This window comes from Lemur catta, chromosome 14 (genome assembly GCF_020740605.2).
Source record: "Lemur catta isolate mLemCat1 chromosome 14, mLemCat1.pri, whole genome shotgun sequence".
Taxonomy (NCBI): Eukaryota; Metazoa; Chordata; class Mammalia; order Primates; family Lemuridae; genus Lemur; species Lemur catta.
In genome coordinates, this window is record NC_059141.1 from 64,176,394 (window position 1) to 64,279,150 (window position 102,757).

The 102,757-nt window shown below is 37.6% G+C and overlaps 1 protein-coding gene across 9 annotated transcripts; it reads right to left on the minus strand.

Annotated features, from left to right (window-relative positions):
- Positions 1-771: 771 nt before the first annotated feature.
- Positions 772-92,917, minus strand: MAPK8 (mitogen-activated protein kinase 8). 9 transcript variants are annotated; one of them, XM_045569393.1, is made up of 16 exons: positions 92,736-92,873; positions 57,991-58,042; positions 56,971-57,101; positions 54,450-54,949; positions 52,523-52,603; positions 39,714-39,884; positions 36,156-36,285; positions 30,620-30,678; positions 30,389-30,527; positions 15,637-15,802; positions 11,719-11,790; positions 10,060-10,242; positions 9,624-9,748; positions 8,938-9,001; positions 5,914-5,991; positions 772-2,316 (listed from the first exon to the last, which is right to left on the minus strand). In XM_045569393.1, the coding sequence occupies exons 6-16, from the start codon at positions 39,833-39,835 to the stop codon at positions 2,171-2,173; spliced, it is 1,284 nt and encodes a 427-aa protein (XP_045425349.1). In that variant the 5' UTR covers positions 39,836-39,884; positions 52,523-52,603; positions 54,450-54,949; positions 56,971-57,101; positions 57,991-58,042; positions 92,736-92,873; the 3' UTR covers positions 772-2,170. The 9 variants fall into 9 exon arrangements, with proteins under 9 accessions (XP_045425349.1, XP_045425346.1, XP_045425354.1 ...); XM_045569390.1 differs by lacking the exon at positions 92,736-92,873 and adding an exon at positions 59,446-59,500; XM_045569398.1 differs by lacking the exon at positions 92,736-92,873 and adding an exon at positions 59,446-59,500 and having other exon boundaries at positions 772-2,321.
- Positions 92,918-102,757: the final 9,840 nt, after the last annotated feature.

Consider the following 102,757-nt stretch of genomic DNA (forward strand, 5'->3'; position numbering starts at 1 on the left):
TTACATTAAGTAGTATGAGTTTGTTTTCTTTTAATTCAACTGCAACACGATGGTTGGCAAGTAGGAGCTGGCATTTACAACAAGTGACACAGTACTCAGAACACCTGGTTTTCCTTGCTTAACCAAAACATTATTGATAGAGATGGCTTATCAGCAATCCAACATGAAATATGGGAGTCTTGCGAAAGTGCAATAGTGACATAATCTACCCTATAGAATACAAAGCTAATTAACTGTCAAATTAACAAACTAAGAACACACTCATGCTCAAATTTCTGCTAAAATTGTGAATCCAATCCTCCGTGTCTACAATTCAAGAAGTGCTATAGTCTTAAAACTCAAATTTGCCTAATAAAATTACCGCACCATGTTGTATGAGTAGAAAAAGGACTGGTAACAAGGTGGGGGGTGCTGGAAATCATGACTTTAAACCACTGAAAACAAACTTGCTGTTTCAAAGTATATAAAAAGGCTAATGTATTTTAATCTTAAATATTGCACATTAACAATGACCTAAAATACCTTGCTGAAAAGGAATTTTGCACTAAGTATATGAATAAAATGCCAAACGAACTTTTAAACATTGCATGTTGAGCTGCGTATGTTTTTGCTCCTTTTGGCCATGAATTACAAAGAGCTTTCTGTCTAGAACCTTGCCACTTATTTAAGTATGTATTTCCCAGTTCATTACATTAAATCCCTCTTGTTCCAGAGATGACAAAAGGTGCTTGGGGCTTGGGTTATATTACAGATAATGTATTTCAGAAACAATGAGACTCCAATGACATTTTACTTAGGAAAAATTCAGTTATAGAGAAATAATTCTGCAGATATAAAATGTAAACAGTTAACATACACTTGTCAGGAGCAGCACCATTCTTAACACTACTCGACATCCACATTTCGTGTTATATTGAAAATCAGGTATAAAAAAATGAAAGACTCAGACCAAATAACCACCATTTGCCTGCTCTGCTCACTGTGAAGAAACAGTCCTTAGAAAATGATATCCTACATATGGCTGTGTGCTACTATTTCCAGATGAACGGTATATATTGCTCATTTGATACAACACCTACACAAATCTAAGTAGGCTTTGGAACCTCCCAACAGCAAGAATAGATATGATTATGCTACAGGTAGAATCAAATGGCCATAAACACCAGAACTGGTGCTCGACTGGCACGCCAAGCAGTAGGCAAGCGGAAAGGTGCAAGGGCCTGCGGCTGCAGGAAATGCAAAGACCAGACTCTGAACACTGCTGGGGCCTACAGCCTGAGTAGATTCACTCAGTGTATACAAAAACAGGCTCATAGCTAGTAGAAGTGAACCATCTGTTTATTTGCATTGAAATGTATTCATGAAGTATCCTCTTGACTTTATGTGATCATAAACTTTGAGCATGCCACAAATTTGCAGGATACACCATATTCTTTTTACTTGACTTTTGTTAGGTGGGGTGGGGAGATAAGAAGGTGGTGGTGGAAGCCCAGCATCCTCAAAGACATGCTCTGAGTTATTCTGCCATTTAGATGATGGGGCTTTTGCCAAAATTAAGTAGGATGCCTACCAATTGCTGTAACTAAATTAGGATTGGCAAGTAGCAAATATTGGAGGTCTCTTAACACGTTCATCATTTACAGTAGTTATTCCTGAATATAACTGGCTACGGGTTATTTTCCCTCACTCCTCTGGGGTTATTTCATTGATAAGCACGTAACCCTGAAGGATAGTATCATGAACAAAACATCTGAAATAAATTCTAATAAAAAAACTATAAAAATCTTAAATAATTCATGATATAGGCAAGTCACCACATAATAGTTGCTTTGATAAACAAAATCTTACAAATTCAGTAAAAAAAAAATCAGCAGCATAAGATAAAGCAAATATGCAAAAAATTTAAACCATGATAAAATAATTAGGTTTACATTATACAGTTAATTACAGCAAAAAATACAATACAGTTTTGTTGCTGTTTTAAAACACAACTTGGGTTTTAAATTACATCACTTGAAATTAAAAAAAATAAGCTACTTTACTACAAAATGAATCCTACTTTTTTAAAAAAAATCACTCAAAAATAAGACCACTGAATTGTTTTCAAAGTAGTTCTATCAACGACTAACCGACTCCCGTCCCTCCCCCCCCCACCCCAAGGCCCAAGTAGTCATCTACAGCAGCCCAGAGGCCCAGCTGATGCTTCTAGACTGCTGTCTGTATCTGAGGCCAAAGTCGGATCTGTTGACATTGAAGACACATCATTGACAGACGACGATGACGATGGATGCTGAGAGCCATTGATCACTGCTGCACCTGTGCTATGAGAAACAAATCAGCAAATCAGTTGCAGACAGAGTTGCAGACCGAGCTACTTGCACTGCGCTACCTCCCTCCAGTAGTCAATAATTTTTCTCTTGGGTTTAAGACTCACTGAGGATAATTACAAATGATATTCAAACAACACTGACAAACACTCCTCATTGCCAGCTATGAGGGAAGAATCTTGAAAATGTCTAGAAACCTGGAGTCCTGTCCTTTCCATGAATTTGTTTTTTAGTTCAAGGCAAGAATTGTAAATCTAAGCCACATTTAGAAATGGTCCTGTAGCAAGATCCATAAATGGGCTTCAGGGTGTGTGTGAATACTGCTGATAATACATGCAAATTATCTATATTGAATTTTACTGGAAAAAGAATCTCAAAAGACCATATGACTACAAAAGTTAGAAACTTCCCTACAAAAAATTATTTATGATAACTTCTCATAAAAAGGAAATGTCCAAATGATACTTCTGGTATATCTTGTATCAAAGCAAAAGCCAAGACAAAGAATAAAATCATTTTAATTGGAAGGAACCTTAGTTCAACTGCCCCAGTTTACATGAGGTTATGTAATTTGCCAAAGTCACTCAAATGGTCTAGTTAGGTAAACTCAGGTCTTCTTACTTCTATCCTAATACTTGATAAACAAAAATATGGATTTATTAGTAGATAAAGTAGGAACAACTATTTCCTTTACCAAAAGTATTACCTAACAAGCATTTCCTAGATTTTAAAAAGTAATGGGAATACTTGATTTAAGGGTTGGGAAGAGAGCAGGAATGATTTACACCGGAGAATATGTTAAAGGCAACTCATGTACTAGGTTATGTACTGTTGAACCACACGATCACTAAATAAGGGTCAGTCCACATTTGAATAATCAAAGTAATACAAAGTTCTCAAAAACACATTTATGGAATAAAATCAATGGTTTACAAACTGAACACTGAGCAGAATTTCTGAGGGTGAGGTTCAGGCACCCAACAATGCTGAAGTTAAACAGGCTGAAAACCACTGCTCCTGAACCCAGCATCTTAGTGTTTGACATTATCCCTCCATTCTGTGCAGATGAGCAATCACACACTTAAATATTAAAGGTCCTCTGAGAGCCTTACTTAAAATGCAACTAGGAAACAGGAAGGGTAGAGAGAATAGGCAAATCTTTAGGGCAGTGGGGAGGCAACTGGGAGAGGAATGGAATGGATCCACAAGGGACAGAGTAGGTGATGGGAATTGAAATGGGACAGAAAAGCAGGCTGATATCTCAGGCCTTAATAGAAGAGAAGAAAAAGAGAAAGTTGATAACCTCCTAGATCCAAGAAAGGTCCATTAGGTTCCTAGCCAGAGTGAAAATGAGACACGTTACAACACTACAGAATGTGCCTTTTGACTGAATGGCATGGCATATACACACCATACAGAGCACACCATGGCTAGCTTCTAAAATTTGTACTGAAACACGCAAACCATAAAAGGGCTCCACCATATATACCTTTTATATATGCCTCTAGTTCAGGATCTCTTTTATTTTATTCAAATTTCTTAATCTGATAAAAATGAACTTTTAAATGCATCATTAGTTAACTTTTTAATTGGAAAACCAAGTACCTAAGAAAAAGAAATACATTTGTTTTCTCTAAACTTTAAAACAATAAATTCTCAGGTATCTGAATGGCAATAATATAGAAAATCTTTAATCTCAAGAATCTAGGTCATTTCCCTCTCAGGTGAATCTCTACACACTCAAGGCAAGCAAACTCATTTTAATATTAGCCAAACAAAAATAAAGATAAGAAGGCAATCCATTGAGAGAAATAATGTAATTCATTTTTAAAATCAAGTGGAAATGGTACTGTAATTATCTGATACTTTGATTTATCAAAGACCATTACTTCTGTTCTTGTACACAACCAAGAACTGTGTGTACAAAATGAATATTTTTATCACAACTTAATTTACTAACACTCTTCTTTGCAAGCTCTGAGAATCCAGAAAAAGTCTAGAAACCTCAAGTCCTGTCCTTTCTACTGACTTACTCTGTGACCATAAGCACGTGTTGTCTAGGAATCAAATTATTCATTTTTAAATTAAGAACAAACAAAACAGCTCTATCTACCTCATGAGATTATTACGTTTACTCAAACATTTGACACCTGGGATGTGTCATTCACTCATAGTAGTATGCTAAAGTATAAAACTCCCAAATAATGGACTTTTCAAATCCCACCCGAGCCTCCATCATGAACAATTCAGTTATACTGCTACTACTAGCAATACAAAGCTAGTTAATTAGCTATATGATTAAAGCATTTGTAACGCAGCTTGTAATTTGCTGTAAGAAAATTACAAAGAATGGCCATTTCTGAAATAGATAAAAACTATCAAAACCACTTTATATATGCAAAAAGATCTATATTATAATCTGGAAGACTGCATTCCTGATCAAGGATTTAAAATGCACAACTCTAAAATATAGCCAACAATGTCAAAGGAAGCTGCAAAAATGACTTAATTATATGTTTACAGTATACAATGGGTATCTGAAACTATAGTTAAAAAACTACGAATAAACAAGATGCTAGATGTAATATCCATTTTCTCCCTTAGAATGTAGAAAAAATTTTGAGGGATTAAATGGCATAGTTTTACTCAAAGTTAAGACCTATCTTTTGAAATACTACTCAGCCTTTGAGGCTCAGCTCAAATTTTACCTCTTCCATAAAACTGTCCTAACCTCTACGGCCAAAGACAAAATGGGATGCTGGAAAAACCACACACTCTGAAGTTATTGTATTAGTTCTTCTACATAATAGATTTATAATCCTATGTTATTTAAATTTTCTGAACTTTAGTTTCCTTATCCGTAAAATGTGCATAAAAATCCCTACCTTGGGGTCATTAGGGCTGAAAGAAATAAAGTACATAAGTCACCAGTGTCTGTCACGTCGTATGTACTTAACATGTACATGTTACCTGACATGTAACTTTTCCTCTCACTTCTTTATAATTTTACATGTGCTAAAATTAAATATAAGATCAGCTTATGATAAAAGACAGTGTTTTAATCCTGCAAATCAGTTTTCTTTTTCAAGAACGAACACTTTCTAGTGACGGTTTTAATGTTACTGCCTCAGTTCAACAAATCAAAAATACCACAAAGAGAAAGACAGTAACTTGGTGTCCCATGTACCAAGTTTTGCAGTGAAGCCTTTGTTTATTTAACCAAAGTAAAGACTGTCAAAATCACAGAAAGGTAAGTATACTGAATTTTGAGAAATTTCTTCTTTAAAGACATAGCAACGATGCCAACAAAAAAAGGTTTTAAATTTCTGTTCTTCAATGGAATGTCAGTATTGAAGACATCAGAAAAAGATGTGATGTGCATTTTGTGAAGTCAGTTACCAATCTATTTGTATGATATACTGGTACAATGGTGTACCAATGCTTTCAAATTTAACCACCAAATTATACTCCTTATACTTATTAAACCTGGAATAATAATGGTTATGTAAATATGGGAACAACTGCAGGTTCCAGGCCACTAAAACATGAGAAGCGTAATCTTGACTAAGCTTATATTGTAACCAACCTAAAGGAGAAGGCTGCCCCCGTATGACTCCATTCTTGGTTCTCTCTTCCAAGTCCATAACTTCCTTATATATCAATTCTGAAAAACAAGTAAACAAAAATGAACTTTTTAAAGTCTCAGAGCCAATTTCACAAGATATGTATGGTTTAAAAAGTCCAAATTTTTACACACATTAAACACTTCAAATAGTGTCCTTACAACAGCAGCATCTGTTAAGTGTTGGCCTAAGATTCAAAGGTGTTAATAAGAATTCCTTAATAATCATGAATTATACTGAAAGCAACTAAAATTCTCTGCTGTAATTAATGTTTTTTAAGTTGGCTTGATAGCACTGGGGTTAGAAGCTGTATTTTTACTCTGCCAGCACCTTGTACTATGCTGTATCACACTACATAACATTTTCTACTACAAATGCCTGTTTAAATCTGTCTTGGTGACGGATTGAACCATGTTTGTTTTGTTAAATTCTATTTCCTAAGCCCTGGCATAGTGCTTGGTATATTGTAGGTACTCAACCAGATATGCGCTAAAAAGATTTAAATCAAAGAATGTGTAGAAGCTTCTTTATTTTTTAAATATTTTTCTTACCCATTTACTCCTTCACAAAAGGAAGCTTCTTTAATCAGAATGGAATATCAACACATTTTTATTAAAGTAAAGGAAGCAAGTAGCTATTAATACACTTCAACTCCTTATGAGTCGTCCAGCATAACATGCCATCACTGCCAAGAAAACTTATCTATGGGAATGCTGTTGTCTAGTGAGGCCTCTGGACAGCAGGTGGACTGCTGTGAGGACGACTCCAATGGAAGAGAGACACTGGGTGCTGCTCTGCTGGTACGTGTGCCTTCCTGCCCTCTACTCTGATGTCAACTGTGGTTTGCACTGTGAGTCTAACATCTACTTAACAAGAACCTTCTGGTGGATGCTACATCCCCATTATTCATCATCATCTTTGGGTCATGGAATCTTTTGAGAATTGCATAAAAGCAATGAACACTCTTCTGAGAAAAACGTACTAACAAAAAATGCTGCATAGAATTTCAAGGAGCCTGTGTAATTCCTGAAGATTAAACTTATGATAAAGAATCTGTGATTATAGGGTATGACAACAATTGTTAATAAGGTAAAATAAGTGACTATGTTGGAATGAACAAGAGCTAGACATAGCTAAGTTTGCTTGCTATGGTAACCTTAGGCTTGGAAAAAGAAAAACAGAAAGCCTTGATAGAGGAGAGCATTAGAGATGCTTTTCTTCAAAGAAACAAAAAGGAATGACAAACATTCCAGATAGGAGGATTTTTTTTAAAAAAGAAAAAACAGCACCCCTTTCTGAAAAGAGATTACAGCAGAAGAACCAAAACTAATTAGGAGTCTAATTAGGCAAAGGAATCTGTAGATAATGGCTTTGGCAATAGATTTTTCTTTCTGTTATACTAAAACTCTCAAGCAGATCTTAAAAAAGGCAGTTTGTGAGTAATTACTGAAATGTACTTGGGACTAGGAGAAAAAGATACAGAATGAAGGCAAATTATTTTTAAAATAAAAACCCCAAATACAAAGGAAAATAAACAAAAACGCTATTTCAACAAACAAAAAACATTATACAAATGAAAACTTTATTTCAATGATGATACAGTACAATTGGCAGTGTTTTCCTTAGCGGTGCATAATCGTGTGTCTTACAACTGGTGTCTCATTAAGATTCTAAGAAATGCCACAAATATCTATTAACTAATGGGATTCTATTAAATACTACAAATGTCTATTAAATGTCAATTTAAAAAATATCAGGTTAATATTTTAATGTATACTCTGGTCCAGAGTTACATCCTTATATATTATTTATTACATACTCAGATTCACTAGGCCCTATCCAATTTTATCATTCTGCTGGGCTCCACTAACCATGAATCTCCCAAAGTCAACTCAGAGAAAATTAATCTCTGGTTATTCCTAAGAAGAAAGAATTGACCTCATTCTTATCAAAATAAATTTACAGATGAATTACCTGTTTATGTTCACACCTCCCCAGCCCTTTCTGCCTTCTCAGTATTTCTATACTCAGCTCTTACTAACACGTCCTCTGCTTCCACTTTAGGATGAGGTAAAAATGGGGGTCAAGTGAGTTACTCAAAGTCCCATAGCTACAAAAGCGGTGAAAACATCCAGTGACACCCACACAAATGGAGGTAAACAGGATCTAAAAGTTACCTGGCCCAAACGTCCAGGGGATCTTTTAAAGAAATATTTTAACATTTCCACGGCTATCAAAGCATTATTAATGTTCAACCACATTCCTAAAATAGAATAAAACTATTATATTGGATTTGCAAAGATTATCAATTAACCTGTTCTGTTGGCAAGGGCAGGAGCAAAGAGAGACTCCTGCACAATACTGATGGAAGTGTATGTACACTACTGCAATTTCTTGAGAGAGTAATTTGGAAATAATTGAAAAATATCCTTTGGCCCAACATATCTCATTCTGGGATTTTTCTTACAGGCATATTTTCACATGAACAATGCAGAGTTGTTTGTAACAGTAACAGACTGGACACAACTTAAGTGATCTTTAAGAGGGAGTTGGATATAGAAATGGTGCCACATCTGTACAGTAGAACAGTAACCAGGTATTAAACCAAATGAGGCAGACATGTGGACCAACAGAAAACAATCTTCAAGATATATATCAACAAAGCAAGTGTGTGCAGAATACATAGTACACAACCATGCGTGATTTAAAAAGGATGGGAGAAGAGAGATGCGAGACACCAAACACACGTATATATCCACAGACCATGGAAAAACAAGAGCAAGTACTAACATGCCTGTGCATGGGGCAGGGAACTTGGGAAATTAGGTCAAGGAGGGAAGGAGACTGTCCACTTTTGTGAAAATATTGGTTAATGATATTATCAAATATTACTTATGAATAAAATATTAATTTCCCTAATATGATGAATAAATCACCATAAAAAGCCAGAAGCTCTTTCAGTTCTCTAAGAATCTAATGAACATTACCTTTCCACTCTTCTATTGTGTGTTCCCTTTCATCTAATTGCTTGTCAGGTATCTTTGGTGGTGGCTAAAAAACACAAGGCAACAGTGATTGAGTCAATATACTGGTATTATTATATTTATTTTATTTTTCTTTTTAATTTTTTACTCATGGCCCTTAATTGTGGTATACTAGTAGTATTTTAACTCTCTAAGATTATTTGAAATATTAGCCAGACAGAAGACTTGTAAAAATGCATCATTAGACCAAAACTGATCAATCATCAACAACCTTCTTATGTAGAGACTAGTTTTGGAAGACTCCTTCATTGCAGGAATAAGATGTTTAACCGTCTTTTCCTTCTCTTCCAGCTTTTGAAATTGTCACATTTTATTTATATCAGAATTATTCTGTCCTTTACATACAATAATTTGTTCTCTGAGTTATAATATGCCCCCAAAGTATTCAACATCCTAGCTCCTCTGACCAGGTATCCAGGCAAGAAGGCGAAAAACAGTGAGAACTAACTTTATTTTCTGTAGGATGTGCCTGGATGTGTTCGTTAGCTTAATTAAGGTACTTTTCATACAAAAATAGAAAAACACCATCACCATCTATCTATATTTTTATTTAAAATCAAAAGGTCTCCTCCAAACCTAATGTTCATTCTAAGAATGCACTATGTTCTTCAAACATTAGGAAAACTTACAGCTTCTGCTTCAGAAGGATCATACCAGACATTGATATATGGGTGCTGGAGAGCTTCATCTACAGAGATCCTTTTAGATGCATCTATTACCAGCATTTTGGATAACAAATCCCTTGCCTGGCTGGCTGCAAAAATAATGATGTTAATATACATGTATTTGTAAACGTTCTCAAATTATCAGTAAATTTCAGAACTTGAGTTTAAAACATTTGTTATTTTAAATGAAAGACAAGAAGAATAGCTTTTACTATAAAATTAGGTCACATACAGGATTAAAAAATATAAAATTAAAGATAAAAATAACTAAAACCTCATTTTGTTCTACTATCCAGAGATAGCCTTGTGTGACATTCCGTAAGAGTATGAATACTTACACACAAACACAACACACACACCCCCAAACAGGATTAAATGCATATATATCTGTAAAAAGTACCTTTAAGTTTGTTGTGTTCCGAGTCAGCTGGGAAAAGTACATCAGGGAAGAGTTTCTCAAAGCTATATCCAGCATATTTAGGTCTGTTTTCAACATAAGTCCTTACTGTTGGTTGCAGTTTCTTCATGAATTCAGGACATGGTGTTCCGAGCTGTTCAATAACTTTATTCCACTGATCAATATCTATTATCAAGTAGCTAAGAAAAATACTCCATATCTAATGTTCAACACATTAGCTATATCCACATTACAATAAAGTGAAAATTTTAAAAATCCTAAGAATGTGGCAGTTATAAATTTTATATCTCACAGCCACCTTGTAAAAGGCAATGATTGTAGGTGGACAGACATGATCAATAAATAAGCGTTAACCTTATTTATTGTGTGTGTGTATGCACTAATACTGATTTTACCATAAAATGAAGCATAAACTCACAAACTCTAAACACAAATTGTAAGTGACTCAAAGAATAATGATAATCAGTAACCAATAGGGAATCTAAATGCAAACTACACACAATTCTAATATAACATTTGTCTTTTCTTCCATCTTATCAGAAAACATGAATTTCCTAGAGAATAAGAAATATTTCTATAATCTGTCCTGCTTGTTTTAGTTTTCTACACTATAACCAGTAGCAATAAAAATGATGGCTTCAATAAAAGTGGCTTTTTCTTTTGCCATTTTTGGTTTAGCTTATGCTAATATTTGTTAAGCTCTGAAACTTATGAAAAATTTTCACTTTTCCTTTTTTTCTTTTATTTGTATAAATTTAAAGGGTACAAGTGCAATTTTGTTACATGGATATATTATGTAGTGATAAAGTCTGGGCTTTTAGTGCATCCATCATCCAAATAATGTACATTGTACCCATTAAGTAATTTCTCATCATCCAGCCCCCCATCCATCCCCAGTTTTTTGATAAATTGTAAGGGTTAGGATTCCCAGGTCTCCTTTCTCCTAGTCTTTATACTCCAAGCCCCCTGGAGGCCAAGCCCTAAAACTCTTGTAACCTAGTGAATATAGCTTTTCCCATTCCTCTTCCTAAAACAATTCTAAGTGTTAATAGTTGATAAACACGTAACAGATCACTATTAATATAAATACTAAAAGTAGTCAGATGAACAAAAAGCATAAATCCAAATCTAATCATCACCATATAAAACTATCACTGCCGAAATTCTCAGATGAAAGGATTAGTATGTGATGTTGAGTAATGAGACAACAATCAAAAGACACAAACCACACAGAACATTAACAAAAAGTTGGGAGACAAAACAAAAGGATGGCCAGAAGCAACAGACAATTCCAAAATTCATATTAAATCGTAAGTATTTCTAGACTTATTCAAGTGTGTAATTATTAGAAATTTTTATAATAATACAAGCCATGATGTTTGATTTAGGTTAAATAAATCAACTCAAAGCCAAACAAGGAACTGTGCATAATTACAACTGAGCAGTTTGCAGAATTAACATATGAAACAATAAATGAGGGAAAGGAAGGTCTATGTCAAAATAGCAGGTGGTATTTTGAAAGAGTAATTTAACAATACTTAATATTAGGGAGAGACAATATATATTATACCTCACCAAGCTGAAGTGCTGTCATACATTTTGACCTTTAGAAACTACATTTTAGGCCAAAGATAAGGATACGATCTGTACCTGGGAACAAAACACCACCTTTGATCATTTCTCCCATGATGCACCCAACTGACCAAATGTCAACTGAAAACAAAATGCAATGACATTAACATAAAGATTTTGGTTAAAATAAAAAAAAAAACTTAAAAAAAAAATCACACACACCATGTATACTTTAAAATTATAAAAAGCAGTATAAAATAAAAATGAGTGACAGTGAATGTGCTCTGACTACCAGCAGAGACTGTATGTCCTACTGCCAGATGCAGCCTACAAATATTCCACTTCCTATCTCAACAATTTTTGAGGTATAACAGCCACAAACTTTACACCTGTTTAAAAACCCGTATGTATGAATGTAGCATATTCATTTTCATTAAAGAACATAAAGAAGTTCATCACCTAACTAATTAAACTGCTGCAGCAGCACAAGGATACAGTCCCTTCCTGGAAAGAGGATTTTGTGGCAAACCATTTCTCCCATAATGCACCCCACAGACCATAAATCCACTATATGTTTGCAGCACAAAAGAAGGAAAAGCAAAGCAAAAGGTCATTAAAATCAAAGAAGCATAATATGACTGCATTATATAAAAACTGCAAAACATCACAAAAAGAAAAAAGTGATTGTAATTTTAGCTAATGGAATAATTTAAAACACAAAATATTTTTCAAAAAGCTTTGGTTCACAAAAGAAAATGTAAAGTGTGGCATTTTAATTACATATCTAATTTTAAAGTGAGAGCTATGCACAGAAATTGTGTAAATTAAAAAACCTGCACCATTTTGTACCTGAGAATTTGTTTATAAAATATGAAACAGAACCAAATACAAACTGTAAATAACGCTAAAAATGTACATGAGGTAGTAAAATTATAAAAATAAGATCTTTAAATTATTTTGAGGTTCAACTGTGCATTATACTCTCTCTTTAAGTTAAATAAAAGAAAAAAGCATGAGAAAATAATTTAGCATATTAAAATACTTAACAGAAATAATGTCTCTATGAATAATTACAAAAGTTAACCTAAAGTTCTTCAGAAATTTTCAAACTAGATATCACAAATTTATTTGAGAAGTACTATGTTTATTCTGAATTAAAAGTCAATTATTTTCTTGGCAACATCATGCTACATTAATCCTACTATCCCAAAATGAACAAGTGCATAGAGAATAACTAATAATCAATTAACTCATCACCTAACCAAGAAAACCTAGTAACAGAAGTGTATTTCATATGTTTCCTACCTAAAGTTTTTTAAGCCCATAAAACTAAACTGCTTTGGTTTAAGAAGTTAGTTTTGGCAGGATACAGCATGAAAGTTCCCACAGATTTATTATCTGCAAGGAGTTTCCTAGCAGACTTACTGATCCTTTCCAACATTAAATGGGACCCCCTTATCAATGCTAAAAAGAATCTACTAGACACAGGAGCAAGCAATTTGGGGATCTCCACCTGCTTAGTAAAATTAACAATACATCCTAACATTTTATATCTTCAGGTTTCACTATAAGACAAAAAGAGAGAGAGAGAGCGTGCCAGCAGTGCTTGCATTTTGATGGAAAAAGTGGGGAAGAATGAGCCATTTAAAATGAAAAGCTTTAGAAACTTGCATTTGATTTTGAAATAAGAAGGCCCAAATTCTTTAAAAAGAGGAAAGGGACGGGAACAGATGTTAGATACACCCTTTACCCTTTTCTATCTAGGACTTAGAAAATTAAAGTCTGTACTTTCTAATACAGGACATTCTTACAAGGAGACTCCCAGTTCACTGAAGAGTCTGAGAAGTTAAACTGGTAACTACTTTTAGAAATCTTGTAGAACTAAAGTTTCTCTAGAATTCATATTAAAATGAATATAAATCTTTTTATATTTATGGCATGATTCAACTTTCAAGGGTAAAATTTTAGGCAGAGCACAGTGGCTCGCACCTGTAATCCTAGCACTTTGAGAGGCAAAGGTGGGAGGACTGCTTGAGGCCAGGACTTCAAAACTAGCCTGAGCAACAGCAAGACCCCCGTTCTTTACAAAAAATAGAAAAATTATCTGTCCCCAGCTACTTGGGAGGCTGAGGCAGAAGGATCGCTTGAACCCAGGAGTTTGAGGCTGCAGTGAGCTATGATGATGACACTACACTCTAGCCTGGGTGACAGAGCAAGACCTTGTCTCAAAAAAAAAAAAAAAAGATAAAATTTTAGAGCAAAAGTTAATATTCATAATCAGTCCACCTGAGAAAAATTTTTTCCAAGGTTTTCATTTTTGACACAAATCTGTTAGAATAAATCTTCCATATATAGATTTCATAGAGAATGGCAAACTTTAAATACAACTTATGTTGGTAACCTTCAGATAAACATATTTTTAAACAAAAAGATTTTGAGAGTTGCAAGCATGAGAGAAGATACTAACTGGGTCAGTGAAGACCAAGACCATGTTAAACCTGGTTCATACACAAAATTAGCTTTAAAGAGTCTAACTGTTTAGTCTACTAGGTAGTTGAAAATATATATTGATTATACTGTATTTTCCAAAATGCTTTGAGGTAGCTTGCAATAAAAGATAGATAAAACAAAGTTGTTAAAATTGCAGAGGGTGTCACTAAAAGGAGGAAGTACTTATGCTTAACCATGTTGTCTAAAGTAATTATCACCATTAAGCATTACATCTCATGCAGTTTCCTGGAGTGGGACTGGGAAGGCAATACGGTGATCTACATAATTCTTATCTAAGAGAGAGATGCATGTCAATTCTATTCTTTATATGATAGTTTTTCTTAGTGCTACCTTCTGGTAGGGGCTATCTCAAGATTACTGACACATTACACAATATCCGTGACAACTAATGGTTTCACAGCAAATGTATGCTGGTGGTCACTTAAAGTATCAATTCTCAAAAAAAAACCCCAAAAAACAAAAAACCTTCAAATTTTAGGGAGAAAGAAAACAGAACAGCATATTTACTTAAGAATAAAAGATTGATAGTATATGTTTAAAGTATTTGTTTTTAATGAGCTCAGAAAAGTTAATTAAGCTAAATCTTCAGTTCCATGGTTTCTTTTATAAAACAAATCTTAAAGGTTGACTTAATACAATTTCCTGATTCAAAGTGAACTGCTGTTTCAGATTCCTTGCCAGAAAAATGTCTAGGTCTTATTCTAGGTAGTATTTTGGATGAAGTCACCACATTTAAAAAAATTACAGTTTAACATCATAAAATCCCAGCAGAATTATCTCCTAAATTTCTGAGACTCAACAAAATGTCTTGTAAATTAAAGTATATGTATGCATAAAAATTGTATAAATTCATGATCTAATTTTTTTCAACCCTGCTTATAAGGTTGATAAATACAACTGCATATAGCCACACATAATCCTATATGCCATTTCCTTAAGGCTAGACACAAGGCTTTGATGAAACATTATTGTTTTCTCCAAGAGGTTTCCTTAATTATCCATGAGCTTTGCAGAAGGCCCTATTGTAGCTCTTAAAGTTTACACTAAGTGCTACTGCTATTAACTTTAGTTTCCTGACATTGGAAATACGGGCAAGTATCAATAATGCACGCTAAGATTACTACTAAGAATAACCTGGCAGTACCCTATATACTTCCCTGCATCCATGTTAGAAATGCTCGTTTTCAAGTTAAAGGCAAGCGAAGGGCATATATTCTGATCAAGAGGTCATGGCAATGAATTCTTCATCCAATGGTAGTAGTGATGTTATGTATTTGTATTTAAATAAACAGGGCCTCCAAGTTTTTCCAAATATTTATGACAAAATTTATAGTTACTTTCAAACTCTTGATATACATTTCAAATAGTAAAACATATTTAACTCAATGCACTTCAGCTTAAGTATTTACATAAAGAATCTGATGAACAAAAGAAATCAACTCAGGAGAGAATTTCAAACAAATAGTGTATGCTGACCGTTTTCCTTGTAGCCCATGCCCAGGATGACCTCAGGCGCTCTGTAGTAGCGAGTCACTACGTAAGGCGTCATCATAAAGCTTGTTCCTGCAGTCCTGGCCAGACCAAAGTCAAGGATCTTCAAAGTGCAGTCTGATTTTACTACTATATTACTGGGCTTTAAGTCCTTCAGAAAATAAAAACAAAAAAATGACTGCTATGTTACGTACAAAGATTTTGGAGTTCACAATTAACTTATCCTATCACTTTCAAAAAAAAATTCATGTTAACGGTTTACTTTTCTCACTATAATATCACTGCACAGATGCATGATAAAAAGGCAAACCTGAGGAATAAGCTTTATGGCATTTTTTATTTATGAATACATACAGTTATTAGAAAAGTTAGTAATGTTTTATTTGCTAGAAATTATGATCAGCTAGAAATTTTTGATCAGAGAAAAGAGATCTCAAAGCTCACATAAGAACTATTACAGTAAAAGAGCCATAAATTAGCATTTACATTCATTTGCAGAATAAATTACCAGTATTTTAAAAATCTCATTTTAAAGTCACAATTATTAATAGCTTTATATAGATATTACAGATCAATAATAGGCCATTCTGTCGATCCTAGCAAACATTATTTGACCTTTCAGATTGGCAGACATTCAGTTCTAAAGGACCAGAACAGTCATTACCAGTTTTTCCATTCCTGATATCCCACCTGAAATCACACAAATTTGCTCATACATTTTTTTCTGCTTGTAGAGGTAGGACACCATTGTCCTGGTGCTACTAATCCACAAAATTACCAGCTGTTGATACTATGAAATAATTTCTTTGTGAAAGACTTTCCAACTGACCTCAAACCTTAAGGAATTCTATGCTATGCCCATTAAAAGGAAGGCAGCAGCAGGAACACTCATGGCTTCATATTCAACATACTTTGTCTGTTACCTCTGATGAATCCTGCTATAAATGAAAGGACCAAAGAAGAAAGCATTTTTTCACAACACAAATACAATGCATTATCTGTACTGATGTGCAGTACATATATTAAACACCAGTAGTTAATACAAAAGGGAAAAAAAGGGGGCTAGAAAGACAAAGATTACTTTTATAATGTCTACATCCAGATCAGCATGTATGTTATCTTTAACATATTTTGATAGGCAATCATGAATGGGTTTAGAAGATATGTAATCTAGGCTGGGTGCAGTGGCTCATGACTGTAATCCTAGCACTCTGGGAAGTTGAAATGGGAGGATCGCTTGAGGCTAGGAGTTCAAGACCAGCCTGAGCAAGAACAAGATCCCTGTCTCTACAAAAAGTAGAAAAGTTAACTGGGTGTAGTGGTATATGTCTGTAATTCCAGCTATTTGGGAGGCTAAGGCAGAAGAATCCCTTGAGCCTACGAGTTTGAGGTTACAGTGAGCTATGATGATGCCACTGCACTCTAGCCCGGATGACAGAGTGAGAGTCTGTCTCAAAAGAAAAAAAAAGGCCAGGCGCGGTGGCTCACGCCTGTAATCCTAGCACTCTGGGAGGCTGAGGAGGGCGGATCGTTTGAGCTCAGGAGTTCGAGACCAGTCTGAGCAAGAGCGAGACCCCGTCTCTACTAAAAATAGACAGAAATTATCTGGCCAACTAAAATATATATAGAAAAAATTAGCCGGGCATGGTGGCGCATGCCTGTAGTCCCAGCTACCCAGGAGGCTGGGGCAGTAGGATCGCTTAAGCCCAGGAGTTTGAGGTTGCTGTGAGCTAGGCTGACGCCACGGCACTCACTCTAGTCCGGGCAACAAAGCGAGACTCTGTCTCAAAAAAAAAAAAAAAAAAGAAAAGAAAAAAAAAGAGAAGATACATAATCTAATGGCTTTATGAAATTAAATACACCAATACATCAATGGACTTAGTGAAACATAAGATAAAAATTTTCATTATTACTATTCTGCTAATATTTCTAAAATACAATATCTCAGCAAAGTAATACTGCCTGTAAAAGAATATTACAACCTTTGAATAAATATTAAATATTAAAATAAATATTACTACTTCAATGTCTATTGTGATGGTCGAACACTACTGGCTCTTTATACCAGTGCATTCTAGTCTAGAAGTAAGATTCTAACCTTAAATACTTCATTTTGGAACTATTAAGAGCAAAGCACAATTATATTTTAGAAATAGATATGTTTTGTTAAGGAAAAACAAATTGTCAAAAAAATGCCTCAAAGCGTATTAAATGAAATTCATCCTTGTATATCAATATGTACCTTTCTACAAATGTTAGTTACACTGCTAACTATATATAAGAAGAGGAATTTGGAATTTATATGGATTTGTGGCAGAGGCAGTGGAACTAACCCAACATGCCATTTTCTCCCCCAGATTTCCCCAGCCTCCTCAGCCAGGCAAGGTCACGTGCGTAGTTCTAGTTAACGGGATGTGAGTGGGAACAAAGAAGAGAAGGGCCAGTGCACAACCTCCTGTGGTCTTCCTCCCCTGCTCTGGTGATTAGGGACGTCCCACACAGCAGGCCCTCAGGCAGCCTGGGTTGTTGTGCATCTTTATAAAGCAGAGTGCCAGACACCCAGTATGGGAAATAAACCTTAGTCATGTTAAGCCACTGAGAGTTCAAGGTTTATTTGTTAGCTCACCATAGATGAGACTATTCTGACTAACACTGAAACTGGTGCCAGGAATGGGATGTTACTACTATGAAAACACAAGATCATGGCTTAGCAGTTAAGCAGCAGGGAAAACTGACACCAAAGGTTGGAAAGGTGATCTAGGTTATACAGTAGCAAAACATTTCATGAATCTGTCACCTGCACAGCACTTGCACAGTGAACTTGACACTCTAGAACAGGGTTGGTAACTTAGGCTTGTCTGCTTCTGTAAAGAAAGTTTTATTGGAACACAGTCACACTCATCATTCAATTACATACTGTCCACAACTGCTTTTGTGTTATAATGGCAGAGTCTAGTAGCTGTGACAAAGACTACTGTCTGCAAAGCCTAAAATATTTACTATATGGCTTTTACAGAAAAAAGTTTGCTGACCCCTACTCCAGAAGAAGAGACTGGAAAGCAAGTTTTAAGAGGAGGTTATGTTGGTGGCTATTAGCTGCATTTGATAGAACTGGCAACCTTTAAAAGTAGAAATAAATGGAAACAGAGTCTAGAATTTCAGGGCCTTTCCATTTTGGAAAAGCTAAATGCTACTAGACCTCTCCAAAGAGGTATGGCACAGTGTTCAGCAAATGTCCTTGCCCACCCCAGAAGGTGTCCTCACCCTGTTGATTGGCTCAGTCATGTGACTTATTTCAGCGAATGAATGTGGGGGAATATGCTTGGTTTAGCATGGCTTTCATTCATCTACCTTTTACCATGAGAAAAGGATCTCTCTGGGAAGTGCTCTTTCAGCTTGGATGCTGAAACCTGGAACAAGCCTGAACCTGACCCATGATCTGGAGCACTGCCACACAGCCAACCCTGCAGAGCCATGAGCAAACAATAAATGCTGTTTTAAGCCACTGATATCTTGAGTTGGTTTTTATGCATCATTTTCACATAACAATTCTGAAAGTCTTTAAGGAAAAAACAGCTGTAGAATCAATTGATGAAATTACCTCAGTCTGCCAATAGAAGCCAGAAAGCTTAAAGATAGACTCAAGACAGCCTCAGTTAAGTCAAGAATATAGGACCTGTGAGCTAACAAAGATACTTTGAAAAGAACTATGATCAAAATGATAAAAAACCACTTAAGTTTCTGAGAGAGCTAGATAACTCTCAGACTTAACTCCATAGGTCTATGACCATTCTATACTTAAAAACAGTGGTTTTTAATTCACGGCACTTTTGCCCCCAGGGAATATTTGGCAATGTCAAGGAAATATTTTTGGTTATTGCAACTGAGAAGTGCTACTGGCATCTAGTGGGCAGAGACCAGGAATGCTGCCTAACACCCTACAATGAACAGGACAGCCCCTGAAAAGAATTGTTTGGTCAAAAATGTCAATAGTGGCCAGGTTGAGAACGACACTTTATTAAGACCCTTGGGCCCCAATCTTTTACAGGTGGTAAGCAGGCTGAGAAAGGTGAAGAGCCCTCAAGGAGAACACATTTCTTCAATACCCACTTCAGATATATTCAAGGAGGGTAACAGAAAACGAAGACTCTCCCACAGGGTGGAGCCAGCTATCACACAGAACAGAGGACAGGGATTACAAAGATCAGAGTCAGGGCCTAATCGAGGACTATTCCCCACCTCCAGAACAAGGGACACTCACAATATCTGCCCAGTAGAATGTCAATCACAGCTAACCAATGACTATTTATTTCAGTTTTCCAAACGTAAACTGTTTATTGTGGTAACATTGGCCCTGTTGACCACTCTATCTAAGGTATTTGAGGGGGAAGGAATGGGGGTGGCCAGATAATTTGGTCATTCCAGTTCCTTGTTCCTGGACCAAAAGGAGCAATGTCTGAATTTGACAGGGACATTACTGTCCCCATTATCTGGAGCTAAATGCCTTGATGGACTAGGACTTTGGGCTATCTCCTTTAAGGAGGTATGGAATAAACGGAACAAGGTAATGTTGACAGCCAGAGGGCAGACTGTGGCATAGATTGGTGCTCACCACCATTCTGAAGTCTGCTCTCCTGACATTTCCCAGTTCCTTTACAATTACACAAGTCCTCTGGCTGGCTAGCTCTGCCAATGGGCTCCAAGCAGAAGTGATGTGTGTCCCTTCCAGGCCTAACCACAGAAGAGCCAGTCATCAAGCTTTCTCTTCCCCTGACAAAGTAACCAGCAACTATCTAGATGATGAAACTTCATTTAGCTTTGGTCTCTGAGTGACTATGTGGAATCCCACCCCCAACCCTGACTTGCAATGAACCCCCCTAAGAAATGAAAGGTCAGGTTATTTTACCAAGTAAGGAATCTCAGACCAGCAGAGGTACTAGCCAAGGGTGAGGTAAATCTAGAATGAGTAGTAGAGCAGAGAGATGAGCATCAACTGTGGCCTCAAGACCAGCAGCAGAAATGGAGGGTGTAGTTTACCTCATTATACTTCTCAGAAGTTGCTCTAGGAAAAGAGAACAAAAATCTGGGAGAGGCAGTTTCTAGCACTTATTATACAAAGAAAGTACGAACAAGTGGCACGGCAGATCCCTGGTTCAGGCCTGAGGCAGTCACTCTTCCAGAGGCTGGGAGTGGTGGCTACTGACAGCCCTCAGCCACAGAGTGCTACCTTTTCCAAGGTCATGCTGCTCCTCAGCCTCTGGGGTGATTACATCCAATTCGATTTCTCCTCTGTCCATTTTTACTTCCTTTATTCCCTCATTGATGTTGATCCTGAAGGAACCCTCCAGGTTAACTTCGTACATGCATATCTCCACCCTAGAGTTTGTCTCTCACATAGCCCAACCCAAGGTAAAGAAAGGTATACTCTCCACAATAGGTATCAGAACCCACTATGTCTCTTATTAGCTCAACTTTATTAAGAAATTTTCTGTAGCTGTGCTTCACTTTTACCACTTTATGTGCTGACACTAAAGGAGTTATGTTAGACTCTCCCAATACTACTATGTTTCATGCTGTTCTTATTGTCTATAGTTTAAACTTTGTGTATAGCAACTCTGCTTCATGTGTGAAGTTTTCTGATAGTTATCTCTTCTAACTGGATTATACCCTTCATCTTTATAAAGTGATTCTCCATCCCCAGGAAGGAATGCTTCCTTTGTGGCCCCACCATATTCAATTTTACCTTACTGAGTGGAGTTACTCTTGTTTTTTTCATGTTTGCATTGCTCTTGTTCAGCTTCTTTGTGGGTGTCAAACTTTGACCTTTTTTTTTTTAACTAAGGGATTAATCCCATTAACATATTATGTTATACATTGGTCTTCCATGATTTCACGTTTCTTTTTTATGCTTCTTGATGTTTCCGTTGTTTTTTATCTTCTACCATTTGGTCTGTTTTTCTGGTCTACCTGCCTGCTATCCCCATTAATCTGGAAGCCTTCTATATGGAAGATTTTACTTTACTATAATCAAATGAACTTCTATGGTGGTGAATTAGTGGCCTGGTCTAAGGACTCAGGAAACAAACCAACCAACTAAACCCAAAAGTTTAATTCATTTGCTCTGCTTCACACAGTATATGAGTATGGGCTCAGGAAGACAAAACACAATCCCATTTAAAGAGATTTCTATTAGGTTGTTTAAAGACTGCAGGAGAGCAGGTGTATATGCAATATACAAAGGAATTCACTTAGAATAATTAAGGATAAGCCTAAATAGCTCAGATACATAATTATCTTATACTCTGAACATAAATCTATGTATTTGTTTTATTATGAATAAGGTTATTTCACACAAGGTGGCTCAGATGGGGGATAAAATTCCACTGAATTATATAATTTAAAAAAATTCCTCTCAAATTAGACACAGTGCTTTTCAAAAAAAAAAAGCTGTAATTAAAACTAAAATACAAAAACATACATCCACACAAAAAATTTTACAATGTTCATGTCAGCATTACTCATAACAGCCAAAATATGGTAACAACCTACATGTCCATCAAGTGATGAATGGATAAACAAAATGCAGTACAGCCATTATTATGAAGGTATCATCCTCATTCTTTCAAATGCAGTTTGGCTAGTGATTATCTTTCAAAATTTTTTAGAGCAATTTTTGTGAAACCATGGATAAGTCAAAAATTTGACTTTTTTCAAAAATTTTCAAATATGAGTTCCATCATGGAACCAATGCAGTGCAGACACCTCCAAATACCAACAAAGTGTTTGGGAAGGATGTGGCTAATGAACACACAGTACGTGGATGGTTTGAGAAGTTCTTTTCTGGTCATTTTAATCTTGAAAATGAGCCATGTGGCAAACCTTAGACCAACACAGATGATGATGATGAGCTGAAAGCTGTAGTGGAAGCAAATCCATCTTAACCTGCATGTTAATTAGCAGCAGGGTTTGACATTACTGTTTCAACAATATTGGACCATTGGAAGCAAATCAGCAAGGTCAAGAAGCTGGATAGATGGGTTCCACATGAATTAAATGAGCATCAGAAGAGAAATCATCTTGAAGTTTGCCTTTCTTTGCTGTCATGACATAAAGGCCAACCATTTCTACACCATATTGTTACATGTGATAAATAATTGATTATTTTGGACAATCACAAGCATTCAGCACAATGGTTGGCTAAAGATGAAGTGCCAAAACACAGTCCAAAACCAAATATTCATCAAAAAAAACTAATGGTGTCTGTTTGGTGGTCCAGCGCTGGTATTATCCACTACGGATTCATGAAACCTGGTCAATCAAATACAACAGATGTCTACTGCAACCAATGGGATGAAATGATGAGGATGCTTGCCAATTAAGCAGCCACGATTGGTCAACAGAGACAGGCCAATCCTCTTGCAAGACAATGTTTGACCGCATGTCGCACAAACGCTGCTCAAACTACAAAGGCTGAACTTGGAAACTCTGTCATCCACTATTTTCACCGGACCTTGCACCAACTGACTACCACTTCTTCCAGGCTTTGGACCACTTCTTGCAGGGAAAAATATTCAATTCTCAACAAGCTGTGGAAAATGCCTTCCACGATTTCATAGCCACGCGCTCTCCAGGCTTCTTCACTGCTGGCATAAACAAGCCTACCATTAAGATGGCAAAACTGCATCAACAGCTTAGGCGCATACTTTGATTAATTGTTCTTCTTCTTGTTTGGGATATAATAAACTAAACTTTTGATTTGAAATCGGACATTTCATATTTAATGACCTAATGGATTGTGGCCATGGGTATACAATCTTTGAATATAACAGACACTGAATTGTACACTTTAAGTGAGTAAATTGTATGGTATATGAATTATGTCTCAAAAAAGCTGTTTAAAAACCTAGAATGCAAAAACTATAAAACCTTTCTGTATATGTATATAGAAAACACAACTCTGGAGAATATTCAAGTTTATATGTTGGTAATGACAGCAGCTTATTTTTTATACTGCTTCATTTTAGAGCAAAAATAAACTTTACACTACTCCATGTAAATCAGTGAAATACAATTCTCCAAGAACATGATGAGAGGCAGTTACATCAGACAAAATGGCTCCACAGAAACACCAGAAAACAGAAAATGTCAGAATAAACTTTTTCAGAATTCTGAAAAACTCAAAGGTTTATAGCAATCAAGTAAATTCAGAGTCAAGAAAAAGGTAACTTAAAAAAAATAGGAAACCACCTCACACCAATTAGGACAGTTACTATTTATCAGGAAAACAGAAAAGTGTAGGTGGGAATAAAGAGTATAATCGGAATCCTTGTGCACTGCTGGTGGGAATATAAAATAGTAGAGCTGGTGTGGAAAACAGTGTGGCAGTTCCTCAAAAAGTTAAAAAAATTATCATATGATCCAGCAGTTCTACTTCTGGCTACACACTCCAATGAACTGAAAGCACGGTCTCAAAGAGATATCTGGTCTCAAAGAGATATTTGAACAATCATGTTCACAGCAACATTCTTCATAATAGCTAAAATGTGGAAGCAACCCAAGAGTCCACTGATGAATAGATAAGCAAAGTATGGTATAGAAATAAATGGAATATTATTCAGCCTAAAAAAGGAAGGAAATTCCGACATACGTTACAAATGCAGTCCCCAACCCCCAGGCTGTGGACCAGTACTGGTCTGTGGCCTGTTAGGAACTGGGCCACACAGCAGGATGTGCACGGCAAGTGAGCAAGCAAAGCTTTATCTGTATTTACAGCTGCTCCTCATTGCTTACATCACTGCCTGAGCTCCACCTCCTGTCAGATCAGTGGTGGCATTAGATTCTGCATTATGGTGAGTTGTATAACTATTTCATTATATATTACAATGTAATAATAATAAAGTGCACAATAAATGTAAATGCACTGAAATCATCCCAAAACCATCCCCTCACTCCCTAGCCCCCATTCCTGGTCTGTGGAAAAACTGTCTTCCATGAAACTGGTCCCCGGTGCCAAAAAGGTTGGGGATCGCTGTGTTATTAATACAACACGGATAAACCTTGGGCACATTATTCTAACTGAAATAAGCCAGTCACAAAAAGGCAAATATTGCATGATTCCACTTATATGAAATACTTAGAGTAGTCAAAATCATATAGACAGAAAATAGAATGATGGTTGCCAGGAGTTGCAGGAGCAGGGAGAATGGGGAGTTATTACTTAATGGATATAGAGTTTGTTTTACTAAATAAAAAGAATTCTGGAGATGGATGGTGGTGATGGTTGTACAACATTATAAATATATTTAATGCCATGGAATTGTATACTTAATGGTTAAGATGGTAGAATTTTATGTTGCATGTATTTTATTTTACTACAATAAAAAAATTGGAAAAAAATAGGAAATATTTTTGGTGTTTTAAGTAGTTCTTACTCCACCCACCTCTCCCTGGCTTGGAAAATTCACAAATTTGTGGAAGTTAATATGGAAGTTAACACACTTCTAAACAATCAATGAATCAAAGAACAAATCAAAGGGAAATTAGAAAATACTTTGAGACAAATGAAAATGAAAACACAACATACCAAAACTTAAGGGAATGCTGAGAAAGCAGAGCTCAGAGGCTAACTTCATAGCTGTAAATGCCTATATTAAAAAAAGATCGCAAATCAATAAATTAATAGTCCATCTTAAGAAAACAGAAAGAGATTTAAAAAAGAAAAAAAAACCAGCAAGAGTAAACTAGCCCCAAAGCAAGAAGACGGAGGAAAAAAATAAAGATCAAAGTGTAGATTAACAAAATAGAGAATAAAAAAATAATAGAGAAAAATCAACTAAACCAAAAGTCACTTCTTTGAAAACATCAACAAAAACTGACAAGCCTTTACCTAGACTTACTAGGACAATAAGAAAGAAGATAAAAATAACTAAAATCAGAAATGAAAGTAGGGCTATAACCACTGACTTTACAGAAGTAGAAAGGATTATAAGAGAATACTATGAACAAAATTATACACCAACAAATTAGATAAACTAGATGAAATGGACAAGTTCCTAGAAAGACACAATATTATCCAAATGGACTCAAGAAATAGAAAATCTGAACAGACCTATACTATAATAAGCAAAGAAAGTAAACCAATAATCAGAAATCTCCCCAAAAAGAAAAGCTCAGTATCAGATGGCTTCAGTGGCAAAATCTACCAATAATTTCTATACAAATTAACACCAATCCTTCCTTAACGTCTTCCAAGAAATAGAAAAGAAAATATTTCCAAACTTGTTCTGAGACCAGCATTACCTGATACCCAAGCCAGACTAAGACATCGTAAAAAAACTACAAATCAGTATTACTTATGAACACAGATGCCAAAATTCTCAACAAAATACTAGCAAATCAACCCAATAGCATATTCAAAGGTTATATACCATGACTAAATATGATTTATCCCAGAAATGGAAGGGTATGTCAACATATAAAAATCAATGATACCACATTAATTAAAGAAAGAACATACATACGGTAACTTCCATTGATGCAGAAATGCATTTGACAAAGTCTAACACACTTTCATGATGAAAACACTTAAACTAGGAATAGAAGGTATGTGCTGAAGAATTAATCTTATGTAAAGAGAAGTCTACTGGTAGGTAATCTCTAGGCCCCTGGGTACGTCCTGCCTGATAGGACTGTCTTTGTTTGGCTAGGGGCTGTGGCCACAGGACAGTCTAACATGATTTATGGTGGGGGCTTGGGGACACATCAGTTCCAACCTCTGGAGGAACTGGAGACTAAAGGTATTGGTATCAACCTCGGGAAGAGTGGGAGACTAAAGGCCAGCAGTACAGTAGTCCTTCCATTATCTATGTTTTCACTTTCTGTGGTTTCAGAAAATTATTGTCTGAAAATATTACAGGGAAAATTTCAGAAATAAACAATTCAAAAGTTTTAAATTGTGTGCCATTCTGAGTACTGTGATGAAATCTCACACCATCCTGCTCCATCCAACCAGGATGTTAATCATCCCTTCGTCCACTGTATCCAGGTATATGCTACCTGCCTGTTAGTCATTTAGTAGCTGTCTTGGTTATCAGATAGACTGTGGCAGTATCACAGTGCTTGTACTGAAGTAACCCTTACTTGATTTAATAATGCTATGTCACAATGCCTACATCATTCATTTTATCTATCATGCAGGCACTGTACTCTACCACATCACAAGAAGGGTGAGAACTGTATAATAAGATACTTTGAGAGACAGCCCACACTCAAAAAACTTTTTATAGCATATTGTTATAATTGCTATTTTACTACTATTGTTAATCTCCTACTGTGCTTAATTTACAAGTTAAACTCTATCACAGGTGTATTACAGGAAAAAACATAGTATATATAAGGTTCAGCACTATCTCAGTACTATCTGTGGTTTCAGGCGTCTGGTGCAAGTCTTGGAATGTATCTCCCATGGATAAGGGGGAACTAACTGTATGGAACTGAACTCCAGTAAAAACTCTGGACACCAAAGGCTTAGTTGAACTTCTCTGGGGCAATACTCTATGTGTACTGTCATACTTTGTGACCGAGAAGAGAGGACAACTAAGCTCCATGTCTGGGCTGCTCCCAGATTTTGCCCTATGAGTCTCTTCCTTTGGCTGGTTCTAATTTGTATCTTTTCATTGTAATAAAACTAATTGTTAAGTATAGTACTTTCCAGAGTTCTATGAGTCATTCTAGTGAATTATCAAACCTGAAGATGGTTGTGAGGACCCCTGCATTTGTAGCCAGCTGCTCTGAAATGAGGGTGATCTTGGGGAAAACCTCCAAGTTTGTGACTGGATTAAGGGCAGTCTTGTGGGGTCTGTTTCCTCTGACTATACAATGTGACTAACCCCCAGTGCAGAAGGAAACTTCTGCAATCAGAAAAAAAAAAAATTATGAAAACCCCACAGCTAATGTCATACTTAATGGTTAATGGTGAAATACTCAAAGCCTTTCCCCGAAGTTCAGGAATAAGACAAAGATACCCACTTTCACCACTTCTACTCAATATTTTATTGGAAGTTCTATCCAGAGCAGCTAGGCAAGAAAAGTAGAAAAACAGGCACCCAAATTAGAAAGGAAGAAGTAAAACCACGGAACACATGATTTAATCTTATGTATGGAAAATCATTTTTAAAAATCCATTAAAAAACTGTTAGACCTAACAAATTTAGCAAAGTTGCAGGATAACTCAACATACCAAGATAAGTTGTGTTTCTATATACTACCAATGAACACTCTGAAAAGGAAAGAATACAATTCCATTTATAATAACTTTCAAAAGAATAACACTTAGGAATAAACTAAGATGGCGAAAGACTTGTACACAGAAAACTACACAACATTGCTGAAATTAGTTAAATAAGACCTATGTAATGCACTAAATTGTGTCCCCCTCCAATTCACATGTTGAAGCCCCAAACCCCAATGTGACTATATTTGGAGATAGGGACTTTATAAAGGAAACTTAGGTTAAAATGAGGTCATAAGGATGGGGTCTTGTTCAAATAGAACTGGTGTCTTTATACGAAGAGAGAGACATCAGAGCATTCTCTCTCCACACAAGCAGAGGAAAGGCCATATGAGGACACAGCAAGAAGGTGGTCGTCCGCAAGCCAGGAAAAGAGGCCTCAGCAGAAATCAAATTTGCTGGCAACTTGATCATGGACCTCTAGATTACAGAACCATGAGAAAATAAATTTCTGTTGTTTAAGCCACCCCATCTGTGGTATTTTGTTATGGCAGTCTAAGCAGACTAATACAACCTAAGAAAATGGAAAGACATCCTATATTCATGAACTGGAATACTAAATATTGTTAAGATGGCAAAACTTCCAAAGTACTCTACAGATTTAATGAAATCCTTATTAGAATTCCAATGGCCTTTTCTGCAGAAATAGAAAAGCTGACCTTCCAATTCATATGGAATCCCAAGGGGCCCCGAGTAGCCAAAACAGTACTGAAAAAGAACAAGGTTGGAGAATTCATACTTTCCTACTTCAACTTATTACAAAGCTACAGTGATCAAAATAATGTAGTACTGGTATATGGACAGACACACCGACCAATGAAATAGAACTAAGAGTCCAGAAAGAAAACCACATGTCTACGGCCAACTGATTTTCCACAAGGGTGCCAAGGCCATTCACTGGTGAAAGTATAGTTTCTTTAACAAATGATGCCAGAACAACTGGATTTCCACACACAAAAGAATGAAGTTGGACCTTTACCTTATACCATATTAAAAAATTAACTCAAAATTAATCAGAGACTTATATGCAAAAGCTGAAACTATGAAATTCTTAGAAGAAAATATAAGGCTAAATCTTCATGACCTTAGATTTGACAATGGATTCTTACATATGATACCAAAAGCACAAGCAACAAAAGAAAAACGTTGATTGATAAACTAGATTTCATGAAAATTAAAAATTTCTGTGCATTAAAGGATATCACCAACAAAGTGAAAAGACAATCTACAGAAAAGGAGAACATATTTACAAATCATATATCTGATAAGGGTCTAATATATGGAATATATAAAGAAATCTTATACATTACAACAAAAAAAAAAGACAACACAACGAAAAAATGGACAAAGGGCTTACATACACATTTCTCCAAAAAAGATACACAAATGGCCAACAAACACATGAAAAGATTCTCAACATCATTAGTGATCAGGGAAGTGCAAATCAAAATCACAAGCAAATACCACTTCATAACCACTAGGATAGCTAGAACCAAAGTCCAATAATAGGTATCGACGAGGATGCAGAGAAACTGTAACTTCATATGCTGCACTAATGAGAATGTAAAATGCTGCAGCCACTATGTAATGGTGTAGTGCACCACTATGTAGTGGCTGTAGTGCAGCCACGATGTTTGATGGTCCCTTAAAAAGTTAACTATAGAGTTACCATATGACCCAGCAATTCCACTCCTAGGTGTGTACCCAGAAGAAGTGAAAACAGATATTTGAACACATACTTGTACACAAATTTTCATAGCAGCACTATCCATAATAGCTGAAAGGTAGAAATAATCCAAATGCCCCATCAATGGATAAATGGATAAACAAAATGTGTGTAGTATATAATATTATTCAGTCATAAAAAGGAGAACTATTGATACACACAACATGGATAAACCTTAAAAACATTATGCTAAGTAAAAGAAGCCAGACACAAAAGGTCACACATTGTACAATTCCCTTTTTTAAATTTTATTATTATTACTTTTTTAGAATATAGCTAAAGTGTCTGTCTTGAAAAGGTAGCAGGAAACATGCAAAGCTGTCCACCAAGTTCTGAGACAAAAGGACCATTTCACCCTCTTAGCCTCCCCTAGCAAACTGGCACCTGAGACAAAGAGCTGGGGCTCCCATGGCTCTTGCTCAACTACTCATGAAATTCCATTTATAATGAAATATCCAGAACAGGCAAATCAACAGCCAGAGAAAGTAGATTAGTATGATGCTAGGGGCTAGGGAGAGAAGGGAATGAGGAGTGACTGCTTAAGGGAATGTGGGGTTTTCTTTTGGCGTGACAAAAATATTTTAGACTTTAACAGAGGTGGTAGTTGCACAACCCTGTGAATGTACTAAACGCCACTGAACTGTACATTTTAAAATGGTTAATTTTGTTACACGAATTTCATCTCAATGATAAGAATACAATGACAGTTTTTTTCTACTAACCCGATGAATAATTCCAGCAGAGTGAAGGTGCTTGATTCCACATAGCATCTGATAGAGAAGGTAGGACATTCTTTCATGATCTAGCTCCATCTGAATCACTTGGCAAAGATTTGCATCCATGAGCTCCATGACTATGTAACTTCATGGGTAAAAAAAGATAACAGTTAAAGTGTACAGCAACAATCTAAGAAAAATGTACTAGTATAGCAAACTTTTAATTACCACACTTACACATCTTGAAATTCTTCTAGGGATTTCTGTGGTGTGAAAACATTCAAAAGGCCAATTATCTGTGGTAAAAGCAGACAGAAAAATTAGAAACTGCTTCCTAATCACTTGGGAACTACAGATACAAGGTTTAAAAACAAAATCCACCATCAGTTTAAAATCCTTCAAATTTTATGTTCTAAGCTCAAGTAAATAAATATATTTATATTTAATATATATTTAGGAGTTATCCACACAGAGATGTTTGGAGAAAAAGACATTAGGTAAGACATAAGACACATAAAAGATATATTAAATATCTTTTAGTTTATATATTAAAACTTTAATATATACGAGCTGGAGGGAAGAGGGAGGGGAGAATAAAAAGGTGGAGACACAGAGGACCTTTAACCCATTCCATCTGTGAACAGTCAACTATCAAGCACTTACACATTATAAAAACCTCTACATAATGTGTCAGTAAATCTTAAATACCTTCTACCAGCTCCTATCCAACTCAATAGCTCTATATAATCTTAGCCCTTTTCCTTCCCTTGTTTTTCGTAATACTACACTTGCCTGGATTTCTTCATTCCCAGTCTATCCCACTGTCTCATCCACAGGTTCACTCTCTTTCCCATCACTACCTTTCGTCCTTCTCTTTTCTCTATCTGGACTCTTTCCCTGGTGATATTAATTTTTTTTCTCCAAACATCCCTATGTGGATAACTCCTAAATATATTTTAATATTAAAAGTTCTTGCTTAGCTTATGAGTTTCAGATACACATTGCCATTTTACATGGACATCTCATAAATAATACAAAACTGAATTCATTTTCATTCCTACCCAACTCCCTTACTTTTCCAATGTGCCCTCTCTTTTTGCAAAAGAGGTTCAAGAGTGATTTTTCACTCCTTTTTTGGTATCTGCACCATAATAAATATTCAAAAGAATGCTGTCCATTCTACTGTCAGTCTGAACTTCAACCTCTTTTTTTCCATTCTCTCTACTGCTGCTATACAGGGTGAGGATTCTAACATCTCATACAGACTGTGCGATAATTACTTCTAACACTAGTGTTACAGACTGAATGTTTGTGTCTCCCCAAAATTCCTAGGTTGGAGCCCTAGCCCACAATGTTACAGTAATTGAAGATGGGGCCTTTGGGAGGTAATTAGGGTTAGATTAGGTCACGAGGGTAGGGCCCTCATAATGGGATTAGTGGCCTTATAGGAGGAGGAAGAGTGCTCGCGTGCTCTCTCTCCCACTCTCTCCCTGTCTCTGTCTGTCTCTATCTCTGTCTCTCTCTGTCTCTCTCCTCCCATGTGTACACACTGAAGTTGGCCACCAGCAAGTCAGGAGTGGGCCCTCACCAGAACCGAACTGGTCCGCACCTTGATCTTGGACTTCCCAGGCTCCAAAACTGTGAGAAATAAATCCCTGTTGTTTAAGTCACCCAGTCTATAGTATTTTGTTATGGTAGCCTGAGCTGACTAAGACAACTAGGGACCCTAACAATGGTTTTTCTGAAAATCCAGCTACCATTCTACTGCCTATAATACGGTAAAAAGAAAGACCTGATCATATTACTTACCTCTTCAAAAACTTAAAGCCAACAAATAAATTCCAAAATGCCCTAGCAGTATATTCAAAACCCTCCATGTAGGACATCAACTCATTTTATCTCCTGCTAAGTCCTCTATTAAACATCATGCTTTAGCCATACTAGTTTCAAGAATGTCATTTCTTAAAGCTCTCTATGCCTTTAAACATACTACTCCCTATGCTTGTCACTTACCTACTGAACTTAATTACCTTCAAGAGGGACCTCTTTTTGTATAGTCTTACAACACTTAGTCCTTGACAGAGTTGATTTCTCTCTACTTTGTGCCCAGTTATCTTCTAATGTTATTACAGCACTCAACACACTGTAGTTTTAGTCTCATTTTCACAACAACCTGATTCCTGCCACACAGAATCCTTATTAGAAAGAACTATGTCTTATTTGCTTTTATAGTCCAGCACACAGCAAGGTACCCAATACACATTTCAAAATGTTTGCTGGCTATTGTACTTAGGGATGGGAATGTTTTTCTGGATATAAACTTCATGAGGGCAGAATCTATGTTATTTCTGTAAAAATTAAGCCTTGCCTATAGAAGGCATTCAAATATTTAGTGAATAAATTCAGAAAAATAATATTCAGACCAGAAAGGGTAAAACAAATTTGTTTAAGATAGGGTAAGTGATAACAATAAAATGCTTTAAATAAATAAGTCTCCCAACCAGATGTAATGCCCATGTGGAAAGTTGGACAAGTAGTAAAACTATTCCCATTAGTATCTGGGAAATCCCAGAGTAGAAAAAGTGTTAAAGATTAAAGGCATCTAGAGACAGATTAGCAGTTGTTTAGAGCTGAGGGAGATAGGAGGTAGCGGAATGACAGCTAAAGGATATAGGATTTCTTTATGAGGTGATGAAAATGTTCTAAAACTGTGGTAATGGTCCCATATATCTGTGACTATACTAAAAATCACTAAATTATATACTCTAAATGGGTGAATTGTATGGTATGTAAGTTATACCTCAACAAAGCTGTTATGAAAAAAAGATTAAAGCAGATAGCTACCCTTTTTCCAAAAAGGGGAATAAAAGAAATAATATAAATTATAGACTGAACAGCCAAGAAAAAGTCAAGTATTGTGATTAAAGGGTAGTATATGACTACTTGGAAAGAAGTAACAATTACCAGGAGCAGGTAAAACTTCATTGAGAAACACCGTTTCCTTCTGTTAGAGAAATGCAACCAGATACAGTATATGAAGATTTCAAAAAGGCATTTTTGACAATGTCTCTAATGACAACATCCATGTGAATAACATGATGGACTGGGGAGAGCTGAATAATTGTGACAGTTAGACATGTCGTTTTTACAATATACACAAAGGTTGCTGATGAATGAATCCATCTATTATGAAGACATTCTAAGAAAAACTGGAAAGTGAAGCCAACAAATGAAAAATTAGAACAAAGAAGAAAAGAGCAATCTCTAACAGTTCAGGGAGAGTAACCAAATTTCACTTTTGAAATTTAATAGGAAGAAATAGAATGCACTACGTTTAATTCTCCAAAACCAAAAGAAAAAAAAAAAAAGCTGGGCAAGATGTGACCTTAACAGGCCTGTAACAAAGAATAACTTGCTTAGACAGTGAGAGTCACATGGTGACATGATTTCCAAACAGGGTCATAACATGAACAGTTAAGAGGAGATGACAGGCCTCAGCTCCTCTCAGAGGATTCAATCAGACATGCAGTACTGTGTGCTAGGTGACTTTCCAAAGTATGTTCAGAGATAATTGACCAAGTTGAAAAAGAAACTCAAAACCATCTATGAAAAGAGTGGGAAAAACCAGAGATGTTTAGACCAATGAAGAGATGATCTGTACAGAGGATAAAACTGTTTAAAATGAGAGGCCGGGCGCAGTGGCTCACGCCTGTAATCCTAGCCCTCTGGGAGGCTGAGGCGGGTGGATCGCTCAAGGTCAGGAGTTCGAGACCAGCCTGAGCGAGACCCCATCTCTACTAAAAAAAAAAAAAAAATAGAAATAAATTATCTAGACAACTAAAAATATATATAGAAAAAAAAATTAGCTGGGCATGGTGGCGCATGCCTGTAGTCCCAGCTACTCGGGAGGCTGAGGCAGCAGGATCACTTAAGCCCAGGAGTTTGAGGTTGCTGTGAGCTAGGCTGACGCCACAGCACTCACTCTAGCCTGGGCAACAGAGCGAGACTCTGTCTCAAAAAAAAAAAAAAAAACTGTTTAAAATGGGAATACATTATACAAACATCCATCTCTTCATCCTAGAGTGGAAAAATTCAGTTAACCATTCCTGGTTTTTCTATATTTAGCCTTACACTCATTCACTGAACAAATACGTTCTGAGCACCTACTATGTCCAGCACTCTTCTGGGTGCCGAGGGCACTGCCAGGATGAATTTGTGCCACTCCTGCTACAGGGCTAATCATATACAACATGCTTCTCCATGCTCCAGTTGGTCGATGGAACCACTTTTCTTTGCAGTCACCCAGGCTTTGGAGGTAGGAATAACTGGAATCCTTCCCAAACAAAAAACGAAGGCAATGCTGCCCCAGCCATAGTCATGAAACTCAATCCACAGGCTACAAGGCTCCAAAGGTCACCAGCAAAACTGTGATGAGCAACACATCTGCCTCCCACCTGGAACAAGAATGGCTACCACAATTTCTTACCTGTCACTGACTTACTTTAACCTCTGTCTTTGGGCCTTTTTTATGCCATTCTTCCTCTCTGGACGGCCCTCGTCCTTCAATCCCATCTTTAAGAGTCAGCCTAGATCTAAGCTTTCCCAAAGCCTTCCCAGTTCATTAAAGCTCACACAAATCATCTCTCTTTTGAGATCTCAGCACTTACAGTTCACCCACCACCATTTGATAAATAGCTACTGCTCTGTGGTGTTTGATGTTGAACTCTTTATATACTTGTTTTGTCTTCAAAACAACACTATAAGCTCCCTCAATAAAAGGAGCCTAATACTTAACTTCCATGAATTTCTTCCCTTAGTGATGAATCTAATAACTCCAGAAGCTTGCACATACTTAGCTCTTAAAATGTGGTAAACTGTATTATCTGCCACCAAAGTATTGAACTCATTATATTTTTTTAAATTCCTTTGGACAAATACTATAAAATGTCTCCAGTCAGATGCTTTCAGTTTAGAACTACATAAAGCTATCCCTTACACAATTCACTCCTAGTTTATTTCCTCTCAGCTTAGAGAAATCATTCCATTAAGGTAATCATAAAAGTACCAATATACTTAATGTAAGTTTAAAAAAGTATAACTGTTTATTCTCAAAATGAGTAAAAGCTGTATGTTTAAGTCTTCATAATCATTAGGAAATGGAATTAGAAATGTTTTGCTAATTCCCTTTAAACATTTTCACAAAATTTCTGCTAAACTGCTTTATAACCATTGGCGATCTTCAACATAAAGTGACTAGTGAATACTGCCATCACTCAAAGAGGTGGGAGTGGGGTATGGAGAAGTGATTTGAATTTTATATTCAATATGATTAAAGTTCCAGTGTCAAAGTACACTGGGAACAATTTCATTCCTGTGCTAAGGCTACAGTTTTCTGAAATATCAGCCTGATAGAGAACAAAAAGCAGAAGATGAGATCATGCCTGAATCAAGCTCTTCTACAACACTTCTCTCTTCAAAACTCCTTTTGTAAATTAAATGTCAGGTAATTACACAATCTAAATTTCAGAAGCCATTTTTCTCTTGATATAATTTAATAAAGTTGAGAAAAAATTCATCCTGTATATATATATGTATACACACACACACATACATATACATACACACACACACACACACATATATATCCCTTTTAAATGTTTCAATACAGAAAAACAATTTAAATCCCCTAATATTTAAAAAGTCTTTGATATTCATGTGCTATGACTAAACCTTGATTTCATCTATAAATAAGAAATCTAAAATATTCACTTACATTTTTGTGATTAACACATTTCATAAGTACTAGCTCTCTGTAGGCCCGCTTAGCATGGGTTTGATTCTGAAACGGCCGGCTTAGCTTCTTGATTGCAACATTTCTCTCAAGAATGGCATCATAAGCAGCACTGTAATAAGAAATTCAAAAACAAAAACTTAAGCAAAAACCTGTAAAACTGAATTCATGAAAAACTCATGCAGATTCCTTTCTCCAAAGACAAATACAACTGAATCACTTTCCAGTCTATGATGCTCAACATGTGCCTTCTATACCTATTACAGCATATTCCAACAATGTAAAGCAACCATATTTCTTAAAATGCTCATGAATCCAAAGAGACGACGGACTGTAATGACAGAGACCCTGCTTGTTCATTGTGGTGTCTCAAAGATCCGCCTAGCAAACAGTGGGCATTCAACGCACAACACATTACTTCTATTCCTTTAGACATAACACAACAAATACAGAAGAGGAAGATATATACAGAGGTTTGTACACAAAAGGTTATTTTATTATTTTAAGAAAGCCTTTAAAACTTTTTTTCGGAGGAGAAACTAAAAATTGAAATGTTTATAAATATAACTGCTAGATTTCAGGGCATCAGAAGCTGCTTCGTAACAGGCACATACAACATCATACTCATTAATCTTCATATTTGCCTCTACCCCATGACACTGGCCACACAGCACAGGTCAGAGAAACTGAAGCACAAATAAGGTGAACCACGAATAAAGTGAAATGTTTTTAAATTACAGAATTTTATTATTGAAAGGCCTTAAAAATCACTTGGACTCACCACTACCGAATATAGGGCCAGCAGTTTAGTTATTTGCCCAAGGTTAGCAAGAAAGTTAAAAGCAAAGTTGAGACTAAAAGACTAAGACATGAGGCCATGCTTTTTATACTGGACCACAAAACATACTATAAAAAACCATCCCTGTTTATGTAATATTTGGAAAGTCAGCTCACTACTGATTAACATTATTTTCTTACCTGACTGAAATTTTGAATTTATTTTGTAGCTATACATGGTATCATTATATCAAATACAGTGTAGCCGTATAGGTATCAAGAAATTGGTACTGCATAAATGGATACAGCTGCACATTCTATATATATCATAACTACTGCCTGTATACACAGCTATATACCAAAACATATATATTATAATCCTTACTGTAAAAATGCCATATTTACAAATATGTCTGGTCCAAATTAAAAAACACTTCAGAGATCATGCAAAATTATTAGAAGTTTTGACTATATTCAACAGGTTTTATTTTTAACCATTAAATTCCTTTCCATTAACTTTTTATCTGCTAAATCAAAGGCATATTTCAAACTCAAAGTTCGAAAGTATCTGAGTAGATTCCACTATTTTGCATCCAAGGAAATTAAATTTATAATTCTTAAATGTGCACAAATCAAAAAAACCTGGGGATTTAGAGGCCTCAATCCAGACTAAATAAACCTTACTATCTATAATTGGGGCCAAAAATAATGCATCTTTTTTTAAATTAAGCTCTTTAGTTGGTTCTGATAGTAATGCAACAGCTTTTGAAATTTTTGTGCTTAGTATTTGTCTATTTCATAATAATATTTTATGGAAATTATTACTTTAAGCAAAATTTGAAGGTATTTATTCCTTAGGATAAGAATTTGTTAAGAGGATTTAAGGTCCCTCCTGAAGTATTTTTTTTTTTTTAATTCTGGTATATGAATTTCAAAGTGCACTTACCTGAGGCTAAGTGAAGGTACAGAATCATTATTTTTAAATACTATTAGGTAGTTTATAAAAATATAATCCTCACAATAACTCTGTAAAGCAGGTGAGAAAACATGTTTAGAAGTGTTAATTTGCTAAGAGTCACAAAGCTAATACATCACAGAGCTAGAATCTGAACCAAGAGCTGGCTTTCAGAATCCTAATATTGACTATATGATATTATTTTCTTTAAATTTAATTTGAGGTTGGTTAAACAGTTAAATGTGGTTGGTTACAATGATAATTAGCCAGCCAATATGGTCTACAAAATGACCCCAACTTCCGTAATTTTTGATACAATAAGTTACTTTAATACAAAAAAGAGAATAAATGCCAGTGTTTCCATTACACAAATCTGCTGAATCTTAATATTTTACAATTGCTCTGAATTTTTTAAAAAGAAATATTATAGGTAAAGCTTCCTTCCTTTTCTTTGTTCTCAGAGGTAAGTAGTATCCTAAGTTTGGTGTTTATGCATGTTTTACCTTTTCTACACATATATATATCCATAAATATATGGTATTGTTTTACATGTTTTAAACTATAAATGGTACAATAATGTATTATATTCTGCCTCTTGCTTTTAAACTCAACACTACATTTATGAGATTATCCTTGTTGATACATACAGCTCCAGTTCATTTTAAATGTTGTGTAGTATTTCACTGTACGACTATATCACAATTTTTATTCTCTTGTTGATAGATTTCATGTTGTTTCCAATTTTTGCTATTATAAATAGGGCTGCAAAGAACATTCCTATGCATGTCTCTTTGTGCACGTGTACAAGAGTTTTTCTAGAACACAGGAGAAATGCTGGATCATAAACATTTATGATGTATGTTTTATTTTGACTAGGTTCTGAAACAAATTTGGTTCAAGAAGAGGTAATAAAGATATAATTATGTATGAGTGAGGCTTGTAATTCCTCCTAACCAGTAGCTGCTTATGCTAATTTAGTGAGCTAGAAGCATTAGCAGAACTGTCCCAAGGAGTGTTTTGCATTTCAGTTTATAAGGAATTATGCTGATCTACAAAGCCCAAGCCTTTTGTAGACATTAGCTTGTAAATCAGTCTTAAAGATACATATGAGTTTTGAAACATATACAGTGAAAGGATATTAGTTGACTCCATTTCTCAGCATAAAATAAGATTTCTGAAATTCCAGAGTTTCATTATAGTGTAAAAGTGATGATTAAGTGAAGCTTCTTATTAAACAATTAGTTATGGGAATAGATGCATACATGGAATTAACAAGTATGCCACTAATTTTGTCCTGATGCAGATATCTGTCTCTACGTGGCTTATGACCAAGTATTTAAATCATAGCTTATGAGATGGCAGTGCTGGTTTATAAAGTTATCTTTTATGAATAATACAGGTTGAGCATCCCGAATCTGAAAACCCAAAACACTCTAAAATTCAAAACATTTTGAGTGCCAACATGGCACTCAAAGGAAATGCTCATTGGACAATTTCAGATTTCGGATTTCAGATTTCGAATGTGGGATGCTCAACCAATGCAAGTATTCCAAAATTTGAAAAAAATCCAAAATCTGAAACACTTCTGTTCCCAAGCATTTCATATAAGAGACACTAAATCTGTAATAAAAAAGACCATTAATCCCCAAAGAAAATAATTTACCATGTTATAGCTTTCATTTAATTTTTATAGTTTTAAATTTAGTCTTTTGAGGCACATTAAATATTTGTCAAGGTACCTATATTACAATGGAAGAAAAGGTAATAGTTAATGATTCTTTGCCTAATTTTTGGAAGTAAAAACTTACCATACTATTCCTTGAGCTCCTGAGCCTATTGGTTTTAAATTCTGATATCGTTTCAGGACTGTGAATGTAGAATCTCCAATCTCTACACTATAAAAATTGTTGTCACGCTTGCTTCTGCTCATGATGGCAAGCAATTAATTTAATGGCTTCATCCAAAAATTCACCAAGAAGCTGCAAAATGGAACAAAATGTAATATTAACAAAACGAACTTGTTTAATCTTAAAGTTAGTCCTTACTGATAATAACACAGACTGCGAGATCATGTTAAAAGAGCCGCTTCAATTCAAAAAACAGTTAACAGTCTCATTTAGTGTCAAGTGGAAGGAATAACAAATGGTAGTAAGTTGGTTAGCACCCATCACCCCTGCCTAACAAACACAGGGCCTTGACCCCCAACAGCAACATCCTGGTGTAATGCATGTGCTGAGGCTATAATGGTTGAAAGGATAAGAAGCTGGGTAGAAAATCCAACATCAAGAAGAGAGAAAGAAGCATTTTGTATATTAGGATATAAAACAAAACAATACTGTTCTAACCTGTCTGGGGCATCAGAAGTACGATCTAAGCTCTGACCACAGTTCTTTTACTATATGCAGGATTAAAAGTCAAAGCAGTCTTTTCCTACCCATTTGTGTACCAGTTATGGACAAACCTATTTTCCACCCTTACTAAATGAAAGTAGTCTATTCTAAAATGCATGCAAGATAGCGCTAACCTACTCCCCATCTCCTAATAAATCATGAAATCAGTTAGTTCTAAAGAATTACTTTTTTGTCATTATAAGACAATGCTAAGGAAAAAAAATCCTGATATGATTTACCACTGAATATTTGTTGTTATATTTAAACCTATTCCAGTGCCTACTGTGGGCTAGGCACTGTACTATGTCCTGGGGCCAGATCGCCAACTCTGGTAAGGAAGTGAATTGGTGAAATAGATGGAAACCACGGAGGGTGAAGAGCAAGAACATGCTTTGACCCGATCCCTGGCTACTGTGTGGAGACTGTGCTGCAGGAGGAAGCAAGAGCAAGAGTGGAATGGGAAAACTAGAGAGGTTATTATAATAACCCAGATGAAAGAAACAGAATCAATGAGGATTCTTATGTCTAAAGAGTTAAAAATAGGCAAACAAAAACTAAACAAAAATGTCCAAACAGTATAAACTTTAAAACTGAGGATAAATAAACTAGAAACAAATGAGGAATTACAGTTGAGTAAATTTTAAAAAGGTCCAGAGAAACACTTCCAAAATCACTAACTGGACTAGTCATGTAATATTCCAGAGAAGACTGTCTGAAATGGCAAGCCTCATAAATTCTGCCTAAGTGGACACACCACAGGTTTAAAGAAAGGAATTTTGGTAATGATTTAAACACTCAGCTATGCACATAAAATGATCAAATATGGGTAGTGTCATCCTACCCAATCTCCTACCTTACCCTGAATTCCGTCTTGCCTACTAGAGTAGGGAAATAATGAAGATGAGAAGTGAAAAGAGGAAGAGAGGAAAGTGTTGGTTATCAGGCTCTTCATTAAATATTCTACACATTTATTCCGGAAAATGGGTCTGTCCAGGGTATGGAGACAGTAATAGTGATCTCTCGTAATCTGCAAATATGATCAGAGGCTGAGCACCAAGTCGATGGTGTTTTTATCTCCTGGAAGGTTAAAAGGCTTCTACCCAAGCATTTAAACTGCCTGCACATTACAGTTCCTAAGCTTACTTGGAGGAGAGGTATTCCTCTTTTAAAAAGATTAAGATCAGAAGAGAAAGGGGCATTCTTGTGTGATTTACAGGAGTTGACTTCCTGTTACCAAAGTAAGTAACACAAGGCTATGTTTGACAGTTTTTCCACGTGCTGGAAATCAAAGACAAAGCTGAGTAGATCCAGGACCATGAATGCACTAAGGCAGGTTTCCCTTTCTGCTAAAATAATAATGGCAAGGAAAGGCTCCCTTCTATTCTCAGGACAGGGTGGCCCAGCAACAAGAGTCGGATCCATGGTGCCCACGTGAAGCCTGACCAAAGCCACAGCAGGCAGCTGAACATGGAGAGTCACCACAACTCCCCAGGAGCAGGGCAGTAGCAGGCAGCGAGGCTCCAAGGTTAAGTAGGCAGCCCCAGATAGCGATACCCCTGGCAGCAGGCACAGCTGCCACTCCCGAGAGGAGAAGACAGAGAACTCTCTACTCATTTATACTCCGTCGTGCAATATTCACTGGAGAACCTGATGCAAGCACGGTACTATGTACTATGAACATGACGGTAATCAGCAGCTGGCTCCACACAGAGTTGCAGTTAAGACAGAAAAAGAGACCTTAAGCTGATGAGTACCTGCCTGACGGTAACTTAAGGTGTGATAAGGGCAATGAAGGAAAGGAGGCACAGGTCTGGGCTCAGGAACGGATTCCCCTGACAATGCGATGTTTAAGCAAGATTTCTGAAAGCTGAATGGGAGTTAACCCAGCAGGGAGAGAAGAGAGGTTTCTAGGCAGAAGAAAAAGCACATGTAAAGACCCTAAAAAATTTTCCAATTTTGACTGTACAATTTGATGTTTTAATAAATGTATATAATTCTTTAACCACCACCAAAATCATGATATAGAACATTTTCATAACCTCAAAGTGTTCCCTATATGGTCAATCTCCACCTTCTACATCTTGTTCCCACCCCTATCAACCATTGAACTGCTTAGTTGTGCCTTTTCTAGATCTTCACATAAATGAAATCATACGGCACATAATTTTCATTTGGCTTCTTGCACTTGCCCTAATGCTTCTGAGATTCATCCATGCTGCAGTCCTTCTTACTGTATACAGAGTGGTATTCCATTATGTGGATGTACTACTTGGACATCTGAATTGTTTCCAGTTGTGGGATTATAAATGATGCTGGTATGAACATTTGCACATTTTTTTTCTCATTCATCTTGGGCAAAAACCTAGGAGTGGTATTGCCGAGTCCTATGTTTAACTTTTTAAGAAAGTACCAGACTGTCTTCCAGAGTGGCCATATCATTTTTCATTTGCACCAGCAATATGTGAGACTTCCAGCTGCCCCACACTGTTCTGATTGTCATTTCATTATATCTGTACTAGTGGGTGTATATTGCATTGTGGTTTACACTTACATTTCCTAGTAACTAATGAATGTTGAGCATCTTTTCATGGGCTTATATGCCATTCATGTATCTTTTTCTGGGGGGGGGGGCCTGAAGCAGCTATTTAATTCTTTTGCCCATTATAAAAACATGATTGTCTTATGGAGTTGAAATACTTATTTACTTATCCTGATGTAAATTATCAGATATTTTGTAAGTATTTTCCCCCAGTCTGGGGTTTGCTTTCCCATTTTATAAAAGTGTCTTTTTTAAAACTTTTTATTTTGCAATAACTTTAGACTTACACAGACATTGCAAAAATACTGCAGAGTTTCTGGGTACACTTCACCCAGCAACAGCATTTGACACACCACAGTACAATTATCAAAATGAGGAGACTGACATTGGTACAATACTACCAACCAAACCACAAATTTATTCAGATTTTATCAGTTTTTACACACACTGATATCATGTATATATAGTTCTATGTAAATTTATCACATACACATATTAGTGTAAATTCTACCACAATCAGAATACTGAACTATCTCACCACTCCAAAGAAATGCCTTCATGGTATCCCTTTATAATCACACCCTCCCCCAACCGTACTCCCAGCAACTACTGATCTGTTCTCCATCACTATGATTTTTTAATTTAAAGAATGCTACATAAATATAATCACAATATGTAATCTTTTAAAAGTGGCTTTTTTTCACTCCCTATAATGCCCTTGAGAGCCTCCCAGTTGTTATATCTTTTTTCATTTTTTCTTACTGAATATTATTCCACTGTATTAATATACAACAGCTTATTATCTATTCACCTGTTGATTTGGCTATTACAAATAAAGCTGCTATGAGCCTTTGTGCATAGGTTTCTGTGTTAATATAAGTTTTAATTTCTTTAGGAAATATCCCGGAGTAAGATATGCTAAGTGCATGTAACTTCATAAGAAACTAGCAAACTGTTTTCCAGAGTGGCTATATCATTTTGCACTCCTACCAGCAATTTATGAAAGATCCAGTTCTTTCACGTTCTTATTAATGTTTATTTTAGCCATTCTAGTACATGTGTAGTATCGCATCATGGCTTTAAATTCATATTTCTGTAATAATGATGTTGAACATCTTTTCACATGTTTATCTGCCATCTGTGTATGCTCTTTGGTGAAGTGTCTGTTCAGTGTTTTGGCCATTTTCTAATTGGATTGTTTGATTTCCTACTGCTGAGTTTAGAGACTTCTTTATATATTCTAAATAATACATCCTTTTATCAGACATGTGATTTGCAAATATTTTCTCCCAGTCTATGGTTTGTCTCTTTATGCTCTTAACATCTTTCATAATGTTTTAATTTTAATTTTGATGAAGTCCTAGTTTTCAATTTTTTCTCCTTTAGAGACTGTTTTTGGTGTGAAAAAATCAAAGGTTTTTGCCTATGTTTTCTTATAAAAGTTTTATAGCTTTACATTTTACATTTAGATCTATAATAATTGTTGTATAAGGTGTGGCCTTTAGGTCAAAGTCTGTTTTTGGCTTTGGATACCTAACTGTTCTAATACCATTTGTTGTAAAGAGCATCATTTCCCCCTACTGAATTACTGTTTTAGCATCTTTGTCAAAATTCAGTTCGCTGTGCTTGCATGGGTCTATTTCTGGACTTTTTATTCTGTTTCACTGATCTGTGCTTTGACTGATACCACACTGTCGTGAGTACAGTCTTAGAATCAGGTAGCGTGATTCCTCTAGCTCTATTTTTCGTATTCAAAATTGTTTCCAGCTACTTCATATAAATTTTAGAATAAATTTATTGATAGCTATAAAAAATACTGTTTGGATTTTTATAGGAATTGTGTTAACAGTACTTTTAATTTCTGCATATTATGGGGGTACAAATCTTTAGGTTACATATGTTGCCCTTGCCTCCCCACCCCTAGTCAGAGCTTCAAGCGTGTCCATCCCCCAGACAGCGCGCATCACACTCATTATGTATATACCCATCTCCTCCTCCCCCTCCCATCTGCCCAACGCCCAATAAATGTTATTCCTATACGTGCACTTAAGTGTTGATCAGTTAATACCAATTGGATGGTGAGTACATGTGGTGCTTGTTTTTCCATTCTTGTGATACTTCACTTAGTAGAATGGGCTCCAGCTCTATCCAGGAGAACATAAGAGATTCTATATCCCCATTATTTCTTGTAGCTGAGTAATACTCCATGGTATACATATACCACTTTTTATTAATCCACTCATGTATTCATGGGCACTTGGGTTGTTTCCACATCTTTGCAATGGTGAATTGGGCTGCCATAAATATTCAAGTGCAGATGTCTTTTTTATAGAATGTCTTTTGTTCTTTTGGGTAGATGCCCAGTAATGGGATTGCTGGATCAAATGGTGGATCTACTTGTAGCTCTTTAAGGCATCTCCATATTGCTTGCCATAGAGGTTGCACTACTTCGCAGTCCCACCAGCAGTGTATGAGTGTTCTCGTCTCTCCGCATCCACGCCAACATTTATTGTTTTGGGACTTTTTGATAAAGGCTATTCTCCCTGGAGATAAGTGATATCTCATTGTGGTTTTGATTTGCATTTCCCTGAGGATTAGAGATGTTGAGCATTTTTTCATATGTTTGCTAGCCAGAAAAGTAAATGGTCAAAGGAGGACGATTAGACATTATAACATATAATATATAACATAATATAGCATAGCATAACATATGTAACATAGAGACAAGCTGAACATATTTACATGCTAATGGAAAGCATTCAAAAAAGAGGGGAAGTGTGAAAATGGGGGAGTGCGAAAGAAAGCTGAGGTTTCCCGGATAGTATAATTATCTCTGAAAAGGGAGAAAAGAATGGGATCCAGAGCACGTGTGGCCATACAGATGGAGATACTTGTGCGGCTTTGCCATCAACAAATATCACCAAGAGATTGAGACAGAAGGGCAATTTCCAAGTGTGATGTTACATATAAAAATATAAATAAGTAGACAGATAGATAGGTTTTTGTCCATGGTTCCCGGCTCATAACTCCCGTACCTCTTGTTACAGTCTTTTGTTAGCCAAAGACAGGACTCTAATCTTTCCCTATCTTTCTGGATTGTGTGTCATCCTAAGGGGTCCTGTCCCATACCATGGAGAAAGGAATGCTGCATAGGAATGCCAAGAAGAATCTAAACAGGCCTGCTGGATTTCCCCATTCAGCCTATTAGTATTAGATCATATCGTTTTTGTCCAATCACATTTCTACATGGTTGTCAATCATGCTTATTCAATGAAGTCTCCATAAAAGGCCCAAGAGGACAAGGTTTGGGAAGCTTTCAGATAGCTGGACACATGGAGGTTCCTGGAGGGTGGCATGCCCAGGGAGGGAATGAAAAGTTCTGTGCTCCTTCCCCCATCCCTTGCCCTCTGCATCTCTTCCTTCACATCTATAGTATACCCTTTGTAACATCCTTTAAAATAAACTGGTAAGTGTAAGTGTTTCCCTGGGTTATGTAAGCCACTCTAGCAAATTAACTGAACCTGAAGAGGGGATTCTGGAAACCTTAATTTCTGACCAGTCAGTCAGAAGTTCCAGGGCCCAAAAGTACAGCTGGTAATGGGAGGGAGGGGCAGTCTTATGGGACTGAGCCCTCAACCTGTGGGATCTAATACAGGTAGATAGTGTCAGAATTGAACTGGGGGACACCCAGCTGGTATATGCTGCAAAACTGCCTGCTTGCTTGGTGGTGGGGGGATGCCCACATTTGGTGACAGAACTCTTTTCTGATTATTGCTTTTGAGTGAGAGAACAGAAAAAAGCACTTTGAGTTTGGGTCTGAGTTGTTCCACATTTACCAGGATCAGGGCATTAAGGATACTGGTGAGATTTTGGAGTATGCATTTGATATACTGTCCTCTCCATCATGAAGTTGTAACATCAAGAGAGTGTGTGATGAGGAAATAGTGTGGATTCATTTCCCTACTCAGGAGGGCTTCTTAGGTTAAAAATGAATTATAGTTATAGAATTTACATGTTACTAGCTAAAAAATAAAAGACCAATATTATTATCCCATTTCATATTAATAGATGAGAAAACTGAGGCTCAAAAGGGTTAAGATGCACCTCAATGTTATGGAAATACTGAGGTTCAGCTCTCATTATTCCTATGGCAAGAACATTACACCCATGTCAACATGGCTTGATTACCATCCCCAAAACTCACATGCACCTGATTTGTTCGTTTTCCTTTCCCTTTCATGAAGTATTCCACCCCCTCTTTTGTATCTATCCAAATTCTATCTAAGACTAACTTAAATATGATCTTCATGAAGACTTTTCCACTCAAACCACCTGGAACCTAAATTCTCATCTAAACTATTTTGCTGTATATTACTTATGCAGATTTGCAGATTTTGTTACCAGACTTGTCTGAGGGCAAGGGCTGTGTCTCCTACATCTTCAGATTTCCAAAACACTTAAGCTCTTCAGAGTTAGGATTTAATAAATAACTGCTTAAAAAATTAACCAAGAATGTGAATCTTTTTAAAGTAACAAAGTACTTTAATAAATTGTTTGGTTTATCTTCACCAGTGTTTTCCTTCATTAGCAGGAAAAAAACCAGAATGTATTAGGTTTTTATGACTCAAGGTTTATCTCTGTGATGTCTATATAAGGAACAAGACTGTACGGCTATCAGGCTGGCCCACTCATAAAACAGTTAGTCTGTAACTCCTGAATGAAGAGACAAATTAAACTTAACAGTTACACAAAACATACTCAGGGAGAAAAGAGTGAGTTTAATGCAACCATACAGCCAGACTCTACAAACACTGGAAAATAATTCAGGCAATGAAAGAAGGTTCAGAATTCAAGACAGCTCTAATCACCAGGTAATCCTGGCAATAAGTCAACAGGGTATCTTGAACCCCAACTATCTTTACTTAACCTTCACTTGTGGCTACCAAAAAACCCTATCTGTGATGGTTAATTTTACATGTTAATTTGCCTAGGACACTGGGTGCCCAGATAATTGGTCAAACATTTTTCTGGGTGCTTCTGTGAGGGTGTTTCTGGATGACTTTAACATTCAAATCGATAGACTGAGTGAAGCAGATTACCCTCCATAATGTGGGTGGGCCTCATCCAATCAATTGAGGGCCTGAATAGAACAAAAAGGCTAACCCTCATAAAAGAATAAATGGAAACAACTCTTGTCTACCTTGAGCTCAGACATCAGAATCTGCCTTCAGATTCAAACTGAAATATCAGCTCTTCCTGAGTCTTGAGCCTACTGGCCTTTGGACTGGAACTACACCATTAGGTCTCCCAGTTCTCAGGCCTTTGGATTTGGACCAGAACTACACCATCAGCTCTTGTGGGTCTCCAGCTTGCAAACTGCAGATCTTGGGACTTGTCAACCTCCATAACCATGAGAGCCAATTCCTTATAATAAATCTCTTTACATGGCTTCACAAATGACTAGCCTATCTAAAATGATACCCTTTAATAGCATTCTCTCCCCTTATCCTGCGCTTCATTTTCCTTCACAGCACTTATCACTGCCGGCATCATATTATATAACTTATTATCTGTCCCACTCAAACCTAAGTTCCATGAAAGCACAAATTTGTTCTGTTCATGAATAAATCACCAGTGCCTAGAACAGTACCTGGCCAACAGTAAGAATTCAAACAGATGTTGAATGAATGAATGAACAATAAATGAACAAATTATAACTTTAAGTTCCCATTATGAACTGCCTGTCATTTTCCTTCTCCCAAGGAATAATTTACAGAAGTGAAAGAGAACATGATTAGTTTAATCTTCATTACTGCTGTTTGTGTAGTTTTCATGCCAGGCCACCTCATACAGGTCATTAGCCTTGGGCCAGAGGCTTGCCAGTCTCATCAGTTATGGACAAAGTAGCACAACCACATGCTATGGAGCGCATCCATGCTAAGGAACAGCTATGCGCTGTTTCCTCAGCAGGTAGATAATAACCTCTAAAATGACAGCTCTGTATATCATAGTGGGCACTATGAAGTTAGGTCTAAGTAATGATGTCTGACTACTTTCAGAATATAGTGAGAGTTTCTTGGTGTCACATCTAAATCATTTCCCTGTAAGAAAAGCCCTCAATTGGCCTCTAACAGATCTTAGTTCACTACATAAATGCATCTATTTCAGTTTCATGTATTTTTCAAAGCTTATTTTTCAATTATATTTTAAGTAATTAATATAGAAATAACACTATGTCATGCACTAAAAAGGCCTACTCCAACAACAGATTTTCCCACAGTTTAACTGAAAGAAGGGGCAACAATGTATGAAGTATAGAGTGCATCCTATGGTAAATTCCCCTTCCTCCTTTCCAAAAGGTAAATTATGGCTGACTAGCTACTTATGTCTCTCAGGAGGTGTGCTTTTCTTCCTTCCCTAGGAGACTGGCTACTGGATGGTGTGAAAGCAATGACCAATCTATAGATTTGTGGTTCTTCGTCTATGATAAGGTCGTAGAGCCATATGAAAAGTAGGCCTGCCCAGGTCTGAGCTCATGCCAGGGGGCCCAGATTAAGACAGCCTGATTGTGCTTCGTCACTGTTGTCACTAGCACCAAACAAAGAAAATCAGAGTTCTACTCCCATTCTCACCCAAGGCATATTATTAAAGGGAAATTATTTTATAATCTTGTAATTGAGATTATATATTGAACACACAGATGATGGGTAAGAGTATGTGAGTAATCTTAAACCTGAGGGGAACATGCTAGCACAGAAAAGAGCTCTAAAAAGAGACTGATAAGTTCCCAATTACTGCCCCCCCCCATTTTTACCCTCTTAAAGGTGTTTTTTCATTGATTTCCATTGCAACCACAAACCTAGAGGAGCCTACAAATTCCCTTTCTTCCCACTCTAGTTCAATGAAGGAGTTGATACCAAATCTCTTCCTCTGTTCCCTTTAACAGAGATCAGAAGCAAGACTTTCCCAAAAGTGATGTTGTTGAAATACCAAAGCAAAAGAAAACTATAACACAACAAAGTTGCATCACAAATCTATTTAATGACTAATCTTAGAATTTAATCAACTGACTGCAGAGGCTATCTCACAGAAAGGTGAGGCTCAATGAATTCTTATAGTTCTCTGAACAAATATATTATTAAGATTTTAGAAGATTATTAAAACAAAATGAGACAAAGCCGGAAGGCAAGATGGAACATTGTAGAATTCCCCACCCATACACCATCTGTAAAGCTGAATGAACAGATACCTGTATACTTTCCTTTTGCCTTTTAGTCTAACTTAGTGATTCTCCACTTTAAATATGCATAAAAATTAATGTTGAGGAGTGTATATGTGTACACAAAAGATTTTACATTGATTTTTATGAGTTAAGGAACTTACAAGTTTTGCTCTGGCTTTGGCCTTACACACTGACTTTAGACTCTAACCCCAGAGTGCACAAAATTCCACACTACTCCAAACAGCCACAAAATTGGCGTAGTCAAAAATTCCTAAAAATTCCTTAAATCATAACATATATTAATATTTCAAACAATAATCTTCTATTTAAATTAGAACCACATTAATATGAGATGCTTACCCTACAGGAGACATGTAGGAACTAAGAGAGAACAGCAGATTCTCATCTGCAGGGGCATAAGCTCCCTGAGATGGGCAGAATTGTCGGTACTATTTAAACTGCCCATTTGACTTGTCTGCAAGACATGTACAGCTGGATATTCAAAAGTTAAATTCAGATATGATAACATGTTATTACTACAAGCATTTAAAAAAATGAGGTTTCCAGGAAGAAGTCAAAATCTTATAAAAATTAATTCAATATTCCTTTAAATTTGAGATTCTTCCTCCTCCTTTTCCCTTTTCTGCAGTACTCTCTTGCAGAGGTTAGGGTCCTACTGCCACAAATCCTCTGTAAGAAAGTACAGGGCAAATCCTTTAAGCATCAGTATAATTAGCATGTTTCTTTAGTTGCTCATGAGTGCAGAAAGAAATTATTACAGCCAAGAAACAACCTTGGTTGCCCTGGCCCACCACATGTTCTTTCTACTACGTACACCAATCATCCCTAGTTTGCCCTCATCTTACAGGAGAATCTGACCCCCACCCACAAAGGCAGAGTGGGAGGAGAAGGCCTGGTTTGTATGTCTGCAATTGGGTTTTTAAAGATCAATTCATAAGATAGATTTAATTCTTAATTGAGCTTACTTGAGTAGGTTTATTACATACCAACCACATAATGATGCTAAGACAGATGTCCCTTCAAAATTTCTGTATTTTGAGTAGGATGTCTTTAACTAAACAGCAGTAGACACATGAAATTACTAAGCTTCAGAACTTGTCTCCAGGACTTCATTCAGACATTGAAATTATCTATTAAAGATCTCAGGACTTTACCGTAGTATTCTCAGCGGTAACGTAAGTACCATGTTTCTGGCCACTTTTTATTTTTATTTAATTTAATTAATTAATTTTTTTTGAGACAGGCTCTCACTCTGTCACCCTGGCTGGAGTGCAGTAGCATCACCATAGCTCACTGCAACCTCAAATTCCTGGGCCCAAGTGATCCTCCTGCCTCAGCCTCCCGAGTACCTGGGACTACAGGCATGTGCTACCACACCTGGCTAATTTTTCTATTTTTTGTAGAGACAGGGTCTTGCTCTTGCTCAGACTGGTCTCGAACTCCTGGCCTCAAGCAATCTGCCAGTCTAGCTACTTTTTAAACAACAACAATAACAAAACTTTAAGTAACAGAAACAATATGGGTGTGATATTACAGTAACACTTCAGTTAGCTGGTATCCAAGATTCTCAAATTACTTCGTGATCAAATTGACAAGAATCTCAAAATATTAGAAAGCTGGTTCTGGGCTGCTCAACGTATCTAAATAATTGATATTAGGGGCTAAAAAGTGAAAAGGCAATGCCAATTTCCCAATGGCATTCAAATGAATAAAAATACCTAACTTAATTTGTAAAAATATACTATTTCTCAAGGTACTCAAAAAATATTTCAATTTTAAATCTAAGAAAAAACCATAAATTTCTATAAAATTTTTATGAGTTTTTACACAAGAAAGAATGCCTAGCTTTAAAGGCACCTTCATCCAATGTACTATATTGGGTTAAATCTTCACCTATCCAAAAAACTGGTCACACAAAAAAACCTATTCCTTGAGACAGATTCAAATGCCTCAACTTTTCTAATAATAACTTTTGCCAAGTATCTTACTAGTAAGATTCTCAGGCTCATGAGAGAAGAAAATGTTGATCACATTCAACGACCACCAGAGACACTTCTTAAAACCATAAATTAAGAATAGCAAATGAGAAGTATTCCAGATGCGTTTTATAGAGAAGTTCATTCGTATTATTTAATTCCACATATAATTACCACTAGTTTGTCTTGCCAGCAATGTAATTATGATCAGAATTTTTAAAAAGCGCTAGGTTAAGTGTTAGAAAAAATTGATTCTGTGACAAACAGCTTTCTATAATTAACAGGTCTGCTCCCACCAGAAAAAATAATCACTGAGTTTTAGAGTAAATTACATCCTGTTTCAGAATCTAAGAGCTCAAAAAGATGGGTAGAAAAATAGTATTTCTGTTTGATGGTGATAACCAAATATTACAAATATAAGTTGAAAACTTGCAAGAACAGTATAAAGTTTAATTGTCCAGCTACAAACCTGTATCAATCACTCAGAAATTGCTTCACTTTTATGCTTTAGCTCATCTTCAAGTTGCCTTTCATGGGATAAAGCCTAGAGCTTGGGCCATAAAAAAAAAAAAATCTCTTTTTTCACTACCAAGAAAGTAATATTAATAACAACAAAGACAAGAAACTCAAAACAAACATTTTTTTTCCTCGTATAAATCTACAGCAGATATATATTTCTGCTGTAATCCTCTTTCCCCCTCCCCAAAAGAGATTTAAGACTTTCCATAGTTCAATAACTACGTATGGGAAAAGCTCACGAAATCATTTAAAGGCAATTTAAATATAATATGAATATCCACCATGACAGGTGGCAGAAGTGATAAAATGGCTTCGTTTTTTGTGGTTTAGATTTTTTGATTCATGAATGTCAACAATGTTAACTAAATGTTAAGTGTTGATTTATACTGTGATATTGTAAAATACGTGTTTGGTCTTGTCCAGTTTCCTTGAAATCTCCAAAGTGATAAATGTCTTTTTGTAGGCTAATGAGTTTACTGATGACAGGGGAACCAACCATGTGATTAGAGGGCTGAAAATTTCAGTCCACCCAACTCTAGGAGGGAAGGAAAGCTGAAGGTCAGACGGTCCAGTTGGTAAACCACTGGCCCAGGTCAATCATGCCTATGAAATGAAGCTTCCATAAAAACCCAAAAGGACTGACTGAGTTCTGGGGGCTTCTGGATAGTTGAACATGCAAGTTCTGGAGGGTGGCACACCTGGAAAGGGCATGGAAGCTCTGTGCCTCTTTTCCCATACCTCACCCTATGCATCTCTTCCATCTGGCTATTCATCTGTATTCTGTATTCTTTGTAATATCCTTTATATTTAATAATAAATGGGTAAATGTAAGTAAAGTGTTTCCCTGAGTTCTGTGAACCACTCTAGCAAATTAAACAAACCAAAGGAGAGGGTGGTGGGAACCCCAATTTACAGCTGGTAAGTCAGATGCAAGGCCACCACCTGTGCATCTGAAGAGGGAGGTGGTCTTGTGGGACTGAGCCCTCAACATGTGGGATCTGATGCTATCTCCAGGTACACAGTGTCAGAATTGAACTGAATTAGACGATACCACACTGGTGTCCGCTGGAGAGAAATCCTCATACATTTCAGTGACGAGAGGTCATAAAAGTATGGTATGTTGTGAGAGTATAGTAAAAGCTACTAAGTTTTTTCTCTCCACATCCTCAGATATACCTAAAGGGGCCTCTAAACATTTTAAACTATAACACAGTGAAGTGTTTTGAGAGAAAAAGATCCTTGAATAGTAATGCCAAATGACTTGATGCAACAAATGACAAAGAGGAAGAAGGCCTCAGAATACACAGCACACTGGAAGCACTAAGTACAAGAAAAAAATGGTCCTAACAGCACTCAAAGGCCCTGACAGAATTATAGCCCTGAGTAATAATCAGTACCTATGATACTCCTGAGGCATTCGGAAATTAAATGACCAGTGGATTTCACCTCAGAAAGCCAGAATATGGCTAAGAATTTTTTATAAAGGAGCTAATGAAAGTTATTTTCTAAATGTCAGTATAATAGGGAAATATTTTAAAAATCACAAATAAACATATTGCCAAAAAAGTCAGTTACAGTAACTGAATTCACCCTTTTGATTGAATCCAAATTTTATAGAACAAATCTTTTAATAAAGGGGATTTGTTCTGTAAAGTTTAGATTCGGCTGAGGGCTGCACTTGGGCATCTGGAGGCCACAGGTTCCCCACCCCTAAGAGAGGCATTCACAAATCCCCAAATCCTGTGGCCTGCTCAGTCAACCCTTCTAACCTCTCTTCAGTTTCCTCACAAATTGCTTAAAGCTTGCAAGCTATTTTCTCTGGCTACTTCAACTTCCCACCCCTTAAATGTATACATTACTTAAGTGGACCTTATTACTTTATATTTGTTGGTAAATTTGTGGCTCAAGTTATGATCTCCCATTTTTGCTTCCATCCTGATCTCTCTCCTGTATTTTCCACTGCCCCTTGGTCATCTTGGTATGAATGTTCCATAGGTATTCAACCTAGAAATAGTGAAAATCCAACTTTAACTCCTTCCAAAACTAACTTGCCCTTTCATGTTTATTTATTTCATTGGTAATAAAATTCTTCCAGCAACACAGGCTGGAAATAGCCAAGAAGCTACTGGTTCATTCTCCTTTAGTGTCTCACATTGAGTTACTCACTTATTCTTTACAAGTAAGGACACCTCAGGCTTTTAATAACTTACTTCTCTCTTTCTTTTTCCTCTTTCCTTCCTCAGTTTATATTCCATGGTCCATTAGTTAGATGGCCATCGTGCCAGTATCTCTGCCCTGCTCTCTCCTGAAACACCAATCTGAAATAGCACAGCATGGGCCAAACTAGTTGTCTCTTCCTTTTGAGCCTATAACTAGACTGAAGGACAAAACAAATACAATGGTGCATATTGGTGCTGTTTTTTTAAATTCAAGGCCTCAAATCTAAGCCAGGGAAAAAATCCTAATTACCCTAGTCAGTTACCTGCTCTAATTTCTACGGTATCTATTCCAAATAGTCCTCCTGCTCCTTAAATGTTCAACCCTACTTTCCTTTTAGATAGTCCTAGAGAAAATAAAATTCAGGAAATACCTCAACCTCTAACCACTAAACCAATTTCCACATACTTATTTTTGCTCTGAATAACTCTCTTATCTTACTCAACTGATTATCGCTCTTTCTCCTAGCACTAAAATATGATCAAGAGCAAGACTGCTATTTTAAAAAATACACATACCTAAAAACCTTACTTCACTGTCATAACCATGTCTAGCCACTGGCTCCTCTCTCCTTCGCCTCACAGGCAAATTGCTTAAGCACTGTTTATATTTGCTACTTTGGTCTCTTCACCTCCCGAAGTCCTCAATCCCATTTCCCTATTCACCAGTCCCATTAAACTCTTTCGCCAAGGTTCGTTTCTGAACTCAACAGAACTTTACTCTGCTCAGCAGCACTCCACACTGTTGAGCACATTCTCCTGCCTGAAACACTTTCCTTAGGTTCCTCAAAATATCGCATACTCCTGATTGCTCTCACACCCTTCTATTCCTTCCCAGACTCCCTTACAGGCTCCTTTCCTACTTCCAGCCCTGCAATATGATTCTCTTCAGGGCTGTCTTGGCCCTCTTCTTTTGTTATACTCTCCCAGGGTAATTTCATCTATACTCATGGTTTCAGTTGTCACCTAAAATGAAAGAATTTCAAATATTTATCTACTACTGAGCTTTTTCCTCTGCTCTAGATGCATACATTCAAAGGTCTACTAGACATCTCCACTTGGATGTCTGAAAACTACCTCAAACTCTGCATGCACAAAAAATGAATTCTTCATCTCCCTCAATTCCCACCAAATCTGCTTCTATGTTCCTCCAGCTCAGGGACTGCTATCATCATCCACTGAGGTATTCAAACCAGTGCAGACATTATCCTTGAGACACCCTTTATCCTCCCACATTCAACCTCCCATGCCATTCTGGAGCTTCGGCATTTAGTCTACCACAAATACGTTCTCCTCTTACTTACTCACTGAACTAACTCAGGCCAACATTATCTACTGTCTAGATTACTATATTCTCCTAACAGGATCCCCTGCCCTCAATTCTGTACACTGCAGTCAGAGTGATATTTGAAGTTGCTTCTTTCTGAGAAAACTTCCTAGCCCATAACTCACTGCACCCCCTTAACTATAAGAAGGGTAGGCTTTGAAGCAGTTATGTTTATGCTATATAACCCTGCCCTCCTAGCTACAGCTAATTAGACCAATGATAGACAACTGATGTAGAAGCCAATCAGACTCTCTCCAGGGGGATTTTGAAGTGGGAGAGAAACTCCAGAGGCTGTGGGTTAGAGAAGCAGAGATGCCAGTATACACAGAAAGAACAAGACACTCTGTGATACTTGATAGCCAGAAGCACCTTATACTAATTGATAACCACGTCTGGTTTTGTGAGGTCCAGCTGTACTTCCTACCCTTGCATATGCTGAATTTCTCTGGATCACTTTCTTTGTCTTTTACTTAAGTTTCTGCCTTAGTTATAAGACATCCTTAGCTAAAATAATCCTTCTAACATGCAATTTTAATCCTGAACTCCCTTGCTTGAACTCACACTATGGTTTCCTCATAAGATAAAACCCAAGTCTTCATTAGAGCTTGGGCCAAGAATGAAGGGATTCCAGGGACCCCAAGACTCTGAATAATTTGGCCCTGGTCTCCTCTCTTACTAGATTCTCCTCCCTCTTCAATCCCAGGACCTAGCCACAGTGGACTGCTTTAAAAGTACCACAATCTCACTGGCAAGTCAACATGAAGTTGTTTTTTGGGTTTTTGTTGTTTTGTGTGGGGTTTTTGGTTTTTTTTTTGTCTGTAACATACTCTTCCCCCTCACTTTCCCTATCAAGACCTATTCATCCTCAAGGTTTCAAGTTCAGCTGTCACTGTGTTCACTCCCAAGGCACATCTGGCTTTCCTCCACGGCAGAAAATCCATTACTCTGAATTGAAAACATCTGAGCTCCTCATTGGACTGAAACATCTGTAAGGGCAAAGAACATATGTTTTGTTCACAGTTGGGTTCCCAGAATTTCACAGCAGATACTCAGATATTTTTTAATTAACCTAATTAGTTGTAAAATTGTGCTGGTTTTACTCTCATGTCTTGGTAAATTACCTTTTCTATTTCCATAGGTACTATCCTATTTCAAAGCTCATTTCTTCTTCTCTAAACTAATTCAATGATTTCATAACTAATCTCCCTGCCTAACTTTACCCCATTCAAATCCATCCTATCTCTTATATCAAGTAGGTATGCAAGAGATGTTAATTCTTTCTCTCCTTTGCCTCTAGAACAAAGCGCATTCAGCTGAAATACTTTCTATTTCTTAAACATATTAAACTTTTCTGCCTTTATGCTTCTACTTCCCTTATGTGAAATACCCTTATCTACTATCTTCAAGTGTTCAAATATAAGCCATCATATGAGGCCAGAAAATGATACTTTTCATACAATTTTACCTACACTTCTCATGATACTTAGTATTTTTTATATTGTACTAAAAGTTACTTACGTATCTAACTTTTTTGTCAACTAAGAAACGTTAAGTTTCTTGTTTATGCAAATAAAACATGTAACACAATTCAACATAAATGAAGCAATTGAGTTATTAATGTTCACAAATATTTTTCATAACAATTATGGTTATTTACAATTAATATTAATAAAATTACATTTGCCTACAAGATAAACTTTTCATATTTAGAATGTTTTCATTACAAAAGATTGATGCTGTGTTCTGGTTAATGACATCTTTTAAACAATAACTTCAAATTTATTTTCTATTAACTAAAATGGTCTCAATTTTAAGGGTACACAGATAATCATGTTATCTCAATCAAGATTAAATTATCCTTTGTGGGCTTAGTACCTCAGATGTTCTTAGTCCAACACCTTCTAATCATTCAGTTAAATTTTTAAGTCTGGAAAACAAAAGCGAAATAACATTTGGTGATTACACAGCAGGAAGGATTCAAGAAAGCAAGATTATTTTTAAGCAGCTGCTAATTGCAATAATAAAGGTTTCCAAATATTCAAGCTGATTCGGAATAGTCAGTTGTTAATAGGGTAAACAATTTACTTCTCAATCCCATATATGGCAGTGTTTTTCAAACTATGAGTTCCAACCCACTGATAGGTCATGAAATCAATTTGGTCAATTAGAATTGTTTTTTAATGAAATAGAAGAAAATATGAAATATTGGAATGTAGCTCATGGAGTAAGGATAAATATTTGTGAAACTTATGTTTATATTGTTAAATTAATTTAAGTTTGGCTCAAAGTGGCCTCCATACTTGGCCCAAAGCTGACTCTATACACAGTGAACTCTGTAAACAAGTTAAAACTTAACCTAGGAGAATACCCTTGTAACTAAGCAACTCTCAGCCAATCATAGTAGCCAAACCCTCAGCCAGTCCCAAACTGAAAGCTGCCAAATTATACCCAAATAACGCAAACACCAAGCTGCACCAATCAGGTAATCTCTGTAAGGTATTTCCTGTTTTTCCCTGTTATAAACACAGTTGAGTGTAGACAGGGGCATTCTGAACCATCTTTGGTTCATGAGTGCTACCTGGTTCTAGAACCTTTTTCTTGCTCAAATAAACTTTGTTAAACTTAACAGGTCTGAGATTTTTTGTTATTGTTGTTATTTTTGTTTTAACAATACCCACATGAATGTGTTGCATCATAGTAAAAGTTATTTTTTCCCCATTTGGACCACAGTCAAAATAGCAAACCAATGATATTTACAAGACATAGGGACTTAAAATATATATTGAAAAAATGTTTCTTTTAAAAACCTGTCTCATTTCCAATTAACAAAAAGTTATAGCAGGTTAAATATTTAAACATACCTAGGGTTCTCTTATTACATAAGGACATTTATAGTCACTTCAAATTCAAAAAGAAAAAAACTAGTTAAGCTGAATTCTAAAAGGATTTTCATTTGTCTTCAATTTCTTGTGGACTTTACTCACCAAGGACATTCTGCAAGCTATTAAGTATAAATACGCTAGCTATTACATTACTATATATTATAACTGCTCATTATTGAAACAGGAAGTAACTAAACAATATAATATGCAATTAGGTTTCGATGAAGTTGATTCACCAAGAGATAATTGTAATCCAATTGTCATGCCACAATTGTAACTCATGAGACATGCTCATTCCTTGACAACTGAAAGCTCCTTTCTTTTACTCATATCTAAAATATCGTTCAGGTATTTAGCTAACAATAAAAAAATGGCTAGGAATATAATACTCTTTTAAAAACACCTTTGCCAAAGATCCTTTATAGACAAAGGAATAATTTTACATTACCCTCAAAAGATGGAATAAGGAATCTTCTTAGTTTATCATCATCTTGGTTATCAAGAATTGGCAAAGCTCTGGAATTTCCATACAAGGCAACATTTGTATAAATATGATAATAATATTGTCAACAGCTGATAATACATAAAAAAGAATAAAAATGTCAGTATATAGTCAATGTGTAGGATAATTTAGAAGGTGAAGTGGGAGTATAAATTTTCTCACAGTCATGGGAAGATGACATTATTTACCTTAAATCTGATGATACAAAATGACATCAATGGGTTCAGTCAGCAGTTCTAATTATTTTTGTTTTAATAGTTGTGAAGGTACAATCTTAACTTTGAAAACTTTGATGGATATGTACCTAATGACTATTTCTCATACAGTGAAAAAGGGCAAGGACTACAGAGCCAGAAAAATCATACCACAACCATAGAAAAATTAAGTACTCTTTTAAAATAGCCTTTTTTAATTGTTTGCTTTATTTTATTTCACTCTTGTTTCCTTAAGAACATTGGATAACAGCTATATTTCCTCTTTTACAGAGGTTAGCTATGAGGACCCTTAATGAAGAGAAATCAAGGGAGTTTTATAAAGACAAATTGTTATCTAGTTACAATACTGTTGATAACATATTTTTTACATCAATAACTTGCCATCTTTCTTTACATCATATACTATATTTTCAAACTGATGGAAGTAATTCATAGTTATTACCACAGATATTAAAATAAATATAAATTATGCCTGAAAAATAGATTAAGTGCAAACAGTTTCTCTGGATGAATCAATAAAGCAAACAGTGTTTGCTATCATCTAAGGTTATCTGTCAAATAGATAGTAATAGTATGACTGATTGCTCTAGTTTGGCAAGAACACTTCTTTATAATATCAAAGATCTTTTAAAAAAAAACCAATAGTCAAAGGCAATCAATTCCTTGTTTGGAGTTTTCTGCCCTTAGGATATGAAAATACCCAACCAGCTGATAGTATTAATTATGGTTCTGCCATTTCAGAAAATAATTTTCTCTTGCTCAAAAAAATAAAAAAACACCCTTGATATCACAAAGAGCCCCAGATTCCTCTTTTGAAGGCACAATCGTCATCTTCCCAGGAGAATCAAGGATGCTTGGAAAGAATGAGGGCTTAATACAGGTCTGATTTGGATTCAAAATTTGTCTCTCCACTTACTAGTTATCTGACTCTGAGCAACTTTTTCAATCCATTTGATTTCTTAGTTTCTTCATCTGTAAAATGGAGATATTTCTAACTGTCTTCCAGGTTAGTGGGAAAATCAAATTAAATAATGCATATTAAGTAAGAAACTGACACCTGGTAAGCATTCAACCAACTTTAGTTCTCTTTCATTTTTGCAACTCAAAACAATGAACCATAAATATAAAATATTTCTAAAGAATATAGATTTTAAAAGTTTTATTTACAAGCAATTATTAATAGGGACAATGTCAAAAAGAAACAAAATTCTCCACTGGTTACACACATAATCTCCATCAGCCATTTCATTCTACTCAATTACTTGGCTTCAGAAACTCAAGGTAAAAAATTAATGCAGTAGACTCCCTACTGATAAATGTGTCCTCTTTATTCATTCTGGTATCTCCCCCGGCACTGCCTAGAGTACAGTGCCAAGTACATAAACACTCAACAAATATTACTACTGAACTGAAGCAAACAGCCCTATGTGCTTCAAAAACTCTTGAAGTACCACCATGTTCTGGAAAAGTCACAAAATGACTACAAGTCAGGAAGAAAAGGATGAGTGATTAACTGTATGTCCAGTTGTAGGAAATCTAAATACAGATTATTGGCAACCGAATTCTAGTCCAAAATAGCTCTTGAAAGCAAAAAATAAAACCATCTAAGCACTGTAATGTACTGTCTTTACTTTTGATAGGAAGAACACTTCAGCTACTTTTCAGAAATTTCTAAATATTCAGATGTTAGAAAATTTGCCATCACATACATGTAATATAATATGCATTAGAATGATGGGTCCTGATAAGGGCTCATCCAGACAATTTAAAAGCAATACTCTGAAAGTAGGAATCACAAGCAAAGCAGCAAATGTCAATTTGAGCTGCCAAAGCAGATGGAGAAAAAAGTAACTTTAATTCTGTAAGAAAAATGTCCTATTGTCCCAATTCTCCTATACACACTAATAAGGAATATGTGTTCTTGAGAACGGTGCATTATAATCCATAAAAGATATCAGAGAACTAACAAGCAGATGCTAGGAAAAGATGAAGGATAAAGCAGTAATAATTTTGGTTGGTACTCAGATTTTATGGATGAATGAGATGAAAACTAAAGACAATCACCCCTCCTTATGTTATTTTTCTTAAAACCATATAACCATCAGGCCACATGTAAGTTGTAAAAGATATTACAAAACATAAGAAAGATTTCCTATCAGCCACAAAGGTCTGAAGAAGGGCAGCAAACAGTAAAACAAAACAAGAAGGCAGCTTCTGGTAGGGAGGAAAGGGAAAACAGGAGCAGAGGAGTGAATTTCTATGGACTAACATGAAAAAAGGAGGCCACCATTCTGCTTAGGGACTCACATTCAGTTAGGTTATAGCAATCCCAGCCCACCTAAGGATCCCTGCTCCCCTACAGGGCTGAAGGCAAACTGAGGAAGCTGGAGGCCCTGAGGGAATGCAGAAGACTTACACTCCAGGCCTGAGGGAAAGCTAAAGGATTAAAACTCTTCCAAATATTCAAATCAATTGCATTGCTTCTGAAAGTCGAAATAAAGTTTAAAAATTTCACTAGTGGAGGGGCTGAGATTGCAGTGCACTATCACTGGGCCTGTAAATAGTTGCTGCATTCTAGCATAGGCAACATAGAGAGATCTCGTCTCTAAAAATAAAAATTTTAGAAGCCACAAATTACTTGAGCAATGTGATACTGTGGAATTCACTTAAATTCTGTAGGTACATTTTTCTCATCCATAAAACTATGGTCTTGGAATAAATTAGTGTAAGGTCATGCAACTCTAAAATTTAATGTTTTAGGAATCCTCCCCCCTCCAAAATTACAGAGGTTAATAAAAAGAAAATTTGTTTTTTTGTATTATTTCCCCATTAAGTCATATAAGCAACACACTGTCCAGGCTCCAAGGAGGAAATAAAGATGATGCCTTGACTCCCAAGAAACAGAGAAACTGGTTAGTAGAAAGAAGACACTCAAGTTCATTTCAACGCAAGGCAGAAACAAGGGTCAGGAAAGATACAAATGACATTGTTATGGAAATCTTTAAGGCCAAGAATCTAACCTGAAAATTATAACTTTCACTTACGCATCTTTCTGAGCTTCATTGTATAGGCCTCCCAAAGTGCTAGGACTACAGGCATGAGCCACCATGCCCAGCCTGCAGCTTTGCTTTGAATGAAACCTTACTGCTATCTCAAAACACCACTTCTCCTACTGCCCTCTCAAATGGTGCTATAGGCATCCCTACTCCTTACTCCTACCATTATTCCCCAACTCTAAGACATCCTCAAAAAATTACTCCTTTAACGCTCAAATTACTCAGCTATAGCTGTTCCTCTTTTTGTTGCTATGATCTACCAGTCTCCTAGTCATGTCCCTCACTGACTGAGGACTTTCAAACCTAATTAAAGGCATCCTTTATCCTAAGCCCTGCTATCTCTCTGGGTGATATCAACATCCCTGAGACCAAACTCTCCAAAACAATGAGCTTACAGTTCTTTGACATGCTCATCTACAGTAATCTACCCCACCTCCTACTCCTAGCCACCTATTCCCATGGTCACTACCTAGATCTGGTCATCATCTAAAACTGCCCCACTTGTAAAAAACATAGTTCAGGTATTACACTCCAACCACAATCTCTTCTTCTGGTAACTTGCTTTACCACCACCAATATGAACACTGTTTGACCTCAAGATGGTCTCTAGTACCTGAACTTTCTACCTTTTCCCCATCTACCCTCTTTTTACTAGATTCTTTTTTAAGCAATTTAAATTCCATGCTCCATCTTGTTAAAATTATTCTTATCAATACCCCAAATTCCTTAGGTTCCTGTCTTGCAAAAGACCAAGCCCAGATGAACCCAGCTATCTGCTTTCTCCCTATCTACAACAAACTGCAAATGGGAAAGGGGCTGCAACAGATTCTCCTAGGAGCTTAAACCCTACTGTAAACTGCAAATGCAAGGGATCTAGGTTGCACGCTCCTTATGAGAGGCATCATCTAATGCCTGATGATCTGAGGTGGTGATGCTAGCACTGGGCAGTGGCTGCAAAGAGAGGTGTGACTGCACATTAGCAGTCATTAGCAGAGGGGTGTGACTGCACAATAAATGCAATGCGCTTGAATCATCCCAATTCAAGTGCATCCAATCCCCATTACTTCCTTTCCTTCCCAGAAGAAAAGCAATCAAATGGGAAGTCTTGCAACTTTACAAAACACCTTATCCACTCAACACTCTCCAATTTGGCTTCTGCTTCCATCAAACAGGCCTCTCTGAGGCTACCCTACCAATGGGACATTTTTTTCACTTTACATTTAACTTGATCTTTCAGAAACACTTAACGTTGTTGATCAACTGAATCCTTGAAGCATTCTCTTCCCTGCATGGCAGGCTGGAAAATGCTCCCCTGAAGATATCAAGGGGTACTAATCTTTGGAACCTGTGAATGTTATCTAATATGGCAAAGTGTTGGTGGATGTGATCAAATTAAGGATTTTGCGATGGGATTATCCTGGATTATCTGGTGGGACCTAAATGCCATAATGAATGTCTTATAAAACAGAGGCAGAGGGACATCAGATGCACAAAAGAGGCAATGTGACCATAGAGACAGTGACTGAAGTGGTGTGGGGACAAGTCAAGGAATGCCAGCAGCCACCAGAAGCTGGAAGGGGCAAGAGACAGATTCCCTTCTACAGACTGAGGGGTGATACCCTGATTTCAGCCCAGTAATGCTGACTTCAGAATTCTGGCCTCCAGAACTATGAGAGAATAACTTTCCGTTGCATCAAGCCAGCAAAATTTTTGGTAATTTGTTAAACCAGCCTTAGGAAACTAATACAAAACAACTTCTTTAATAATTCATTGTCTTAGATTTCCCGAAATCAATTAATTCTTGTCAGCCATCTTTAACAATTCACGGTCCTCGCTACCTGGACATTAAAAAGGGTAATTCCTCAAAGGCCAGGACTTCTCTTCTCTTTCTATATTCCTTTGCTCTGGTTAATCTTATCTGCACCCATGGCAATTACCACCTTGATACAATAAATCCAAGTGTGTATTTCCAACTTTGATCTCTCCTCTGATTTTAAACCAAACTGCCTACATGTCTTTTCCACTTGGATATTCCAAAAGCACCTCAAATTCAATATATCCAAAAACTAACCTGATCCTCTTCCAGTGTTCCTTGCCGCAGCAAATGGTACAAACTATGTACCCAGTTACTCACACTAGATCCTAGGAGTTATTCTTGGTATCTCATTCCGGTCCCCATGTAAAAACAAACAACAGGTTGATTTTACCATTGTCCCTCTAAATATCTCCTGAATCCATCCACACTACCATATCTCAAGCTACCATGAACTCTTACCTGGACCACTGCAATAGTTTCCTAACAGATCTGCCATACTCTATCCATTCTTCACACTATCAAAAATCTCTATACACAAAATTACGTTTTCAAATTTAAAATCTGATCAATCACTCCTCAATGACTTCTGCTCTCTCAAATAAATTTCTAAATTTATAATGAAAGAATTTTTAATAAAAAATAAGATTCTGAATAACTTTTACTCAGTACTGTGTGATCCGGGCCCTGCATATTTCCCTTGTCACATCTTTCACCATTCTACAAAACTCTGTTCTCTGCAATCCATCCACCACATCAGCCTTCCCTCAGTTCCTTGGAATATGCAAGGCTCTCTCCTGACAGCTTCTGAACACGCTTTCCCTCAGCCTGGACTACTCTGCTCATGTCTACTCAACCTACTTCCTTTTCCTTACTACTGAGCTCCTGCTCATCCTTCAAATCTCAAATTTCAGTTCAGCTACCCCCTTTCTCAGGACATCTTTCCCTGACCGTCTCATCTAAATTGGTTTCTTATGCACTTTTATGGCACCATGTTCTTCTCCTTATACTTATCAGCATTCTATTTACTTATTTTTTCAACTAATTCTCTTCTTCACTAGACCATAAACTCCAACAAGGCAGGGAATGCTTGTTGTAGTCACTCTATATCTTGAAAGCCTAAGCATAGTACCTGGTTTATAGGAAGCACCAAATAGTATTTGCCAATTGAAAAATAAAATCTATGACAGTGTGAGTATATGTATTTTTTAGGTTGGTGCAAAAGTAATTGTGGTTTTGGACTGTGAATTTTAAATCATTATAACTAGGTACAAACACATCTTTATTAATCAAAACAAGAACCATTACAATCAACACATTTTTGTCAATGAGAAATAAGTTTGTTTATTCCTGTAGTGTAAAAATCCGTGCTTCAGGATTCAATGAACTCTTGGAAAGCATTTTCTGCATCCTGCTGGTTGTGGAAGCATTTTCCCTGCAAAAAGTCCATATGCTTGAAGAAGTGGTAGTCAGTTGGTGAGAGGTCAGGTGAAAATGGCGGACGAGGCAAAACTTCACAGCCCAATTCGTTCAACTTTTGAAGCACTGGTTGTGCAACGTGCAGTTGGGCGCTGTGGCGGAAAAGAACTGCGTCCTTTCGGTTAACTAATGCCAGCTGCAGGCGTTGTAGTTTTCGGTGCATCTCATCGATTTGCTGAGCATACCTCTCAGATGTTAATGGTTTCGCTGGGATTCACAAAGCTGTAGTGAATCAGACCAGCAGCAGACCACCAAACAGAGATCATGACCTGTTTGTGGTCAAGTCTGGCTTTGGGAAGTGCTTTGGAACTTCTTCTTGGTCTACCAATTGAGCTGGTCATCACTGGTTGTCGTAGAAAATCCCCTTTTTGTCTCATGTCGTAATCCAATTGAGAAATGTCTTGTTGTTGTTGCATACATTAAGAGAAGACAACACTTCAAAAAGATGATTTTTTTTATTTTCAGTCAGCTCATGAGACACCCACTTATCAAACTTTTTCACCTTTGCAATTTGTTTCAAATGCTGAACAACTGTAGAATGGTTGATGTTGAGGTCTTCGGCAACTTCTTGTGTAGTTTTAAAACTACTCGATGACTGTTCTCAATTGGTCGTTGTCAACTTCCAATGGCTAGCCATTGCACTCATCTTCAAGGCTCTCATTTCCTTTGCAAAACTTCCTGAACCACCACTGCACCATACATTCATTAGCAGTTCCAGGGCCAAATGTGTTGCTGATGTTGGGAGTTGTCTCCACTGCTTTATGACCCATTTTGATCTTGAATAAGAATATCGCTCAAATTTGCTTTTTGTCTAACTTTCCATAGTCTAAAAATGAATATTAAATAAACAGCAAGTTTTGCTAAGTCATTAGCAAAAAAACATAAAGAAACACATTAAAATAATGTATAACATAACCACATTTCCACATCAAAGGCAAATTTCAACAATGCTAAAACCACAAATACTTTCACACCAGCCTAAATATTTTCCAATATGTTTAGAACCAGAAGTGTTTCGGATTTAGAATTTTTTCAGACTTCGTAATACTTGAATTATGTACTTGCTGGTTGAACATCTCAAATCCAAAATGAGCATTTCCTTTGAGCAGCATGTCAGTGCTCAAAAAGTTTCAGATTTTGGAGCATTTTGGATTTCAAATTTCTGGATTTGGGGTGTTCAACCTGTATTTCAAGTATGAGTGTCCTGGAAGCCACCTAACCTTTCTTCGTTTACCTTTTGCATTTAATTACTAAGGTTGTTAATATGTTTTAACCCAGACCCACAGCTATTTAGATTTTCCTAAAGTAATAAAAAAGATTTCCCTGTCCAATATTGCCCATTATGTATTGAATAGGATTTGGTTCTTTAAAAACAGTAATTCGTAAGGCAACTCTAAAAAAAACAATTAATTAACATAAAGTCTGTGTCTGGTATGGTGAGTAACTGGGATCAGATTTACCCAAAGGGGCCGGGAGCGGTGGCTCACGCCTGTAATCCTAGCACTCTGGGAGGCCGAGGCAGGTGGATCATTTGAGCTCAGGAGTTCGAGACCAGCCTCAGCAAGAGCGAGACCCCGTCTCTACTAAAAATAGAAAGAAATTATATGGACAACTAAAAATATATACAGAAAAAATTAGCCAGGCATGGTGGCGCAAGCCTATAGTCCCAGCTACTCGGGAGGCTGAGGCAGGAGGATCACTTGAGCCCAGGAGTTTGAGGTTGCTGTGAGCTAGGCTGATGCCACGGCACTCTAGCCCGGGCAACAGACTGAGACTCTGTCTCAAAAAAAAAAAAAAAAAAAAAAAAGTATGTGAAACTGTTGTCGGACACTGGACAACAAAGAGATAAGGATTGTGACCCCTGAAAAAAGAAAAACAAATTAGGTAAGCCCTATCTCCACCCTGCCATCTGGCTGGGGGTTCTTTCCAAAACACTGTGTAGAATGGACCACACCAAACACAGCCTAACAGCTTCATTGAGTTGAAGAGACATATCAGGAAGGTGAAAGTGAATGTAGTTTATAGGGCAGTGTAGACAGAAGACAGCTACTCAGAGGAGAAAGAGCTCCAGAAATTGGCATAGGGATTCTCTTGTGTTTTGGCTGAATACTAAGCTGCACATGCTTAAGGCAAAACTTCCCAAGACTGAGGCAAAGGGCAAATGCCAGGGAGCTATAAGACTAACAATTTTCAGAATTTATTTGGAAGCAATGATAAGAATTACCACAGATTTCTCATCTGAAATTATACAAGTCAGAGATAAGAAAACTACAGCTTTAAAGTGCTGAAAGACAAAGGTGCCAAACTAGAAATGCCTATTATTTGCCCTTTTCATTCACATTCTTTTACATGTATAGAGTTTTCTAGAAGCTAAGCATTCTGTGATAACATAACAGGTTGTATTAGTTTTTCTTTTGAAAAATAGTTATTTTTCATAAAAACATTGTTTACGTTAACTGTAATTGGTTTATTACTTTGTAAATGAACTAATGAATAAATATTTTTTAAAGTTCTTAGTTTTAGTTTCTGATAAGGTCAATTTCAATAGCTATAGCCCATATGAAAAGCTCCTTGAGATCTTCAACAATTTTTAAGAACATAAAGACATTCCAAGACTAAAAGTTTGAGAATTGATGCTTTAGCAGTAGCACGGCTATCAAATTAGCGGTCCCTTGTGACGTCACAGGGCCTATGGGAAAGTTTTTCATTGAAAATTCTATTTCTTTAATAAATACATAGCTTGCTGGGCATGCTGGCTCATGCCTGTAATCCTAGCACTCTGGGAGGCCAAGGCGGGGAGGATCAATTGAGCTCAGGCATTCGAGACCAGCCCAACCAAGAGTGAGAACCCGTCTCTACTAAAAATAGGAAAAATTAGCCAGACATGGTGGCATGCACCTGTAGTCCCAGCAACTCAAGTGGCTGAGGCGGGAGGACCACTTGAGCCTGTAGGACCACCTGAGCCCGGAAGTTTGAGGTTGCTGTGAGCAAGGCTGACGTCATGGCACTCTAGCCTGGATGAAAGAGCAAGACTCTGTCATTCATCAATGAATAAATACATAAATACACACACAGAGCTTTCTTTTTGTGTCAGTCTGGGTAATGCATATCTTTGAAAAGAATGAGTCCATTTCATCTAAGTTGTTCAATTATTAGTGCATAGTTATTTATAATATTGCCTTGTTCTTTTAATATTTGTAGAATATGTTGTGATCTCTCTTCCACTCCACACATTAAAAATTTGTGGTTTCTCTTTTTTTATACTGATCAGTCTGGCTAGAGATTTCACAATTTTACTTTTTTCCAAAAAGTATTAATTATATAAATCTTGGTCCTCAAATACCTGACACAGATGAAGTTTTCTGCTGCCCTGTCAATTCTCAGACGTACCATGCTCTGATAATGGTGGTATAAAGAAATACAGCAACACTTAGAAGATCTGCAGACCTCACTGATTCAGTATTTTCTAAATGATCAATGCATGATGTTTCAAACACATACAGGGGCAAAAGACTCCTTTAAAATGCAAGATAGACCAATGGATATTTAATATAATAGAGTATGAAAAATTTTATTTCTGTGGTTTCAGATTTTGCACAGCAGTTACTTTGTTAAATTTTGATGTAGTACAAAAGAGGAGTATCCAATTATTTGTATGATTAATTGGGAAGTCACATAAGCAGTTCTGCTGTATACTGAAACATAATGGTTACCTCAGGAAAAGTACTTGTGAGACACTTTTTTATGGAACACCATTTTTACTTCAAAGAAAGACTGACAGACAAACTAGTTATCTGGACTATGGTATTTCGAAAATGAACAAAGTGAGCCTATCACTTCAAGGAAAAAAATGATAGTATTTATTACCAATGATAAAATTCAAACTTTCAAGTGAAAATTAAAATTTTGAAAAATTTACATCTATCCCTGGTAAGGGATCTGAAGATTTTGCTGATGAGATGAGTAGTAATATTAACAAATGATCTTCTAATATTACAATGCAGCAGCTCTCAAACTTTTTGGTGTGAGCGCTCCTTTATATTGTTTAAAATTTTAAGGATCAAAATTTTAACACAGAACTTTGTTAACAGAAACTTTTATTTATGTTGATATATCAATATTTAATATATTAGAACTGAGCACTTAAATTTTTTAAATTTTAAAATAATAGCAAACCAACTGCATATTGATGTAACTAGCATTTTGATGGAAAATAACTTTTTAAAAAAAAACCCAGTGAGAACAGTGCCACTGTTTTACATTTTTGCAAATCCCTTTGTTGTCTGGCTTAATTTCTGACAGCCGGATTCTCTTACGTGCTTCTGTATTCAGTCTGTTGCCACATCACAGGTCAGGTCAAGTGGCCTCTAGAAAACACTTGAGAACAGACATGAAAAAGGAAAATAACATTTCATTATTACTATAAAAATAGTTTTGACTTCTAGGAACCCCTGAAACCTCTTCCTATTAAGTTAAAGTTAGGAAAGAGTAATAAGCCTTAGTAGATTAAGATACAAAAAACCCAATGCTGCAAATCTCTTATTTTATAAAAATTTTTACTCTGTTAAGGACACATTTCTTTTAAGCAAAATCTATTTTCTTAGCCTTTATCTCTAATCAAAGCAGTTATCACTACTCTAGTCCCCAATTAAAGTATGCTAATACAATTTCTGGATCTTCATAAACATACACATTTAAGTGTGCACCTATGTATTAAATATATTATGTCTCACATATGCACAAAATATAAAAAGAAATACATCAAAATATTACTAGTTAGATTATGAGTATTTTTGATCTTTTTATCTTTATTTTTTTTCAATATTTATATTAACATGCATTTGTCTTTGGCTTTTAAAACAGAAATGAAAAAAGATGCTTCCTGCTGCTCTCTTCCTCTCATCAGCACTTGCTAATACTTTTTTCAAAAGGAGTATGCCCTGATTTTAGGGAACCAGCAGGCCTTAGTAACTACAACTGTGAGGAGGCAGAGAATAAGGATAAAAATATACCAGGAAATAGGATGCAGTGAACCCCATGTTAACAAATCAAAGAACTGGAATTTAGAATTCTGATCTAAGAATCTAGGACTTCCAGTAAAATATGTTCTTCCCGTAAAATAATGATCCTCCTCCTACAGTTCCAACAGTAATTATGTACACCAATAAACTAGTTACAAACATTTAGCTTTTTGTACCTCATGAAGTGTTTTCACTTACTTTTCTTTGATCTTGTATCATCACAGGCTTTAATACTTTAAAATTCATATGCTAAATGGAATTAACATACTTTTTTAAAAAAGCAAGCCTCATCTCTTTGAACATTATCACTATCAAAAAAATGTCTGTCTCCTGGCCAAACAAAATTGCAACAAAGGGCCAACAAACTCAAAGCAATGAAATACAAGACTCTGAATTCTTCCCATTAGGGATCTCAAAACTCTATTACTTAAATAACTGGTGCTTGCAATGCCACACCAAGGCATTATGGTAATAAGAGTGACATCCACTACATCATAATCAACATGAAACGGAGGGGAGAACATGATGCAGAATCACAAACAATTCTTCTACTTAACTGGCACAGGAGAGAGAGGCAGCACAAAGCAGTGGTCGGGAGGCTCAGAGTCTGGAGCAGATTGTCTAGATTCAGATTCTGGTCCACTCATTAGATGTATGACCTTGGGCAAGTTATTTAACCTCACTCTGCCTCAGTTTCCCCATTTACAAAATGGAGAAGAAGAGAAAATAATAGTATCTACCTACAAGGTTATTAGAAGAAGTAAATGAATTACCATTTGTAAAGTGCTGGCACACAGTATTTGTTAAAGAAAAAGAAACTCTGAAGCTAAAAATTTAAACACTTTAAAAATATATTGATAAAATAATTGTAGAGATGCAGAAAAGCCATACCAGAAAATTCAGAATATTACATACTCAATTTTTGAACTTCTTGTAAGGTATATAGTATAGTGTTCAACTATTCCTTAACAGAGCAAAAGTCCAAACTGCTAAAGTACAAATCACTTTCAGGGACTTCCTGGAAGAATTTAGTTAGATGTAATTAAAGTGTCTTTTCACCTATATAAATTGAACAAGAAAATGTTCTGTTTTTAAAATAAGGAAAGATACATTAAATACTAGCATGGACAGAACACCTCAGCTGTTCTTGTAGACTACCAAAGCAAAAAGGATGATTTCATGTGGCAAATTTGTTCAAAGTTTAGAAGAAAGAAATGAACGATCATGTAAAATTAAGATTGAAGCCAACTTCCTAAAGAAATGGAGTGTTTCAGGGTGAGGTAGGGTAAGTACAAGCTGAAACAAAGACATCTTATTCTGCCAGAAAAAAAATGAAGTGCTCAACAATCTACTAGGTCAAATCAAAATGGACAGAGTAACTACCTCAAGAAATTCTCACTAGCCAAATTTGGGACAAGATGAGCATTAAAAAGAAAAATGATACCTAAAGCAAGCAAAAGAAAAAAAAAAGCAGAAATCAATAAAATTTAAAACAGGATAACAGAAAAAAACAACAAAAACAAGAGCTGGCTCTTTGAAAATATAAATAAAATTAATAAACTTCTAAGCAAACCAAGAAAAAAGAGAAGACACGAATTACTAATGTAAAAAATGAAAGCGTAGCCATCATTACTGATCCCAGGTACATTAAAACTGTGATAAAGGAATAATATGAACAAATCTATACCCACAAATTTGATAAATGTGATGAAATGGACCAATTTTGTGAAAGACAATCTACTAAAGCTCTCCCAAAGAGAACAGATAATCTGAACAAACCTGTAACTATTAACAAAATTGAATCAATAGTTACTAACCTTCCAAAATAGAAAGCACCAGGCCCAAAGAGTTTTACCGGTGAATCCTTCCAAACATTTAAGAAAAAAATGATAGCAGTTCTCTACAATCTCTTCCACAAAATGGAGACAGAGGGAACATTTCCTAACTTATTCTAAGAGGGCAGCAGCATTATCCTAATTCCACAACCAGAGAGACATTACAAGAAAGAAAAACTATAGACCAATGATCTCTCATATACACAGATGCAAAAAGTCTCAACACAATATTAGTATATTGAAACCAACAATGTGTAAAAGGAATTATTCACCATAGCCAGGTGAGATTTATCCCAAATATGCAAGGTTGGTTCTAAAATCTACTAATGTAACCGACCATATCAATAGGCTAAAGAAGAAAAATCGTATGATATCAATGGATGTACAAAAAGTATCTGACAAAATCTAACACCTATTCATGAGAAAAGCTCTCAGAAAACTAGGAATAGAGGGAATTTCTTCAATTTGATAAAGAACATCTACCAAAAATAAACAAAACACTCCACTGTTAACATAATACTTAATGGTGAAAAACTGAATACTTTCCCCCTAAGATCAAGAACAAGGCAAGAATATTTCCTCTCACCACTCCTACTCAACATCATATTGGAAGTCCTAAACACTGCAATCAGACAACAAAAGAAAAAGAAAGGTATACAGACTGGGGGACAAGAACTAAAACTGTTTTTGTTTGCAGATGACATGATTGTCTGTGTAGAAATTCCCAAGGAATTGACCCAAAAACCCCAACAAACTCCTAATTGATACAGTTGTTCCCATTAAGTGTAGGTTAACAATTCCAATACTGCTATAAATCCATATGAGAAATGAACAAGTAAGTAAATGGGTGGTGTACAGTGGGAGGCAGGGTTCTCATTGTTGGGGAAAATTTACTGGTCAGTAATGGGAGAACAACAGAATGATCCATATGGTAATGAAGAGCTAAAAACAGTAAGAATTCATGTTTAGCTTACTACAGATACAAATGGTTACAAATAGAAATATTTATATACACATAAATATGTATATATATTAAATATTTATGTGTGTATATCTCTATATAGCTACATAGATACACATGTAGATATTTCATATATACACAACCATTTCTTTGCTCTGTCTGCTGAGAATGCCTAAAAGAAACAACACCTAGTGCCATAAGCAAACCTAGCACCCAGATCTTGGTTTCTAATACCATTCTCCAACGTAAAGAAACAGTTCCTTGGACAAATGTCTGATTCTAGGGCCGGAGCAGAAAACATATCAGATGAGCTGGGAGCATCTTGTAGTGCCAGGAAGGAAGTGCTCAAAAACAAACAGAAACCACCCATACCAATGGAAGTATGTCAAAGGGGCAGAGGAGCCAACTATATGCACTCCCAATGGCCAAAGCTAAAACACTTTGAGTAAAAAAAAAATAAAGTAGTATTGGACCACAACCCAAAGAATAAAATAAACATCCATGAGTCCACAGAGATAAAAACGACTGAATAAGTTACTAAATGGGAGAAAAGAAAAATCTCTTGTACAGAAGGATTCCAAACAATTTATACAGACACTCTGGTCTCAATGGGGGGTTGGGGAGGGCATAACTCTCCACTCTTTAAGTGTGGGCTGTGCATAGTCACCTCTTCCAAATAGTACAGTATGAAAAGGGGAGGGGGGACCATGAAAAAACCAGACAAACATTACCTCAGCCAGGTAATCAAGGTCAAAATCAACAGTCATAAATTATATTATTTGTATGTACCCTTGATATGGTGTGATGAAATGGTGCTTTAACTCTGTGATCTTCCTTCCAAAAACCCAAAATCTAAAACTACTGTTTAAAAATGAGAAAAACATCAGACAAATTCCAATAAAGGCGCATCCCACAGAACACCTAAACAGTACTCTTCAAAACTGTCAAGGTCATCAAAAAGAAGGAATGTCTGAGAAACTCACAGCTAAGAAATCCTAAGGAGACAAGACAACTAAATGTTATGTAGTATCCTGAATGAGATGGTGTAACAGAAAAAGGACATTAGGTAAAAACTAAGGAAAGCCAAATAAAATATGGATTTGGGTTAACAATAATGTATCAATAATGTTCACTAATTACAACAACTGTGCCATGCTAATGAAAGATGTTGGTAATAGGAGAAACTGGGTGTGGGGTATATGAGAACTCCATAATATATTCTCAGTTTTTCTGGACATCTAGAACTTCTACAAATAAAGTCCATTAAGAAAAAGGAATAGTGATGAAATGATTATAAAACACTGACAAAACCCCTGTGATACCGAAAGAGAGTGAAAATTATTTGCCACTCTTGGAGATGACTATTAAATAATTTTCAGAATAAAGAGCAGGTATATAAAAGGGAAATAAACATTTACCTCATCTTATAAGGAAAAACTGTAGTTCAATCCTAGTTAACAAGGAAAAAGTCTTTTTAACAGAGGAAAGCTGACTAATCGGTCCAGAAGAATGACAGTTAGAAAAAGCACTATTTTGCAAACCCAAATGAAATAACTGATTCAAAGCTCATCAACAGATGTTAAAAATATCAAGTAAAAGGCTGCTGGGAAACAGGATATTCACAGGGAACCAAAATGTCACCTTGCTGATCAACTGCTAATTGTAAAGGGGGGAAAACCCATCTTTACAATGGATACATCTGGTGAATATCTCCTTAACCGAACGATCACACTTTAAGGAGACAACCTGATGCCTTGTGTTATGAATTGACATAATGTATATAGGAGCACCTAAGCAAAAAAAAAAAACTAAACATAATCCAGTCTTTAGACCCAATCTTCTGTTTTTAGGAAACACAGTGGCTAAAGACACAAGTTAAATACCACAAGAAAACAATCAGACAAATCCAAAATGTGGGAACTTTCATCCTGGTTTCTGCAAGAAGCCAGTATCATGGAGGTGGCGGTAAGAAGTAGAGGTGGGGACAATTGTAGAATGTTAAAAGTGACTAAAGCAACAACAATCAAATGCAATGCATAAACTTTGATTGAATCCTGGTTCAATAAAACCAGTTACAATTGGTCTTTTGGGAGGAAAGGGACAGAACAAGATCCTGGACTACGACTCTCCAGCAATCATCCCCCCCACAGAAACATCAATTTGAACAACTACTCATGCATGAAAATATCTTCGCAGGAGCTAAGGAAACCAGGGTGAGAGATCACAGTGCCTGAGTGTAGCATAAATTGACCTTTTGGGGGAACAATTAGAAAAACTTCAATATAGACTAGATATTAAGGGTTTTTTTAAGTATAATATACGTAGGAGAATATGTTTACTTTTAAGGAGATGCTTGCAAACTGCAGCATTTAGTGCTCAAGTGTTGCAAAAAAAAAGTATCTATTGAGAGAGAGATAAATACGACAAAAAAAAAAAGCTATTATATCCAAGTAGTAGTACGCAGGTGTTCACTGTAATATTCTTTCAACTTGTATGTTTGAAAATTCTTAAGTTAGGAGTAGTGTGGAGAAATGACGTCATTTTTAAAAATGAGGGGAGGGCTGGCCAAAATGATCGGTTATAAAGCACCAGAAAACAGTAACAGCAGATTCTATGGACAGATGTAACGAACGTACTAATCTTAAACCTGTCTCTTACGACCCATATACTGTATGAACATTAGGAAGATGGGGGCAAGAAACAAAGGAAATCAGTTTAAAAAACAATTCCTATCTTCCAAAAGTTTAAAATGTCAATGAAAACTCTGCTGATAAAACCATATGAAACTGAACACCCTCAGTATCTCTCATTTTCTCAAGAGAATAAACAAGGGGCTACAAAAGATATACCATTTTTCTTCTTCAATTACAATGACTAGGAGTGATGGAAAATTTTGTAATTTTGAAATGTAAGAAGTATGGGAATAGGCTAGAGGATCAAGAACATAAATGAACTCATGAAGACCTTAAATCTATTGATATACATATATGAAGACAACACAATAAATCAAAACCAGTAACATTTTATCTCATATTAATAATGGGTTCTACAGAATTAAATTCTCTCTGCAACCCCTTATATACTAGTGGATATACTAGTGGCTATGTTGCAGATATACACTGCATGAGACACAACTATGAGTCCAGCCCCAAAGGTAACTCCTTCATCGAATGGCTAGGAGGGCTATCCTGGGGTTTCTCTGTGGAGCAAACTTTAAAATTTCACTCAATGTCACCAGGTGGATACCTTCACAAGGCCTTCTCCACAATACCTAGGATTCTACCGCCTTTTAACTATGACAATATCATGTCAACAAATATGTCAGCTAGTTTTATATGTGACTGCCCTTTTTCACTCCTAACAGACACGAAAATGTTATCCTACTTTTATCTCTCCCAAACTTTACAAAAATCTCTGGTTTTCTCTGCCATTTTCCCCTCTCTTAATCTATTTTAGTCCTATTTTCCCATTTTGTAATAATTGTTATAATGTGTAAAAACTGGTACACAAAATCTCACTCTGAGGAAAAACTAAAACCACTTATACCAAAATTTTAAATAAGGAATCTTATGACATAAACCTTCATCAGGCTAACAAATTATCTTCCTTACAATGGTGAACTAAGCAATTATGGCCAACACTCTTACTGAGAACAACTAGAGAAAGTGGACACCCTCCCAAGCTCCCAGAAAAAAATTAAAAAACAAAAACAAAAACTTCGCTTGAAACACTAACAAGGCAGTAAAAAATTATGGAGGCCAAGATCTGGGAAAGTAAGAAATCCTCATAGGTGAACCTGGCTTCTGGTGCCATTTTCCCTGCCAAGGGCATCTGCCAATTCTAAAAAGGTGGCTAAGAAGCTGAGCTTGAACTTTCAACAGATCTATATAATTAGAGACGATTAAATATTACAATTATAGGAAAATAAAACCATACTCAGATATAAGGATGGATAAAATAAATGAGATTAAGCATACACCCTGATAAAACATATTGAAAAATCAGATTAACTCTTAACTGACAGGGCAAAAATAGGAACTATATTGGTGTTTTAATAAGAGAATGATGTAGGGATGGATGAAGGGGGTGCTGATAACACTCCTGGGTTTATGTTGGGACCCCAAAGTCATATCCTAGGAGTAAAAAAACATAAAATAGACTAACCTTTGCAGACTCTGGAACACAGCTTTGAAACACCTTAGTGCCTGACTGGATTGAGATGACCCAGATTACTAGAGCCACTAGCTAGCCTCCTTCCAAATGTAAACAAAAATCCTCTCTGGAAGGAGATAGCATCATTCTCAAACCTTAAGTTATCTTTATAATTTTTCATATATAATATCTTAATAGGAAAATCCAACCCAAAACCAGGACAACACAAGAGACACAAAAGCCTATAGAAAAAGACCCAGAGAATCCAGATAATGAAGTTACTGAACACAGATGTGCTTAATATATTCAAAGAAAGTTTTTTTAAAAATAAAGAGTCATGAAAGACTGGCCCAGTATAAAACCCTGATAATTTCAAAACTTCAACATACTTCATTTCCTAATTTTTACATTCATTTCTGATGGGTTCTTTAGAAATTCCTACAACTATTCTAAATCCTCCTTGTTTCCCTTGAGTCCACATGCACCTGAAAAGAACAGTTTACCTATTAAAGTAAGAAAAGTCAGTCATCCAATCTAAAAGGAATTCATACAGGCTCTCTAACCTGCCTTATCTGTACATTCCCCGAGAGGCAGCATACCCTGTTAAGTTGCCGCAACAGAGGGAACTGCTACAAGGAGCCATCATAGATCAAATCAGAGGTTTTCAAACATTTTACATCATAATCCATTACATACACACTTCTGTGTGTATCTACGTATAAGTACACTCACCCATTTAACTGAAACACAACTTAAAAAACTATAATAATCAAAATAATGTGACTAGCATAAGGACAGACATATAGATCAATGGAACAGAATTGAGAGCCCAGAAATAAATCCACCTTTTTTATTCAAGAATGCCAAGACAATTTAATAAGAAAGAATAGTATTTTCAACAAATGGAGCTAAGACAACTGCGCATCTACATGTGTAAGAATGGTTGAACACCTGCCTCACATCATACACAAAATAATTAACTCAAAATGGGTCACAGACCTAAATGTAAAAGCTAAAACTATAAAACTCTTAGAACAAAAGAGTAATCTTCAAAACCTTGACTTAAGGTAAAAGTTTCCTAGATAAGATAGCAAAAGCACAATCAACAAAGAAAAAAACAGATAAATTGGGTTTCATTAAAATTAAAACCTTTTTGTTGCAAATGATGCCATCAATAAAGTAAAAAGACACCCCCCAAAATAGGAGAAAATATTTATAAACCATACATCTGTTAAGTGACTTGTATCTAGAATATACAAAGAGCTCTTACAACTTAATAATAAAAATATAAACCAATTTTTAAAATGGGTAAGGAATCTGAATAAATATTTCTCCAGAAGACATACAAATAGAGAAGCAGCACATGAAAAGATGCTCAAGATCATCAGCTATGAGGTAAATGCAAATCAAAACCACAATGACATACCACTTCACACCCATTAGGATGGCTATTATGAAGACAGCAGACAAGTTTGAACAGCATGTGGAGAATTTCACACCTTACTGGTGAAAATGTCAAATGGTACAGCCACTTTAAAAAACAGTATGGTAGTTCACAGAGTTACCCATATGACCCAGCAATTCTACTCCTGGGTATATACACCCAAGAGAAATGAAAATGTACAACACACAAAAACTTGTGCACGAGTGTTCATGACTGTGTTACTTATTATAGCCAAAAAGAACAAACAGTCAAAACATCCACTGACTAAAGACTGGATACATAACATGTGGTCCATCTGTACAATGGAATATTAATTAGACTATAAAGAGGAATTAAGTAATGACACATGCTTCATGATGAACGAACCCTGAAAACGTCATGCTAAGTGAAATAAGCCAGTCACAAAAGACTGCATATTGTATGATTCCATTTATATGAAATATCTAGATTAGGCAAATCTATAGAAAAGAAAGTAGATAAGTGGTTGCTTGGGGCTGGGGGGAGGAGGAGCTGCAGGGAGGAATGAGGAGTGACTGCTAATGAGTATGGGGTTTCTTTCTGGGGTGACAAACATGTTCTACAGTTAGGTTGTGGTGATGGCCATATTACTCCATGAATATACTAAAAAAGCTTCGAACTGCATACTTCAAATGGATAAACTGTAATGGTATGTGAATTGTATCTCAATAAAACTGTTAAAAACTCTTAGCCCTTTATTACATGTGACACACACTGATATTTTCTACTTCATTGCCTTTAAATAGATAATACAAGTTGTGATCTCCTAAATTCATTCTACAACCCATGAATGGGTCATAACTAGCACTGCCACAAAGCCCTGTAACACTAAACTGATACCCACCATGTCCTATTATCAGGACTAATCACATCACACCTCGCATCCCTGCTTACCTCAGTCACCTGAAAAAGTCCAGCTCTCCCCGGTTATCTATTATTCCCTGAATTCTCAGAGCCATACTGCTTTGTATATCCTTCATTTTACTCCATTCCTCATTCCTCCTAATTCCATTACTTGGTCTTCTGAAATTGCTAATTTGTGACGAGCAAACTTAGCCGATTATACCACTGTCCTATATCTATTATCCTTTCTTACACTATATATATGCTATACTATTATCCTTTTTTATTGTCATCTATCCTCCCTCCAATTCTCCCTCATTCATTGAGGACATCAGCAACTGGTTTACAGCATGTATCCTTACTCCCCTCGCCATCTGCTGACATCATCCTTCATGCAGACTGTCCCTTTTAATATCTCAGCCTCTTTAATTCATTAGCCACCTCATGTCCACAGAACTATCCCTCAATTCCACCTCAGCAGCCCACACCCAAAATCATCTTGGGCATTATCAATGCCAGTAACTATCATCAGTGAAATCTCTCTTTCAGAGATCCCACTCTGACCACAGCATTCAATCCTTCAAGTTCACTTACTCGAACCACACTCCATCCCCATCCCCAGACAATAAATAACCCCTTTAAAAAGCTTTCACTTCCCTTGTCCCCTTTTCCTTCTTTTATGCAGACCTGGTGTTATGGCTAGTTTTATGTGTCAAAATTTGGCTACGGTGTAGTACCATTATTCTATCAAACACAAATCTAGTTATGAAGATATTCTGTAGATATGGTTAATATCTACAACCACTTGACTTTAAGTACAAGAGACTATCCTTGATAATGTGGGTATCTTCCCTGAGGAAGATAAAATTCTGCATTAACTCCTGCCCAAGAGTTTCCTGCCTGCCCTACAGATTTCAGGCTTGCTAGCCCTCACAAAAACAAATTCTTTGAAATCTCAGTCTGTCGTCGGTCTCTCTCTCTCTCTCTGACTAGCTCTGTTTCTCTGAAGAACTCTGATATACCTGTCAAAATCTCACCTTGGATAAATCCAACTATCTGCCTTGTCTGTGCTTATATCTAATCCGTTAAATCATGCCAGGGGGAAAAAAAATCACAAAATGAGGCTGACTGATACAACTTTAAATCCAAGATTTCAAACCTTAAATGAACAATCAATACTTCTTGGCAAACTGCTTCAAATTCCCCACACTCCCATTCCCCTCTGCCCGTAAGAATCTCATACTTCATTGAGAAAACAGAAACCATGAGAAGATGCTGATGAAAGCCAGGAGGGTAAGGCTTCACCTTTCCAACCACCAGACTTCCCTGAGAGGCACACAGCTCTCTGCACTCCCTCCTGCTTGATGGCTCCTCTACGGAGAGCCAAACTCTCGGCCTGTGCTCTGTAGCCCCCTTTCCTGCATATAGTATTCTCTCTTTTTCACTCTCTCACTTTCTGGACCCCACATTTTCCTTTATCTACTAACCCATTTCCTTGTTCCACTTCAGAGCTAATCTTGAAAAAGTTATCTATCTCCACGGTGTTAACACTTGCTCATTTCTCACTCCTTTCAAAAAATTTTCATTCATTGTTTTATAATAACCAATTTCAACTTGGCTTCTTTCTTCCCACTTTAATAAAACTACTCATCAAGATCACTAACAATTTCCCACGTAATCTCTCTGTGCCTGCTTCCTCACCTATAAAATGGGAGTAACAGTGCCTACCTGGTAGGGTTGTGCGATGTTTAAACAACTCAATGTACAAGATGTTTAGAGAATAGTGCCTGGTGTATGATAGGCGCTGAATCAGTATAAGCTGTGAATAGCATTAGTATATTCTGGATTCTTGTTTTCTCTAGGCTCTGATTTTTTGTTTCTAGCTTAGTATGTGTGGGCCCTTGAGTAGTAAACTGCCTTAGCTTTTGGGGGGAAGGTGGGAAGAGACAGAAAATAAACTATATAATCTCCATTAAGCAATGAGATCTCTACTGAATGTCAGCCAAGTATCTTCAATAACTACCACATAATTTCATAAGGATGAGCTACCTCAAACCCAATCACCAAATCATATTCACTCCCTCCACGCCCTCGTTCCCCAAATGCTTTCCTGACTTGCTGATTTTTGCCAATATCATTTTTCCAAGCATAAGACCTTCCTGTCTACATTCATTCACTTCTCACTTCTATATATCTTGACCTCTATCTTGAATGTATGCTCTCTGACACCAGACTAAGTTATATTTTTAGGAACTGCCTCTGTGTGCTAAGCTCATGAATGCAGCCTGTATGTACAGTCATGATTGATTCACTGAACGATAGGGATACATTCTGAGAAATGTGTTCTTAGGCGATTTCATCATCGTGTGAATACCAGAGTGTACTTACACAAACCTAGATGGTATAGCCTATTACACACCTAGACTCTACGGTATAGCCTATTGCTCCTAGGCTATAAACCTATACATCATGTTACTATACTGAATACTGTAGGCAACTGCAACACAGTGGTATTTGTGTATTTAGACATGTTTGAACACAGAAAAGATACATTAAAAATATGGTATTTTAATCTCATAGGACCACCAGCATACAGTCAGTCCGTCCTTGACTGAAACATCCTTACACAATGCATGGCTGTATTATCAAATAAGACACAAAGAAGTTAATTACAAATCCTGTGTTCACTATCAAATGATCCATTTAACATTTTAAAATTCAAAATTCATCTCAAATTTATTCACATTAACTTTCGAGAGAACACTTCACACTACTCTAATTACTCCCATAATCCCTCCCTAATTTCACTATTATTCATACCTTTAAATACTCAGCAAACATACAGGCATTGCTACCAATACAATAAGAGCAAAAAACTAGGATATAAAAGTTTGGGGGAGGAGGTAAAAATCAAGGGGAAGAAAAGGCTGGCATGATTACCTGAAAAATCAAAAGTTCAACTACAAAACTATTAGTAACAATAAGGATTGAAAAAGAGCACTTATTATTTAACAGACAAAATATTAAATAATATATAAAATAAAAGTTTTCTTTTTTCTTTCTTTTTTTTTTTTTGAGACAGAGTCTGGCTCTGTTGCCCGGGATAGAGTGCTGGGGTGTCAGCCTAGCTCACAGCAATCTCAAACTCCTAGGCTCAAGCAATCCCTCTGCCTCAGCCTCCTGAGTAGCTGGGACTACAGGCATGCACTACCATGCCTGGCTAATTTTTTCTATATATTTTTAGTTGTCCAGCTAATTTCTTTCTATTTTTTTTAGTAGAGATGGGGTCTTGTTCTTGCACAGGCTGGTCTTGAACTCCTGACCTCAAGCGATCCTCCAGCCTTGGCCTCCCACAGTGCTACTAGAATTACAGGCATGAGCCACATTGCTCGGCCAAAAGCTTTCTCATATACAACCAGATAGTGGATAAAATGGAAGAAAAGATGCCATTTCCAACACCAAGAAAAATAAATAGCAAAAAAACTTAAACATATAAAATAGCAAAAAACCAAACAAAAACAAACAAACAAAACCATTGATTTGAACAGATGAGATGGTTAAGTTTTCCATACTCCTGGATAGAAAGGTACAACATCATAAAGCTGTCAATTCTCCCACAAATACAAAGAAATCCTAACAGCAAACTGAATCTGTGTAACCGAAGTCAAGCATGGAGGGAGGTATCAACTTTGAAAGGATATGGGAAAACTTTCTGTGTGATGGAAAGGTTCTATATCTTGGTGTGGGGATTACACAGGTGCATACATATATAGGCAAACTTTTATTGGGCTGTACGAGTAATGCTTGTGCATCTTACTGTATGTAAATTTTACAAAAATAAAATGAAAAATGAAGTGATCCCCACAGAAATGGCAACAGGATTGACAGAGGAGGGGCAGACTAGACTAAACTAGATGGGTGGATTCTAAAAGTTCACATAAAATAAGATACAAGCCAGAAAAAAATTTCTGAAGTAGAACAGAAATGGCTGGACACGGTGACTCACCCCTATAATCTCAGCACTTTGGAAGGACAAGATGGGAGGATCACTTGAAGACAAGAGTTTGAGACCAGCCTAGGCAACACGGTGAGACCCTGTCTCTACAAAAAAATTTAATAAAACAAATTAGCTGGGCGTGGTGGTGCACGCCAGTAGTCCTAGCTACTCTGAAGGCTGAGGCAGGAGGACAACTTGAAGCCCACAAGTTCGAGGCTGTAGTAAGCTATGATCATGCCACTGTACTACAGCCTAAGCTACAGAGCAAGACCGTCTTTAAAAAATAAGTACATACATAACTTATAAAAACAAGAGAAATGACAGAGAACTAGCCCTAACAGAAAATATAGCACAAACTACAATAATTAAAACAGGATGGCTTGGTTCTCAAATGGGCAGATTCGTCAACGGAACCAATGGTCTCAGATACACATGGAAATTCAGTAAATGATAAAGGTGGCATTTTAAATTAATAAGACAGGCCAGGCACAGTGGCTCACGCCTGTAATCCTAACACTCTGGGAGGCCGAGGCAGGAGGATCGCTCGAGGTCAGGAGTTCAAGACCACCCTGAGCAAGAGCCAGACCCCGTCTCTATTAAAAATAGAAAGAAATTAGCTGAACAACTAAAAATATATAGAAAATATTAGCTGGGCATGGTGACACATGCCTGTAGTCCCAACTACTCGGGAGGCTGAGACAGGAGGATCACTTGAGCCCAGGAGATGGAGGTTGCTGTGAGCTAGGCTGACGCCACAGGACTCATTCTAGCCTGGGCAACAAAGTGAGACTCTGTCTCAAAAAATAAATAAATAAATGATGGTGGGACAAACGGACAGTCACCTGGTTAAAAAAAAATAAAAATAAATAAGGTTGTACCCATAAATAATATTCTACCCTAGAAAGGAAAACAGCAAATTGGAAAAAATATTTCCCAAAAATAGCATGGAGTTCATTTCGCTAATGTAAAAGTAAATCCTACTAATCTAGGAAAATAAGCAAAAAAGTAGTAAAAAACTATGAAAGATAAAGGGCAGATCAGAAGAAAATACAAAACAGCCCTTAAAAGATGAAAAATATTTAATTTCACCCAAAGAGGCAATGATGAAAGAAGCAGGCACCCTTACACAGTGCTAGTGGAACAGAAGTTGGACAACCTCTACAGGCTCCACTTCAGCAATATATATCAAAATTACAAATGCACACACTCTAGCCTGGCAATTCCACCTCTGGAAACTTATTCTATACATTTCTGTACAAGTGTGATATGGTATATGCACAGGTAATCCCCTGCATATGGCTTTTGATAGCAAAAGACTGAAAACAACCTATAAATGTACATCAAGAAGGAGCTAAATAAATGGCACACCTGTATAATGATGTTATGGACTGAATGTCTGTGTCCCTCCAAATTCATATGTTGAAGCCCTAATCTCCAATGACATAATAATTGGAGGTGAGGACTTTGGGAGGTAATTAGGTTTAGATGAGGTTACCAGGGTAGAGCCCCCATGATGTGATTAGTATCCCTATAAAGGAGGAAGAGAACAGAGCTCTCTCTGGTCATGTGAGGATACAGCCAGAAGGCAGCCATCTACAAAACCAGGAAGAGGGCACTCACCAACCAACCAAATTGATTAAGCAGCCTAATCTTGAACTTCCCAGCTTCCAGAACTATGAGATATAAATTTCTGTTTTTTAAGCCTCCCAATCTATGGTATTTTGTTATAGAAGCCAAAACATCTGTTTGAGCGGTTTCAGACAAATGGAATATCATGAAGCTGCTTAAAAAAAAAAAAAAAAAAGCATTACTATTTATATATTAATACAACTGATATGAAATAATCTCTAAGCTATACTGTCAAGTTAAAAGAGGCAACGGGCAGTATACATGGTATGCAACAACTTAGATTTAAAAGAGGGCAGAGGATATACGGTATTGCATATATGTAAGACACGTAATCTTTCAATGACAAGGTGAAAAATCCATAAAGCTGTGAAAAATAAAAGTTCTTTAATATGTTTAGGACAAATATATTTGGTGGCAAAATCTGACAAGTAGCATTAAGACTGTATCTTTATTCATCCCACTTATTATACTATTTATGCTTTCAATAGAGAAATATTAATGTGTTTGATTATGGGACACTACCACCTCCTACTAGGGATCATGGACAATACAGTAGATGCCCTATATTATCTTTATACAATTCTAAAAAAAATTCTAAAATACATCTGGACCAAGAGTTTTGAACAAGGGAGTACATATATCTGTATTTACTTGTGCATATATAAACTATCTTTGGAAAGATTCACAGGGAACTCAACACTGTTTCCAGGTACAGGAACTGTGTGGCTGTGCAGAGTGGAAAAGGACATTCTTCAATGTGTATTTTTTTTTTTAAATCTTTAGATTTCTGAATCAAAGTGAATACACTAGTCAAAATATAAATGAAATGTAAATAAAATAAAATCATTAAAGCTTTAAATTAAATCCTCAATAATAACAGATAAAACCAGATGCTTTGATTTTTGTTTGTTTTGACTGGAAAGTTACCCTTTCTCAAATCACAGGGAAATCTAAACAGCCATAGCTTTACTTTATCTCACCTTTGGCTAGCTCAAATGGAATCTGATAGTCAGAGAGCCACTGTCTCTGGAATAAGCCAGAAAATTCTGAGTTTCTACCCCAGTAACAGCTTTTAGGAAATAGCAACTTCCTGATGTTTTGATGTCTCCTGCCCAGCAAAGCAGGTGTGTGTGTGCCTGTTTTTCCATTATCGTGTCCCCAGATATAAGGTGGGTAACAGGCTTGGGCCTCTCAGCACCAGGAAGCAGTGAAGCCCACACTTCTCAATACCAGAGTTAAGACTTAAGAAAGTACTCCTAGCATAGAGGTATCCTTAAGTTACAACAGCTTCAAGACAAGAGTTTGAGGATTCCAGTTTGTATCTGAGTAGCATCTTTTCTACTATCTGCTTTTCGTACTTATTTTTATACCTGTTATATTCCAAAATGACTTTGAGGTGACTATAAGATTTGCCTTTTCTTATGATTTGGATTTTGACTAGTCTGTACCAGACTCTCAAACCAGAAATTAGAAAGGAAGTCATACTGCTTTCTGAAGTTTATGAAGTGAATATGAAGGTAGGACAAGAGATACAAGGTTTGAGAAGTCTCCAAATGTCCCAATAAGAAATTCCCAATGAAACGACTAACAGTATTTGCTTCCTTGTGTTATGACATAAAAGCACTTATGTTTGTCCTTATCTTCTGCCAAGTTATACTCAGATCACTGAAGGCAGAAACTGACTTCTACTTCCTTTGGCTCCCACATAATTTACTACCTAGATTGGTACAGAGTAGCTTCTCAATAAATGCTGCCTATGTAAAACTAGTGTCATCTCACAGTTGCTGTCCTCAAGATGGAACAAAAAATTTAATAAATCCTTGTAAGCACAGAAATACTATATAGAAACCTTAGAAAACTTAGGCAAACACAGAAAAGATAATATTTCTAAGGTGCTACTAATAATCTCTTATTTTTCTAGGGACCTCTAGAAAATATTTAATGAATTGTTGTGGTTACCAGGTCTCTGACAAATTTGCCAACAGCAGCAAAGATCCCAATAAAATTAAATTTAAAAGATACCACAGCATTCCATTGTCTTCAAATGTGTTACATGATAAAGCTATTCTCAGCTCCTGAATGCCCATTCCTTTAGATAGCTGTCAAAATAAACCTAGGAAAGCTTAGGCAATTCCCTGCAGTGAGAAAGCATAAAAAATGGTAAAACAACTTTGTATCAGAGAATGTGGCAAATACTATCCCTTCAATATCCGTTTCTGGAACATTACCAAATTTTAAGGCGGAGAGGATTACTGGTCCAAATGTTAAAATAAATCATTTTAGTCAATTCAGATTAGATGAGACAATCAAATTTTAAATAAACCTCCCAGAGATGCAGAGGGAAACAACTGGCCTATTCTGGAGAATGAGAATGCGTGCTGTGCATTAAATTGGTTTTAAATTTACTTGGTATTTTGCATTTGTTTGAAGTTAAAAATAGTAAGTGATAACAATAGCTAAAACCTCCTGAATACTTACATCTACTGTTCCAGGCACCATACCAGTGCCAGGCACTGTACCTGCACTACCTTATTTACACCTCACAGCCCTATGAGGTTATGTGCTATTATTCTTCTCATTTAACAAATAATTACAGGCCCAAATATGATATATAACCTAAGTAGCCTATGACACATGGTTAGATTTGGAGCATGGATTAGAACTCAGGGTTGACTCTAAAGCCCATGTTAGCAATCACTATGAGGTTTGAGTTCCTTAACTTTCTAAAGAACTGGCAGATTTTAACTAAATCTGATATACTACTAAAGGGGAAGACGAAACACAGACATTTGCTATATTTGTGATATAACCCACCACCATAAAAAAGAATGGCAGCTAGTAGGTTTTCTAAAAGGCCTTATACATACACACACAATTTTAAAAACTTGACTTCAATGAAATCTGGCCTACCCAGAGATTTGTGGTGGGCTTTTATTTATGGGAAGCCCTCTTGTATGTGTTTTAAAAGAGCACAAATGCACTGTTTAGAGATGCCTTAAGTTTCACCCTTGATCATAAGCTTCTTGAGGATAATGAACTCTTCATTTTCACATCTTCCACATTTCTGAGAGCATCAAGCCTCCTTAGAAGGCATGGTGCTATGAAACGAATAAAATCTACCACTCAAAGAATCTCTAGATTATGCTGAAGAAATTTAATTTGATAATTTTTTCTGCTTCTGAAAATTACAAAAGTCTAACTTTGATTACTCTTCTTGACATGGACTTCTGATTATCACCCAAGAAGGACTCTTTTTTGCCCCAGTATGTTTTCTGAAGAACCACCTATCTAAGGAACAACCTTCTATTATAGAAAGAGTTCTGACAGCCTCAGTTTACAGTTCTAAAGCCAAAACTTAAGCAACTTGCCTAAGGCTCCAGAGCTTGTTGATGACAAAGTCTAGATGACAGAACTGAAAACCTGGGTCTGATTCCTGGATTATTCTAGTTCCACCTACTGCCCTGAATGATAGGACAACTCTTACTTCAATGTTCCTGTCACCTTTTAGCTGGTAAATTCTGTTGAATCAGAACTCATTTCTGAAATCAAAGTTCAAGTTAACCTGCATTAGAGTAAGAATGCAAAGCTTCCAAATGTTCAGGTAAAGAGCTCATAACTAAGACAATAAGCATTACAGCTCACTGAAATAGGCAAATAAATGATTCACAGATAAAGCTATGTGTTTATAATGGCTTCCCTCCATTACATTAATCAGAAAGGCTACTACTACTCATTCCACTGACTTGACCAGAGACCTCTATAGAGCTGGCATCTTAATATTAGGCAGACGTTATTTTAAACTTCTATACATGCAACAAAGCATCTCAACCATGTAGATGACTCAGATATGTCAGAATTCAACCCAGTGGCAAAGCAGACCTACAATAAGCAGGCTCCTATTCAACAACCTCTTAATTACCACTGGAGAGTTTGTGACTAATCACTCAACAACAAATTACTTCAAGTTGTTTCACCAAGCACCATCACAATCATTTTGATCATTTCCGTAATATGAGGCATGCAGTAAACAGTTAAGATTTTAACAGCATTAATTTTGGTACAATATATTCTTACACTAATTTCCTTTCCAAGTGGCATTTCCGTCAGGATCCACAGAGTATGAAGGATGTAGTTTCCAATTCTGCCAGGTAGTTCACTCCCTGGTGATTCAGGCATGACCCCAACTAAGGTGGGAAGGGTCTTTTCTTAAACCTCGCTTTAAGGGAGCCCTTTTCAAACTCATTAGAAGAATATACTTACTAGCAAAATCAGTGCTATCTATTCCTTTAAAACATAATTTGGAGTAGAATGTGGAGTGACTGCTAATCAGTATGGAGTTTCTTCTTGGGGTGATGACAATGTTCTGGAATTAGTGGCTATCAGTGCACAACTTTATGGATATACTAAAAACTACTGAAATGTACACTTTAAAAGGATGAATTTAACGGTATTTAAATTAAATTTCAATAAAGCTTCTATTTTTAAAAACCAACAGAATTTGGAAAACAAAATAACACAACTCTGGTTCTGTACATTGCCTGTGAGCTACTGCCAAAGGATTATCAGTAACCCTTAATGAAATCTGACATACCTTAACTACGTAAAGCAATAAAAATTTGGTTTCTTAAGATTTTCATCCCTTACCTTAATAAAGTATCATCTTCTTATTTCTTCACTCTACATCAAATAGTAAGTTCAATTCAAATTCTTTCATATCTAAAACAAATGCTAAAATGTATTAACTAGTGAGTAGAAAAGAGCTGTAACTTGGATAAACCAATATTATTTTGAGTTTTAGGGCCATATGCTTCCCAGTAGTGTTAGTACAAGTTAAAACTTAAACATTTCTAATAAGCATTTCTAAAATGTTATTAGAAATTTAATATTTCTAATAAAACATGTAAATAGCTTTTGTTCTAGCTTTTCCACTTAAAGGAGTCACCAAAAACTTTTCAAATAATATTCACAAAAGCATAAATACAATCATTTCAGATACCACTGAAATACCACTCTATGTGTATCCGTGTGTGTACATGTATGTACACAGAGACACACACTCCACAACCTACACTGCTCTATTATATTAGAAAATATTTAGACAACATTTTATTTTGGATAGTGAATGGCCTAGAAATAGTAACGAAAAAAAACTGATACTAAAGGGATTCAAAAGTCCCTGTCATCACAACAGATAATGTACATGAACTGATCATTTAGCCATCTAGAAGTGACAGCTGCATGAAGGTTCTCAAACTTTATAAAGAACATTAAAAGTGTTTTTTTAAGGTTTGATTTAAATATTACCGATTATAAAGAACTTTTCATCAATCCAACTTTTATTGAACACTTACTATATTCCAGGCTAGGTGGTGGAGAAACAGATGCAAGACAGGCCCGCCCTCAAGGAAGTCCCATTTTGGTTGCTTGCTTTTGTCAGGCACAGCACTAAACGTGTTCACTTAACAGCATCTGACCTCCTAGGTTTAAGGTTAACCACAGCAGGGGAATCTGAGGTAATCATTACAAATGACTGTAAGGCTGTAAGACTGGAAAAAATAAAATTTAGAAATAAATAAAAGCGGTTGTATATTTAGACCAAATCTAATTCTACTTCGTAACATAATATGACACTTGAACTTCCAGATATACTGCTAAAAAATACTAAAATGACCCAGAGTATAATTATACCTTCCTTAACACAACGCTTACATGATTGTCTCGTTTAAGGGTACAGCTATTACACTTCAGTCAAAGCATCCTCTTACATTGAAGGGTATTTCTCTTTACCTTCAAACCTCTCCATCTGAACAGTTGCTGAATGAATGAATGAATGAATGAAATAAACAGATGTTCTAATTGCCAAGGAGGTACTTGTCGGATGCTTATCTCAGAACAATGGACTGAAAGACCAGAATTCTACTGGAAGGATCACTGAATTTCAGAGGTAAAAACGGTCATCACTGGACATTGTCTAATACCATGTAGGCAACACGTTACTAAATTCACAGTAAAGATCAGAGAGAGAACTTTTAGAAATGAACAGTGTTCATCACAATACTTCAACATGGACTTGGTTCTGCCATCACTGGATCAGGAACACAGTGCAAGACAAAGAAATGGGAGGATGGGGTGAAAAAGTCAAAAGGTCACCACCCAGTGACCCTCAAGAGAAGCGCGCGCTGACCGAGGTAGATGGCCACGTCCCGCCCACGCCACGGGCCGGGGCTCTCCCTTGTAGCCCAGAGCAGGAGGCCACTCCATCCAGCCTTTTTCGGCGCTGCCGCCCGCGTTCGCCCAGAACGTCAGCACAAAGAAAGCACCAAGGAACAAAATACGGTCCCCACGGGCGCCGGGCAGGCGTGAGCACCCGCCGACCCGAGCGCTCTCAGCAGCCACGCGCCGCCGGGGGAGGCGGCCAGGGCGCGGCGGGTCACCGAGGCGCCTCCGTCCCGACCTTCGCCCAAGTGTTTCCGAACTTGCCATCCACCCCCCACTCCATTTTCTCCTCCCGACGTGGAAGCGGGACCCGCGCGAGGGGAAAGCGCGAGGACGGGCCGGCGGGCGGCCTCCGCGCACCCGGGGCCCGCAGCCCCACGCCCCCTCGGCCGGCCCCCGCCTCCCGGGCCGCTATTGTTCCCGCGCCGCCCCCGCCCGCCGCGCGCTCCCGCCCCTCCCGGGAGGGGGTCACGGCTGAGAAAGCGGCGGCGGCGGCACAGCAACATAAACAGCGCGGGGCCGCAGCCGCCCCGGTCCTGCGCGCCCGCCGCACTCACCCGCCAGCGCAGCGAACGGCGCCAGGGAAGCCCGCCAGCGGGGACGGGCGCCGTCCAGGCGGTCGCCGCGGCCGTTAGCCAGTGCTCCTGGCGGCTCCGCACCCAGGGCCCAGTCGTCCGGCCTCCGCCGCTCCGCTGAGTAACAGGGACGCGGGCCGTCACCGCGCACGCCCGCCCACGTCATCGCGCAGCGCCCCGCCCCCGCCCCTCTCGAGCGGCCCTCGGGGCGGGGCAGCCCCGGGGCCCGGATTGCGGGGGCGGGGCTGCAGCCCGGGGGCGGGGCTACTCCCGGGGCCTGCAGGACGCGAGGAGGTCGCCCAAAGGCGGAGCCGCGGGGCAGAGCCTGAAGAAGGACGCGCGAGGGGCGTGGCCGGGAGCGGGAGGGCGGGGCCCCGCGCCGGCACGTGGAGGCGCGTGGCCTGGCCGGCCGCCCCCGGCTGGCTGCTGTCGCCCAGTCCCAGCCTCGCCGCCCGGGCGTCTGGCCCAAGGCTTTGAAAGTCAGGTGTGCTTAGGCCACAGCCGCGGGGCCTGGCGAAACACGCCTGAGAGGCTGAGAGCTTTCGTCGTCTTGACCAGCACATTCCATTCTGAGGACACCTGTCCGCCCCCAGGCAAATAAATGGTCTCTTCGGCCTGCAGGAAAAGCTGCTTCCTGTTTTTCCAAAATTCACCTCCTCCCGGGTTCCTTGCCTGACCTCTGAGGCCCCGCAAAATGTGTAACTGTTAATTAGTTATGGAAGCGATAAATTGACTAGCCCTTAAATAGCCAACAATGGATGGAAAGCCGTTTAAATTACGTACATCCTTGCGAGAGAATACATTTCAGCAGTTTAAACGCCATGTGTTCAAGGAATTCTTAACAACACGGGAAAATGTTCACAATATATCATTAAGAGAAAGAAGCAAGAAACAAGTGTGTATATATAGAATGATCCCACTTATGTACTATATATATACACAGAAAAAATCGTGGAAAGAAATATGTCAAATTATTTTAGCAGAGTGGTTCATCATTGGACTGTAGAATGAAGGGTGATTCGGTTCTCTGTTATACTTTGGGCATTTTCCCATGGTTTTCAAAAGGAACAGTTACGTTCATAATCAGAAATAAATAAGTTACTTTAATAATGAATATATAAATATTTGAGTAAATTCAGGTAGACTATTTTCCCATTACATATTGGGCTGGCCTGTTTCTAGTGATTCTGAAATGGAACAAAGTGGGTGCATTCATTCATTTATTCTCTTTCCATTCCTTCCGTCCCTCTCAAACTTCTTTATTTCCTTCATTTCTTCAATAAATATTTATCTCATGCCCATTCTGTGCCAGGAATAGAGCTTACAGACTTAATCACTATAATATGAAAATAATAACAGAAAACAAATGCAAAATTATCACTGTATTATAATACAAATGGATAAGGATACACGATATTATGAAACCAATTGATATACTAATTAGTAAGTCCAGGAAAGGTTTCCCTGAGGAACTGCCACTGAAGCTGAGAAGAGGTTTGACTAGGCAGGGAATATTTCAAACAAAGCTAACTTGGTGTGCAAGGGTCCTGTGATGACATGGAGCTGGGTAAGTTGGAGAAATAGAGGAAATGCCAGCTCTGCTGGAAGAGCAAGAAAGAAGAAACCATGAGATGAAGTCAAGAAGACTGGCAAAGGGATCAAACCTAGTACAGCCATATTGGCTGTGCTGAAAATCTTTTTATCCTAAGTGCAATGGGAATCCTCTGACATGTTCAACAGAGGGTGTGGCATTATCAGAATGGCATCTTGAAGATTCTTCATTGGAAGGAGGCCAGATAGGTGTAGGAGTGGTGTAGGTGCAGGAGGTGGAGGCTTGGTCCATGGTGATGGTCATGGAAATAGTAAGTGGAAGAATCTGAGAACTGTTCCAGAAATCCAATGTGCAGAACTTGCACGTTCTGCAAGTGATGGGTTAGGTGTCACAGAGAAGGAGCAGGACTCATCAAGGAAAACTCATGGCTTCCTGGCTATGGCCAAGGATGGAGGTTGGTGCTGGTTCACCAGGATGAGGATCTTGGAAGAGGACCCGGTTGTAATGGAAAGATCATGAGAGCAGGTTGTTTGGTTGTTTGAAAGCTTTTGAGATGCCCAAAAGAGATGCCAAGTTGGCAGTTGCATATACAGAGCTGAGGCTCAGCTAGGTGAGAGATGACAGAGAGTGATGACGTGGAGCCTTGGGATGGATGAGTTAGCCTAGGCTGGAGGGAGAGAAGGTAGTGCATGAGAAGAGAAGAGGGCTTGGAGCAGGCTTGAGGAACTTCAGCACTGAATGACCACAAAGATGAGCCTGTGATGGAGCTGTGAGGAAGACAGAAGGAAAACCAGGAAAGAGGAATTCAAGAAGAAAGGAGTGATCAATAAATATGCAAAATCAATATTAAGCATAAAAGGAGGCTTGAAATCCTGGAGTAATACAACCAGAAGTGGATTAGAGTGAGCTGGAGAATGGATGGGAGATGAGAAAATAGAGGTGGTGAATATAAATGAGTCGAGCAGTGAAGCCTGGCATATTTTACATGTGATGGGAAGACTCTGTTGAGAGGAAGAGATGATTGAATAAACATGGAAGAGAGGGAATAAAAGTGAATGTGTTACCCAGGAGAGCAGGAAGTGTGACTGGGTATACAGACGGAGGTGGTAGGTATCTCTCCACCAGATAAATTACTCGCCACCAGAAAAATTAAAGACCTGAAGGTAACAGAAAACAATATAATCAGAGCAGTTGTGAAGTGAGGGAAGTTGCCAGGAACAGGGCCCCAAGGTTCCACACCCAGTTCTATGATGCTGTTAACAGCCCCTATTTCACTGAACAGGGTGAGCTTCTGATTTAGCATCAGCCTACCACTGTCAACATCTGATTAACTGTGTCTAGAAAGAACATTCCACATATTTACATGTGTGCTCATGTCTGTGTGTGACTTCAGGAAGCATTTTGCTACTTCTGGTTGAATATAATCATCTCTGATATTCTACAAATTCAAAATGCTTCTTGTAACCCATATGTGGTGCTAAGCCTCGTTCTTCCTTCTCAACCTATGGGAGGCTGACTCAGAAAAAGAGGAAAAGCTAGGGAATTCCGACTTATTGCCTCTTGTCCCAGGGGAGCTGTCTTGGAGACAGCTAGTCCTTGGGTCTTTCTGATGCTGGGATGGGGGAAGGAGAGAAGCGGAAACTTCAGGCCTCTTAAACTCAGTCTCTGCTGGAGCCCTGAGGAACGTTCAAGAAGAGGTTGCAGCCTGTCCGGACTACCTTTTTCCTTGTCATCCCCCAGACCACAGTGGATTGCACTGGAGACGGTTCTTTGGCTAAGGTGTCAGGTGAGTGTCGCCAAGCTGTTCAGGGTGCAGAAATTGAAAGTTGACACTTATTTCCTAGTTCCCTGACCTCACTTCAGGGGTGGGGAGTTGGGCTGGGGGGTGGGCTAGGGGGGTGCTCACTGATGAAGGCCTGCAGGAGGGCATCTCCAAGAATGCTCCCTCTCTTCTGATCCCACCTTACCCCTGTCCTTCTCCATTTGCCTTGCTTTCAAGCCTCCAGTCTGGTTTCCCACCCGCTGTCCCTGGTCAAGTCTACTTTTCCCTCCACAGGAGGAAGAGGTTCAGCCCCTTGGTTAGTCACCGTCTGACTCTCCATGCTCTTTGAGGATCTTTCAAGGTAGGGCCTGCTGGCTCTCAAGAGGGTGGGACAGGCCCTGGGTTGCATGAGTAGAGGAAGGAAAGAAGGGTGTTCAAATTGCAAACTGATCTCTCCAACTACAGTAACTGTGGCTTATCTCACCAGGGGTAGGAAGTGATCAAAAATGACTGGAACTTTTTGGTCATAACTTGAACAAAACAAAGTGAAGACAGAAGGAGGTGGTACTTCATCTTTGCTTCCAGGTGCACACAAGAGAGAAATTAACTAAGCTAGTCAAGCCCATACATTGCGTTCACATGCATATTCCCATGAAAAAAATTGTCAGCATTTATTCCTCTAATACAGTGGTTTTCAAATTGTGGTTCCCAAAACCAGCACATCAGTGTATCACCTGAGAACTTGTTGGAAATGCAAATTCTCATACTCACCCCAGACCTGCTGAATCAGAAACCCTGAGGAAGAGGGTCAGCAGTGCTTTGAGGAGCCCTCCAGGCACTTCTGATGAGAACCACTGCTGTAGGACACTGTCAAGGCAGCATGCTCATTTGAATCTCCTTGAGAGCTCTGAAAACTGCCCGCACCTCAGCACTCCTTCAGCAGTCTGGGGTGAAGCCCAGGCTTGTGTGGGTTTTTCAAAACCCCTCAGGTAATTTTGATTGTAGCCAAGATTAATAACTTTGGCATAGTGTCTGTTCTTTGAAATCTATAGCTTTTCTGCTTTCAGTTTTCTTTTAATTCTTAATTCTGTTATTAATTCTTTTTTCTAGTGTTTTGCCTATGCACACACAACTTACATATACCTATGCTAAATTGTTCTGTCTCCTTCCACACCCACTGTCTCAGTCTGCTTGGGCTGCTGTAACAAAATGTCATAGACTGGGTGGCTTAAACAAAGAAATTTATGTTCTCACCGTGCTAGAGGCTGGAAGTCTGCAACAGAGTTGCCAGTGTGGTTGGGCTCTGGTGAGGGCTTTCCTCTTGGCTTGCAGATGGTTGCCTTCTCCCCCTGTCCTCACATGGCAGAGGGAGAGAATATGAGCAAGCTCTCTGGTGTCTCTTCTTATAAGGGCACTAATCCCATCATGAGGGCCCCACCCACATGACCTCACCTAAACCTAATTACCTTCCAAAGGCCCCACCTCCATATACCATTCATTGGGTGTTAGGGCTTCAACATATGAAATTGGGGGGGATAGAGACACAATTTAGTCCACAGCACCCAGATAGTGAAGATATTCAATATTTATCCCCTGGAGAAAAAGACAAAGGGACTTGAATGGGAGGAAAAAAACATATTGTTAAAGTCCTCTAACTGATAAATAAAATAAATTCTTTATTGTTGTTTTAAATAAATATGTATTTCAAAAGAGGGCTTTCTACCAGACCTCTCAGCATGGATGCTCTTACCCCATCTGTAAATCTTAGCTAAAAATTTCTTACAGCTTGGTAGGATTTTGCCATTTATAGCTTCATTCCCCAAGCCCCAGACCGCTGAGCAGTAGTGGTCAGTGGCCTGTTAGGAACCAGACTTGCACAGCAGGAGGTGAGTGGAGGGTAAGCGAGTGAAGCTTCATCTATATTTACAACTGTTGCCCATCACCCGCATCACTGCCTCCTGTCAGATCAGTGGCGGCATTAGATTCTCATAGGAGCACAAACCCTACTGTAAACTGCACATGCGAGGGATCTAGGTTGCGCACTACTTATGAGAATCTGATGCCTGATGACCTGCAGTGGAGCTGAGGCGGTGATGCTAGTGCTGGGGAGCGGCTGCAAATACAGATTATCATTAGTAGACAGGTTTGACTGCACAATACATGTAATGTGCTTGAATCATCCTGAAACTGTCCCCAACGCTGGTCCGTGAAAAATTGTCTTCCATCTAACTGGTCCCTGGTGCCAAGAAGGTTGGGGACTGCTGATTTACAACTCCTGCACTGCAGAGAATTTGTCTAGGCTCTGAGGTGGAGAAAAGGTAGCACCTGATTACTAGCCCCTCTCCCTGTGGTAGTCCTAGGAAACCCCCTCCACCCCATCTCCACCTTTACCTTCAAGCCTTTCAGAGGTGAAACTGGAGCTCATGCTAGACCGGCAGGCATTGCACCAGTGACCAATGTCCCTTTCCGGGGAGACCTCTATTAATTACCAACCTTTATTCTCGGCCAAATTTGAAAAGGCTCTTTGTGGTGTCATTGGGTAATGAGAAGGAGAGTTTGACATCACCAGAGAGTTAAGAGTCATTGTCTGTGGGTGGCAGGGAGCCCTCAGAAATCGAGCACGATGCAATTCCCTGCCACTGCCTTGCCAGGGGCCTATGAAGGGACAGTCTCACTTCCCTGACCCAGAGGGAGCCCCAAGGCCCTCTGATGCTCCTGAGAATAGGCTCTTGCTTCTGGAAAGCAGAGGTTAAAAGACAATTTGGCACAGGAATATTCAATGGCTTCTTAATCCTATTCCTGAAACAGATTCCCAGACAATGACAGCTTTGCTTCAGGGATGGGTTTCATTGCTCCACTTGCCAAAACCCTGCAGGATTCATTCTCAGCTGGCAGCTCAGGGCTGTTGTGGGCCTGGGAAGCTGGTAGAGGAAAGTAGGGTTTCAGGACTTGGGAAAATACAGAGGGAAGTGTCATAACCCTTCAGGGAGTGGCCTGCTTAAATGAGGGACAGCTATGCAGGAAAATAAGTGAGCATTCCTTCCTGACCTTGAGGCAGTCCACGTGCCAAGGATGCTTGAAGGATAAGCAATCCATCTGAAGCAGGAGAGAAATCTGCTTTTGAGCGTGGTAAGCCATGAAGATTGAATAAAGTCACAAACCCAGACCCCTGCTCATCTCTTGCTCCCTGCAGTCGTCTATGTCCTTGAAAAGCCAAAGTGTGGTTGGTGACTGTCAGTCTGTGCAGAGCAGTGAGCAGGACTTCTCTTTGGCATCAGCAGGAGCAGTAGAGATGTCATTAATACCTGCTTCTCAAAGGCAGGGCCTATGAGGTTCTCTCCATCCTCAAACAGTCAAGCAAGGTCTACTGCAAGGATGTGTCCTTGTAAGGATGGGGACCATCTCATTTGAAACTGCATGTGAGGGCATAGCAAATACCTATGCACTTAGAGAAGGAAGACCACACAAATTGATAAGGGATTCAAATGTTTACCTTGCTCTAACCTCACAGCAGGGGCATCAGGACTTAGGAGGCAGCATTTCCCCCAATGTTTCTGAGACCTGCAGCCCCAAAGGGAGACTGGACAGAGCTGTAACAGGCAAGCCGAAGAGAAAACCAACTATTGAGAGCTGGTCTCTGGGGCACAGATTTTAACCAAAAGTGGGGGCAAAACTATATTGGAACAAAATTTGCCTGAGGAGATTAGGCAAGGCACTGGATTTCTTCTCACCCCAAACAGTCCTACAGCTCATAAATCCCAGACAAGATGTGTAAGAGTACTGAGATAAATGGGGAGTTCAAGGAGTCTTGAGTGGTGCTCTGCTGAGATTGAAAGCCGTGGATTCAGTGACATAATTGTGGACATTTATGTAGAATCCTTGTCAACCCAGGCAGAGAATGAGACAACACGTGGAGGGGGATTCTGGGAGCTGGGGTTTTCCTGGGCATGTCGAATGGAAAGATAGAAGTGAAGGCAGTTGAAGGTGCCCCTGAGCCAATGGGGGTAAGGATCTGGGGCCCAGGCTGGGCAGGAAGGACATGAGGCCAAGAGAGGACAAATGCACAGGCAAAATTCACACAGGAAGCAAGGTTTTCAGTTCTTTAGGACTGAGAATGTTCATTCATACAGATAAGAGCATGCAAGAGAGAGCTGGATGGAATTGGGTGAGATATAGTTTAAGTTTCCAACGTCGGCCCCCTTCGGTGTGTTCACAAATGTGCATGGTTGGTCGGTAGCAGAAGTGAAGATCACTTACAGCAAGTAGTTGTGGAACCATGAGCCCCTTGTGTTTGGCTAGTAGTTTGACCAAATGTCACTGACTGTTCCAGATTGGCCCTGTTGCCCTGTGTGATTATTAATTGTGTGTCCTGTACTTTCAAAAGTATCCTGGTTTGAACGATGAAGTTATATGGCCACTTTTCTGATGCAGCAACCCTTCAGGCTGGGCCAGTTTCATGGGCATTTGACCTGTGCAGTAACACAGGGCCCTGTTCTCGGCAGGGGTCCATGGTTGTTGTAATGCTCTGCTGTTGCCGTCCTGAAATTCTTAAAATTTCATCTTTGGATTTGTGTTTTGTAAGTGAAGTCCGATGGCACACCGGAGCACATGCACGAGCGGAGGAGGTACACAAGACAGCAGTGCGTGCACCACGGACTCAGGCCCACATGCACGTCCGGCAGCTTACCTGGCTACTTGGCAAAAACATATGCCTGGTGCATTCTGGGGCACTGGGGGACCTTGATGGGACAGTCGAGGCCAGAACATGGGCACAGATTGGTATTGGCTATGGCAGGGGCAGCAGTAGAAGCGAGAATGATGGAGATAGTGGGCGTGGCCCAGAGAGAAGGGGCTGTGCTGGAGCCCCAGTAGGAGGTGTCCCCATCAGCCCCCACAGCCCCTCCCAGGGCATCTGCACACACATTAACTCTTCAGCCTGCACTCCAGGTCAGAAACTGCCAATGCTACTGCAGTAAACTTTGTTAACTACACAATTGCATTTTTATTACAAAATAAAGATGCAACATAGGCACAGCAATAAAGCAAATCAAGGAGTTATTAGAGTTCTTCAAAGAGTTTAGAATATCTGGTTTTGAAAACTGCTGCAACATTACAAAGTAAATATCCACAGGCTTAGAAAAAGAAGTTAAGATGAACTATTGTCCCATTCAATGAAAAAGAACACTATTTTTATATGAAGCTTGAGATAAACCAATTATTAATGATGAAGAAATTTTAAAATTAACTTTTCATTGTGATTGAAAATACAGCAATGTAGCAATAATGCATAAATAGGTGTTTTGAATTATACACAAACCATGAAGCCACTTTGTTTCTTGTTCATCTTCCACAAATTACAGGAAATGTCCAAGGAAACATTAAAATGCCATTGTATAAATTTACATTCAAAATTGCACAATTTACATAAAATTAAATTATATAGAGTTAATATTTTTAGAAAAATTGTTCCTTAAGAATTATCAACTTTAGATGTACTAAAATTTATATTTTGAAATAATTTATCATAAATTTATCCTGATTTTTCATGGCCTATAAAATACTCTTAACAGTATAGTAATAGTTGTATAAGCAAAAAGATCCTTCTCAAAATTTAAAATTATCAAAAACTATTTGCCTTCCTGTGATTGCCAAGAGCAATTGATGTTGCTCAATTATATTAATTGAAAATTAATTTTTTAAAAGTTGCTAAAGCTATAAATTTTGATGACCTGACAAACTTTTAGAAAAGTGAGCCAGAAAAATATTATGATCAAGACACCACATTAGTAAAGTATTATTGTTTACTGTAATATATAAAATTATGACACCAAAATAGATTTTTTTGGACACTTGCAGTTTTATGTTGTTACTCATGAATCATTATTATCGATAATAAGGTATTTTAGGGGCAAAACGTTTATATTTTAGTACCTTTAATGACTTTTTTTTTTGCTTTTTGAACAAGGGTTCAGCTCCCCCGTTTTCATTTTGCACTGGGTCCCACAAGTTTCACGGCCTTGCCTTGGCGTTGAACTTGCTCAGGATGGTTGTAGGGGTTAACAGCTTGTCCAAACACCTTGTAAATGTCAGGCATATGGCCCTGGGGAATGAGAGCCTGCCCAGAAGGGCAGCTGAGTCTTCAGGGTGGTGGAGGGAGGGCAGTTAAGGTAAGAGGGGAGCCAAGTGTCTCTGTGTAGTCCTGGGGGAGGGGAGGAGGGCGGGGAGGAGGGAAGGGAGGGGAGGGGAGGAGAGGGGGGGGAGGGGAGGAGAGGGGGAGGGGAGGGGAGGGGAGGGGAGAGGGGAGGAGAGGGGGAGGGGAGGGGGGAGGGGAACGGGAGGGAAGGAAGAGGGGGAGGGGAGGAAGAGGGGGAGGGGAGGGGAGGGGGAGGGGGGAGGGGAGGGGAGGGGGGAGGGGGAAGGAGGGGAGGGGAGCAGGCGCATTGGGTGGTTGTTGACTGGTTTCCCCTCAGCAAGGGTCACGTGAAGATGCCCACCCATGGGAATAATGGGATTAGTGGGGTTAATGGTGTGGGCTCAGTGTCAAGAAAGGAATTACCTCAAGGATGGCGGGAGGGGCCGACCAATCAGGAAGTTTAACCTTTAATTTTATTGCCGCTTTTACAGGGTATTTGCATTATATCCCCATCGCTCAATTAGGGTAAGTCAGCGGAGTTTAATAAAGGGCTGTTT

Excerpts from the sequence above, each read along its gene's own strand:
- MAPK8 (XM_045569392.1), bottom strand. The coding sequence starts at position 39,835 with ATGAGCAGAAGCAAGCGTGACAACAATTTTTATAGTGTAGAGATTGGA. Across the intron at positions 11,791-15,636 it reads CATGGGCTACAAGGAAAACG|TTGACATTTGGTCAGTTGGG; the intron begins GTCAGCATACAC and ends TTTTGTTTTCAG. Across the intron at positions 9,749-10,059 it reads GGAACACAACAAACTTAAAG|CCAGCCAGGCAAGGGATTTG; the intron begins GTACTTTTTACA and ends TTATTTTTGCAG.